At 44.7% G+C, this 104,582-nt stretch overlaps 2 protein-coding genes across 3 annotated transcripts; one reads left to right on the top strand and one right to left on the bottom strand.

Annotated features, from left to right (window-relative positions):
• Positions 1–8,400: 8,400 nt before the first annotated feature.
• psmd10 (proteasome 26S subunit, non-ATPase 10) lies at positions 8,401–40,893 on the bottom strand. Its single transcript, XM_078412102.1, has 5 exons — positions 40,684–40,893; positions 34,612–34,710; positions 31,188–31,334; positions 24,245–24,411; positions 8,401–9,909 (listed from the first exon to the last, which is right to left on the bottom strand). The coding sequence occupies exons 1-5, from the start codon at positions 40,795–40,797 to the stop codon at positions 9,750–9,752; spliced, it is 687 nt and encodes a 228-aa protein (XP_078268228.1). The 5' UTR covers positions 40,798–40,893; the 3' UTR covers positions 8,401–9,749.
• A 44-nt stretch (positions 40,894–40,937) lies between these two features.
• On the top strand, positions 40,938–101,813 carry atg4a (autophagy related 4A, cysteine peptidase). 2 transcript variants are annotated; one of them, XM_078412101.1, is made up of 13 exons: positions 40,938–41,261; positions 44,185–44,295; positions 48,934–49,005; positions 60,302–60,400; positions 62,025–62,126; positions 68,255–68,327; positions 69,817–69,896; positions 74,507–74,691; positions 77,502–77,580; positions 83,660–83,805; positions 90,919–90,975; positions 95,686–95,797; positions 100,380–101,813. In XM_078412101.1, the coding sequence occupies exons 4-13, from the start codon at positions 60,340–60,342 to the stop codon at positions 100,442–100,444; spliced, it is 960 nt and encodes a 319-aa protein (XP_078268227.1). In that variant the 5' UTR covers positions 40,938–41,261; positions 44,185–44,295; positions 48,934–49,005; positions 60,302–60,339; the 3' UTR covers positions 100,445–101,813. The 2 variants fall into 2 exon arrangements, with proteins under 2 accessions (XP_078268227.1, XP_078268226.1); XM_078412100.1 differs by having other exon boundaries at positions 40,938–41,265.
• The last annotated feature ends 2,769 nt before the right edge of the window (positions 101,814–104,582 follow it).

The raw sequence follows: 104,582 nt of genomic DNA, 5'->3' as shown, positions 1-104,582 counted from the left end.
ACACCCCCCCCTCCCTCCTTCCCTCCATCCCTCCCCCCTCCCTCCACCCTTCCATCCCTCTCCCCCTCCCCCCTCCTTCCACCCTCCCTCCCCCCCTTCTGGTTACAAAGGAAACCCTACGGGGACGGGCCCAACGGGGAAAGAGGGGTACTGGGAAAAGGGGAGGTCCCCCTCCCTCCCCTTCCCCCCTCTCCTCCCCCCTCCCCCCTCCCCCTCCCCCCTAACCCTCTCCCTCCCCCTTCCCCCCTCCCCTCCCCCCCTCCCCACCTCCCTCCACACCTCCCTCCTCCCTCCCTCCCCTCGTCCCGGTTACAATGGAAACCCTACGAGGACGGGCCCAACGGGGAAAGAGGGGTACTGGGAAAAGGGGAGGTCCCCCTCCCTCCCCCCTTCCCCCATCCCATTCCCCCTCCCTCCCCCTTCCCCCCGTTCCCCCCTCCCCTTCCCCCACTCCCTCCCCTCCTCCCTCCACACCTCTCTCCTCCCTCCCTCCCCTTCCCTCCCTCCCATCCTCCCAATGCTTGTTTGAGATGGGTGCTACATTGTTTCGAAAAGCACCACTAACAGATCGCAGTGAGAAGCACTATGTGACCGCGAATGTTTCAAAACAAGCACTTAAAAAGCACTTATCTTTTTTTAAAGTATTTTTTTTTATTGCAAGTCACTTAACATACACAGATCAGCATTGGGCCCCTATGCTCGTGGGCCACCGGGGCAAGTGTTTCGAAAAAAGCACTGAGAGTGTGTCTGGGGGAGAGAGAGAATGGGGGGGGGGTCTGAGAATGGGGACTGGGGAGGGGAACAACAGGGGTCGTTGCGGAGGGGGCTTGGTGGTGGGGGAAAGAGGGGTACTGGGAAAAGGGGAGGTCCCACTTCCCCCCTCAACCCCTTCCTCCCCCCTCCTTCCCACCTCCATCCCCACTCGCTCCCCCCCTCCCTCCCCCCTCAATCCCAACCTCCATCACCACTCAGCCCCTAACTCCCCCCCTCCCTCCTTCCCTCCATCCCACCCTCCCCCACTCCCTCCCCCCTCCCTCCACCCTTCCATCCCTCTCCCCCTCCCCCCTCCTTCCACCCTCCCTCCCCCCCTCCCAGTTACAATGGAAACCCTACGGGGACGGGCCCAACGGGGAAAGAGGGGTACTGGGAAAAGGGGAGATCCCCCTCCCTCCCCTCCACCCCCTCCCCTTCCCCCCTCCCCTCCCCCCTCCCTCCCCCTCCCCTCCTCCCTCCCCCTCCCCTCCTCCCTCCACACCTCCCTCCACACCTCCCTCCTCCCTCCCTCCCCCCCTCCCGGTTACAATGGAAACCCTATGAGGACGGGCCCAACGGGGAAAGAGGGGTACTGGGAAAAGTGGAGGTCCCCCTTCCCCCCTCAACCCCTTCATCCCCCCTCCTTCCCACCTCCCTCCCCCCCTCCTCCCCCTCCCTCCCCAACTCCCTCCCCCCTCCCTCCCCCCTCCCCCTAACTCCCCCCTCCCTCCTTCCCTCCATCCCTCTCTCCCCAATCCCTCCCCCCCTCCCTCCACCCTTCCATCCCTCTCCCCCCTCCTTCCACTCTCCCTCCCCCCTCCCGGTTACAATTGAAACCCTACGAGGACGGGCCCAACGGGGAAAGAGGAGCACTGGGAAAAGGGGAGGTCCCCCTCCCTCCCCCCTTCCCCCTCCCCTCCCCCCTCCCCTCTCCCTCCCCCTCCCTCCCCCTCCCCCCTACCCCCTCCCTCCCCCTCCCTCCCCTCCCCTCCTCCCTCCACACCTTCCTCCTCCCTCCCTCCCTCCCCCTTCCCTCCCTCCCCTCCTCCCGGTTACAATGGAAACCCTACGAGGACGGGCCCAACGGGGAAAGAGGGGTACTGGGAAAAGGGGAGGTCCCCCTCCCTCCCTCCCCCCTACCCACCTCTCTCCCCTCTCCCTCCCCCCTTCCCTCCTTCCGACCTCCATCCCACTCCCTCCCCCCTCCTCCCCCTCCCTCCCCAACTCCCTCCCCCCTCCCCCCTTACTGCCCCCATCCCTCCTTCCCTCCATCCCTCCCTCCCCCAATCCCTCCCCCCCTCTCTCCACCCTTCCATCCCTCTCCCCCTCCCCCCTCCTTCCCCCCCTCCCCGTTACAATTGAAACCCTACGAGGACGGGCCCAACGGGGAAAGAGGGGTACTGGGAAAAGGGGAGGTCCCCCTCCCTCCCCCTCCCCCCTACCCCCCTCCCTCCCCTCCCCCTCCCTCCCCTCCCCTCCTCCCTCCACACCTCCCTCCCTCCCCCTTCCCTCCCTCCCCTCCTCCCGGTTACAATGGAAACCCTACGAGGACGGGCCCAACGGGGAAAGAGGGGTACTGGGAAAAGGGGAGGTCCCCCTCCCTCCCCTCTCCCTCCCCCCCTTCCCTCCTCCCTTCCCCCCTCCCTTCGCCCCTCCCCTCCCCCCTCCCCCTCCCCTCCACACCTCCCTCCTCCCTCCCCCTTCCCTCCCCCCACTCCCCTCCCGGTTACAATGGAAACCCTACAAGGACGGGCCCAACGTCTATAAACTCCAGGCCCAGTGCTCACAAACGCTCATCATAGTTTAGCCTACTCATTCCTGGGATCATTCTTGTAAACCTCCTCTGGACCCTCTCCAGAGCCAGCTCATCCTCCCTCAGATATATATTTATATTTTATTTATTTGGAGGGACATTCTTCTGACTTTGGTAGCTCACAGGATAGTTTTGGAACTAAATACGGGTTATTCAAACAAACCTGCTCTCAGCAGCACATGGTGAAGTCACCACAGAGTGCTTGTTGCAATCCTTTTTTGCAGAGCTGTTCAGTCAATGGATCCCTCAGTGGTGACTGGGCTGGCTGCTCTCCATCACTGTACGATTCTGGACAGGCATTGCAGGCCACACAGGTGTCTGGGGACTAAGAGGCAGTAGCAACTGAAGAGTGAACTGCAAGTTTTCAAAGACATTACATCGTACCTGGATTTCATATGGGCAATGTGTATACAGTCTCAGGATTCCCAACACTCTAATAATACCAACACCAAAAAGTATGATGGTGTTGGTGATGTGTGCAGGAAGGAACTGCAGATGCTGGATTACACCAAAGATTAGACACAAAATGCTGGAGTAACTCAGTGGGACGGGCAGCATCTCTGGATAGAAGGAATGGGTGCGTTTTGGGTCTGAAGAAGGGTCTCGACTCGAAATGTCACCCATTTCATCTATCCAGAGATGCTGCCCGTCCCACTGAGTTACTCCAGCATTTGATGTCTATCTACAGTGTTGGTGATGTTCTGTTGTGATTTCATGCTTTGACTGCTTCTTCCATGGGAGTGAAGTTCACAACGACTCTCAGCTTGTGTCACTGTGTGTTCCAGGGAGTCATTTGTTAAGCAGTCACCAACTGCAACCATGTGCCCTATAAAAGTTCCATTAAAATAACCCAAGGTAGACATAAAATACTGGAGTAACTCAGCGGGTCAGGCAGCTTCTTTCCCGAGATGCTGCCTCACCTGCTGACATACTCCAGCATTTTATGTCTACCTTCGATTTCAACCAGTATCTGCAGTTTTTTTTCCTACACATTAAATAACCCAGATCTTTTCACTAATAGAATGTGTTTCCAGGCCTTAACTATATTTTAAAAATCAACTGCAGATACTGGTTTACAAGAAAAGACAAAGTGCTGGAGTAACTCAGCTGATCATACAGCATCTCTGGACCACATGGATAGGTTCTGGGACAGACCTCAAATATCCAGGTTCTTGTGGATGATGAGAAGGATTTTCTAAAGTTCAATACCATGGTTCCTGGCAGGTCCTTTCACCTCATGATTAAAGGCTCTAGGCTGGCAAAAAAAATGTATTACTTACTCTTCTGAAGCCTTTAATTCCTGAATCCCTCCAAATTTTTATTGTGGAAACTTTCGGTACATGTGACCTTCATCGACAACTCAGGCAGTGTATGGTAATTCAGACAAGCAAACCAACAAAGCTGAAATACCAGCTTCAATTAAATCAATTGTGAAAGGAATCCCTATTTCAAATGGGTTAGCATTGATTTATTATTGTCTTATGTATTCAGATAGTCGAAGGCTTTGTTTTGCATACTGTCCAGTCAAATAAAGTGCTTAGTTAAATCATCATCCTACCACAACCAGAGAGCAGTGCTGGACTACTATCTGCCTCATTGGTGACCCTCAGACCATTCATTCTCTCCAGCGATGCAGCCTGGCCCGCTGAGTTACTCCAGCATTTTGTGTCTGCCCTTTGGTTCCTGTCAGGGCCAGTTTAAATTCAACACAGAATGCTGAGACTTTGCTGTGCAGCAAGCAAGAAAAATCATTAGTCCTTAAGGCATCTAAGTAACCAGATGGGCATGGAACATGCCATGGCTACTATGGAGGAAGAGGAGGAAAAGGAAAGGGCTCCCAGATTCAGACAAAGGAAGATTGAAGTGCTCGTGCCAGGAAGTGTGGTGCATTCACAAACTTTATCAAGACGAGTTGCAGTCCACTAAAAATGCTCTCGACACACAATTATCCAGCGAGACACACTGACTGCTCGTAATCCAGTCTCTCGACCCTCCACACATTCCTTCAGCTACTAATCTGCCTCTTTGGTGACCCTTTGACTATCCTTGATCGGACATTGCTGGCTTTACCTTGCACTAAACGTTATTCCCTTATCTTGTATCCATACACCTTAAATGGCTCAATATTAATCATGTATTGTTTTTCTGTTGACTGGATAGCACGCAACAAAAGCTTTTCACTGTTTTCTCGGTACACGTGACAATAAACTAACCTGAAACCTGCACCAATATTTTGCCTCCACATACATGTTAAACATCCAATAGTCGTATTACAAAGAAGCTACTTAATGTCCTTTATTTCTTCCATTTAGGCTCGAGTAGTGAGGAATAGGATTGCCATCTAGATGAGATAATAGATCCCTGTAACGCACCATCTCATGAGTCTGGAGATGAATCACTTCATGGGTAAAAGAATCAAGTAATCGCACTGAACCTCATAGCTAAAGGATGAATGAAAGATGCTAACTAAAGTTGTTAACATCCATGCATTGATCAACAGTAAACATCTTCCTTATTGCAAAGACGGCACGGTGGCGCAGCGGTAGAGTTGCTGCCTTACAGCAAATGCAGCGCCGGAGACCCGGGTTCGTTCCCGACTACGGGTGCTGTCTGTACGGAGTTTGTACGTTCTCCCCGTGACCTGCGTAGGTTTCTCCGAGATCTTTGATTTCCTCCCACACTCTTCATTGGCTTGGTAAATGTAAAAATCGTCCCTAGTGTGTGGGTCGTGTTAATATGCGGGGATCGCTGGTCAGCGCGGACCCAGTGGGCCGAAGGGCCTGTTTCCACACTGTATCTCCAAAAACTAAAAGTCTACAGGCACTGTGTAATTCTTTTATGTTTGGATTTTGAAGCGTTTGAGGAAGTCCACTCCTCCCTCCTGACATCATCTGGACAGCAACCAAGAGTAGCATGAGAAGATGATGTAAGACAGAGGACGGGAGGGAAGATCATAGAGAGAACAGGAGAAAGGGAATAATGAGAATTGCACACGGCATCCAATAGCATATCCCAGCTGATAGCATGTTGAGGGATGAACTAGTGAGAGGGGTTATGTAAGAGGGATGCACTTTAAAGGTAGAGATATTAGTGAATCTAGTGTCAGAACTTGTTTCTGCATCGGTACTGCATTCAAAGCCATGATTAGGACTGGCACTGGGCTGCTTTCATGACCAGGTTACGGTAGATGCAAAAACAAAAGTAGATTCTGATAAAATGAAATCAATGCACCAAACGCTGGAATTATTTGCCAGGTCAGGTAGCACCTGTGAAGAGAGAAACAATATGTTTCAGGTCAATTTTATCAGAACAGTGATGGTGCACAATGAGTTTGAGTTTGGCCATGCCTGCCTGATCAATCGCAGGCAATGACAAGCACAATGAGGTATTCCACCTCCCTGGTCTCACAGTAGGCTCTGTTGATCCAGAATAACGTTATCTTCACATGGGAGAGGAGACACTTCTTTGCAAAGAAGCCCAAGCTCCAGCTAAGGAAACCTCCGCCCACACAGGGCCTGCTAGTTCACAGCATAAACACTCATCTGTTTCTATGTTGTGCCATCCATATCCATGCAGAATCGTGTCTCTGTCACCAGGGATCCACAATGTCCCCAAGAACTCCTCTGTCTTACATCATCTTCTCATGGTGTGGCACGGTGGCGCAGCAGTAGAGTTGCTTTCAGCACCAGAGACCCGGATTCAATCCCGACTACAGGCGCTGTCTGAATGGAGTTTGTACGTTCTCCCTGTGACCTGCTTGGGTTTTCTCCGAGATCTTCGGTTTCCTCCCACACTCCAAAGACATACAGGTTTGTAGGTTGATTGGCTTTGTATAAATGTAAATTATCCCTAATGCGTGTAGGATAGTGTTAATGTACGGGGATCGCTGGTCGGTGTGGACTCGGTAGGCCGAAGGGCCTGTTTCTGCGCTGTATGTCTAAACTAAAAGCAGAGTGATGCCACATCTGAGAACCTTGCTGCCTTCCAGTGAGTGGCAAGATGCCGTAGAAGAGTATGTTGCAGAATGCAGCACGATCCAGAAACAAATGCTGTCATTGCAAGTACAAGAAGTTCATGGATTTTTAAACCATAATGTGCTGGAATGATGCAATGCCCAGAAACCCAAACCCAAAAAGTTGGTAAAGGGGAAATTAAGTATCATCAACTCTAATTGCACTTAAAATGAATACCGTTAGCCTTCAGTTTACCCAGGAACAATCAAGCCATGCTAAGTTTTTCTGATGAAAAATAATCAAATTATTCAGGTGCATTCACCCAATATAACTGCTGATATAATTAGAAATATATTCAGGATTTTTAATAGAAAAGAGGGAAAACAAGGCAATGATTCACCTTTTTTTTACTAGAACCATGTTCAGTACATGTCAAATCAGATCTGGAACTACTGCCTGAAAGCATCGCGGAGACAAAGACTCTCACAGCATTTAGTTAGATATGAGGACTTGAGGATATTAGGATGAATGCGAAGAAGATTTATGAGGATGTTGCCAGGACTTGTGGGCCTGAGCTAGATAATAGACATTAGACAATAGGTGCAGGAGGAGGCCATTCAGCCCTTCGAGCCAGCACCGCCATTTCGCCGTGATCAAGGCTGATCATCCACAATCAGTACCCCGTTCCTGCCTTCTCCCCATAATCCCCCGACTCCACTTTCATTAAGAGCTCTATCTAGCTCTCTCTTGAAAGCATCCAGAGAATTGGCCTCCACTGCCTTCTGAGGCAGAATTCCACAGCTTCACAACTCTCTGAGTGAAAAAGCTCTTCCTCATCTCCGTTCTAAATGGCCTACCCCTTATTCTTAAACTGCGGCCCCTGGTTCGGGTCTCCCCCAACATTGGGAGGAAGAGCTGGGGCAGGCTAGGTCTCTTATTCTTTGAAGCTCAGGAGAATGAGGAGTAATCTCAGGTAAATAAGACCCTGAGGGGATAAGATGGGTTAATGCACAGTCTTTTACCCAGAGTAGGGTAAAAATCAAGAACTAGGGAACATAAGGTTAAGAGAGAGGCAAGATTTAATAGAGGGGCAGCTTTCACACACAGGGTGGTGGGTATATGGAACAAGCTGCGAGCTGAGGTAGTTGACACAGGTTATGTAACAACATTTAAAGAACATTGGGACAGGTACATGGATAGGAACGGTTTAGAGGGATGTGGGCCAAACGTGGACAGGTCCGATTAGTGAAGTTGGTGCATTTGTTGGCAAAGGTAAGTTGGGCCAAAAGGCCTGTTTCCGTGCTAAATGACTCTATGACTTGAATTGTTGTGGCATAAAAGTGTAGGGGCCAAGTAGTGGCAATTGAAATGAGTGTTGATGAGTTGTTGGTCAGCATGGATAAGCAGTCTGCTCCACCCTTTCAGTTGGCTATCTTTCATTAATTGTCTGCAATTGTCTGTTAATGCATCAAATTAAAACTGACAGGAACAGTAGGTTGAAGAGCCAGTTTCCACATTATGAGATTATGTTGTCAGAGCAAAACAGCTTTTGATCAAACTACCTGCAAGCACTAGGAATAATTTTAAACATTATTTCAATAACCTCTTTTCAACTCATCTAAGTTACAGATGGGTGACAATTTAACAAGTAAATATATTCTAACATTTAAAAAAAATGGAAGTCAAAGAAGTTCATTACTTCATTTGTAGGAAAAAAAGTGCAGATGCTGGTTAAAATTAAAGGTAGATGCAAAATGCTGGAGTAACTCAGCGGGTCAGGCAGCATCTCGGGAGAGAAGGAATGGGTGACGTTTCGGATCGAGACCCTTCTTCAGACTGACCCGAAACGTCACCCATTCCTTCTCTCCCGAGATGCTGTCTGACCCGCTGAGTAACTCCAGCATTTTGTGTCTACCATTACTTTATTTGCTGTTTTCAATTGATTATAAAAGTTCCTATTAACTAGCATTAGTCTTTCACATTGTACCGGACATTACTTGATATGAAATTAACATGTCAATACCATTCAAAATTAGCAGGTAGCCTTAGAAAGTGCCACAAATAAAAACTAGTACAGTTTCCTCCCAAAGACTGCATAACGCTCAAGTTAGAGAGGCAGAAATCCAATGTGACTATCAATGAAGTCATTATTGTGTTCAATGCGAGGCAGGTTGAAAATTAAAATGTTGTTAAAAGCAGTCTTTCACATTGGTGATTCATAGAAACATAGAAAATAGGTGCAGGAGTAGGCCATTCGGCCCTTCGAGCCTGCACCGCCATTCAATATGATCATGGCTGATCATCCAACTCAGGATCCTGTACCTGCCTTCTCTCCATACCTCCTGATCCCTTTAGCCACAAGGGCCACATCTAACTCCCTCTTAAATATAGCCAATGAACTGGCCTCAACTACCTTCTGTGGCAGAGAAATTCCTTCTGAACCTCTTATAACTCTCAAAGGAATGTCACGTGGATGGCTTGATAGGCCTCGGGGATGGGAAAAACCACATAAATATAAAACGCAAAATGCTGGAGTAACTCAGTGGGGCAGGCAGCATCTCTGGAGAGAAAGAATGGCGAGACCCTTCTTCAGACTGGGAGTGGGAAACAAGAGATATGGAAAGGCAAACAAGAAATATAACATAAATATCCTCATAAATAAGCAGAACCAATGTTGAAAACTATGCTGCCATAGTTAAGCACTATTCCTTAAGCATTCGGCCTTTGAGCATTTTTGACTGCAGTTGAGCAGAGTTTTGTCTTTTTAAAAGCTGCAAACATTTTTAGTTTAACATTGTTGTGTTTATCTAAATAAATGTCTAATAAAGCGTAGTTTATTAGAATACTGGAATTACAAAACTGGGAGCAAATGCAAGACAGGAAATAGTGGAAAAGTACACAAAGAACACAGTGCTGGTTTTGCACAGTGGACAATTATGACGCTGTGAACAAAAGTAAGAGGGGATTTATTCGTCCATCTCAGCTGCTATCACTGCTGCAGCAGGTCACTTAACAACAGGCAGTTTCACATTTGCACAACATTATGCTAGTGAGACTTCACATACCAGCCTAAATTCTTCAGGAGTTTCAGGTAATGTACCATCCAGTAGTATATTGTATGGAAAACAAAGCATGCGATATACAAATGTCCAGAATCTATTTCCCCCCATCGTGGTCTAAGTCAGTGTGTTGAGGTAAATGCAGGTTGCTACTAGTCTTCTGCAGTAACTTTAATTTGAGCCTTCTATTATCCTACGCAACTGCAGGCCAAGGCCACCTTTAGCCATTTGCAGAGGCGTCTTTTCTTCTTTGTTTTCAATATAAATACTTGCTCCGTTCTCCACCAACAGCGTGGCTTCCTCAGCCCGTTCTTCGTCACATGCCAAATGTCTGAAAGGAAAAGTTTAAAACGTGGTCTTAACTTACATCCCAAATGTAATACGGAAAAACATTACTTACAACATCCTATTTGCTGATTGCCAGAGTTTATAGCAGTAGTTACCTAATATAAATATGGAGAATTCAGCCATTTAAAAAAAAAAATCACAGATAATTCACCTCTGCTACATTTGTTGTACAAGATATTTTAACATTCGTTTTTATTCAGACTGTCAAAGCCTCCACAGCCTGACATAAAAACGGCTTCTTTCCACGAGCGATAGCTCTACTCAATAACCAAAAGTCTGTAGCCTCCTTTTGCTCTGGTATTTTATTTCATTCACATGTTTAAACTATAATGTTTTATTCTTTATGTTTTATTCTTAATTGTTTACTGTATGTCGTGTGGTTACTTGCGAGCGGAGCACCAAGGCACATTCCTTGTACATGTACATACTTGGCCAATAAAACCTATTCAATTATTATTCAATTATTGTCTTCAAGTGTATGTGTTATTTGGCTTACATTAGTCCACGAAGCAGGGAGGGAGGCACTGTGGTTAGCAGTTTTATTTATTTGTACACAGGATGTGGAGACTGCAGCCAGGGTGAGAGTTAAATGTTCAAATGTAAATGCTCCTGAACTAAGGAGACTATTGTGAGTGAACCACATTGATGTTTGAAGTTGCACATTAGCTAGACCGTTTGAGGATGACAGATTTCCTTCCCTGTAGGACATTAGTGAGCCACGTGGGTTTTTATAGCAATTTAGTGTTTTCTGGTTACTGTTTTGCCCGCTTTCTTTAATTCCAGATGTGCTTATTTACACAAAGTTGGCAACAGCAAGGGAGACCACCAGGGGTTTGATTGCTGTGTTTATTCAAGGATGGCCACTAATGCCTTATTATCCACGCGATTCACCCGAGGAAAACCTCAAACAATCTCAGAAGTAGTTCAAAACACAAGGAAATATTTGGAACTTCATGAAGTTCTAAATAAAGCACATCTTTATTAAGAATTTGCCAGATCAATGAAGATATCTTTAAACGAAAAAAATCAAGAAAACTCTAACCTGGCACACACAGAACTCTGATGATGACACACAGGCAGATTTTCTGCATTATTGAATGTTATTCCAATTAATGCAACAAGTGTCTTTAAAACATATTTTTCTATGTTACACAGTACAATTGAATACTATGTGTAGGAAGGAACTGCAGATGCTGGTTTAAACCGAAGATAGACACAAAAGTCTGAAGAAGGGTCTCGACCCGAAACGTCACCCATTCCTTCTCTCCAGAGATGCTGCCTGTCCCGCTGAGTGACTCCAGCATTTTGTGTCTATCTACAGTAGAATGCTAAATGTTACAGTGAATGGTATGTTTCATTGGTGTGCAAGATTTAGGGACCTGTTGCGTCAGAGGGAATCAGTTTGGTAGAATATTTGGGAGAATAATATTAGGTCTCTTTTTGAATAAGTATAATATAGATAAATGTGAGGTTATCCACTTTGGCGGCAAAAACAAGGAGGCAGATTATTATCTCAATGGTGTTAGGTTAGGTAAGGGGGAGGTGCAGTGAGACCTGGGTGTCCTTGCACACCAGTCACTGAAAGTTGGCGTGCAGGTACAGCAGGCAGTGAAGAAAGCTAATGGCATGTTGGCCTTCATAACAGGAGGATTTCAGTATAGGAGTAAAGAGGTTCTTCTGCAGTTGTATCGGGCCCTGGTAAGACCACATCTGGAGTATTGTGTACAGCTTTGGTCTCCTAATTTGAGGAAGGACATCCTTGTAATTGAGGCAGTGCAGCGTAGGTTCACGAGATTGATCCCTGGGATGGCGGGACTGTCATATGGGGAAAGATTGAAAAGACTAGGCTGGAGTTTAGAAGGATGAGAGGGGATCTTATAGAGACATATAAAATTATAAAAGGACTGGACAAGCTAGATGCAGGAAAAATGTTCCCAATGTTGGGCGAGTCCAGAACCAGGGGCCACAGTCTTAGAATAAAGGGGAGGCCATTTAAAACTGAGGTGAGAAGGAACTTTTTCACCCATAGAGTTGTGAATTTGTGGAATTCTCTGCCACAGAGGGCAGTGGAAGCCAAATCACTGGATGGATTTAAGAGAGAGTTAGATAGAGCATTAGGGGCTAGTGGAATCAAGGGATATGGGGAGAAGGCAGTCACGGGTTACTGATTGGGGACGATCAGCCATGATCACATTGAATGGCGGTACTGGCTCAAAGGGCCGAATGGCCTCCTCCTGCGCCTATTTTCTATGTTTCTATGAATGAAACCATTCTCCCTCTAGAGAAGATACTTTAATATCAAATTCCTCAAACTTGGTTTAAAGTGGCCGAAGCAACGGACTGCAACAATGAAGGATGAAGGCTTGTCAAGTGTCAGTGACAAAGTTATCAAAATGCAGCATGCAATGTTAACAAACACACAGAACCATCCACGTTTCAAGATTTTATCACGTTGTCATACAGTTCAACACTCTAGCTGATATTTTAACCTTGTTAAGGTTTTTTATTGGCATTGTAATATTACAATGCATCTATAAATAGGTCATGGTGGATATTATTCTATTTTAAAATAATTCATAAGATGAATGTCCCCTGTACAAAGTGAACCAAGAAGTGAGAATTATCACAGCTCCTATGTTCCCTTTCATAGTTTGAATAATAGTCTCCATCTAAGAGGGAGGAAATGTCTTAAAAATTAATTAGTATTTAAAAATTAAAGACATATTTTTTTAAAAGACCAAAATTACCAGCCCCATTAAACTCAATTGGACATTAGCTGCACGATTTTCTCACCAGTTCTCCAGAAAAATACAATTGAAATTTATCACAAGATTAGGGAGCTCAATAGTTTATACAGAACAGATAATGACCAATAACGTGCACTGTTAGAAATAACAGGCACTACACAAAGTCAAATTTATAGCTTGTTTAACCCGAGTTTCATTAATTTTGAGGCATTAGTTACTATATTTATTCTTGTTTCCTCTACATCAATATCAGTGTGTAAATACTTTAGTTTAGTTTATTATTGTCACGTACCGTGGTACAGTGAAAAGCTTTTGTTGTTGTGCGCTATCCTGTCAGTGAAAAGACACTACATGATTATAATCAAGCCATAGTCCACAGTGTACAGATACAGGATGAGGGAATAACGTTTAGTGCAAAATAAAGTCCAGTAAAAGATAGTCCAAGGGTCTCCAATGAGGTAGATGGTAGGCCAGGACTGCTCTTGAATTGGTTCAGAATGGTTCAGCTGCCTGATAATAGCTGGGAATGAACTGTGGTTGTGAGGGGGAATTGAAGGAGGAATACAATTAGTTTGGGTAAGATTTGTATACAAAAAACATAAAGATAGTTGTACAGACCAGGTAGGATGATGGACCTATTTCTGGGCTATTACCTCTCTATGACTCTGTGACAATTTCTGCAGCAGGCATTTGCTGCCTTCTGCAAATTGGGTCTACCTTTACTTGTCAATTATATAAGTAAGTCAATCATTCCCAGGCCCAAATTGAAACAGAAATTTACAATTCCAGTTCAGCTTAAGAAAGATTTCATAGCTTTCTTCAGAGGCCCAAACAAGCCGACCTGTGTCGAATCAATTTACATAGTGCAAGAACCATAACGCTGACATCTATTTCCTTCCTTCAGGAAAGCTCGATGCTAGAATTCAAAGAATTTTAGCAAAATGGTACATTCGAATACCACAAATGCTGTAGAAACCCAACTTTAATACTCTTCTATTACCCATCAACTTGAGCTTCCTCCCACCCCTCATCAATAAATGGACTTTGTAATATGTCAGGCCTGGTAAAAGATATTAGGTAGAATGTCCTCACAGGATTTGCCAACCTCCATTTGTAAATCCACCTAAAAGTTCTTGGACAATAAAAAAATCATTTTCTGAGGTTCATCTTGCAAGCAAAAATGGAGTGTCCCATTGGAAATTAGAGGCCTGGAGTTGACAGGGGGGTAGACACACAATGCTGGAGTAACTCAGCGGGTCAGGCAGCATCTAGGGAGAGAAGGAATGGGTGACGTTTCGGGTCAAGACCCTTCTTCATACTGATGTCAGGGGAGGGGGCGGGACAAAGATATGATGTAGTCGGAGAAGGAAGACTAGTGGGAGAACTCGGAAAGGGGAGGGGATTGAGAGGGAAAGCAGGGACTATCTGAAGATGGAGAAGTCAATGTTCATACCGCTGGGGTGTAAACTACCCAAGCGAAATATGAGGTGCTATTCCTTCAATTTGCGCTGGGTCTCTGACAATGGAGGAGGCCCAGGACAGAAAAGTCAGATTAGGAATGAGAGGGGGAGTTGAAGTGCTGAGCCACCGGGAGATCAGGTTGGTTAAGACGGACTGAGAGAAGGTGTTCAGCGAAACGATCGCCGAGCCTGCGCTTGGTCTCGCCGATGTAGAGAAGTTGACAGGGGGTTATTGATATGTTAAACATATGAAGCTACACCCTCAATTACTACATTTTGTATTCATAGTCCAAAAGGTGCATTGGATGTAACATATTGGGATCCAATTTATAATACATTATAAGGACCTAGCTGTTTCAGCAAAATCCAATGGTAATCCAACGAACAAATGATCAGAAATGATGTCACGCCAACAAGGGTGAAAAGTGACTAGAAGCACCCAGGTGAATTTCTGGAGGAATATGAATCAACCTGAAAGTGGTTGCAAATGCAATCCAATTGAGGAAGAACGTAATTTAACTGAACTGGGCGGCACGGTGGTGCAGTGGTAGAGTTGCTGCCTTACAGCGCCAGAGACCCGGGTTCAATCCTGACTGCAGGTGCAGTCTGTACAGAGTTTTGTACGTTCCTGCGTCGGTTTTCTCAGAGATCTTCGGTTTCCTCCCACAATCCAAAGATGTACAGGTTTGCAGGTTAATTGGTTTGGTATAAAATGTAAATTGTCCCTAGTGTCCTATAGTATTAATGTGCGGGGATCGCTGGTCGGTGCGGACTCGGTGGGCCGAAATGCCTGTTTCCGCGCTATATCTCTAAACTAAACTCCAATGATAAAATACTAATCATAGGACAAATACTAATCGTAGGATCCAACTGCTTGTATATCAATCATAATTGATTAAATCAGCAGTAGCAGCAGCAGCAAGCAGCAGCAGCAAGCAGCAGCAGCAAGCAGCAGCAGCAAGCAGCAGCAGCAAGCAGCAGCACCTAGCTGTGTTGCTTGGGAAGTAGTGTGTGGGGATTGTGTGGGGATTGTGTGGGGATAGTAAGGAGTAAGACCTGTGTGATCTCCCGGACTAGTTTCGATCGCCTAGCTTGGGGTCGGAGAGGAATTTCCCGGATTTTTTCCCAAATTGGCCTGGGTTTTTTATCCGTTTTTTCGCCTCTCCCAGGAGATCACTCAGTTCTTTTGGGTGGGCGGTTGGAGCGGTTGGAGTAGCGGCCGGGCGGTAGGTTTAGTAACCGAGCGCGGGGCCTTGTTTGGAGAGTATGACTGCCAGGGCAGTTTTTTGTTCTGGGTGTCAGATGTGGGGAATCTGGGAGTCTGATAGTCTTCCAGACATCCACATCTGTGCCAGGTGTGACGAGATGGGGCTCCTAAGGGACCGTATTAGGAACCTGGAGCGGCAGATTGATGACCTCCGTCTGATCAGGGAGAGTGAGGAGGTTATAGATAGGAGTTACAGGGAGGTGGTCACTCCTAGACCACGGGAGGTAGACAAGTGGGTCACTGTTAGGGGGGGCAAGGAACAGAGGCAGTGACTAGGGAGTACCCCGGTGGCTGTACCCCTTGGAAATAAGTACTCCTGTTTAAGTACTGTTGGGGGGGACAGCCTACCTACAGCAACGACGGTGCCCGGGCCTCTGGCAAGGAGTCCGGCCCTGTTGCTCAGAAGGGTAGGGAAAGGAAGAGGAGAGCAGTAGTAATAGGGGACTCTATAGTGAGGGGGTCAGATAGGCGTTTCTGTGGACGCAGTCGGGAGACCCGGATGGTGGTTTGCCTCCCTGGTGCCGGTGTCCGGGATGTGTCTGAGCGTGTCCAGGATATCCTGAAAGGGGAGGGAGAGGAGCCAGAGGTCGTGGTACATATAGGTACCAACAATATAGGTAGGATAAGGGAAGAGGTCCTGAAAGGAGAATTCAGGGGGCTAGGAAGAGAGTTAAAAAAAAGGACTTCCAAAGTAATAATCTCAGGCTTACTGCCTGTGCCACGCGATAGTGAGAATAGGAATGGAGTGAGGTGGAGGATAAATACGTGGCTGAGGAACTGGTGCAGGGAGCAGGGTTTCAAGTTTCTGGATCATTGGGACCTCTTCTGGGGGAAGTATGACCTGTACAAAAAGGACGGGTTGCATCTGAACCCGAGGGGAACCAATATCCTGGCGGGGAGATTTGCTAAAATAACTGCGGAGACTTTAAACTAGTACGGTTGGGGGGAGGGACTCAAACACAGATAGCTAATAGGCAGTGTGTGAGGCAGGAGGCAGAAAAGGGAAACACTCAGACCCAATATGTAGGAGAGAAAGAAGGGAAAAGAAATAAACTGAGAATAAGAAATGATGGGTCCCTTAAATGTGTATATTTTAATGCTAGGAGCATTGTAAGAAAGGTGGATGAGCTTAGAGCCTGGATTGACATCTGGAAGTATGATGTTGTGGCGATCAGTGAAACATGGTTGCAGGAGGGTTGCGATTGGCAATTAAATATTCCAGGATTTCATTGTTTCAGATGTGATAGAATCGGAGGGGCAAGAGGTGGGGGTGTTGCATTGCTTGTCAGGGAGGATATCACAGCAGTGCTTTGGCAGGACAGACTAGAAGGCTCGATTAAGGAGGCTGTTTGGGTGGAACTCAGAAATGAGAAAGGTTTAGCAACACTTATAGGGGTGTATTATAGACCGCCAAATAGGGAACGAGAATTGGAAGAGCAAATATGTAAGGAGATAGCAGATATTAGTAGTAAGCACAGAGTGGTGATTGTGGGTGATTTCAATTTTCCGTATATAGACTGGGAATCACATTCTGTTAAAGGGCTGGATGGTTTGGAGTTTGTAAAATGTGTGCAGGATAGTTTTTTGCAGCAATACGTAGAGGTGCCTACCAGAGAAGGGGCAGTGTTGGACCTCCTGTTAGGAAATGAGATGGGTCAGGTGACGGAGGTATGTGTTGAGGAGCACTTTGGGTCTAGTGATCATAATGCCATTAGTTTCAATATCATTATGGAGAAGGTCAAATCTGGACCAAGGGTTGAGATTTTGGATTGGAGAAAGGCTAATTTTGAGGAGATGAGAAAGGATTTAAAAGGAGTGAAATGGAAATTGTTGTTTTATGAAAAGGATATAATAGAGAAATGGAGGATATTTAAAGGTGAAATTTTGAGAGTACAGAGTCTTTATGTCCCTGTTCGGTGGAAAGGAAAGAATAATAATTTGAAAGAGCCATGGTTTTCCAGGGAAATTGGACACTTGGTTCGGAAAAAGAGGGAGATATACAATAAATATAAGCGGCAGGGAGTAAATGAGGTTCTTGAGGAATATAAAGAATGTAAAAGGAATCTTAAAAAGGAAATTAGAAAAGCGAAAAAAAGATATGAGGCTGCTTTGGCAAGTAATGTAAAAGTAAACCCCAAGGGGTTCTACAGATATGTCAATAGCAAAAGGATAGTGAGGGATAAAATTGGTCCATTAGAGAGTCAGAGTGGACAGCTATGTGCTGAGCCGGAAGAAATGGGGGAGATATTAAACAATTTCTTTTCTTCGGTATTTACCGAGGAGAAGGATATTGAATTATGTGAGGTAAGCGAAACAAGTAGAGTAGTGATGGAAATTAGGAGGATTAAAGAAGAGGAGGTACGGACACTTTTGAAGAATATAAAAGTGGATAAGTCTCCAGGTCCTGATAGGATATTCCCGAGGACATTGAGGGAAGTTAGTGCAGAAATAGCAGGGGCTATGACGGAAATATTTCAAACGTCATTAGAAACAGGGATGGTGCCGGAAGATTGGCGCATTGCGCATGTTGTGCCTTTGTTTAAAAAAGGTTCTAAAAGTAAACCTAGCAATTATAGACCTATTAGTTTGACGTCTGTGGTGGGAAAATTAATGGAAAAGATACTTAGGGACAATATATATAATTATTTGGATAATCAAGGCCTGATTAGAAACAGTCAACATGGATTTGTGCCTGGAAGGTCATGTTTGACTAATCTTTTTGAATTTTTTGAAGAGGTTACCAGGGAAATTGATAAGGGCAAGGCTGTGGATGTTGTCTATATGGACTTCAGTAAGGCATTTGACAAGGTTCCACATGGAAGGTTGATTAAGAAGGTTAAATCGTTGGGTATTAATAGTGAGGTTGCAAGATGGATTCAACAATGGCTGAATGGGAGATACCAGAGGGTAACGGTTGACAATTGTATGTCAGGTTGGAGGCCAGTGTCTAGTGGAGTGCCCCAAGGATCTGTGTTGGGTCCACTGTTGTTTGTCATTTACATTAATGATCTGGATGATGGTGTGGCAAATTGGATTAGTAAATATGCAGATGATACTAAGATAGGTGGAGTAGTTGATAGTGAGGTAGATTTTCAAAGTCTACAGAGAGACTTGGGCCTTTTGGAAGGGTGGGCTGAAAGATGGCAGATGGAGTTTAATGCTGATAAGTGTGAGGTGCTGCATTTTGGTAGGACAAATCAAAATAGGACGTACAGGGTAAATGGTAGGGAATTGAGGAATGCAGTGGAACAGAGGGATCTGGGAATAACTGTGCATTGTTCCCTGAAGGTGGAATCTCATGTGGATAGGGTGGTGAAGAAGGCGTTTGGTATGCTTGCCTTTATAAATCAGAGCATCGAGTATAGAAGTTGGGATGTAATGTTGAAATTGTACAGGGCATTGGTGAGGCCAAATCTGGAGTATGGTGTGCAGTTCTGGTCGCCAAATTATAGGAAGGATGTCGACAAAATGGAGAGGGTACAGAGGAGATTTACTAGAATGTTGCCTGGGTTTCAGCACTTAGGCTACAGAGAGAGGTTGAACAGGTTGGGTCTTTATTCTTTGGAGCGTAGAAGGTTGAGGGGGGACTTGATAGAGGTTTTTAAAATTTTGAGAGGGACGGACAGAGTTGACGTGGGTAGGCTTTTCCCTTTGAGAGTGGGGAAGATTCCAACAAGGGGACATAGCTTCAGAATTGAGGGACAAAGGTTTAGGGGTAACATGAGGGGGAACTTCTTTACTCAGAGGGTTGTGGCTGTATGGAATGGGCTTCCGGTGGAAGTGGTGGAGGCTGGCTCGATTTTATTATTTAAGAGTAAATTGGATAGGTATATGGATAGGAGGGGATTGGAGGGTTATGGTCTGAGTGCAGGTAGATGAGACTAGGTCAGGGAGAATGGTCGGCGTGGACTGGTAGGGCCGGACAGGCCTGTTTCCATGCTGTAGTTGTTATTTGTTATATATGTTATATGTTATTAGCCATGTCTTCATTTTTTTAGACTAATTTCCTTGGACACCTTTCCTAATTTCCTGCAAGATCCTCTCTCACTGCTCCCCACCTGTGATTATTTGCCACGCTTTGTTCCCATCCCCACCTCTCTTTTCCAGCTCTTTCCCCCCTACTACATTGTCTGAAGAAGTGTCCGAAACTGAAACATTCCCTGTCCATTCCCGCCACAGATACTGGCTGATCTGCCTTTGCTCAGGCATCTGAAGAACGTTGGGAACCTTTTGTTAAGCTGAACTGGAATTGTAAATTTCTATTTCCATTTGGGCCGTGGAATGCTTTACTTATGTAATTAACAAGTAAAGGCAGAGCCCAATTTGTAGAATGCAAATGCATGCACTCACTAATGGTCACAGAGTTAGAGAGATAAATAGCAAAGAAACCGGTCCATCACCCTGCCTGGTCCTTACTGGCCAGCAACTATCTTTTTGGCTTTTTTATACAAATCTTACCCGAATTAGCTTTATTCCTCTATTAATTTCTCCGCACTACAGTGTATTTACAACGTAATTGACCTACCAACCTGCATTTTTGGAATGAGGGGGGAAACCAAACAAGACAAAGGAAAGCCCTGTGGTCACAGGGTGAACACAGAGGGTGAGGGTTGGGTGTCAGGATTGCTGGAGCAGTAACAGCAGCTTTACCAGCCACACCACTGTGCTGCCTAAAGGATGATGCAGTCTGGTGTCTGAAGTATATGGAAGCTAAAAGCCTACAATCACAATGTGTCGGTTGGCACAGGACCAACGAAGTGACAAGTAAACAAAATTTCATGATCACAAAATAATTACTTCTAAATTAGAAATTTCCACCATGGTTAGATTAAAATTAGCAAATGAGGTATTTTGAAAAATCCTATTCAATAATCTAGTTTACAAGCAGCCATGTGATTTGTCTTTTTAAAACAGCATGCCATCAGATCTCCTGAGCACAAATTGTCAGTGTGGGCCTTTGCTAATGTAAAGCATAATCCTCACAGGGCTGATGAAAGGATTTCTAAACATATTTAAACATTTGTAACAGATGTATTCAAAGGCTTACATTATTTTCTTTGACCACCCATCACCCACAACCCTAATGATTCATTCTGCCACTACATCATGGCTGCGGTACTTACTGTTTACAAGTGCAGTGCATTTTACATTAGTCTTTACTTTAGAGATACAGCGTGGAAACAGGCCCTTCGGCCCACCATGCCCTCGCCGATCAGTGACCACCCCATATCCTACACTCTAGGGACAATTTACAGAAGAGGAATAGATATCCCTTATGCCATTACATACAGGTTAGAGGACATCATGATTGGGTTGGGGAGCGGGGAATGCTGCAAGAGGGAAATGGAGGGTATGAATGGGATTGCTCTCCCTAATGAGTTGGCATGGATGCAATGGACTGAATAACAGTGCAGAAGGTTGTCATAAGGTTAATGTTGATGTATACTACCCTTACTTAGAAATATATCACAGTTCCTTCCTGCCCAACGGGACTGTGTAAGAAGGAACTGCAAATGCTGGTTTAAACCAAAGATAGACACAAAAAAACTGGAGTAACTCAGCGGGACAGGCAACATCTCTGGAGAGAAGGAATGGGCGATGTTTCATGTCGAGACCCTTCTTCGGATTGGTTAGGGATAAGGGAAGCGAGAGATATAGACGATGATGTGGAGAGTTAAAGAACAACGAATGAAATATATGCAAAAACGTAACAATGATAAAGAAAACGGGCCATTGTAAGCAGTTTATAGGGTGAAAATGTGAAGCTAGTGCGACTTGGGTGGGGGAGGGATAGAGAAAGAGGAAATGCATGGACTACCTGAAGTGAGAGAAATCAATATTCATACCACTGCTGCCTCTACAGGAACTGCAGTGTTTAGGAGAGTGGACCCTAGAAATTAAAAATGGGCAATAAAAGAATATTGCTGGAAACCTGAGCAAGGTTTACAGAGATCAAATGCAACACTAAATGTTCCCTGGCATTTGTTACAGTGTGCTGGATTGTGAAAGGTGGGTGTAAAAATTAAAACTATGCCCACAAAGCAGTGAATCAAATTTTCAAGTAACCAGAACTTGTTTTCAGAGTTTTACTTGTATATTCAGAGAATGCCTGTGATTGAATTATGTGTACAAGTAGAAAGTTAGAGATGAAAGTGTAGTTCGGAAGTAATATGAAATTTCTAAACCAATAAATGTAATTAAAAAAAGCAAATCTCTTGCACATGACAGTTGAAGACCCATGTACACGGGGGATTTAGACCTTCAAACCCCATTTGTGGATCTTCCATGGAATACCATACGGGGTGTGACAGCGTAATCAGTTTATGGGAAGGAAGGAAGGTGCTGGAATTTGGGGGTATTTTCAATCTCTTTTCATTGTATCCCGGCGATTCAATGATTGTTTTCAAATTTGCAGTATAAAATCATACAGGACAAAAATAACTATCTGCTGCATCTTATACTCTAACTCCCTTTCTAACAGAAATCTCTCTGAAGGAGTAATCAATCTTAACAGAAAACGTTAACTTTTCATAAAATCCGCTTAATACAATACAATACAATATATCTTTATTGTCATTGTACCCAGGGGTACAACGAGATTGGGAATGCGCCTCCCATACGATGCAATAATTTAAGTAATTTAGACAACAGCAACCCAACGAAACGAAACAATTGTAACAGTTTTAGACAGGGTAAAGTGCAAGTTGATCTATGCGTTGTGGCCATCCGGCTCAGCAGGACCGGTTCATAGCAGCTATGGCCCTGGGGATGAAGCTGTTCCTGAGTCTGGAGGTGCGGGCGTAGAAGGCCTTGTATCGTCTGCCCGATGGAAGGAGTTCGAACAGACTGTTGCAGGGGTGTGAAGAGTCTTTGTGGATGCTGGTGGCTTTTCTGAGGCATCGTGTGTTGTAGATGCCCTCCAAGTCTGGTAGCTGTGTTCCGATGGCCCTCTGAGCTCTATGGACTACTCGCTGTAGAGCTTTCCTTTCTGCCTCCGTGCAGCTGAGGTACCACACAGGGATGCCATGCGTTAGGATGCTCTCTATGGTGCAGCGGTAGAAGGTCGTCAGCAGCTGTTGGGGTAGACCAGACTTTTTCAGTGTTCTTAAGTAGAACAGTCTTTGTTGTGCCTTCTTGACCAGCGCAGCAGTGTTATTGGACCATGTTAGGTCCTTCGAAATGTGAGTGCCCAGAAACTTGAAGCTGGACACTCTCTCCACACTGTCCCCGTTGATAGAGATCGGGGCATATTCCCCGTTATGTGACCTACGGAAGTTGATGATCAGCTCCTTGGTCTTGGTGGTATTTAGGGACAGGTTGTTATCCGAGCACCAGTCCGCCAGGTTCTGCACCTCCGCTCTATAGTTTGTTTCATCCCCGTTGGTGATAAGCCCGATCACCGTTGTGTCGTCTGCAAACTTGACAATGGTGTTGGTGTCGAATGCAGGAACACAGTCGTGTGTGAAGAGGGAGTAGAACATGGGGCTCAGAACACAGCCCTGTGGTGTGCTGGTACTCGGGGTGATAGTGGAGGACAGGTGCGGGCCCATTCTCACTGCCTGCGGTCGTTCCAGCAGGAAGTCCAGGATCCAGTCACATAATGACGAGCTGAGGCCTAGCTGGTGGAGTTTGGTGATGAGCTTGGTGGGGATGACCGTGTTGAAGGCGGAGCTATAGTCTATGAATAGCATCCTCACGTACGTGCCCTGTCTCTCTAGGTGAGTCAGGACAGTGTGAAGAGCCAGAGAGATGGCGTCCTCTGTGGATCTATTTGCCCTGTATGCAAATTGATATGGGTCCAGTGAGTCAGGGATGCTGGATTTGATGTGTGAGAGGACCAGCCTCTCAAAGCACTTCATGACTATCGGCGTTAGGGCAACCGGGCGGTAGTCGTTCAGGTTGGAGATCTTGGCTTTTTTCGGCACCGGAACTATGATAGCCGACTTCAGGCACTTGGGGACCGTAGCCAGAGATAATGACAGGTTAAAGATCCTGGTGAATACCTCAGCCAGCTGTTCAGCACAGTCCTTCAGTACTCTTCCTTGAACTCCATCCGGTCCTGCAGCCTTGCGTGGGTTGACCCTTTGCAGAGCGCGTTGTACCTCCTGTGTGCTCAGTTGCAAGACCTGTCCCACCGCCTCGGCTAGGGTTCTTTCACTCAAGGTGGTTTTGCCAGTTTCAAAGCGGGCAAAGAAGGTGTTAAGCTCGTTGGTCAGTGCCATATCGCTGTGGGGGCAGGCAGGGCTGCTCTTGTAGCCAGTGATGTCCCTGACACCCTGCCACATGCTTCTGGTGTCCGTGGTGTTGAAGTGGTCTTCCACCCGTTGCCTGTGGGTGTCTTTGGCCCTTTTAATACCTTTGTTCAGGTTTGACCTGGCAACACTGTATGCTGAAGTGTCACCAGATTTAAAGGCATTGTTGCGTGCCCTCAGCAGGTTCTGTACCTCCTTGTTCATCCAGGGTTTCCGGTTTGGGAACATCTTTATCTCCTTGTCCTCCGTGACATTCTCCACACAGCAGTTGATGTAGGAGAGCACAGTGGATGCGTATTCCTCCAAGTCTACCTCTGAACCGTAGGTGGCCTGTTGTGCAAACAGGTCCCAGTCGGTGCGATCAAAGCAGTCCTGGAGTTGTAGGGTGGCAAATGAATGATACTGAGATATACACCAAATTGATATTTCCAAGGTGTTTAAAATCCCTCAACTCTATTATTTGTTACACGTCTACCGATGACAAAGGCAGGAATAAGTGAGGACCTAAAGATGCTTAAGCTTCTTCAGGTTTGACCCTTATTTGTCAATACATTTATCCCACATGGACTCCTGATAACAGAGTGGAACTTACAGTGGTGTGTTTCCCTCCAGATCCTGGAGGTTTGTCGAGGCGCTGTGCTTCAGCAGAAGCTGTACAAGATGGAAATTTCCTTTCGCTGCAGCTCTATGCAAAGGAGTAGAGTGGATGTTATCTGTAATATTGGGGTCTGCTCCATTCTCTAATAACATGCTTGCGATCTAAATCAAGAGAATCAAGTCAAAAGTCTTCATTTGCCATATGCACTGGATCGGAAAAGGAACAATAACATTTTTACTTGCTGCAGCTTTATAGATTGCATTTTACACTTAAAGGCACATCTCATGTAACAGCAATGACAATAAATAATCAGTTAATCTAAATAAGGTAGACCACGCCAGTGTGAAAACAAAGTGCGTAGAGAAACCAGATAGTGAAAACAGATTAGTGCCGTTCTAAAAGAAGCACTGCTTTAGAGTTATAAATATTTTAAAGTGCAAAGATAAAAGTAAAACGCTGAGGAAATCTAAAAGAACAGAAGGTGATGGAAACATTCAGCAGGTAAAGCAGCTGTTGTGGAGAGAAAAACAGAGATAATGTTTCTGATCAATAGATGAACCAGAAACGTTAGCTTTACTTAGGTTAAAGAATGAAGTTGAGCATTGGCATGCAAGGTCGTTCCCCAAACAGCATTTGTTTTACAGGAAAGGATTAGCAAAGAGACATTTAAATCTCATTAGCAACTGGATAACAATCACCCTCCCACTCAAATACTTGAAATAGCTGCAATACAAAATCCAATTATCCCTCAAAATAAGAGACATAAAATGCTTGTTGCACAGACGGCTTTAATATAAAACAGAGATCAGGCTGATTTCACAATCCCATACGACAGCATCTCCTGCTTGCCACAGCATGCAACTACTTTCATTGAAAGGTGAAGTTGCTATATGGTACATACTTATTTTGTGCTGCTACTCAAAAATTTGAGGCTTTTCATTGCAAAATATATACATGCACTATTTCAATGTACATCATTGAGGAAAAAGATTTGCAAAAAAATAACAAGTTCAAGTATGCACAAGACAATGCAATTGTTTATAGAAATTGTCTCCTGAAATCTGTTTAGTTTTCATCCTGCTAGAGTATCTCAGCAGGTCAGGCAGCAACTGTGGAGAAGATTTGGGAACAAAACGTCACCTCTCCGTGTTCTCCAGAGATGCTTCTGACCCGCTGAGTTACTCTAGTGCTTTATATCTATTTTTGTAAAGCAGCATCTGCAGTTCTTTGTATCTACAATATGCATATAATGTCCGATGTGCAATTATGTTTTGATACCAATGAACTACCATGGACTGCATCTTTCCAACTGATAAATAGGTCAGTTGCTTTAAATAATGCACCTGACTTTAAATGACCTTCAGTCAGGACTCCAGCGTAAAAAAAGTGGCCTGGACCAGATTGAACTATAGATCAACTGAAAAACATAATGTAACTCTTACACGCAGAATAAAAGATAGATGGACTATTATTACCTAGAAGCTGGGAATACAAGTTTTTGGTCACTCTGATATTATAATACAGCACAAATTATTTTTTTTGTCAAAATATGCTTTATGTTTTCTACGTTTTCTTCCCCTTCATCAAAATTATTTCTGCAACATAAAAGGAGGTATGTGGTCTCAAATATGAAACAAGCAGGGTCCTGAGAAAAGAATCAGAAAAAACTAAATGCTGAGCTTTTATGAAATTTAACCTAGTCCACTTCAATAATATGTTAAGTAGAGGCTTTATTGTCCTGAGGGGCAATACTGAAGTGTAGAAAGGAACTGCAGAAGCTGGTTTAAACCGAAGATAGACAGAAAAAGCTGGAGTAACAGTGGGGCAGGCAGCATCTCTGGAGAAAAGGAATAGGTGACGTTTCGGGTCGAGACCCTTCTTCAGACTGGGTGTCAGGGAAACGAGAGATATTGTATAGACAGTGATGTAGAGAGATATAGACAAATGAATGAGAGATATGCAAAAAAGTAACGATGATAAAGAAAACAGGCCATTGTTAACTGTGGCCTAGGTGAAAACGAGTACAATGAAACTCAACAAGACGACTTTGAAGCTGGTACGACTAGAGTGGGGGAGGGATGGTCAGAGGTGGGATGCAAGGGTTACTTGAAGTTAGAGAAATCAATATTCATACCACTGTGTTGTAAGCTGCCCAAGCAAAATGAGATGCTGTTCCTCCAATTTGCGTTTGGCCTCACTCCGACAATGGCGAACTAGGACAGGTCAGTGTGGGAATGGGAAGAGGAATTAAAGTGTTTGGCAACTGGGAGAGTCCCTGCAGAGTCTAGGACCAGAGGTTATAACCTCAGAATTAAAGGGCGCTCTTTGAGAAAGGAGGTGAGGGGAAACTTCTATAGTCAGAGGGATGTTAATCTGTGGAACTCATTGCCACAGAGGGCTGTGGAAGCCGTCAGTGGATATTTTTACGGTAGAGATAGACAAATTCTTGATTAGAATGGGTGTCAAGGGTTATGGGGAGAAGGTAGGACAGTGGGATTAGGAGGCAGAGATCAAGCATGATTGAATGGCAGAGTGGACTCGATGGGCTGAATAGCCTGATTCTATTCATATAACTTGCAAACTTGTGAGATCAGGTAGGTCCAGGCGGACTGAGCGAAGGTGTTCAGCGAAACGATTGCCCAGTCTATGTTTGGTCTCATCAATGAATAAGATGTATACATCGGCGAGTTGTTCAAGGTGTAGACTCATACATTGGCCTTCATCAGCCAGATTATTGAGTATAGAGGGTTGAGATGTCATGTTGCAGCTGTATAAGACGTTGGTGAGGCCACATTCAGCGTATTGTGTTCAGTTCTGGGCACCATGTTATAGGAAAGATGTTGCCAAGTGGGAACGGGTACAGAGATGATTTACGAGGATGTTGCCATGACTAGAGGGTCTGATCTATAGGGAGAGGTTGAGTAGGCTGGCACTCTATTCCTTGGAGCGCAGGAGGTTGAGGGGTGACCTTATAGAGGTGTACAAAATCATGAGAGGAATAGATCGGGTAGATGCACAGAGCCTCTTGCCCAGAGTTGGTGAATCGAGGACAGAGGTTTAAGGTGAAGGGGAAAAGATTTAACAGGAATCTGAGGGGTAACTTTTTCACACAAAGGGTGGTGGAATGTACTGCCAGAGGAGGTAGTTAAGGCAGGGATTATCCCAGTGTTTAAGAAAGTGTTAAATAGGTACAAGGATAGGGCAGGTTTAGAGGGATACGGACCAAACGCGGGTGGGTGGGACTAGTGTAACTGGGACATGTTGGCCGGTGTAGGCAAGTTGGGCTGAAGGGCCTGTTTTCACACTGTATCACTCTATGATTCTGATATATCGTGATGCCCTGAAACACTGAATACCTGCAAGCCACGATCATGTGTGACCTATGCTGCAGTTAAAAGACAACTTTGCATTTAGTGGTGACTTTAAAGAAAAACAATATTAAAAGCATTTTATGTTGTGTGCAATGTTATGTAATGAAGTTCCTCTATTCTTATAACATGGATGTAGAATATTAGTTCAAAATATATTAAGAACAGTTGTGAGTGAATGCACAGGAAAACAATGCAGCATTTAAAGTGATCTAAAACAAACTTTGGTGATGTTTGCATTATAAATACACTTTTGGTCTTTCATGTGGATACCAGTCCGCAACTGATTAATCAGGCTGCATTTCCTGACTTATTTTGAGTCACTAGGTGTGTAGGAAGGAACTGCAGATGCTGGTTTAAATCGAAGGTAGACACAGAATGCTGGAGTAACTCAGCGGGACAGGCAGCATCTCAGGAGAGAAGGAATGGGTGACGTTTCAGGTCTGAAGAAGGGTACATTCCTTCTCTCGTGAGATGCTGCCTGTCCCGCTGAGTTACTCCAGCATTGTGTGTCTGCCTTGAGAGTCACTACCTCTTCTACTTATCAGGCAATGAATATGCATTTATTGTGCATTGAATTAATCATGAATCACATTCTAATGTTATAAGTACAAGTCCACCACTGATTTTCTGGCAACTGATGGTCTGGCACCTCCTTTAATCATGACAAAATAACGGGGGGCACACTTGCAATCCCTGGGAAGTCCATCCGAAAACATGCCGCCTAGGCCGGGTGTAGCGGCCGATCTCCACCTCATCGGGGCTTCGTACCAACAGGTCGAATTCCCATAGCCGACCTCCGAGGCCAACTTTGCGGGCTGGTATCGTGGCCCCACGGCAGCCAAGGCAGACACCGACCGCTCCGGTGTGTTGTAACTCTACACGGTGGCATGCGTCACGATAGAGGCGGCGAGCACATCTGCCCTATTGCATTTCTGGCAGATTTGGCAAATCTCTAGTCGGCGGGGATCAGCCCGGTAGCACTGCCAGGAAAGCGATCAGACCCTCATCAGGACTTCCGAGGGCAACACGTTAACTGACGCCTGGACTGCCCGTGCACGAAATACAAGTTTTGCGGCAAATTTAATATTTGTTTAATTTAATATTTTGGCAGTGCATGGGGCTTTAGAGGCATGGGAGGGGTATAATTAGTTGGCCAGAGGTGGATTGTATCATCATTACATGACCTGTTGGTCCGGCAAAACGGATAATCCGGCAAAGCTCTGGAACCAAGGGTGCCGGAAAATCGTCAGTGAACCTGTATAACACACAATTCTTATGTGTAGGAAGGAACTGCAGATGCTGGTTTACACCGAAGATGGACACAAAATGCTGGAGTAACTCAGTGGGACAGGCAGCATCCCTGGAGGGAAGGAACGGGTGAGTTTCGAGGTCGAGTCCCTTCGTCAGGCTGAGCGCCGGGGGAGGCACGAAAGAGTAAGGTGTGAAAATGACAGATCAAAGCAGACAATGCTCAAGGAAATGTAGAATGGTTCATTATTAGCTGAGGGGAAGGTGACAATGAGGCATATAATCAATAAAATTAATCAGGAGGACAGTGAAGCTAGTCAGAGAACTAGGATGGGAGGGACGGAGAGAGAGGGAATGCAAGGGTTACGAAGTTAAAGACCTCGCTCACCCGAGTTCCCCGACCAGTTTCACTGTTCTCCTGATTAATGTTATTGATTGTACACTCTTTGTCACCTTCCCACAGCTAACAATTAATCATTCTACATTTCCTTGAGCATCGTCTGCTTTGATCTGTCAATTTCACACCTTACCCTTCCACATCTGTTTTCCCTCTCCCTGACTCTCAGTCTGAAAACTGGTCTCGACCCGAAACGTCACCCATTCCTTCTATCCAGAGATGCTGCCTCTGCCGCTGAATTACTCCAGCATTTAGTGTCTATCTAACATGCAATTCTTTGCAGATGAAAATTGAAATTACCAGTTACAACTGAATGATACGGAACATACGTATATGATATAATGGACACTGAAAAATACAGTTAAATAAACTAGCAAGGCATGCAAAACCAATAGAAAGAGGCAAAAGTAAAATGAATCAATAAAGACAAATCATATTAACATTCTTTACCAAATTAGTAAAGAATATTTCTTCAGTACTCTTGTTTTTTTTCCACTCAACTGAAAATATTATTAGAAATACCATTCACACCAAATGGAACTGAAAAATTAGATTAAAAAATGTTCCCAATGTTGGGGGAGTTCAGAACCAGGGAGGCCATTTAAAACAGAGGTGAGAAGAAATTTTTCACCCAGAGAGTTGTGAATTTGTGGAATTCTCTGCCACAGAAGACAGTGGAGGCCAATTCACTGGATGAATTTAAAAGAGAGTTAGATAGAGCTCTAGGGGCTAGTGGAATCAAGGGATATGGGGAGAAGGCAGGCACGGGTTACTGATTGTGGATGATCAGCCATGATCACAATGAATGGCGGTACTGGCTCGAAGGGCCAAATGGCCTCCTCCTGCACCTATTTTCTATACTTGCAACAGAAATGAAACAAGGCCTACAAAACATGAACTTTTCTGATTTCTTGCAGTTTGTCGATCAAAAATGTTAAATTGTGAAACAAGCTATTGGTATCAGTACTACCCAAAGCACAACTCACATAAATATATATCTGCAGGTCGAATTCAACAGTTGATGTGAAATTAAAACTAGGGCAAAAAGAAAATGGATAAGGTTGTTTCCATATTCTTGTCAGAAAGTGCCGTGGCCAATAGCTCCCCTGGGCAGGTTCAGATAAAGGAGTAAATAGTCTGTTTTTACACCAATTCACAATGTAGATACTGCTTAAATACTAAGGGCTGTAAATATTTGTGCCACCTCATTCCAACTCTGGTGGAGAAGAAAAGTTAAATTGGTCATAGAATAAATTTAGACAGGAGGAAGTCAAGTGGTCCATATATGAACTTATTTTAATATACAAATTAGAATCTGTCTGGTTTATTTTGAATCAAAAAATATTAAGATGGCTAATAAGCCTTTGATGATATAGATTGCTGTAAATGAGTGCTTTTCATACTGGTTTGAAACATTAATCAAGGCTGAAAGATTGTGGAAGAACTATAAATCACCCTCCTGTTTTATTCTGATGCAGATATTGTGGAAAGACAATTAGGTATTGCAGATTTATACGTTACAACCGGTGTAACTAAGGAAGGAGGATGTGACATTGAGCATCACTGGGGAAAAGCATTGAAGTATGCACTGGAATAAGAGACTTTAAACAGTTTATGGCTGAATGAGCAAGTCAAAAGATTCACAAGAGTACGTTAAATCTCAAAACCAAACAAGCATAAGATGGCCATGGACATTTGGAAATCCTTGACACTATATGACTTAGGAAAAAAAACTGCAGATGCTGGTTAAAATCGAAGGTAGACACAAAATGCTGGAGTAACTCAGTGGGTCAGGCAGCATCTTTGGAGAGAAGGAATGGGTCTCGACTTACTACTTCAAGAGAATTGTCAAACAGAGCAACAATAAAAATGGATGTTGGCCAAACAGAAACTGACTCATATTTAAATGTTAGTCTAATACCTCATATCTGTTTCGAGAAGCAGCATAGTGCAGAGGCGAGCAACCATTCTGATTAACAGCGTTGACCTGAGCTCCTTTGCTAACCAGCACCCTCACGATTTCTTCTCGGCCTGCTGATGCAGCAATATGCAAGGGAGTCCAGCTGACCTGCAATGAATTACACCAGTCAGCAGTGATCCACATGCGTGATAAAATGTTGGACCCAAGAGACAAGAGAAAATAATCGAATTGTAGTTGAGTCAGTACTGTCAACAAAAAAAGGATGTTCCCAATGTTGGGGGAGTCCAGAACCAGGGGCCACAGTCTAAGAATAAAGGGGAGTCCATTTAAAATTGAAGTGAGAAAAAAAAAAATTCACCCAGAGAGTTGTGAATTTGTGGAATTCTCTGCCACAGAGGGCAGTGGAGGCCAATTCACTGGATGAATTTAAAAGAGAGTTAGATAGAGCTCTAGGGGCTAGCGGAATCAAGGGATATGGGAAGAAGGCAGGCAAGGGGTTACTGATTGTGGATGATCAGCCATGATCACGATGAATGGCGGTGCTGGCTCGAAGGGCCGAATGGCCTCCTCCTGAGCCTATTTTCTATGTTTCTATGAATAAAAACAACAAAATCCTACAGCAGTCCTCATCACTGGCAATGAATGTACAGATGCTGACCGCCTTGCAATTTTTCAGTTGCTACTTTTTATGTCCCACATTTGTAGTTTTATCTTCTATTTATCCTTTGTTACATTATGAAGCTCAATTGAAAATGTGTTCTGCTTATTCTCAGATTTTTGAACCAAGCCCCTGTAGGGGACATTCCCAGATCAGAGCTATGTGATTTTTCTCCCCATAATTAGAGTTTGCCATTATAAATGAAGGAATTGTTTAGTTCAGTTAAGATACAGCGCAGAAACATGCCCTTCGGCCTACTGAGTCCGACCCTTCATCCCCATAGTATCCTACACCCTGGAGACAATTTACAATCTTTACCGAAGCAAAGGCATGAATGCCTTGAGTGTGGGAGGAAACCAGAGCATCCGGGGAAAATCCACATGTTACAGGGAGAACGTACAAATTCTGTACAGACAGACCTGATTGTCAGGGTCCAACGCTGGCCTCTGGCGCAGCAACTTTACCACTGCGCCACCGTGCTGCCCTAAATCTTGTCTGCGCAAGTTTATTCCTTTTATGGTCTTAGTTACAGGGAGAAATGGAGAGGAGGATGGGGGTTTAAGTGTTAATGTGTACAGATTGCATGTTGCGCGTGGTGAGCCTGCTTTACTTACTTAAAATGCTAACTAAAGTATAACAGGTTGTTTTGCATAGCTGCAAGTGGGTGTGGTGACTGAAGAAGGAAGGCCCAATACCAGGTAGCACTGCAGGGAACAACAGGTTCTCGACAATAAGAACCGGTGCAGAAATGTGCTGATTGTGTGATTAGCAGGACCCGTGACTACTGGTGTATAAATATACTGCCGGTGCACAATATAATTGAGTGGGACGGCGAGGAGTTGGCAAGTACGTGACCATACTCGCAGGGACTCCCCCACTCCCGCTAGCTTAATAAAGTTGTGTCTTTAGTATCAAGTGTCTGACAGTGTTTGTTATTTCAAAGCGCAGACGGGTTTTAACAGAAACACCACCGATACGGGTCCACAGTTGATTTCAGCCCACATTCCGATTAACACCCCAGATTCTACCACTCGCCCACAATTTACACCGCTCAATTAATGTACCATTACTGGCCATTACTGTGAATAAAGCATCAGCTCAAAAGAAGCAAGAGGGCACGCCTAATTCGACTGAAGAGATTTCTGCAAAGGATAGTATATTTCCCCCACATCTCACTATTTGGCCAAAATTAGATCTTAGCAAGGTCACAGAGAAGTCAAGAAATAAGTTTGAATTGGAGAAACAGAATGCTGATTTTTGTTTTTAGTTTAGAGACACAGTGTAGAAACAGGCCCTTCGGCCCACCGAGTCCGCACCGACCAGCAATCCCCACACAATAATACTATCCTACACTAGGGACAATTTAATTTTTTTATACCAAGCCAATTAATCTACAAGCCTGTACGTCTTTGGAGTGTGGGTGCAAGGCGTGCTGATGCTGAAGGAGTGTGGCTGCAGTTTAGAGACTGGAACAAAAGACATTCATATTGGATGACAGATAGACCTTTATCTTGCCTTATGAAAGGCCCGGAATTATATAGTGCTAAAATTAGAGCTAATGTCAAAGAAAGCATTGTTCAATTTCTCAGCAATACAAATTTAATTTAAAAATCAAAAAGCTGCAAAATGTTATAAGTTTGAAATAAAAACTCAGTAGATCAGGCAGCATCTATGGAAAGAGCAACATTTCAGTTTGCAGAACTGGAGAAGGGAGGAAACTAGGAACTGCAGATGCTGGATTTCAAAAAACAAAGTGCTGGAGTTACTCCAGCACCTTGTCTTTATTCTAAAACTCTCTTCCTGCAGATGTGGCCTGACCTACTGAGTATTTCCAGCACTTTCTATTTTAATTTTAGATCTCCTGCTTTTGATTTTTTTAAATTTATTCTCATTTTAGTTTTAAGTTGCAGAGAAGGAGGGGGGGGGGGGGGGTGGGCTGGGTTGCATGCGATAAGGTGTGGAGGTCTTCTGGTCGACGGGAGCAATAATAACGTGCAAGAAGGAAAAACAAGAGAGCTTAAAATGTGAAATGCAGGTCTGTAGGACATGCTCAGCAGTCAAGCTTTGGTTAATGAAAAACCCAGCCAATATCACATTTGGATGACTTTAGTTTAGAGAAACAGGCCCTTCGGCCCACTGAGTCCGTGCCAACCAGCAATCCCTGCATGTTAACACTATCCCACACACACCTCGGGCAATTTACATTTACACCAAGCCAATTAACCTACAAAGCTGTATGTCTTTGGAGTGTGGGTGGAAACTGAAGATCTCGGAGAAAACCCACGCGGTCACGGAGAGAACGTACAAACTCTGTACAGACAGCACCAACAGTTGGGATCGAACCTGGGACTCCGGCGCTGCACAGCAGCAACTCTACCGCTGCGCCACCGTGCCACCAATGGATTTACAGTGTAGACTATATAACCATGAAAATACAATGGCTTTCATTTTGAAACATTATAAAACAATCTAAGACATTTAATTTTGGGGCATTTAAACGACACTGCTGATACCCAGAAGCTTCCTCAACAGGTAGGTCTCAGATTGGGTCTCTGCTGAGCAGTAAAAAGGCATCATAGAGGATGCAGAAAGCAGAGTGATTAAAGTGGAAACCAGAATTAGTGGGAGGATTGTGGGATGGTACTGAATACAGAAAATGCCAACAGAATATCCACAGAATTGTAACAGGTGAAGGAGACTTTTAAAATGGACTACAGCCACAGACAATAAGGAATAGTTGCAGAGGAAATAATGAACTTCACTCACGTCATCTTTAGGATCTACTGGTACTCCAAGATTTAGCAGGAAGTCTACAATGTCCTTGTGTCCAGCTGAGCATGCCCAATGTAAAGCTGTCCTGTCATCCTATGCAAATAGACAGGAAAAAGATTTCAAACCATTCACTTTAACATGGGAGAACTTACATACTTCAAATAAGTAACTTTGCAGATATAAAGTAAATGATTCCAGAGCCATCCAAACACACATTATTGCGCATAAGAAAAAAAGTTAGATTTAAAAGTGCTCTGTGGTCCATGCACTACTGTAATGCAGGGAAGACAGGCAACCAGGATGCACAGGTTCCTCAAACAACAGGGGATAATAAGATGTATAAGAAAATAACTGCAGATGCTGGTACAAATCGAAGGTATTTATTCACAAAATGCTGGAGTAACTCAGCAGGTCAGGCAGCATCTTAGGAGAGAAGGAATGGGTGACGTTTCAGGTCGAGTCCCTTCTGACCATTCAGTCTGAAGAAGGATCTCGACCCGAAACATCACCCGTTCCTTCTCTCCCGAGCTGCTGCCTGACCCGCTGAGGTACTCCAGCATTTTGTGTCTACCTTCGATTTAAACCAGCATCTGCAGTTTTTTTCCTACACATTGTTGTCAAACTCACTGATGTAATCTGGCAGGCTCTCAGATACCTCCTCACTCCTACCCCTTGACCATGACTTCACTGATAAACAGCGAGTCATATCTTCCTAACTATCACTGAGCTTATTGCCTCCCCTTCACAGTCTCCAACTAGATAGAGTTAAAGATAGCAGAGTCAGGGGGTATGGGGAGAAGGCAGGAACGGGGTACTGATTGAGAATGATCAGCCATGATTACATTGAATGGTGGCGTTGGCTCGAAGGGCCGAATGGCCTCCTCCTGCACCTATTGTCTATTGGCCAACCCTGGACTGGCCATTTCTTTCACTTTACTAAAATCCACAAGGATCTGTTTCTGCCTGCTACTGCCCCACAAACCCATCTCCAAATACCTTCATTGGATCTTATCCCCTTGTACCCAGTCCCTTCCGACTACATCCAAGACAACTCTCACACCCCTCACCACTTCAATAACTTCAAATTCCAGAGTCCATGCCAACCATCGACCACCCGTTCACACTAATTCTACGTCCATACTCTCTCGTCCATTATACACTAGGGGCGATGTACAGAGGAAAATTAACCAAAGCACCCAGACGAAACCCACGCTGTCACAGAGACAACATGCCAACTCCACAGCACCCAGGGTCAGAATCAAACCCGTGTTTCTAGCGCTGGGAGGCAGCAGCTCTACCGTTGCACCACTGCACTGCCCTTAAGGTTGGGACTTTGTTCTTTGGAATTTAGGGGGCTGAGGTGTACAAGATCACGAGGAGCATGAATAAGGTGAATCCTCAGTCGCCCCGCCCCCGTCCCCCAGAGTAGAGGAGTTCAAAACAAGAGAGGATAGATAGGCTTAAGGTGAGAGAGGAGAGATTTAACAGGGACTTCAGGGACAACTTTTCCACATCAATGGCATTGCAACAGACAACGGGTCTGAACCATGAGATGTCGCACTACGAATTAGAAATTATAAAAATTAAAATAGAACATTAGCCAGAACAAGAAATTTTAAGACAAGCTGTTCTGTTGGTCAGACATTCCAGTCAATAATTATTCCCTTTAGACTTAAAAGGGCCAGTGTGTAGTTCTCGTTTACAAACAAGGTGTCATTAATTCGGAGCTAAATAAACTGCAGGTGCGAAATATGAGGTGCTGTTCCTCCAATTTCTGTTTGGCCTCACACTTACTTGTATCTGTGATATGTAGGAAAATAACTGCTGGCACAAATCGAAGGTATCACAAAAAGCGGGTCAGGCAGCATCTCAGGAGAGAAGGAATGGGTGACGTTTCGGGTCGAGACCCTTCTTCACACTGATGTCAGCAGAGGGGGCGGGACAAAGAAAGGATGTAGTTGGAGGCAGGAAGACAGTGGGAGAACTGGGAAGGGGGAGGGGAAGAGAGGGACAGAGGAGCTATCTAAAGTTGGAGAAGTTGATGTTCATACCGCTGGGGTGTAAGCTGCCCAAACGAAATATGAGGTGCTGTTCCTCCAAATTCCGGTGGACCTCACTATGACAATGGAGGAGGCCCATGACAGAAAGGCCAGACTGGGAGTGGGAGGGGGAGTTGAAGTGCTCAGCCACCGGGAGATCAGGTTGGTTAAGGCGGTCTGAGCGAAGCGATCGCCGAGCCTGTGTTTGGTCTCGCCGATGTAGAGTAGTTGACATCTAGAGCAGCGGATGCAATAGATGAGGTTGGAGGAGGTGCAGATGAACCTCTGTCTCACCTGGAAAGACTGTTTGGGTCCTTGGATGGAGTCGAGGGGGGAGGTAAAGGGACAGGTGTTGCATCTCCTGCGGTTGCAGGGGAAAGTGCCTGGGGAGAGGGTGGTTTGGGTGGGAAGGGACGAGTGGACCAGGAAGTTACGGAGGGAACGGTCTCTGCGGAAAGGGGAGGAGATGGGAAGATGTGGCCAGTGGTGGGATCTTGTTGGAGGTGACGGAAATGTTGGAGATTAATCTGTTGTATACGCTGGCTGATGGGGTGGAAGGTGAGGACAAGGGGGACTCTATCCTTGTATCTGTGATATGCATTGCTTCCTTTAAAGAACAGGGCGGCACGGTGGCACAGCGGTAGAGTTGCTGCCTTACAGCGAATGCAGCGCCGGAGACTCAGGTTCGATCCTGACTACGGGTGCTGTACTGTACGGAGTTTGTACGTTCTCCCCATGACCTGCGTGGGTTTTCTCCGAGATCTTCGGTTTCCTCCCACACTCCAAAGACGTATAGGTATGTAGGTTAATTGACTGGCTAAATGTAAAAATTGTCCCTAGTGTGTGTAGGATAGTGTTAGTGTGCGGGGATCGCTGGGCGGCGCGGACCCAGTGAGCCGAAGGGCCTGTTTCTGCGCTGTATCTCTAAATCTAAAAAATCTTTTAAAAATCTAAACATTGTCTAATCAATTATCTAATTGGACTAGGAATTGGTTTGCTAGTTTGACCAAAGACAGTAACAATGTTGCAATAGCAAACTTTTTGGCAACGAGACTAGTTCATCTGCAAGCCAAAAAGCAACTATCTATTCATTGCAGTGTGGCGTCTCTTTGGCTAATGAAGCACAGCTCTTTTACCAATTCCAATAAGATTTAAGGCACTACAAGCTAACATTTCCTAGCCCTCCTTATCAAGGGGATTTCAGACATGGAAGATACTAGCAAAATACATATATTAATAGACAACTGCTTCACATATATCTTTTTTCCATTACTTTTCTTCCAATTTGCTGTTACAAAAATATTCTGAACAAGAACCTGGTTGCAACTCTGACATTTAGGAAATCAAATAAAGAAATCCCAAACACTATTTAAACTGCCCAGTAAAGCACCCTGCATCTAGTTGCAGTAGAAATCCATATGCAGTTTGTGACTAAACTGATACAATACAATATATCTTTATTGTCATTGTACAGGGGTACAACGAGATTGGGAATGCGCCTCCATACGATACAATAATTAGCTAGTCAGTATTAATTTAAACAACCCAGTGAAACAGATTAGAATAGTTTTAAAACCCAGAATAAAGTGCAAGTAGATCTGTGCCGGTTCACTGTGCAATGTGACCATCCGGCTCAGCAGGACCGGTTCATAGCAGCTATGGCCCTGGGGATGAAGCTGTTCCTGAGTCTGGAGGTGTGGGTATAGACGGCCTTGTATCATCTGCCCGATGGTAGAAGTTCGAACAGACTGTTGCAGGGGTGTGAAGAGTCTTTGTGGATGCTGGTGGCTTTTCTGAGGCATTGTGTGTTGTAGATGCCATCCAAGGCTGGTAGCTGTGTTCCAATAGTCCTCTGAGCTCTATGGACTACCCGCTGAAGAACTTTCATATCATATCATATCATATATATACAGCCGGATACAGGCCTTTTCGGCCCACCAAGTCCGTGCCGCCCAGCGATCCCCGTACATTAACACTATCCTACACCCACTAGGGACAATTTTTACATTTACCCAGCCAATTAACCTACATACCCGTACGTCTTTGGAGTGTGGGAGGAAACCGAAGATCTCGGAGAAAACCCACGCAGGTCACGGGGAGAACGTACAAACTCCTTACAGTGTAGCACCCGTAGTCAGGATCGAACCTGTCTCTGGCGCTGCATTCGCTGTAAAGCAGCAACTCTACCGCTGCGCTACCGTGCCGCCGTACCGTACCTTTCCTCTCTGCCTCCGTGCAGCTGAGATACCACACAGGGATGCCATGTATTAGGATGCTCTATGGTGCAGTGATAGAAGGTCGTCAGCAGCTGTTGGGGTAGACCAGACTTTTTCAGTGTTCTTAGGTAGAACAGTCTTTGCTGTGCCTTCTTGACCAGCGCAGCAGTGTTATTGGACCATGTTAGGTCCTCCGAAATGTGAGTGCCCAGAAACTTGAAGCTGGACACTCTCTCCACACTGTCCCCGTTGATAAAGATCGGGGCGTATTCCCCGTTGTGTGACCTGCGGAAGTTGATGATCAGCTCCTTGGTCTTGGTGGTATTTAGGGACAGGTTGTTATCAGAGCACCAGTCTGCCAGGTTCTGCACCTCCGCTCTGTAGTTTGTTTCATCACCGTTGTGTCGTCTGCAAACTTGACAATGGTGTTGGTGTCGAATGCAGGAACACAGTCGTGTGTGAATAGGGAGTAGAGCATGGAGCTCAGAACATAGCCCTGCAGTGTGCCGGTACTCAGGGTGATAATGGAGGACAGGTGCGGGCCCATTCTCACTGCCTGCGGTCGCCCCAGCAGGAAGTCCAGGATCCAGTCGCATAACGACGAGCTGAGGCCTAGCTGGTGGAGTTTGGTGATGAGCTTGGTGGGGATGACCGTGTTGAAGGCAGAGCTATAGTCAATGAATAGCATCCTCACGTACGTGCCCTGTCTCTCCAGGTGAGTCAGGACAGTGTGAAGAACCAGAGAGATGGCATTCTCTGTGGATCTGTTTGCCCTGTATGCAAATTGATGTGGGTCCAGTGAGGCAGGGATGCTGGATTTGAGGTGTGAGAGGACCAGCCTTTCAAAGCACTTCATGACTATGGGAGTTAGGGCAACCGGACGGTAGTCGTTCAGGTTGGTGATCTTTGCTTTTTTCGGCACCGGCACTATGGTGGCCGACTTCAGGCACTTGGGGACCGTAGCCAGAGATAACGACAGGTTAAAGATCCTGGTGAATACCTCAGTCAACTGTTCAGCACAGTCCCTAAGTACCCTTCCTTGAACTCCATCATTGAATTTGATACCATTGTTTGACACAGCTTTGATACGATTGTTTGATAAAGCTTTAATACAGCTCTTTCACTGCTAATGGATTTTCACAAACATTTGTTCACTGGATCCATCTCTACAAGCTTGTAGACTAACTGTGATCTAGCAATAAATAGATCTGCCATCCAATGGACAGGAAAGTTAGTTATTCATGAACTCAGGACAGGCAGCATCTCTGGAGAGAAGGAATAAGTTTCGGGTCGAGACCCTTCTTCAGACTCCTAAGAGTAAAATAATCTGCAGTTCCTTCCTACACACAAACTCAATGAATATCAGCAGCTAAAAAAAAGCAAAGACGCTGTTCAACACAAAATATTCCATTACTCCAAACCACTTAATGTGGCTCAGCAACAGGTACATTCTGCAGTGTATCATGCCAATCACAATTGTGAGCCAGGTAGCCACAAAATGTTGGAGTAACACAGCGGGTCAGGCAAAGTCTCTGGAGAGAAGGGATGGGTGACGTTACTTCAGTCTGAAGAAGGGTCTCGACCCGAAACATCACCCACTCCTTCTCTCCAGAGATGCTGCCTGACCCGCTGACTTACTCCAGCATTGTGTGCCTACCTTCGATTTAAACCAGCATCTGCAGTTTTTGTTTCCTACACAATTGTGAGCCATGAGTTGACATGACCAGTGGGATTTAGATTAAACTTTTAGGCCTAAAAAGCATTGCACCTTCATGAGGAGTCCTCACTTTGGGCAGAATAATAGTGCTTACTTGGTCAGTTTTTGTAGCCAGGCTCTTGTTTGACAGAATGAGGGCCTTGAGCTGGTCCAGATGGCCGGCGTAGGCCAGGTTGCAGATCTCCACGTTGGACACAAAGCCGTCCATGCTGCTGAGTCACCGCGCTGGCGACCGGCAGGGGGCGCCCACGGCCATTGGCCCAGGCTGCCGCCATACGTCACCTCCCATCCAGGGCCGGTGATCCGATTGGCCTATGCCTCATCCTAACGTCACTTCCTGTCCCTCCTCACGCCCCGCTCTCCTCCTCCACCGACTGAAGGAAAATAGACAGGGCCGCGGCGCGGCGGCTGCTCCTGTGTGGAATTTGTCAGATTTCAAAACCGCTGGAGCGGCAGCTCGCAAGAACCACCGCAGGGGAGGAGGCAGGCAGCCATCCCGTTGAGCCCCTAGCAACGGAGGCAACTCCTTGCCGGGGCCGGGGCGGTACATCACTGCCGGGCGTGAGGCCTTGTGGGAGTTGTAGTCTCAGATTGATGACGCGGACACAGTGAGGAGGGGTCGGGGCACTACAGGTCCCAGAGGGCGCCGCGCCGCGCGGGCAGAGGATGGAGGCAGGTAACGTCCCGGCTCCTCACTCAACTCCAACGCCGCCGCCGCCGCCTCACTCACACCGGGCACCACCACCACCTCACACACACACCGGGCACTGCCCCACACACACACCGGGCACCGCCGCCTCACTCACACACACCGAGCACCGCCTCACACACACACCGGGCACCGCCGCCTCACACACACCGAGCACCGCCTCACACACACACACACACCGGGCACCGCCGCCTCACACACACACCGGGCACCGCCGCCTCACACACCGGGCACCGCCGCCCTCGCACACTGGCAAAGCGGCGCCACTGTGTAGAGTGTGAATGAAAGCCGGGCAGCACCACCTCACTCCTGGTGATTGTGGTCACCGCCGGGGTGGTGGTGACTGCTGTGGGCGGCATGTGTGTGTGAGAGAGAGAGAGAGAGAGACAGACAGAGAGAGTGATCAGTTATTTACTATGTTCTGTGTCTCCGGCACAAAGGGAGGAAGCGCTTTTAATTGTTTTATTTCAGCTGATGATGTGTCGTCTATTATTTTGAGTCGTTGTCAGGAGCCGTTCCCTAATTGCACCGCATCTGTTCAGGCTTCAGCTTTCTTTTGTCCTTTGTTGATATTCCGTGCCGGAAAGTTCCATCGATCTGGGTTAAGTGGGGCTTGCTATGTTCGCATCTCCAGTCAGAATCTGCCAGTTTAAAGCGAGATTGTTGACGCTTTCACCATGTGTAGGAAAGAACTGTGGATCAGGCAGCATCTCAGGAGAGAAGGAATGGGTGACGTTTTGGGTCGAGACCCTTCTTCAGTCTGAAGAAGGGTCTCAACCCGAAACGTCACCCATTCCTTCTCTTCCGAAATGCTGCCTGACCTGTTGAGTTACTCCAGCATTTTGTGAATAAATACCTTCCATTTGTACCAGGATCTGCAGTTATTTTCTTAAAGAACTGTAGATGCTGGTTTAGACAGACACAAAGTGCTGGAGTAACTCAGCGGGTCAGGCAGCATCCCTGGAGAGAAGGAACGGGTGACATTTCGGGTCGAGACCCTTCTTCAGACGCTTTCATCATGACGTGTACTTAAAGTAAAACGATTTGGATCCAAATAGTAACCACATCCATTCTTGGTGCCTAGTGTTGACCCTTTGACAGCTTGTGAGGATTGGCCACAGCTGCCCCAGTGCTGCATTCCTGCCAATAAGTTTCAACATGTGAGGATGAATCTATTTGCAAAGTGTTGCAATAGTATGTCCTTGATACCAAAACAAAAAGAGAAGTTTAGAGATCACATTTATTTTTCCCCCTACAAAGTAAATAAGTGGATATTAAGGAATCCAACAGTGGGAGTAACTAATTAAAATTGGGACTAAAGCCAGAGAGATTTAAAAACAAATTGAACCACTTGGCTTCCATAAATTAATTAGTGAGTAAATGAAAAGAGCTTTGTGGACTAGAACATACGGTAGAACGGTACAGTACAGGAACAGGTCCTTCGGGCCACAATGCTCGTGTCGAATGTGATGCCAAATTATACATATCTCCTCTGCTGCATGTCATCCATATCCATCCATTTCCTGCATGTTCTTGTCCCTACCTTAAAGTCACTTAAACCTCATTATTATATCTGCCTCCACCCACCACTCTGTAAAAATTCTTGCCCTACACATCTTTAACTTTTTGCCCCTTGCACCTTAAAGGTGTGCCCTCCAATCGGTGACATTTCCACCCCGTGGAAAAGGGTTCTCACTGTCTACCCCAGCTATGTTTCTCATAACTTTATAAACTTCTGTCAGGTGTCCTCCCAATTTCCAAAGTTCCAGACAAAGCAAACCAAGTTTGTCCAACATCTTCCTATAGCTAATACCCTCTGATCCAGGCAGCTTGATGGTAAACCTCTTCTGCCCTCTCTTCTAAGCCTCCACATGCTTAGCAGAACCCTGTGCTCTTTGATGAATTTCTCAGAGGAAAGTGCTGCTGGTTATTTATGTTGAAAGTGAAAGAAAGCAGCCTTGGTTGCTACTCATAATGTCTGTCAATGATTAGTGCAATAAATTTCATGGGTATTAACCCTGATTGGTGAGAAGGTCGGTTTGGTAGTAGTACATCCTGTAACTAGTCTAGTAGCAGTTATTCTGCAGACTTCCATATAAAGAGAGCCACGTTTATGAAAACCTGACATGTACTTAAATAGTAACAACATCCTCCTGAAGTATTTACTCAAAAGTTACATATTTAGTCCAAGATAGCAACTGCCAGTGTGCAGCACTCCTTCAATCCTCCACTGAAGGTAGACATAAAATGCTGGAGTAACTCAGCGGGTCAGGCAGCATCTCTGGAGAGAAGGAATGGACGACGTTTCGGGTCGAGATCCTTCTTCAGACTTCAATCCTCTGCTGAACCTGACAAAACAGTAAAAGTATTGTTCATGAATTATTAAATTTAAGTTACTCATCCCTGCAATATAGTATTGTTGGCAAGACTGATATTTATTGCCTATCCCTTGCTCGTTAGGAAAACCATAGCAGCCATCTTCTCATCATGCTGCCAAAGGTTTGATGGAGCTGGGAGGCTTGCTCGGATACTTTCGGGGGCAGTTAAAGAATTGTCATGTATTGGTATAGAATGGTCAATCTATTTTCCTTAAGCATGTTGGTGAACAAAGCTTTTGGGTTTTAAGACAATTAAATGGCTCCATTAGAATACTTTGCATTTCATTTTTAAGCCTATGTGCTTGTAATGATGCTGCAAGCAAGATTTCTCATTGCACCAAGAGCTTATGGTGCTTGTGTGCATCTGACAATAAATACGGACATTTTCTGAATATCCCAGTTAGCTGGTTAGAATGTTGTTGGGAGTTTAGAATAGTTGGTCGGAAGTGCATTTTGTTTGTGAAGAATAGCTGTTCTTTACTGGGCCATCTGTTTTATATCACTACAGTTTTTGCTAAGTGTGAGAACCAAATACCTGGCTTTTCTGAACTACTTGAGGATTTCCCAGACACTGAAGAGCCGACATGGATTCTGGGAAAGCAATATCACCTAAAAACAGGTAGGTTGGTTAAAACAAATAAACTCATTTAAACTATGTTTCAAGGAATTCTGTATGCTATGCCAACTCAGATAGTTCCAGTTTTTGAAATCTGAAATAAACATTGTGAAAGCTGGAAATCTTCAGCAAGCTGTGAAGCATTTGGAGGAATATGGGCCTAATGCAGGCAAATGGGACTAGCCCAGAATGCTGACTTGCTTGGCATGGACATTGGACCAAAGGGCCTGAGTACAGGTTACATAGCTCTATGGCAGGGAACAGCTATGTCAGGAGTACGAGAGTTCATGTTTCAGGCTGACGACTGTTCTTTTCAAACTGTGTATGGAGATGTATGTGGATCAGTGGGTGGGAGGGAGATAAAAGTTGTAGGCATCTGCATTATGCAATAGGAACATAAATGCACAAACACATTAGAAATAGAAACAGGAGGAAGCTGTTTACTTCAGTGCCACTTCCCTGTCCTGACATACGAGTCACACCCTCTTCCCCCCTCAGGCAAAAGGTTTAGAATTGTGAAAACACACACCACCAGAATTAGGGACAGTTTCTTCCCAGCTGTTATCAGGCAACTGAACCATCCTACTGTGGCGCCACCTGGGGGTCAAGCCACTTACTGATCGAACCTTCGTCACCAGAAGTGGAACGATCACGTGACAGGGAGATGACAGTTGGAGATGAGCATTGACAGTTGGAGATGACAGTTGACAATTGGAGATGAGAAGCTCAGCTCGAGCCCACGAGTGGACAGACGTGTGGTGCTCCTCTCAACAGCAACAAGCACCTAACTGTTCTAACTAAGCACTGTTTCGTTAATAAAACCTGTTTGATTCACAATAATAATGCATTTTATTTATATAGCGCTTTTCATATACTCAAGCACTCCTGATGCGCACTTTTTGGCTCAGCCGCCCGGCTCCTTCACATGGACGGGCTCGGCAATCGCAAGCCGTCAGTGCTGATGAGCGAGATGCTCTCCCTGATGGATGGACATCAGCCTTACCTCCTATTCGAGCAAGCGTTTCTGGAGCAGATGTCTGATGACACCCGCATGCTCCTCGCCAGTAGCGATTTTGCCGACCCCAGCAGCTGGCTGAACGAGCGGACGAGCTGTGGCTGGCCAAGCAGCAGGATGGTGTTTCCATCAGTCAGGTGTTGGCAGCTCCAAGGAGGTCCCAGCGGCCATTTCCAGCCCCCGCTGCCAGCACAGCGTTGAAGCCGGTGTCGGGCGACGCCGGCAAAGGTACATGGTGCTACTACCACCAACGCTGGGGTTCCGAGGCCCGTCGATGCCGTTCTCCCTGCACGCATCCGGGAAAAGCTGCGGTCGGCCGGCAGTACTGGCTGCCACTACATCTGGGATCGCCACTCTGGGCATCGTTTCCTCGTCGGCACGTGAGCGGAGGTCAGCATATTGCCCTCGTTGGGCGCCGCCACCCGTTCCGGTAGGCGAGGGCCTCCCCTGACTGCCATCAACGGCAGCCCCATCCGGAGACAAGGTGTCCGCACGATTCCCCTTATTTTCGGCTCCTGCCACTTCACTTGGCCTTGCACTGTCACGGGCGTCTCCCTACCGTTGGGCGCCGATTTCCCCCGGGCACATTCTCTGCTGGTCGATGTGAAAGGACAACGCCTTGTCCGCTCTGAGACTTTCCAACCCATCTCTGCGCCTCGCCGTTCCCGCTGCCCCACACCTCGACTCTGTATCTTCCGGTAAGAACGCGTATGCTCAGATACGAGCAGATTTCCCCGACATCCTGATTCCTCAGTTCCAATCCGCCCACCCCAACCATGGCGTGCTGCACCGTATCCCCACCACCGGACCGCCGCTCCACGCACGGGCACGCAGGCTTCCCCCCGATAAACTGCAGCTTGCCAAGGATGAGGTTCAACAAATGCAGGACATGGGCATTGTGCTTGTCGGTTTGACAGTCTGTGGGCTTCTCCCCTTCACATGGTCCCTAAAGCGTCTGGGGGCTGGAGGCCTTGTGGGGACTACCGCCATCTTAATAACGTCACCACGGCCGATCGGTATCCTGTTCCCCACATTCAAGATTTCACGGCCCATCTGGAAGGCACAAAATTATTTTCAAGAATTGACCTGGTCCGCGGTTACCATCATATTCTTGTGCACTCGGACAGTGTGCCCATGACCGCTATCATCACACCTTTTGGCCTGTTTGAGTTCCTCAGGATACCTATCGGCCTCAAGAACGCCGCTCAGGCTTTCCAACTCCTTATGGACATGGCAGGCCGTGGGTTGGACTTTCTGTTCATTTACCTAAATGACATTCTCGTTGCCAGTCGCTCTCATCAAGAGCACTGCGCGCACCTCCAGCTCCTTTGCCAGCGGCTCAGCGAACACAGCCTGGCCATTAATCTGGCTAAGTGCCAGTTTGACCTTAATTCAATTAATTTCTTTGGCCATCAGGTCACCCAACATGGTGCAGTCCCGCTCCCAGCCAATGTTGAGGCCATTTCCTCGGCCTTCCGTGGTGAAAGGTCTTCAGGAGTTTGATAGAGCTCTTAATGATAGCGGAGTCAGGGAGTATGGGGAGAAGGCAGGAACGGAGTACTGATTGTGGATGATTAGCCGTGATCACATTGAATGGCGGTGCTGGCTCGAATGGCCTCCTCCTGCACCTATTGTCTATTGACTTACTACTTCACACGTTCCACCTTCCCTCAAGGACTGTCAGTACATTTTCCTTCGCAGGGACTCCCATCGGACCCCGCCACAACGGCCTTACGAAGGTCCTTTCCGGGTGCTGCAACACGATACCGCGACTTTTGTGCTGGGCATGGGGGGCAGACGGGAGATTGTTTCGGTGTCCCGCCTTAAGCCTGCTCATGTCGACATTGATCAGCCGGTGCGGGTAGCACAGCCCTGTTGTAGGGGTTGGCCGCTTGGCCACCCGCACCTCTGTTGGTGGTGCCTCCGAGCACGGACCATGTGTACACGCGGTCTGGACACCTTACTCGGGCCCCTGCTCGTTCTTATTCCTCAGATCTGGGGGGGGGGGGGGGGGTCATGTGGCGCCACATGGGGGTCAAGCCACTTACTGATCGAACCTTTGTCACCAGAACTGGAATGATCACGTGACAGGGAGTTGACAGTTGAACATGAGAGTTGATAGTTGGAGATGACAGTTGACAGTGGGAGATGAGAAGCTCAGCTCGAGCCCACGAGTGGACAGACGTGTGGTGCTCCTCTCAACAGCAACAAGCACCTAACTGTTCTAACTAAGCACTGTTTCGTTAATAAAACCTGTTTGATTCACAATAATAATGCATTTTATTTATATAGCGCTTTTCATATACTCAAGCACTCCTGATGCGCACTTTTTGGCTCAGCCGCCCGGCTCCTTCACATGGATGGGCTCGGCAATCGCAAGCCGTCAGTGCTGATGAGCGAGATGCTCTCCCTGATGGATGGACATCAGCCTTACCTCCTATTCGAGCAAGCGTTTCTGGAGCAGATGTCTGATGACACCCGCATGCTCCTCGCCAGTAGCGATTTTGCCGACCCCAGCAGCTGGCTGAACGAGCGGACGAGCTGTGGCTGGCCAAGCAGCAGGATGGTGTTTCCATCAGTCAGGTGTTGGCAGCTCCAAGGAGGTCCCAGCGGCCATTTCCAGCCCCCGCTGCCAGCACAGCGTTGAAGCCGGTGTCGGGCGACGCCGGCAAAGGTACATGGTGCTACTACCACCAACGCTGGGGTTCCGAGGCCCGTCGATGCCGTTCTCCCTGCACGCATCCGGGAAAAGCTGCGGTCGGCCGGTGGTACTGGCTGCACCTAGCTGTTCTCCTAACTAAGCACGCGTGTGTTCAACCACTGTTTCATTAATAAAACCCGTTTGGTTCACAATGCTTGGTTTACTACACTACCACAACCAGAGAGCGATCTACCTCATTGGTGACCCTAGGATTATCTTTGATCGAACTTTGCTGGCTTTACCTTGCAGTAAACGTTATTCCTTTATCATGTATCTGTGCACTGGAAATGGCTCGATTGTAATCATGTACAGATGCTCCCCAACTTACGATATCGACTTGCGATATTTCGACTTTGTGATGGTGCAAACGGCAGTGACCCATAGCGAGCCACCGCTCGCTTCCGGCCTCGTGATCGCATGCATTACAATGCATTTTGACTTTAAATGTTTTTGATTTTCGATGGGTTTCTCGGAAAGGAACCTGAGGAGCACCTGTATTGTCTTTCTACTTTGCACGCAACAAAAGCTTTCCACAGTACCTTAGTACACTTGACAATAAACTAAACTGAACTGAGCTATAATAGTCCTGATAGGTAGAATCCAGAATATCTATCAATCTCTTTTTTAAATACATTCTGACTTGTACAATGATCCATTATTTCGAGACTAGACTAGTATTACTGGAGCTCCAGCAGAAGGATTTACCTGTCAAGCTCCATAAGAGTTTTGTTGTTTCCATAGGATCACCTCTCATCAAATTGAGACAGGAGAGATCTAATTTGTAGTTGGTTTATATTCCTTGGTGCATGAGTGTGTAACTTCAGTTGATGTTGATGTTTTAACAATGCTTCTGCAACAGTGAACCGAGGTCTGTGTTGCTAGATCCTCAGTACTCGGTGTTCACTGTTTACATTTCTTCTTGTAGAAAGATCTGAACTCCTCTCTGATGTCAAGTCAAGGCTTTGGTTTACATATAGGAAGAAGTTCTCCCCTATTGGTAAGTATTGTGATTGTAATCAATCCAGTTAGTTAACATTTCTTTAGTACAGTCGTTAAATGCAGTGTGTGATTTGGAAGGGGTAAGTCTTTGCCCCTCACTTCCCAAATATTAATATTAGTTTTGATAGTTGCATATTCCGAGACCGGGCAGCAATAATTTTCATTCATATAACACCCGGAAGAGATCTTCTGAGATTGTCCTTCTGTCTGGTCATTAAGAATGAAGTATATTGAAAATGGTTCCATCACAACCAACGTATATCATTTTCTCTTGGAACACCAAAAGACCAATACATGATACATTCAGTACTTTTTCTGTTATAACATCTTCCATGTCTCAGATTCTAATGCAACTTTGTTAGGCAGTAAAATAATTCATGGAATAATTTATCCATTTGGACAAAATATGTAGTTTGCTCATCTGTTTGAACCTAATTTTATTAATGTGATATTCCATATTTTTGTACTTCTGCAATGAAAGAAAGGCCAAGTGCTCCATTTCTGATCTTACCAGTTATTTATTCTGAAGGGAGATCTGATAGAAAGTCTCTCCAGAGATGGTGCCTGACCCGCTGAGTTACTCCAGCATTTTATGTCTTTCTTCGGTGTAAACCAGCATCTGCAGTTCCTGCCTACACAGCATTCTCCTTTGTTGTCTCTCGAGTATCAGCAAAGATTTAGAGTCACTCAGCCTTCAAAGGTGTAACCTGCAGTCTCCATGAATGTTGCCTGACCCGCTGAGTCAGTGCAGCACTTTGTGTCTTTCCCTGCTGTAAATGGCTCATAGCTCGGAGCTGCTTGGGATGAACAAATTCAACGGCGGCAGACACAGGGATACGACGGTGCCGGTAAGCGGATTAGTGTTTTACCTCCTACAACCTCAAAAGCTCTCCGGGTGCTACGAGGTTGGCTGCGGGAGGGTACCCCAGGGGACGATGACCATATGAGACGAGGGACGAAACCGAAGAAAGACAGAAGGCTTCCTGATGGGCCGCATGGCCAGAAGGCTTCCCGTTGGGCCGTATCTGGGGATTGGGAGCGCGGCGGGAGGCCTTTATCAAGGCGCCACGGTCTCGATGCCATCCGGAACGACGCGTGGAAGCCCGGGTCGGGCCCGGCCGCGGCCTCGGGGGTCGGACGGTGGAACATCGCCTCGCGGGTCGGTCAGATGAGTCTCGCCCCGCGGGTCGGTCAGTTGGAGGAGTCTTGCCTCTCGGGTCAGTTGGTCGGAGGAGTCTCGCCTCGCGGGTCGGTCAGTTGGAGGATTCTCGCCTCACGGGTCAGTCGGCTGGAGGAGTCTCATCGCGGGCCGGTCGGAGGAGTCTCGCCTCGTTGGTCGGAGCCCGGGTCAGCGGAGAGGCCGATGGAGCCCACTACTGGGGCTCGGGTCGGCACCACGGAGGCTTCAGGAGAGTACTCGGCAGCGTTGTGGAGAGGTCGGTGCGGTGGCTGATGATGGCGCCGACTGACGGAAGAGACGAACGCGTGAAGTGGGGCGTCGGCAGCGGCGTGGCCACGGCAGCGGTGAAACGGTGGCCGCGATGAAGCCTCGCCTCGCGATGATGGGGCCTCGGCGGTGGTGAAGTCTCATGGTGGCGTTGCCCCCGGGGGGGGGGGGAGCAAAGGACAATGGGGACCTGACGTGGGGAGGGTGGGGGGGAGAGAATAAAAGGAGGAGCCGGCGTGCTTTGTAACTTTGTCAGCGCCGTAGGTGGTCATTATGTGTATACATTGGGTATGCAAGCAAAGAATCTCACTGTGCCTAGTCACACGTGACAATAAAGTAAAGTTAGTATTCCACGGTTCGAGGGTCGATGTGTGTGGATCGAGGCATCAGTGTTGTTGTTGTTGTTCATCCTTCCGAATCGAAGATGACAATGACTTCACTTTCAATCTTATTATTTCGGCCGCTGATTGGGATCGCTGCTAGCCGCGGTGTGTGTGCTGGCCGAGGTTGAAGTCATGACTTGCGCTTGACTTGGGTTTAAGTGAGGGGAAGTTGCGCAGATCGTCGGCCTCACTCTCTAGTCCCGGCCTATCGGGTTCCAGCAGCAAGACATAGTGGGGACGGCTGGGAAGGTCAGGATGCAGTGGATGGTCAGAAGTGTCCTACGTATCTCACTCTGCCCTGTTTGCGCTCCATGACGCTTTGCTGGGATAGTTTTTCTGCCCGTTGAACCTTCTGGTGGTTTCCCCGCGCAATCCGCCGAACCCAGGTTTCACGTGCGAGGTAGACAAGCCCTAAAGCCGCTGGAACCAACGACTTGCCGACTGTACTTGTGGCATGCACACAAGACAGTGGAGACATCGTGGGGGGGGGGGGGGGGGGGGGGTAGTCCTGCGGCTGATCCCACGGCTTTGGGGGACGGTCAAGACCGGGGCGGTTCTCTCCGGGCGCTGGTCCGCAGCCCCACGGGCGGGGAGGGGAGGGGAGTGCTGTCCGCCGGCTGCTGCTGCTCCTCAGGCCCCGGGTATGGGCCCCAGGCCTCCGGCTGCTGCTGCTCCTCAGGCCCCGGGTACAGGCCCCAGGCCTCCGGCTGCTGCTGCTCCCCAGGCCCTGGGTACGGGCCCCAGGCCCCCGGCTGCTGCTGCTCCCCAGGCCCTGGGTACGGGCCCCAGGCCCCCGGCTGCTGCTGCTCCTCAGGCCCCGGGTACGGGCCTCAGGCCGCCGGCTCCAGTCTCCCCGGGGCGCCGGCGAGGCTTCTGTCCCGGCCCGGGAGACCCGGCCTCCAGTCGCCTCCAACCCGGCATCGGTGGAGTGGGCCACTGGAGGCCCTGCAGTAGCCTGGGGCTCGATTGGATCGGGTGCCGCTCCAAGACGCCGTGTCCGTGGATCAGACCCAGCCTGCAGCACCACGGAGCGGTGGAGGAGGACACCAATGACTTTGCTTGGCCAATCTTCTGGACTCAGTGTTAAATTATACGTTCAGGTATCTGAATCTTTCAGCCAATTTCGCTTGCCATCATTTTCACTCAGATTTCCTCCTAATATTGATGTATTCTGACCTGCTTTGTAGGTCCATTGCTTTGCTATTAGCAAGGTATAGCACATAAATAAGCATAATGGGCTTCTAATAAGCGAGTTCGGTATCTCGATAAACGCAAGGAATCATGGGATTTGTCAAAGGTCATTCGGGATAAACAGAGCGTTGCTAGTGAACTTAAAGGCTAATGTACACTGAAACAATGGTCGATAAATGATTAAACGAAATGTAAGAAATTAAGAGTTGTATGAATTCCTGTACATTTACTGATTGAGTTCTGGATTTCAGTTCATATCAAATCTGGTTGAACATAAAGTTGAACTGATCAAAATGATCTGCAAGTGCAACAACATCCCATTTATGAATGAATGAATGAATACTCACCAATGGAGGCAGTAAATTACATAATGCTGCGCAGACGGTGAAAATATCATCAATATGCAGAACTAAAGTGATGGGTAAAGAGTTTCTCAGGATATTAAACCACTTTAGACGACTTGTGGCCCGGCCCGTTCAATATGAATGTGGACATTGGCAACCTTGGTTTTGTGTACTTTTTCTCTGGTCATTTGCTGATAACCACTGCTGGGAGGGAGGGGGAATCTCTAAATAGGCTTGGCGAAACATCAAGTCTTCTTGAATGGGAATCCTCTATCCGCCATTATGCAATCCCCAGGATCAACTAAGTTCAAGGACACAGCGTTCACGTCGCGGCCCTGTTTCCACCAATCTTTCCACCACCACGCCCAAGAAGCACCATTGTATGCAGACGCCGAGAAATGTGTTCAGCTCTGGCTGAACCATTTCTAATCTTGTGGTGTGGACTCGATAAGAAGAAGAAGAACTAAATTCAAAAATCCACTCTTCCTAACAATGTGTGTATCAGATGATCACCCGCCCCAAGCTTTTGATAAGAATGTGATCATGCCGTTTGGGTTAATTCCAACCAATAGTTTCACAGTGTTGTGTTTCTTGTAGTCAGACCATGTCAACGCCTGCAACTGTAGATGCCGTGGTTGTTCTATAAATATCTCTGTGCAGTCGAGAATGCATCTCGGTGCTGGCCATTTATTTATTATCTGTTTCGGCTGCGTGGACCTTATCGAATCATGATCTGTAAGCATATCCATTACATACAAGTTACAATGCAAAAGAAAATGGTGCAAGTATATTGAACTAATTTATACAATCACATGGTTATAACTGAAAATTAGAATGTCAAATACTGATTAAAATTATCCAATGTAATGGGAATCATAAGAGAAATGATTAGTCAGGAGACTCGTGACTAAGTTTTGCACTGCACAACATTACTCCCATGTACATGCAGTACTCATTCAGAAGTCAACAAACGTGCATACAGCCCGTGGCCATGGACTAGTATAGCAAGAGGTGAAAACCTCACAAATACTTTTCATATTATCTATTGATATTTATATAAATCATACATTTAATTTCATTCTCCCTCCAAAACAATAAACAATGAGTGTTATTTATCATCAAAATCTCGATCACTCACCGAAGCAGGACAGCAAGCGAACAAGGAAAAGCCAATTAAACCATCAAAATCATCGTAGTTTTGTACAAATGAACCATAAATCTACGGAGTTAATAGTTTTTAAAACAGTAGTATTTTCTTACCTCGAAGAAGCAAAACTGGAAAATACGAATGAAACGCAGGTCTGTATACACACAGTAGCTGGGCTGGCGAGAATGTTTATCCTGAATGACCCATGACCTGGGGATGTGCAGTTGTAATACCGAACTCGCTTATTGCCATGTTAAGTCATTTAGACTCACTTTTATCAGAAATAGTCCATTTTATTTGCATTATTCTTTACTCACCTTCTCCACTGTGGAAAACTAACTTGTATTCTCTCTATTCCAGTTCTGATGACTGGTCTAGGGCCTGAAACATTAAGTGCTTCTCTTTCTGTAGAACTTCAGTCCGGACCAGCTGAGTGATTAGAGCATTTTCTATGTTTAGTGTACATTTCCAGCATCAGCAGTTTCTTTTTGAGTTTCACAAAAAGAAACAGCTTGTATCTATTTGAGCTATCTCACGTCATCATAGTCATGCACATCCCTAATCCCAATTCAGCCTCCTGTCCAAATAAACCCACCCTATTTTCTCCAATCTAACCTTCAGTTAAAATCATTCATCCCGAGAACCATTCAAACAAGATTACTGCTCTCTGTGTGTGACTTTCACATCCTTAATCAAGTGTGGTAACAAGAAATGCACACAATATTCATTGCACATTGCTTAACCAATGTTTTATAAATGTTCCACAAACTCTCTGCTATTTTTCTCTATGCAGTAATAAAAACAGGAAATGTTGGAGAAGATCCATGAGAGGTCCTTGGTAAAGATGCGGTAATGGGGACCTAGGAATTGAAAGTTACTGAGGTGTTGGAGCATGTGAGGTGTCTCAGATGCAGGTTGGAAGGGACTTGATAAGGGGGGGGGGACAAAAGATAGAATCGAGGCGTTTGCAGAGAGTTTGTTGGGGCACGACGACGCAGAAACAATGGAGCTGCCAGGGCAGTCCTGTTTGTGAATTTTGGGAAGGAAATAGAAATGGAGAGTATGAGTCTGGGGAGCGGTAAAGTGAAGACTGTGGAGGGGAGATCACCAGAGATGATAAGATCGGTGATGACCTGGGAGATGGTGACCTGGTGTTTGTCTGTGGGGTCATGGTCAAGGGAAGGAATGAGGAATATATGAGTTGGCCTCAGCATGGTAGGGATCCGCCTGCTAGACCACAATGGCACGGGACTGATCAAGGTAAAGGTATGAATAGGAAAAAAACTGCAGATGCTGGTTTAATTCGAAGGTGAACACAAAATGCTGGTGTAACTCAGCGGGTCAGGCAGCATCTCGGGAGAGAAGGAATGGGTGACGTTTTGGGTCGAGACCCTTTAGACTGATGCCAGGGGACCGGGTCTTGTCACACATGAGGCCCCTGGGATGATAACCCTTACCTTGTTTGAGGGGTGTCAGCACCAGACTCTGCCCCTCAATGTTCAGCAGTGGAAGGATACTAGACTGTGGTTCTCACACACAGAGGCTTGGCGTTGGCTGCACCAAACGTCAGTGAGTCCCTCAGCACGTACTCCTGCGAATGGGAATAGGCCAGTGGGCAACATTTCCTGATGCGACATCTCACCTTGCTGATAGGCCAATGAGGTTTGGGCAGACCAACGAGTGCGTTTCACCAAGTTGATGATCTTTCAGCAGCACTTGAAACCCATCTCTGAATATGACCTTGGGAACAGTCTGTATATCAGAAAGTCCTCTGTTATGGAGCTGCTCATGATGAGCCAATGCAAGGACACTTGCATCATTCTTCAGACGCTCGTCGCAAATCCACACTCTGCAAAGAGGTGGGCAACCATCTTCTCTCCACAGCAGCCGTGACGAGGGCAGTGTGCATCGGTAGTAAGGAAGGATCTGACTGGGAAGGCATCTCTCACCGTCGGCTCAGCGAGATCTTGGTGCTTTTTGGTGAGTTCTGGCGACGAGACATTTTGCCAGACAAACTGGGCAGTCTGCTGAGGAAACCACGCTCCAGGATCCACAGAGTTCTTGTCCTGCGGGCACTGCAGGACATTTTGTGCTGACCAGTGGCTGATGGGTTTGTGGGCAAAGATGTTGGGTCTGGAAGAACTTTTGCACAAAGGACAGATGGTGCGGCAATGTCCAGTTGACTGGCCCATTACTTGGCATCGGTGCCAGGTCCATCTTTCACAACTCCGGGGACAGTTAGAACCCAAGCAGGCAATGGCATTGGGTGCCCATGTGTTTTGGCTCTATGTACGGCATGATGAAGCCATACGAAAAAGTGGCCATCAAGATGAAGGCAATGTTGGGTATGCTTTTGCCCCGATTGTCTGCGGTCTTGTGTATTGCAACCTGTCGGACCTGCTCTATCTTTGATTCCCTAGATGAACTGGGAGACTGCCTGGGTGATCGCCAAGGCAGAGTTGTGGAGGACAGGTCCCACCTACACCGAGTACAGTTGCTCCGAGAGTGCCTCACACCTAATGAACAAAATTCTTATTGAGATGGAACACCATTTACAAAGTCCCAAATGTTTGCTTGACCATATTTACCCACTCCAGCCAATTCTTATTGCATGCCTTGGCCCCTCTGAACAAGGTCCTCAACACCCTAAGTTTCTTCAGACCTGATGGTGAAGGGGACAAAGATTGGTCAGCAAAAGGATATGAAGTGCTGGAGTAACTCAGCCGGTCGAGCAGTATGTCTGTAGAACATGGACATGTGACATTTTGGGTTCAGACTCTTTAAAGCGTTAGAGATGGAATGATGTGACTCGTGGTGGGATCACGTTGAAGTGACGAAGTATGATGTATTGGATGCGGAGGCTGGTGGGGTGAGAGGTGAGGACCAGGGGAACACTATCCCTGTTCCGTCTGGGGGAGGGAGAGCGAGAGCAGAACTACGGGACATAGAGGAGACACGGGTGAGGGATCGCTCTATGACATAAGGAAATGACGTGGAGACCACGTTTACTAAAGAAAGAGGATATCGGATGTCCTAGAATGGAAAGTCTCATCTTGAGATCAGATGTGACGGAGAGTGAGGAATTGTGAGTAGGGGATAGCCTCTTCGCCAGAGGCAGGATGGGAGGAAGTGTAGTCCAGATAACTGGGAGTTGGCAAGTTTACAGTATGTCTCCTGTGATGGAGACCGAGAGATCAAGAAAGGGGAGAGAGGTTTCGGAGACAGTCCTGGTGAGATTGAGGGTGGGGTGGAAGTTTGTGGTGAAGTTAATGAAATCCATGAATTCTGCACAGACGCAGGAGGCAATCACCTGTTGTAGGATAGGGCCATGTGTGCCCCTGAAACAAGGACTTCAACGTAACCTACAAAAGGGCAGGCATAAGTGGGGCCCATGTGAGTGCACATGGCTACTCTAACTTGGAGAAAGTGAGAGGAGGCAGAAGAGAAGTTGTTGAGGATGAGGACATTCCGTCAGCCGGGCTAGTTGCCGAAGAGCATGGCCTCGCTCTTTAAGCGGTTGATTCTGACTCCAGGTGCCAACCCAAATTGGTTGCAGGTACTATCAATCTGCGGACTGACCGAGCAGAAGACGATGTGTAAGAAAATAACTGCAGATGCTGGTACAAATCGAAGGTATTTATTTCACAAAATGCTGGAGTAACTCAGCGGGTCAGGCAGCATCTCTGGAGAGAAGGAATGGGTGACGTTTCGGGTCGAGACCCTTCTTCAGAGCAGAAGACGATGACATAGTCCATGTACAGGGAGGTTTCAGTACTCCCTCTGCCAGGCAATGTCACCCCTCCTAAGCTCTCATTGCCCCTGATGGATTCAGCAAAACATTCTATACAGCACACAAGCAAGACTATGGTGTTTGAAAGCTGGTGCCAGGCCTCAGCACGGTAGAGGTCAGCCTACCTGGGAGCTGGCAGTCTGTTACTTACACAAGTCTCCTTTAGTACATCGCAATGACTTGCCTTCATTCACATCTACCTACACATTTGACATTTCGACCTTGCATTCCATTTCATCATATGGGTTTTGGGGGAAGTTCCAAATTAGTGCTGAAGTACTTGGTTATTTGTGTTATGGTCTTTTGCTTAATAGACTCTAGAGGAGGTTGTCCAGGCCGGTTTCAAGTGGATTCCTCGGACCAGCAGGCAATGACACAAGCCTGGCAGCCAGCTGCCTGCCCCTAATGTTCTTCAGAGTATCTTCTGAGGCATGATAGTGTGCAAAGGTTATGCATCTAATTGGGGCTGAAGTCATTCAGTATACACGGCCTACTGAGTTGTCAAATTAGTTTATTTTGTCTGCTCGGTAGATTGTCTGTTATTTCCTCTATCTTCTGTTAGTTCATTCTGTCAAAAATGAATCTGGAGCACTCGTATGTAATCTTGACCTAGATTATGCATTGTATACAATTTCTGTACCTTAAAATAACAAAGATAGCAAATCTAAAACAGAATAAGATGAACATATTCACACGGTCAGGTGCAAAATATTGTTTGTTTAGCGTTATGCAAATAACACGATTGGTCCCTGGAGTGAAATGTGGTCATGATCATTTCTGGGCCTTCCGGCGACACTCTAAAGCTTTTGCCCACTCACATCCAAGTGTGAGTCAAACCTAGGACAATGTGTAGCTACTCTAGGACAGGGATCTCCAAATTATGGCCCGCGGGCCACATCCGGCCTGCCATGGAATTTTATCCGACCCGCAGCAAGCTCTTAAGGGGTGGGGACTGGAGGCAGAAGCTGCCGGCGAAGGTTCACCGGAGAACGGATCACCACCGACCCAGAGCCGGGACAAGTCGCGAGATCGCAGCGCACCCTCGCAAACAACAAGCCCATGGAAACTTCCCTCCTCGCCGCTGCTCGTCCCGGGGAGAGAGAGTGGGGGGGGGGTGGAGAGAGTCGGGGTAGAGGGAGCAGCGGGTGAGAGGGAGGGGGGGAAGTGTCAGAGGGTCCGGTGAAGGAGCGCCGCCACTTACGGGGGCTGCTCCCTCCCTCTCTCCCAGCGCCAGTGAGCTCTGCGCCGCACCTCCACTCTCTCTCTTCCCCGGCCCCATCTCCCTCTAACGCAGCGAAATATGAACGAACACAAGTGAAACTTCCCTCCTCGCCGCTGCCTCTCACCCCGGGGATGCGGGGCTTCTGAACAACAGCTACACGTGTTTGTTCTTATTGCACTGCACTAGAGAGAGTCGGGGCCAGGAAAGAGAGTGGGGGAGCGGCGCAGATCTCGCTGGCTCTGGGAGGGAGAGAGGGAGGGAGGGAGCAGCCCCCGCAAGTGGCTGCGCTCCTTCACCGGACCCTCTGACACTTTCCCCCTCCCCGCGCTCACGCTCTCACCCACTGCTCCCTCTACCCCGAATCTCTCCCCCCCCACTCTCTCTCCCCCCCCCCCCCACTCTCTCTCTCCCCCCACACTCTCTCTCCCCCACACTCTCTCTCCCCCACACTCTCTCTCCCCCCCACTCTCCCCCCCCACTCTCTCTCCCCCCCCACTCTCCACCCCCCACTCTCTCTCCCCCCACTCTCTCTCCCCCCACTCTTTCTCACCCCACTCTTTCCGCCCCCCCCCCCCATTATCTCCCCTCCCCCATTATCTCCCCCCCCCCCCCCCACTCAAAATGTGCCAAATATATAGTGTGGCCCTCATGCTGAAAAGTTTGGAGGCCCCTGCTAGGATAATAATCTGAATAAACAGTCCACTACAGGGAAGTGTTTTATTGTCAATGTCCGTTGCCAGGAAGCTGGGTGAGGCTGATATGCCTTGTGATCTTCTTGCAGTTTTTGAGAAACAAGAGCTATCCATTTGTTAGTTATATCTGAGATTGTGCACTGTGAAAAGCAGCACATGGTAATAATGACTCTAGTACAAAGTGTTGCATTGTGTGTGTAGTTGAGGTTCAAAGAGACATGATAACATTTTAAATAAATGACAGTGAAGGGATATAAAAATAACATTCTTAATGCGGTATGAATATTGATTTCTCTTCAAGTAACATTCTTGTGCAGTATTCAGAATTTTGAGTTGGATCATAGAATCCTAAATTATTACTGTACAGAAGAAAGCTGTATTGCTCATGGTTTCCACCAGCTCAGTGTAGAGGAAGCCAGATGGTCCCATTTCACTCCTTAGCCGTGCACAGTTTTTACCTTCAAGTGTTTGAGCAGTTTTCTCTTGAAAACCAATATTAAATTTGCAGCCAGCACATTTTCCAGTGGGTTCAATGGGTACTTATTGTCACATATGTTATTAAACATTACATAGTGAAATTCATTTAGCATATTATGCCACTGCCGCCATGTTTGGCACCATTTCAGGCAGTGCATTCAGGATTAGAATTATGGCTTTCCTTTTTCCACCTTGCAATTTTTGCCTACTGCGTAAATGTGTGTGCTATGTCCTTGGGTGTATTAAGGTGAAATTTGCTGATGAGGTACAGATGAGTAGTGGAAAAAAAACTGACATGGAATCTGTAAAGTGATTATAGAGAGTTTAATCAAGTGGGTAGAAACTTAACAGAAGGAGAAAAAATAGGATATTACTTAAATGGAAGTTGACTAGAGAAGTGCTGGAAACACTCAGCAAGTAAGGCAGCATGTGTGGAAGAGAAACAAAAGAAAAAAAACATATTTGAAATCAGATTGGGGACAATTACACAATTATATATGAGTTATATTTTAAAGCAATTACATTCCTTTGAAAATGTAAAACGTTCATATGGGGAGTGGTGCTGAAAATGTATGGCAAATTCTGTATTTTGTTTACACAGGAGGAACTGGCCCCTCTTCTGATGCTGGCTGGGGGTGTATGCTACGCTGTGGGCAGATGATCCTGGCACAAGCATTGATATGCAAGCACCTTGGCATAGGTATGTCTATTGTAATGTCTTATTACTGTTGTGACTTTGAATTGGGAACACATTCATAGAATCATACAGAATGTTTCCAGAGGTATGAATATTGATTTCTCTCACGTCAAGTAACCCTTGCTTTAACAGTAGCTTGGCTCATGAATACTCATGTGCCTGCCTTTAATTTTCCTCAGTTGTGATGATATGGTTCTTTTGATCAAACTGCAACCTAATCCGTCCCCCCCTCACCTAATCACTACCGTGGCACCTTTGCTCTCAATATCTGTCAATCCCTTTATTTACTTTAAAATCTGCATGGCTTTCAATACCTAAGTGATTGAAGTGCACCTTGTAAATGCGGCAGCGACTCTACTTCCATCCCGCCCTCTAGCAGTACACTCCAGGTATACACTGTTCTCTGGGTAAAAAAGTCCCCCCGATCTCTTCTAAATCTCTAAATTACGACCACATTATACCTGCCCTCCTACTCTAACGACCACATTATACCTGCCCTCCTACTCTACGACCACATTATATGAAACGTCACCCATTCCCTCTCTCCTCGAGTAAGAAAATAACTGCAGATGCTGGTACAAATCGAAGGTGTTTATTTCACAAAATGCTGACGTAACTCAGCAGGTCTGAGTTCTGAAGAAGGGTCTCGACCCGAAACGTCACCCATTCCTTCTCTCCTGAGATGCTGCCTGACCTGCTGAGTTACTCCAGCATTTTGTGACATCTTCTAAATCTCTTGTTCCTCATCCTAAATCTTTGATCCCTAGTTTTATTCACCTCCAATAAACATATAACATATAACAACTACAGCATGGAAACAGGCCTGTCCGGCCCTACCAGTCCACGCCGACCATTCTCCCTGACCTAGTCTCATCTACCTGCACTCAGACCATAACCCTCCAATCCCCTCCTATCCATATACCTATCCAATTTACTCTTAAAAGACAAAAGGTTCACCTCATGACTAAAATGCTTCATCCCAGGTAACATCCTGGTGCATCTACACTGCATTCTTTTCAGCACGATTACATCCCTCCTATAGTGTGGTGTCCTGCACAGTGGTCCAGCTGAAGTCTGAGCAAGGTTTTATGAAGTTGGAGCAGAAGCTCCCTGCTCTTGCGTTCAATCTACCGACTAATGAAGGCAATCGCCTCAGATGCCATCTTAACCACGTTAGCATTGCCACCTTCAAGCATCCTTGTACTTGCAATTACATTGTGTCATACTATGTCACACTGTCTTTTCATACAACATCTACTTCCTGTACATTCTGTAGTCCTTGTATATTAATTGATTTTAAATCTCCTTCTCAATTAAATTAATTTAGTTGCCTTCCATTGCATTGTTTCTTCAATGTAAAATTATAAAGTTGAGAAAATGGACTTGCGAAGCATTAACAATTGATTTTAGGAGTGTGTTAACGGCACTTCTGATGTTAACAAAACTATACCAATGCTCGTGGTTCGAGTAACTCCTCCAAAAAATGTTGTTTTTCTTAGCAGCTACCCAGATTCAATGGAGTACTTAAACAAGCAGGTATTAATGTTAATACATGGCAAGATAATTTAAAACTAACTTATATGTAAATGTGTGTTGATTAGTTAGTTAACAAAATGTTTTGATGCAGATTGGCGATGGGAGAAAGGCAAATGGCAGCCGGAGGCTTATTACCGGATTCTACAGTGCTTTCTGGACAGAAAGGATAGTTGCTACTCGATTCACCAAATGGGTAAGGGAGATTTGATTTATTAAACAACATTAAAACCATTGCTGAGAATTAGCTGCTGCATTTACTCTACTGTACAATGGTGCAGGATATACACCACCACAGCACAGGAAGTGGCTCTTTGGGCCACAATGTCCGTGACAAACATAATGCTAAGTTGAATTCATCTCCTCTGCCTTGCATTGGATCCATTTCCGTGAATATCCATGTGCCTATCTAAAAGTCTGTTAAATGGTACTATTGTATCTGCCTGCATCACCACTCCTGGGAGGGCATTCCAGGCACCCACCACTCTCTATGTTTTAAAAAAAACCCTCCCCAGCACATCTCCTTTAAACTTTTCCCCATTCACCTAAAAGCTATGCCCTGAAGTCTTTGACATTTCCAACCTAGGAAAAGGGTTCTGACTGCCTCCCCTGTCCATGCCTCTCATTCTCTATCAGGGGTCTCTTCAATCTCCGATGTTCCAGAGAATACAATCCAAGTTTGTCTAGCCTCTTGTTACAGCTAATACAACCTAATCCAGGCAGAATTCTGGTACATCTCTCTGCATCCTCTCCAAAGTCATAGAGTCACAGTGATACTGTGTGGAAACAGGCCCTTAGGCCCAACCTGCCCACACTGACCAACAAATCCCAGCTTGTTCCACACACCCACAACTCTTTGTGTGACAAAGATACCCCTCAGATTCCCATTAAATCTTTTCCCCTTCATCTTAAACGTATGTCCTTCTTTAGTCAGAGGGTGGTGAATCTGTGGAATTCTTTGCTACGGAAGGATTTGGAGGCCAAGTCAGTGGACATATTTAAGGCAGTGATAGATAGATTCTTGATTAGTATGGATGTCAGAGGTTATGGGAAGAAGGCAGGAGAATGGGGTTAGGAGGGAGAGATGGATCAGTGGTGATTGAATGGCAGAGTAGACTTGATGGGCCGAATGTCCTAATTCTGCTCCTATCACTTATGATCTTATGATCCTCTTGTCCTCGATTCGCCTACTCTGGGCAAGAGACTCTGCATCTACCGATCTATTTCTCTCATGATTTTAAGATCACCCCTCATCCTCATGTGCTCCTACTCAACCTCTCCCTATAGTCCTGGCAACATCCTCGAAAATCTTCTCCTTTCCAACTTGGCAACATCTTGTCTATAACATGGTGCCCAGAACTGAACCAATACTCTAAATGCGGCCTCATCAACATCTTATATACCTGCAACATGACCTTCCAACTTCTATATTCCATACTCTGTGTAGGAAAGAACTGCAGATGCTGGTTTAAATCGAAGGTAGACATAAAAAGCTGGAGTAACTCAGTGGGACAGGCAGCATCTCTGGAGAGAAGGAATGGGTGACGTTTTGGGTCGAGACCCTTCTTCAGACTGATGTCAGGGGAGGGGGCGGGACAAAGATAGAATGTAGCCGGAGACAGTAAGACTAGTGGGAGAACTGGGAAGGGGGAGGGGATAAAGAGGGAAAGCAAGGGCTTTCTGAAGTTAGAGAAGTCAATGTTCATACTGCTGCGGTGTAAACTACCAAGACTCAAGTCTGAAGAAGGGTCTCGACCCGAAACGTCACCCATTCCTTCTCTCCAAAGATGCTGCCTGTCCCGCTGAGTTACTCCTGCATTTTGTGTCTACCTTCGATTTAAACCAGCATCTGCAGTTCTTTCCTACTCAATCCGTCTTTCCATTGTTTCGTTTTTTGTATACTATTTCCGTTTACACTGCAATCTTCGCATCATTCTGCTGTTCTAGCATTTGTCATTATGTTTATCCTGTACTTATAGTATTTATTGTTTACTCTGAGGGTCATGTAAACTCTCATCGCAACCTGGTATTTGTGACAATAAACTAATGTGAATCTGAACGTCAAGGTAACTATTATCTACACGCAGTAATGACTATGCTTTGTATGGAATGCAAGTCTGGGTTGTTTCATTCATGCTATGTGAATGCTATATTATATCCCAACCGTTGCAACGGCAAACCGAGTTCCCATATGGCAGAAGATGCCCGCAGCACTGAAACAACTGGCAAATCCATCCTGCCAGTTCCCCAAACTCTAGCTTGTGTGTTCAGGTTATCCATAAGTCAGGGGTTTGTAACCTGGGGAGGACCTGTACTTCACAAGCTGTTTCTGTCTCCGCTACCACTGATTCCAGATGGTGCGGCTAATGGAGCACAGCATCATGGGGGCCAGATCTATCCCGTTATCAGGTACTGTCTGTAAAGACTTGGCTCGTTCCCTTTGTGGCAATTTTGACTTTTCTTCCAAAGGCTTGTGGTTTGGTCGGTTAATTGGCTGCTGTAAATTTCCTGTAGTCAATAGACAATAGACAATAGGTGCAGGAGTAGGCCATTCAGCCCTTCGAGCCAGCACCGCCATTCAATGCGATCATGGCTGATCACTCTCAATCAGTACCCCGTTCCTGCCTTCTCCCCATACCCCCTCACTCCGCTATCCTTAAGAGCTCTATCCAGCTCTCTCTTGAATGCATCCAACGAACTGGCCTCCACTGCCTTCTGAGGCAGAGAATTCCACACCTTCACCACTCTCTGACTGAAAAAGTTCTTCCTCATCTCCGTTCTAAATGGCCTACCCCTTATTCTTAAACTGTGGCCCCTTGTTCTGGACTCCCCCAACATTGGGAACATGTTTCCTGCCTCTAATGTGTCCAATCCCCTAATTATCTTATGTTTCAATAAGATCCCCCCTCATCCTTCTAAATTCCAGTGTATACAAGCCTAATTGCTCCAGCCTTTCAACATACGACAGTCCCGCCATTCCGGGAATTAACCTAGTGAACCTACGCTGCACGCCCTCAATAGCAAGAATATCCTTCCTCAAATTTGGAGACCAAAACTGCACACAGTACTCCAGGTGCGGTCTCACCAGGGCCCGGTACAACTGTAGAAGGACCTCTTTGCTCCTATACTCAACTCCTGTTGTTATGAAGGCCAACATTCCATTGGCTTTCTTCACTGCCTGCTGTACCTGCATGCTTCCATTCAGTGACTGATGCACTAGGACACCCAGATCTCGTTGAACATCCCCTCTTCCTAACTTGACACCATTCAGATAATAATCTGCCTTTCTATTCTTACTTCCAAAGTGAATAACCTCACACTTATCTACATTAAACTGCATCTGCCATGTATCCGCCCACTCACACAACCTGTCCAAGTCACCCTGCAGCCTTATTGCATCTTCCTCACAATTCACACTACCCCCCAGTTTAGTATCATCTGCAAATTTGCTAATGGTACTTTTAATCCCTTCATCTAAGTCATTGATGTATATCGTAAATAGCTGGGGTCCCAGCACCGAACCTTGCTGTACCCCACTGGTCACTGCCTGCCATTCCGAAAGGGACCCATTTATCCACACTCTTTGCTTTCTGTCTGTCAACCAATTTTCTATCCATGTCAGTACCCTACCCCCAATACTATGTGCTCTAATTTTGCCCACTAATCTCCTATGTGGGACCTTGTCGAAGGCTTTCTGAAAGTCGAGGTACACCACATCCACTGACTCTCCCCTGTCAATTTTCCTAGTTACATCCTCAAAAAATTCCAGTAGATTTGTCAAGCATGATTTCCCCTTCGTAAATCCATGCTGACTCGGAATGATCCTGTTACTGCTATCCAAATGCTCAGCAATTTCGTCTTTTATAATTGACTCCAGCATCTTCCCCACCACTGATGTCAGACTAACTGGTCTATAATTACCCGTTTTCTCTCTCCCTCCTTTCTTAAAAAGTGGGATAACATTTGCTATCCTCCAATCCACAGGAACTGATCCTGAATCTATTGAACATTGAAAAATGATCTCCAATGCTTCCACTATTTCTAGAGCCACCTCCTTAAGTACCCTGGGATGCAGACCATCAGGCCCTGGGGATTTATCAGCCTTCAGTCCCATCAGTCTACCCAAAACCATTTCCTGCCTAATGTGGATTTCCTTCAGTTCCTCCATCACCCTAGGTTCTCCGGCCCCTAGAACATTTGGGAGATTGTGTGTATCTTCCTCAGTGAAGACAGATCCAAAGTAACGTTTTAACTCGTCTGCCATTTCTTTGTTCCCCATAATAAATTCCCCTGCTTCTGTCTTCAAGGGACCCACATTTGCCTTGACTATTTTTTTCCTCTTCACGTACCTAAAAAAACTTTTGCTATCCTCCTTTATATTACTGGCTAGTTTACCCTCGTACCTCATCTTTTCTCCCCGTATTGCCTTTTTAGTTAACTTTTGTTGCTCTTTAAAAGAGTCCCAATCCTCTGTCTTCCCACTCTTCTTTGCTATGTTATACTTCCTCTCCTTAATTTTTATGCTGTCCTTGACTTCCCTTGTCAGCCACAGGTAGTCTACTGGTGAGTGGCAGGATTAGGATAAATAGAATAGAATTTCTTCATTGTCATTGCAGTGGTGTATACAAGGAAATGCAGGCGCACTGCCTGAACGGAGCTCAAATGTACAAGATAAAATATAACAATAAAATAACAGTAAAATAGTGGGAAAAATAAAAACTATTCATACACTCACATGCACACATTGTGACACATACACACAGATTCACACACACACACACACACACACACACACACACACACACACACACACACACACACACACACACACACACACACACACACACACACACACACACACACACACACACACACACTATGCCTACGTATACACCCGTATCAGAATATAAGATATTGCAGAGAATAGCATTATAAAAATAAATATTATAAATGAATATATCAGTATTGCACAGAGGTAGGTATTGTACAGTATAAATATTGTCTATGGGGGGTGTGCTTTCAGTGCAGAGTTCAGTGTGGTGATGGCCTTAGGGTAGAAGTTGTTTGTTAGTCTTGTGGTGTGCGCTTTGATGGACCTGTAGCGCTTTCCTGAGGGCAGAAGGGCAAACAAGTGATGGGTGGTGTGAGATGGGTCCTTCAGGATGCAGATGCCTTCCGCAGGCAACGGGAGCTATAGATGCCTTCCAGGGCAGGCAGGCGTGTGTTGGTGATCTTCTGGGCTGTGTTGATGACTCTCTGTCGAGCCTTCTTGTCAGCTGCAGAGCTGTTGCCATACCACACCAGGATCCCATGTGTCAGGCCACTCTCAATGGAGCAGCGGTAGGACACTAGCAGCTGTTGTGGCAGGTTGACTTTCCTGAGTGTCCTTAGGAAATGAAGCCACTGTTGTGCCTTCTTAATCAGAGAGTTTATGTTGGTTGACCACGTGAGATCTTCTGAGATGTGGGTGCCCAGGAACCTGAAACTGGAGACTCTGTCCACTCTTTCTCCGTTTTTGTGCAGTGGCGGATGGTCACCCTGCTTCTTCCTGAAGTCGATGATGAGCTCTTTTGTTTTTTTGGTGTTGAGTGCCAAGTTGTTTTCTGAGCACCAGTCTGTTAGCCTCTGTACCTCCTCCCTGTAAGCTGACTCATCGCCGTCAGTGATCAGCCCCACCACTGTCGTGTCGTCTGCAAATTTAATGATTGTGTTCAGGTTGTGGGTTGGTGTACAGTTGATGAGAGTGTGGGCAAGATAAAGGTACTGTGTAAATGGTCAGTGTGAGCTCGGATGGCTGAAGGACCTGTTTTCATGAACCATGAGCTGCTTCTCCAGTCATGGGGAAATACAAGTCTGCATATCATTCAAGGCATAGTCATAAATGTGGAATAACAATCTGTCTGGTCAATTAGTGGAAGCTAGTGCAAATTTAAATGTAATTTTGCAACTCTTTCCACAATGTTGAAATGGTTGATTCAAATTCAGTGTTTCAGTGAGGTAAGCGCTATTTGATGCCAGAAAAATGCAGCAGCTGGCCAAAGCTGGTCTGAACTGTCTCATTAACAAAGCTAATGCACAGGATTTCTGAGACAAAAAAAATGCCAGAAAAGCCAATTTTATCTCTTTGGATTGGATAAGCAAACAATTGGCTGTGTTACCAAAACGTTCCAAACCGGCGGCTCTAGATTTGAGCCTGATTGCATGTCATCCAAGCGTATCACTCAAAGGATTGAATGGCTTTCTGGCAGAACCATATTGTGATGCACACTCATAGTTGTCCTGATGAAATTCTGACTCTTGCCTTTTTTAAAATCTTTTTAACAGCTCAGATGGGAGTGGGGGAGGGCAAATCTGTAGGGGAATGGTACGGACCCAACACGGTGGCTCAAGTACTAAAGTAAGTGAAAAATGCCTCCAGCTGTTCCACGCATCTTTTTCTCCGTCGTTGAGTTTTTAGAGTAGTATAATTTCTAAATATGTAACATGTGGCTTATATATCTTTATTGTCATTGTACAGGGGTACAACGAGATTGGGAATGCGCCTCCCATGTGATGCAATAAATTAATTAGCTAGTCAGTATTAATTTAAACAACCCAATGAAACAAATTAGAACAGTTTGCAAACAGAATAAAGTGCAAGTAGATCTGTGCCGGTTCACTGTGCAATGTGACCATCCGGCTCATAGCAGCTATGGCCCTGGGGATGAAGCTGTTCCTTAGTCTGGAGGTGCGGGCATAGAAGGCCTTGTATCGTCTGCCCGATGGTAGAAGTTCGAACAGACTGTTGCAGGGGTGTGAAGAGTCTTTGTGGATGCTGGTGGCTTTTCTGAGGCATCGTGTGTTGTAGATGCCCTCCAAGGCTGGTAGCTGTGTTCCGATAGTCCTCTGAGCTCTATGGACTACCCGCTGAAGAGCTTTCCTCTCTGCCTCCATGCAGCTGAGATACCACACAGGGATGCCATGTGTTAGGATGTTCTCTATGGTGCAGCGGTAGAAGGTCGTCAGCAGCTGTTGGGGTAGACCAGACTTTTTCAGTGTTCTTAGGTAGAACAGTCGTTGCTGAGTCTTCTTGACCAGCGCAGCAGTGTTATTGGACCATGTTAGGTCCTCCCAAAGTCTCAGGTCATCCCGAAGCATTTCTAGACAATGCACTACTGTTTTTGAAATAGTCACTGTTGTGTAATGTAGGAAATATGGCATCCACATGCAGCAATGTAAGGATAATCAAATATTCCCATAAAGATGTTGATTGGGGGAATATTATGGACTGGCAATTTTAGGAGAATTCCCCTGCTGTTGTTCAAAATAGTGTCACCGAATCATTTGTGTTCATTTAGGGGAGCAGATTTGGTTTAACCTCAAATCTGAAAAAGGACAGCTTGAAAATGTCCTACTCCCTCAGTACAGCAACGGAGAATCAGCCTAGAATTTTGTGTTCAAGTCCGAAGTAGGAACCCACAAGTCTCTGACTTAAAGGCCAGAGTCATAACGATCATGAAAAAAATAATTCTCAGGAACTGTAGATGCTGGCTTACAAAAAATGACGCAAATTGCTGGAGTAACTCAGCAGGTCAGACAGCAGCTCTGGAGTGAATGAAAAGGTGACATTTTGGGCCAGGGCCGTCTCTTGCCTTGCAGTTTGTAGGGATTAAGTTCAACGGAGATCCTTTTCGGTATTGTTAAAGGGAGTTTTATGCTATCAAAAAATGAAGGCTGCAGTCAAATGGAAGTCTTCATGTGTTCACTATTAAGATTCTAAAAATGTCTTTAATTCAATTTTTTAATTATTGGATTATATCTAATTTAATTTATCTTTACGTAATCACTTTTAGGAATGCATTTCCCTCCAATCCTTATCTCCAAGATGAATGTTTCTTTTTCCACAGGAAGCTTACATTATTTGATGATTGGAATGCACTGGCAGTTTACATTTCTATGGATAATACTGTGGTTATTGAAGATATCAGTAAGTCTGATTATTTTGCTTATTTAGTTAACAATCCATTGTCTGTAAAAGTTGCAGGATACAATGAGATTTGACTTAAGGTGGTGTGACTTCTGCAACTTAATGGGACAAACTGTTCCAGGGCTGGCCAGATCAGTGGGATTGTTATGGCAGCAATAGGGGGGTCACTTGTAAACTACATTGTATAAGGATTTACTTATCTGTCTCCACATATTTTTGGTGCAAGTGTTGAATGCCATCTGTAGCAATCTGTAACTAAACAGATCCTATTATTGATTGACAATAAAATATTCTGTTCTAGGAAATCCAAGAATGTCTATTTCTACTTCCTGTACGCCTCTACTTCCTGAGAGAGAGAGATAGAGCTAGATAGAGCTCTTAAGGATAGCGGAGTCAGGGGTTATGGGGAGAAAGCAGGAACGGGGTACTGATTGAGAATGATCAGCCATGATCACATTGAATGGCGGTGCTGGCTCAAAGGGCCGAATGGCCTACTCCTGCACCTATTGTCTATTGTCGATTGTCTGAGAAGGCTTAGGAAGTGTGTCATATCCCCTGTAACTCTCACCAACTTCTATAGGTGCACCATAGAAAGCATTTTATTAGGATGCATCACAGCTTGGTTTTGGAACAGCTCCATCCATGACCGCCAGAAATTGCAGCGAATTGTGGACGCAGCCCAGACCATCACACAAACCAAACTCCCACCTGCTGACTCCATTTATAGCTCACGCTGCCTCGGCAAGGCCAGCAGCATAATCAAGGATGAGTCGCACCCTGGCCACTCCCTCTTCTCCCCTCTCCCATCAGGCAAAAGGTGTAGAGGTGTGAAAATGCACACCACCAGATTCAGGGACAGTTTCTTCCCGGCTGTTATCAGGCAACAGCATCCTACCACACCCAGGGAGCAGTGCTGAACTACTATCTACCTCATTGATGACCCTCGGACTATCCTTGATTGGAATTTGCTGGCTTTACCTCGCACTAAACGTTATTCCCTTATCATGTATCTATACACTGTAAATGGATCGATTGTAATCATGTATTGTCTTTTTGCTGACTGGTGACATTTTTGCTGACTTTTGCTGAGACACCACAAAAAGTTTTTCACTGTACCTCGGTACACGTGACAATAAACTAAACTGAAACTGTATTGACCTCATGCCAAACCCAAATTGAGCATCATAAGAAATTGAACCCTTTCCATCAGCCAGTCGTTGCTGTGGCACAATTGTATGTTGGTATCCTAATTCTTTGATTTTCATTTTATAAACCGGCATTCAGAATGTCACATCTTTGCATACTACCCCAACCCACTTGATACTAATATTCTCTGTGTTTAAAAATAACATACAACAGAGTTTACCTTCGAAAGCAGAAAATGGGAAATTCTCAAATCTGCTAATTATATGGATATGTTTACAAATTGGGTCAAAGAACTAGATTCCTAGCTAAAAGTGAAAAATGTGCACATTAAACACAGATTGCAGTGTTTCAAAAGGGCAGTTTACTGCATTTTTTAAACAATACAAAATGACAAATAAATGCTGGTTTTGTCCATTGTACACAGGTATCATGAAAAAAACATGCTATCATTTACGAGGGTATAAATGAGCATTTCAATGCCTTAATATTTAGGTCATTGCATTGGTGCTAATAATGTGAAATATCAGTGGCCTCGGTTCTATGTATGGCTAGTTCTCTAGGTTCCCCATTCACCTGAACCTATTAAAACCAGGATGTGGAAGGCCTAGAAGCAAACTGGATCTACAGTGCCCTCCATAATGTTTGGGACAAAGACCTATCATTTATTTATTTGCCTCTGTACTCCACAATTTGAGATTTGTCATAGAAAATATCACATGTGGTTAAAGTGCACATTGTCAGAATTTAATAAAGGTTATTTTTATACATTTTGGTTTCACCATGTAGAAATTACAGGAGTGTTTATACATAGTCCCCCCATTTCAGGGCACCATAATGTTTGTGACACAGCAATGTCATGTAAATGAAAGTAGTCATGTTTAGTATTTTGTTGCATATCCTTTGCATGCAATGACTGCTTGAAGTCTGCGATTCATGGACATCACCAGTTGCTGGGTGTCTTCTCTGGCGATGCTCTGCCAGGCCTGTATTGCAGCCATCTTTAGCTAATGCTTGTTTTGGGGGCTAGTCCCCTTCAGTTTTCTCTTCAGCATTTAAAAGGCATGCTCAATTGGGTTCAGATCGGGTGATTGACTTGGCCACTCAAGAATTGACCTTTTTTTAGCTTTGAAAAACTCCTTTGTTGCTTTAGCAGACAGACAACAAAAATGTGATCTCAAACCCAGACTGAACTGTCAGATAAGAACTTAGCATCCATAGCTTGTATCAAATCCCATTTTCTTTGATTTAATTTAAATATATGCCTTTCATTAAAACCTAAATCCTTCGATTGCACCCCTTCAATCAAGATGACTTCCTATTTTGAGGTTGATGTGAAAGGAACCCAGAATCGATGGAAACCTGATTTCAAACAGATCAACAGAGGGTGACAAAGCGGTAGAGTTGCTGCCTTACAGTGCTTACAACGCCAGAAACCCGGGTTCAATCCTGACTACGAGTGCTGTCTGTACGAAGTTCACATATTATAGGAGGAGAATTAAGCCATTCGGACCATCGAGTCTAGTCCACCATTCAATCATGGCTGATCTCTGCCTTCTAATCCTATTTTCTTGCCTTCTTCACCTAACCCTTGTCACCCGTTCTAATCAAGAATTTGTCTATCTCTGCCTTAAAAATATCCACTGACGTGGCCACCACAGCCCTCTGTGGCAATGAGTTCCACAGATTAAACACCCTCTGACTAAAGAAGTTCCTCCTCACCTCCTTTCCAAAAGAGCGCCTTTTAACCAGAGGTTAAGACCTCTGGTCCTTGACTCTCCCACCAGTGGAAACGTCCTTTCCACATCCATGCTATCTTCTTCTTCTTAGGCCCCCCTCGGTCATGGCTGATCATGGGTGATGCATCCTAGTTGGCTGCTTGCTCCACACCTCGGCTGGAGACTGAAGAGACCAATGCAGGAGACAGTCTCTGTCGCAAAGGTCACATTTGTATGTGGTCTCTGGTCTGTTGAAGTTGCTGCGCTCCTTTCTGTGTGCCCGCTATCTATGCCTTTCATTATTCTGTAAGTTTCAATGAGGTCCCACCTCAACCGTGTAAACTCCAGCGAGTAGAGGCCCAGTGCTGTCAAACGCTCAATTAATCCACTAATTCCTGAAATCATTCTTGTAAACCTCCTCTTGACCCTCTCCAGAGCCAGCACATCCTTCCTTGGATATGGGGCCCAAATTTGCTCACAGTGCTCCAAATGTGGCCTGACCAGTGCCTTATAGAGCCTCAGCATTACATCCCTGTTTTTATATTCCAGTCCTCTTGATATAAATGCTAGCATTGAATTTGCCTTCCTTACTGCAGATTCGACTTGCAAATTAACTTTTTGGGAGTCCTGCACCAGCACTCCCAAGTCCCTTTGCACCTCCGATTTCTGGATTCTCTCCATTTAGAAAATAATCTACGCCTTTATTCTTATTACCAAAATGCATGACTCCACACTTTGTTACACTGAATTTCATCAGCCACTTCTCTGCACACTCTCCTAACCTGTCTACGTCCTTCTGCAGAGTCCTTGCTTCCTCTACACTGCCTGCCCCTCCACTTATCTGAGCATCATCTGCAAACCTGGCCACAAAGCCTTCAATCCCCTTATCCAAATCATTAATATACAACGTGAAGAGAAGTGGCCCCAGCATCAACCCTTGCGGAACTCCACTAGTCACTGGCAGCCAACCTGAAAAAGTGCCTTTTATTGCAACTCTTTGCCATCTGTCATCCAGCCAACCCGCTATCCATGCTAGTATCTGCCCTTTAATACCATGGGCTCTCATCTTCCCTAGCAGCCTTCCCTAGCGGCCTTATTGAAGGCCTGAAAATCTAGGTAAACAACATCCACAGCCTCCCCTCTGTCTGTCCTGCTATTAACGTCCTCAAAGAACTCCAGCAGGTTCGTCAGCCAAGATCTTCCCTTCATAAAACCTATTTCGGCTTATTGTATTTCTAAGAGGCTCACAAGAGTCAACAAGCAGTTGTAGGAAATCTGAAATAAACAGAAATTACTGGAAAAACTCAGCTGATCAGGCAGCATCTGTGGAAAGAGAAACAGTTAGCATTTCGGTATCCAAGATGTTTAATGTTTATAGACAATAGACAATAGGTGCAGGAGTAGGCCATTCGGCCCTTCGAGCCAGCACCACCATTCACCGTGATCATGGCTGATCATGCACAATCAGTACCCCGTTTTTCCTTCCACAGATGCTGCTTAGTCTCCTAAGTTTAGTCCACATTGTTTTGGTTTTTAACTAGCAAAGGTAATATATTTACAGATTGAAGAGCTCAGTGAAAGAATGCATAAATTATGAATATGAACTACCCACTTTCAAGAACATTACATGTTTTGGTATTGACACTCGTAGAAACAGTATATTTTACACCTTTTCCTTGTATTCTCCACTGGTTTAGTGCTTTGAATTTGTGCATTTGTTAATTTTTTAATTTTTTTAAATTGTTTCAGAAAAACTGTGCAAAAATAGGTCTGAGAATTACCGGTTACAAACAGAGACCCCTCTGTACAGAGGTGATGTTCCCAAAACCCAGACTGTGTCTGTGCACCATCGAGACTGGAAACCACTGTTGCTGATTATACCTCTCCGTATGGGATTAAACCACATCAATCCCGTTTACATCAATGCGTTAAAGGTAAGTTTAAGGCCATCGTGCTTTCTGAAAGGCGTTGTCAGGAAGTCCCTTGAATCTAATACTTACTGATTCTAAATTAACCTTATAGATGCTTTTGAAGTAAGGAATGACCATTACATTTAAAAAAGGGAAAGTGAAGTTGAGCTAGCATTGCAGCAGGTTATAACATGAGGCACATGGTAACCCATTGGGTCAGGCAGTATCTTTAGCATGGATAGGAGACGTTTTGGGTCCTGACCTTTCTTTGTACTGAGTATGGTGGAGGGGGAAAGAATGGGGGGTGGGGAGGGAAGAAAGCTGGAAGATACTTGGGAGTGCTGGTGCAAGATTCCCAAAAAGTTTATCTGCAAGTTTATCTGCAAGATAAGCAAAGAAAGATAGTAAAGAAAGCAAACTCAATGCGAGCATTTATTTCAAGAGGGCTTGTATACAAAAACAGGGATGTAATGCTGAGGCTCTATAAGGCACTGATAAGGCCACATTTGGAATATTGTGAGCAATTTTGGGCACCAAAACCAGCTTCTGCAGTTCCTTCTTACACAGACACAGCTGTCAGGTAGTCCAAGTCAAGTTTGGGACAGGGTGCAAAGCTTAGTGGTAAATGTAATGAAATCAAAGGTTCTGCATGGGTTCAGTAGGCATCCCCGATACTGTCGTCGATGTAGCAGAGAAAGAGTTGGGGGATGGTGCCAGTGTACGTTTGGAAGAAGGATTGTTTGACATAACTAACACAAAGGCAGGCACAGCTGGGGCCCATGCGAGTGTCCATGGCTACACTTTTAACTTGAGGAAAGTGAGAGGAGTCAGAAGAGAAGTTATTGCGGGTGAGAACAAGATCCAGCAGGTGGTAGAAAGTGATAGTAAAGTGCAATTGATCGGGTAGGAAGGAACTGCAGATGCTGGTTTCAACCGAAGATAGACACAAGATGCTGGAGTGACTCAGTGGCACACAAGGACTCTGGAGAGAAGGAATGTGTGATGTTTCGGCTTGACACCCTTCTTCAGTCAGGGGAAAGGGAAATGAGAGATATAGATAGTGATGTAGAGAGATGTAGAACAAATGAATGAAAGATATGCCAAAAAGTAACGATGATAAAGGAAACAGGCCATTATTTGCTGTTTACTAGTTGAAAACAGGAACCTGGTGTGACTTGGATGGGGGAGGGATGAAGGGAGACGGAGTGCAGGGCTTACTGATCAATGGTTGGTTCTTTGTTCCAGGAAGAACCAGTTGGCCTTGAAACCTTCCTGGTGGGGGTGAGGTGTAAAGGGACTAGACGTCATGGCAAAGATGAGGCAATGGGGCCTAGAAGTTGAAAATGAAACACATTGGCCAATTGCCCAACTTCTCTTTTGGACTAGTGTTCCTTGATTTATTGGCTGCAAGATACAGCATGGAAACGGCCCTTCAGCCCACTGAGTCCATGTTGAACATCTAGCACCCATTTGTACAAATTTTATGTTATCCCTCTTTTGCATTCACTCCCTGCACACTGGAGACAATTAACCTAAACCCACATGGCTTTTGGGACATGGAAGGTTATCGGAGTACCGTAGGATGATTCTGAATAGCAACCAACTGGCATCCTTGGGCTTCAATACAAGGCTGTAACCTGCCATCAATGATAGTCAAAACCTTTGCTGCTTAATTTTAGTTAAGTTTAATTCAAGATTCAATTTAATTGTCACATGTACCAATTAAGGTACAGTGAAATTTGAGTTACCATACAGCCATACTAGGTAAAAAGCAACAAGACACACAGCCACATACAATAACATTTAACATAAACATCCACCACGGCAGATTCCACATTCCTCACTGTGATGGAAGGTAATAAAGTTCACTCATCTTCCTCTTTGTTCACCCGCGGTCGGGGGCTGTTGAACCGTCTGCAGTCACCGCTGCCGACGGTCCAAGTTTTGGGATAGAGCATGGAAACGGGCCCTATGGCCTACCGAGTGAGTGCTGACCACCAGCCCTTGTCAACCCATCTTCTCATTCATTCCCTACAAAGTTGGGTGGGTGGGTGGGGGGGAAATTTTACAGAGGCCAATTAACCTACAAACCCGCATGTCTTTGGGATGGGGCAGGAAACCGGAGCACCCAAATGAAACTTCTGCGGTTACAGGGAGAACATGCAAACTCCACGCGGACACCACACCCTAGGTCGGGATGGAACCCAGGTATCTGGCGCTGAGGCAGCAGTTGTACTGGTTACGCCACTGTGCCGTCCTTTTTGGTGGTTCATCCGGTTAACAAGGCTGAGACTGGAGTGACTATTGTTCTAAGGAATGGTGTGCATCCCAAAGATTAATCTTAGTTTCATAGCACTTAGCAGACCCACTTTATACTTCCAGCAATTTGATAGTTTAGATTTAGATCATTCTTACTGTGTTTTTTGTTTATTCATTGGTTATCAGATCTAAAATTTGAGCATTATGTCCTTGTTGAATTGAATTGAATAAGTTTTATTGGCGAAGTATGTACACATACGAGGAATGTGCCTTGGTGCTCCTCACGCAAGTAACAACATAACGCACAGTATACAATTAAGAATAAAACATAAAAAACATTAAGAATAAAACATTATAGTTTAAACATGTGAATTAAATAAAATACCAGAGCAAAAGGAGGCTACAGACTTTTGGTTGTTGAGTAGAGCTACCGCTCGTGGAATAAAGCTGTTTTTATGTCTGGCTGTGGCTGCTTTGACAGTCCGGAGTCGCCTTCCAGAGGGAAGTGCTTCAAAGAGCTGATCAAATTAAATTTATTTTAAATCCTGATGTTTTTTTCTTTTTTCTTGTTCCAGGAATGTTTTAAGATGCCTCAGTCATTAGGAGTTTTAGGTGGAAAACCAAATAATGCTTATTATTTTATAGGATTTCTTGGTAAGTAATTATTCAAGCTTCATTAGTGAACAGAATGAAAGTTGTTTGCACCCTTTTGCCAGGTGGGGATGTTGGGTATTGCAGTCTATGACAGGGATTGCAACTACTTAATTATAACGTTGAATAATACCAAATATATACTTGTGGAAAAGAGAGACACTTCAGATATTGTGTGTTTTGATAATATTACGAAACAGTACTGTCAAAACAGAATGTAGTACTTGAATCAAAATATGCCATCACCTTGATTTTTCAATTTATGTCAATCCTTACGAATGGTTAACTTGAAGCGGGACACGAGTGTCAAGCAAAGCCAATAAAGCGGGACACATGTCAAGCAAAGTTTTCTTTATTCTTCAAGCACCATACAGCTCTCCAAATCCCCAACCAGCTCAACTCCACTACCGACTGCCACTCCTCCCCAATCCAGGTTCCGTGACCCCACCCCCTGAGCTGAGGGTTCGCACCACGCGTGGCTCACCACCAGGGACCGCCATCCCCACTCCCACCCCCCGAGCCGAGGGTTCGCACCACGCGTGGCTCACTACCAGGGACCCCCACAACCTTATCGTTGCTAAAGGGATTTTAAATGATCTATCCAGAATATCGCCAAAGCTTTTAATAGACAATAGGTGCAGGAGTAGGCCATTCGGCCCTTCGAGCCAGCACCACCATTCAATGTGATCATGGCTGATCATTCTCAATCAGTACCCCGTTCCTGCCTTCTCCCCATACCCCCTGACTCCGCTATCCTTAAGTGCTCTATCTAGCTCTCTCTTGAATGCATTCAGAGAATTGGCCTCCACTGCCTTCTGAGGCAGAGAATTCTACAGATTTACAACTCTCTGACTGAAAAAGTTTTTCCTCATCTCAGTTCTAAATGGCCTACCCCTTATTCTTAAACTGGCCCCAGGTTCTGGACTCCCCCAACATTGGGAACATGTTTCCTGCCTCTAACGTGTCCAACCCCTTAATAATCTTATATGTTTTGATAAGATCCCCTCTCATCCTTCTAAATTCCAGTGTATACAAGCCTAGCCTCTCCAGTCTTTCAACATACGACAGTCCCGCCATTCTGGGAATTAACCTAGTAAACCTACGCTGCATGCCCTCAATAGCAAGAATATCCTTCCTCAAATTTGGAGACCAAATCTGCACACAGTACTCCAGGTGTGGTCTCACTAGGGCCCTAAACAACTGCAGAAGGACCTCTTTGCTCCTATACTCAACTCCTCTTGTTATGAAGGCCAACATTCCATTGGCTTTCTTCACTGCCTGCTGTACCTGCATGCTTCCTTTCAGTGACTGATGCACTAGGACACCCAGATCTTGTTGTACGTCCCCTTTTTCCTAACTTGACACCATTCAGGTAATAATCTGCCTTCTTATTCTTACCACCAAAGTGGATAACCTCATACTTATCCACATTAAACTGCATCTGCCATGCATCCGCCCACTCACACAACCTGTCCAAGTCACCCTGCAACCTCATAGCATCTTCCTCACAGTTCACACTACCACCCAGCTTTGTATCATCTGCAAATTTGCTAATGTTACTTTTAACCCCATCATCCAAGTCATTGATGTATATTGTAAATAGCTGCGGTCCCAACACCGAGCCTTGTGGTACCCCACTAGTCACTGCCTGCCATTCTGAAAGGGACCCATTTATCCCCCCTCTTTGCTTTCTGTCTGTGAACCAATCTTCTATCCATGTCAGTACCCTACCCCCAATACCATGTGCTCTAATCACTAATCTATATGGGACCTTGTCGAAGGCTTTCTGAAAGTCGAGGTACACCACATCCACCGGCTCTCCCCTGTCAATTTTCCTAGTTACATCCTCAAAAAATTCCAGTAGATTAGTCAAGCATGATTTCCTCTTCGTAAATCCATGCTGGCTCGGAACGATCCTGTTACTGCTATCCAAATGCTCCGCAATTTTGTCTTTTATAATTGACTCCAGCATCTTCCCCACCACTGATGTCAGACTAACTGGTCTATAATTTCCCGTTTTCTCTCTCCCTCCTTTCTTAAAAAGTGGAATAACATTAGCTACCCTCCAATCCACAGGAACTGATCCTGAATCTATAGAACAGGATTTTCTCTAACTATTTCGATATCATTATTTTTTCTAGCCTCAGCTGCCATATTTCTTTTATAAATTGAAAGTAAGGAAAGATTTGTGAAACTAAAACAATATTGAAATAATTGTTTTACAGTTGCTTCCTCATGGGTGTTTGCAACTACTAGGTTGCTACAGATTCACCTCATTGAGCTATTATCTTCCACGTGCCCCATGCCTTCCACTTTGCAGAGTATTTTGCTCATTTACAAATTCCTGACTCTCAGCCTGAAGAAGGGTCTCGACCCGAAATATCACCTATTCCAGAAATGCTGTCCGACCTGCTAAGTTAGTCCAGCTGTTTGTGTCCATATCCAGTCAAATATCTATTATACCAACAAATTCTGTTAAACTAATCTAAGTTTTTCTGCAAAATAATTTTTGATTCTCAGTTAACACTGTATTTTTGCAGAGCAAACTGTCCCAACTTCACACACTTATGTTCTAAGTACCAAGTGCACAAAATGCCTCCAGTGTTACATTTGCATTCAGCATGACAACTTAATTATTCAAACAAGGGATTTGTCAGTAACCACAGTTTCTGGGGAAAGAGTAACAGATTTTGAAGTTATTATAATGTTCTGCTGCAGCAGGCTTATTCCCACAGAGCTGCTAGTACAGCAGCATCAAAGTTTGTCAAAAATATTAAATGGGTTGGGAACATTAGTTCAAGTGCCGTTTCATTATTGCCTTAATAAAATTAAAACCCATCCAAGCGCAAACTGACCCAAGCCCAAGAACGTGCAAAGTTGACCAAACCTAAATCAGATGTTGGGTCATGTCGACTCTTGACAGATAGCCAGGCTCTATCATATACACTGAATGGTAGGGCTCTGTGTAGTGTTGTAGGGCGGAGGGATCTAGGAGTGCAGGTGCATGGTTCCTTGAAGGTGGAGTCGCAGGTAGATAGGGTGGTCAAAAAGGCTACAATTGCAGTATGATTTCTCTACTTTTATATTCCTGCCCTCTTGGAAAACGCATTTGAAAAAAGGGCCACCATTCCTTTCACTTGCTGCAATTATACTTTCTGCATATCAGAGATGACCCCTAATCCATTTGTTCTGCAGACTTCTGTAATATATCTCCATTTAAATCCAATAATTTGGCATTCACAATCTCAGTAGCCACTTATTTTAGGATCCAAGGACGCAAACCGCCTGGGCCAGAGGACCGATCAGCCTTTGAGCTCCTTCAGCCTGTTGAATGCTAATTCTTTTGTGGTGGTGCTGGTATTTAATTTTCCTCAGCATTATTCAGTACTGATGGGATGATCATATGGTATTTTCTGCCATAAAGACTCTAGTAAAGTATTAGCTTAACCTTTCTGGCATTTCCTTGTTCCCTATTGTTATTTCCTGAAATTCATTCTCCACAGGCCAACATTCATTTGGAGATCTTTCATCCTTTTTGGATGTTTAAAGAAACTCCCATGATCTGTTTTATATAATTCTCTCTAGGTTTTCCCTCAATGTTTATTTTCTTTCTCTTTCACTCTTTTGCTGGATTCTAAATCCATCCAATCTGTGGATCTATCACCAACAAATGGCTTCTTACGTTTATCCACTCAACTTTATACCCCACCGAGTCCTTGTTAGTCCTGTAGGAACATCCTCCCTTAGAATCTTTTCTCCTTTCTGAGATCTATCTTTGTTGAGCATCATGGATTACCTCCTTAAATGTCTGCCAATGCTAGCCTTATTTGTCAATCTGTCCCCCAAGTCCACATAAGCTATTGGTCTCCTCATCCCATTGCAATTGCTATTGTTTCAGATAAGCACCTTGTCTTTTTTTACCCAGTTTTCTCCCTCTCAAACTGAATACAAATTTCTTATGATCGCTACTTTTAAGGGGATCTGTTACTCTGCGATCACATTAAAAATGCCTCATTTCCAAGAGAATTTTCAGTTACAGAGGCTAGTAATCCTGGTTTGACTGCCTTAACTTTCCAATTATTCTTGCATGATACATAGAAACATAGAAAATAGGTGCAGGAGGAGGCCATTTGGCCCTTCAAGCCAGCAACGCCATTCATTGTGCTCATGGCTGATCATCCACAATCAGTAACCTGTGCCTGCCTTCTCCTCATATCCCTTGATTCCGCTAGCCCCTAGAGCACTATCTAACTCTCTTTTAGATTCATCCAGTGAATTGGCCTCTACTGCCTTCTGTGGCAGAGAATTCCACAAATTCACAACTCTCTGGGTGAAAAAGTTTATTCTCATCTCAGTTTTAAATGGCCTCCCCTTTATTCTAAGACTGTGGCCCCTGGTTCTGGACTCCCCCAACATCGGGAACATTCTTCCTGCATCTAGCTTGTCCAGTTCTTTTATAATTTTATACGTTTCTATAAGGTCCCCTCTCATCCTTCTAAACTCCAGTGAATACAACCGCAGTTTTTTCAATCTTTCCTCATATGACAGTCCCGCCATCCTGGGGATTAACGTCATGAACCTACGCCGCATTGCCTCAATAGCAAGGATGTCCTTCCTCAAATTGGGAGACCAAAACGGCACACAATACTCCAGATGTGGTCTCACCAGGGCCCTGTACAACTGCAGAAGAACCTCTTTACTCCTATACTCAAATCATCGCGTTATAACTCGTTATGAGTTTCTTGAAACATCCATAAAGGATGAGAGAGCTCCAAATGAATGTTGGCCTGTTGGAGAATGAATTTCAGGAAATAACAATAGGGAACAAGGAAATGCCAGAAAAGTTAAGCTAATACTTTACTAGAGTCTTTATGGCAGAAAATACCTTATGATCATCCCATCAGTACTGAATAACGCTGAGGAAAATTAAATACCAGTCAGTTATAAATTCACTTAATCATCCAAGATTTTGACTCTGATTGCGTTTAGCGCTGTATTCAAGGAAGTTCACTCATGTCACTGGTATGCTTTTTGCACATGGATGGTTGAAACATTAAAAATACTGATCTGGTTTTCTCTTTGAATCTTTCGTCTCTATCTCTCCCTCTCTCCATTCTCCCATTTGTTGCCAAAGAGCGAGGGGCCAGGCACAGGCCATCCTCAGAGACAGTTTCCCTATAGAGAGGCAGTATTCCTATCAACCGTCGGCCCATTACCCACCCACCAGCACCACATCTGGAGGTGCTGCTGCCAGGATCAGGCTCTAGTCCTGGAATCACGGCAAACTACAGTGGTCTCATCATAGACCTCTAGTTAAAGGGATTGTCTGTCTAATGTTCTCTCATAACTATAATATACTGATAACTGATTTTATAATCGATACATCTCCACTGTTATCCTATTCCTTTTGCTTTTATTTCAATCACCTGCAGCCTCTTTCCCCTGGTTCATGATACTTTTGCTAAAGAGAACAGTTTCTCCGCGCCTACTCTGTTTATACTATTTATATTTTTTAACACCTCCATTTAGCCCAGTATGATCCCACACAAACCCTTGGGCTGTTTTGATATCCTGAGGTTGGTATATATAATGGGGTCCTTTTGTGCTCTGGATAGCCCAGCTATAAGTTGTGCAATAGGAATTGTACCAATTATAATATGCTAGTATTGTACAGTCATGTTGTAGTCAGTGTAATATTGTAAGACGGCGATCAATGTAAGAGATTGTCATGTGGAGGTTTTATTGTGAATAATTGATTAATTAAGTAATTCTTTGATTCCTTTAGTACAGTACAATTTCTCTAATTCAATATATCCTTAAGTGTAGGTCATGGTGTCAAAAACTACCACAACTTCTATTCAATTTTATTAATCAATTGGGAGGACCCAGGGGGGGGAGAACAAAGGAGGACCTGGCGCGGATACTCTGTAACGCCCTTTATGGGTGAATATTTGCATACCTTGGGTGTATGCAAGCAAAGAATTTCACAGGTCATATGTGACAATAAAATATTCATTAATTAATTTTGGTGTTACACTGAATGTTGTACCTATGACTGAAATATTTTCTACTGTTTACATAGGAGATGAATTAATCTATTTGGACCCCCACACAACTCAGACTGCAGTGGAGACAGAGGACAATGGGAGTGTGGATGATCACAGTTATCACTGCCACCGAGCACCATATCGCATGAAAATTACACATCTTGACCCTTCGGTAGCTTTAGTGAGTGATGCGTCTCAATCCTTTGCTGACTTGATCAGGACTATCACGTGCAATGACCAGATCAAAAAGTGGGTTTGTTCAATCTGAAGAATACATATTTAAAACCAACAGTTAGCTATAGTGTGAGTTAGGACACAGATTTCTCTCTAATTTCCATAGGACGTGGCACTGAAACAGGCTATTCAACTCAAGCACACGCTACATACACTTAGACCTCATTCAAGTCCCATCCCGACCTTCCTAGCATAAATTCTTCTGCAAAACCCTCTATCCTCTTTTGGCTCATATGCCGAACCTGCCTCCTTCAAATATATTTATAATTTTCCCCGCAAGGAATCCCTGCTGTAGCAAACTTCACATTCTTGCTACCTTTGGTAAGTAGCTTCATCTGAATTCTATAATGAATTTCCTGTATTGTGGTCTCTGGTTTAGCTTTTCACCACAAATGGGAAGATTCTTTCTATGGCTGTCTTCTTACTAAAGATGTAAAATACCCAGTCTGTACATTCTTACTTGATATCTACCCATGCGTTTCTGGTACCATGTGTAGGAAGCAACTTCAGATGCTGTTTTATATTGAAGATAGACACAAAATGCCGGAGTAACTCAGCGGGACAGGCTCTTCGATCCAGAGATGCTGCCTGTCCTGCTGAATTACTCCAACATTGTGTACCATCATTTATGGTACCATCCTTGTAAATCTTGGCTCCAGCCCCTCTGCATCTTTTTATAATGTGGCAACCAGACTGGGGAGAGCAAGCTAAGCTTCAAAATAGATTTAGCATAACTTCCATTTGCTGTTTTCTATGGCATTTTCTAACCAATAATATAACCTGGTGTATAACCAATAGCATATTGATCGTCCAAAATCCTTTTCCTCCTTTTATTCAGCCAGAGCTCTCACCTTCAAACTAATATATTCTATTTCATATTTATCTGGGTTGAACTTCATTCCGATTCTGCACATGTAATAATGTCCTCCTGTAATTTGTTGCATTTCCTCCACAGTATTGCCCATCCTCATCAACTCTGCCCCAGCTTAATTTAATCTACATACTTAAAATATGGGCATTTTTAATTTCAAAGGTTAATTCATTCAGATTTTTAAAATAAAAAGCAAAAAGAGTTATCTGGAGATTGTAGGTTGCTGCCTGAAATTCATTCATACAACGGTTCATTCCCATACAGTTCTTTTAACTATGCTATTTAAACAGTCCTACTGAATCTTTGTGTATAAGTTTCCATGTGCGCAAAATGAGCAAATTGTATGCTGTGCAGAATACTACTCTGAATGACCCGCTTCTGAAATTATTCATTTCCTCCTCATCTCTGGAACACAAAGATGTTTTATAGTCTTTAGGACTTTTATCCGCTATACAAAAAACGAAATTTGATAACTTTGTATGAAGAGCTTCACAGAAATTAACACTCTAGAAGAAGGCTGTTTGCTTTGTTATGCCTGTGTTGACGTTTTGAAGGAATATTTGTACTTAGTATCACACTTCAATCTTTATTCATGAGACTCCGTTCCTTGTCTTGGGCACTCAAACATGCTTCTAACATTTTCCTTCAACCACATTTTAATGAAACATGTGCAGGACGGAACTGCAGATGCTGGTTTAAACCGAAGATTGACACAAAATGCTGAAGTAACTCAGCGGGACAGGCAGCATCTCTGGAGAGAAGCGTCTGATGAAGGGTCTCGACCCGAAACGTCACCCATTCCTTCTCTCCAGAGATGCTGCCTGACCTGCTGAGTTACTCCAGCATTTTGTGAATAAATACCATCGATTTTAAATCTATGATTAGTTATCTATGTACATATCACAAGGAATGCATACAAGGAAGATTTTCTACATTTGCATTGTGAGGTCTTCTCATTAATTGAGAAACTGTTACCAACCTCACCACTTAACTTATTGTGTGCCATGAAGAACAACCACATTGTTTATATCCTGTCCACATCCATCATGCAGAGTTTTATACACCTGCATTAGTTTTACTGTCACGTGAGCAGCTGAGCCGAGGGACAGTGTGTGAAATTTAAAAAGCAGACATTAGTGTGATGCCAGGTCATTTTCACTGTTGAGTGAAATCAGCTGAGAGGAGGGGCATTGCGGGAGATTTAAAAAGTGGCCATTAATGTCCTGGAGGGACTGCTCCTTGTGGCACACAACAAGAAGGCAGGCAGGGCCATTTGGGAGTGGACATTTTGGAGAGGCTGTGCTAAGCTGGAGTGCTGTGTGTGAGGGTAAGTGTTGAGGCTTTATCTCAAGAGGCTTCAGTGAGGAGACTGATGGCATTTGTGTTTTAATTTTAATTTGTGTTTCCTAATACTTCCTTTAGTTGAATATTGATTTGAAATGCCTTGCGAATGTTTTCCTATTATAAGGTAGTATATATATATAAGCTTAATGTTTTGTGTAGGAAGGAACTGCAGATGCTGGTTTATCCCGAAAATAGATACAACATGCATATTTTAACATGAAAATTAGCGTTTATAGTAAAATTAGCACAGCAAGCATAACATGTTATTTTATGGAAAGACTTGCCTTCATCTTTAGGCGAATGTGTCTGTTTATTTCCCGCTCCTTTATGTTCTTGACTTATCGGTGTACAGTCCTGCATATTTGACTCTCACCATCCGTGTTTACAAGGATCCAGTCCCTCCCTTGTTAACTGGCTATTTGGGTTAAATGCCTCTTTACATATTGCAAGCCTCATTTGTTTTTCCTTTATTTATTTTCAATTTCCTTTTCTGGTTTCTGTCTTTGTCTGAAAATATTCCACGGTTACATTCATCGGCATGACCATAGATTATGAGGCACATGGTTAGACTTGGGAATGTCTTGTAATAGCCATTTAACTGTCTTTTTCCATGCCATTCTGTGAATTTCAGAATATCCATCATCTCTCCTACTTGGACTACAGCCTTTAGTCTATTTGTATCCTTTTAGATACCCTTTAAAAAATACTTAATGTATATGCTTTGCTTTTATCAACCCTTGAGTTTTTAATTCTGCCCTTTCCCTTAGCTTTTTGTGGTATTTGGGAATTAATGTTAGGTCAGCAATGAATTTTAAATCAATGGACAGCTTTTGGATAATCAAAAGATAATAAGGGATATGGAACAAATATTGTTTTATGGATTAAGTTGCTGATCATCCCTGATCTCACAGCTGAACGACTAAATAGCCTCTGAAAATTCTTGAATAAAAGCAGAAAATGTTGGATATACTGAGCAGGTCAGGCTACATCTGTGGGAAGTGAAACAGTTAATATTTCAGATTGAAGACCCTTGTTCAGAACTCATTACAGTTCTTTTGCTCTTCACAAAGGAATAAGAGAAGTGCTTTTTAGTCCCTTAAGCTTGCCCTTGCAATCGGTGAGATTGAGAACTTTGAATTAATTTCATGATCTGCCTTTGTACTCTAACCGTATAAAAGTTTTATGTCCTTTCCTTTCCATATCACACCTAACATTCACAATTTTACCATTCAAGTCATGTACACCCTATCCTATAGTGCTATTTTTTAATTCAGTTTCCCATGGGTATCCATTTTATAGTGCACCTAGCTGAAATCTTGCTCATTAAACCGATTTCAGCCATGCTACTTTCACATTTTTTTAAGGTACTTCTCTCCAATTTACCTAATCCTCGGTGCTGTCATTTTCCACCTCTGTGCTCATAATTTATTCTCTTCGATATCTTAGTCAAATGACTTGGTCTCCCAACTGCCCCATGTGACTCAGCGTTTGGGAGTTATCAGCGTTTGGGAGCTCTTTGTGCTCCTGCCATCCGAAGAATGATGAGTGCCCGCACTCAAACAGGACTTGACAGGGTAGATGTTTCCCATAGTGGGAGAGATGTGGACAAGAGGACAATACCACAAAAGTAAGGATCCGCTTATTTAAAACTGAGATGCACAGAAATTCTTCTCGGAGAATAGTGAACCTCTTGGAATTCTCTGCCCCAAGGCTGGTGGGGGCCTGGTGAGCAGTTTTGACTAAGTTGGAGATAGGTAGACATTTGAAAGATTGATGACCTGAGCGTTATGGGGAACTGGCACAGAAGAGGAGTCGGTGCCTGCATCGATCAACCAGGATCGTGTTGAATGGCATGGGAGGATAGAGGGACCTGGTAGCCTACTCCTACTTCCCTGGGATCTCTGGCTTCCATAATCATGGTGGTGTCCATTCCAGCATTTAAGATATGCTGTGACTTTGAATGAAGGGCAACATCGTGACATTAAAGGGGAAGAGACAAATGATTACCATTCTTTGTGAAGAAGGGTCTCGACCTGAAACGTCACCCATTCCTTCTCTCCTGAGATGCTGCCTGACCTGCTGAGTTACTCCAGCATTTTGTGAATAAATAGCTTCGATTTGTACCAGCATCTGCAGTTATTTTCTTACACCATTCTTTGTGAGGTGCTGAACACTGCTGCAGAACTGAGAATAAAAAAAACATATCACTGCTTATTTCTGAAAGTGCAATAGCCCCATCTGCTGACAAAATTATAATCCACCATTAAATAACAAACATATGTCAATGACATAAATCGTGTGATCTTAAGGAACGCAAACAGCATAGGAAGATCTGAAAAACCTATACGGACACGCCATTCATGAAGACGCGAGATGTGTCACAACCTATCAGTCAGAGTTCCAGAGCTATTGTCAGGCAGGAATTTTACAGGGTTTTTTCCCTATGAGCCTTTGCTTGTAACAGATTGGCCAGAATATTACACAAGCTGCGGTAGCTTTTGACAGCATGACCTACACTTAGGGATATATTGAATTAGGATTATTGAATCAGTCTGAAGAAGGGTCTCGACCCGAAACGTCACCCATTCCTTCTCTCCTGAGGTGCTGCCTGACCTGCTGAGTTACTCCAGCATTTTGTGAATAAATACCTTCGATTTGTACCAGCATCTGCAGTTATTTTCTTATACTACCTATTGAATTAGGGAAATTGCACTGCAGTGCTAGGTAAACGAAACAAATCATTTTGTGGTGTAGAGGGAGGTCATTTGATCCAGCATGAATGGACACTTTCTCCATTAGAATTAAGTATTCAGACCAATTCTCTCCATTCCTTGTAAACTTTGGGGAAAGAATGATTTGTTTCTGCGTTATTCCTGGGGATCATTAAACATTCCAGCAACCTTCCAAGTATAAATATTTTAATACTCGGTTAACATTCTTATGGTTATCTTGGACAAGCACTCTAATTATCAACATGCTGACCTAATTAGTCAACATGCTGACTAATTCTTCCCAGATTACTTTTATCAAAATCCTCGTTGTGCTTCTTGTTTTGGTGACATTTGCAAGTTTTGATATCGTACCAGATGTGCACCAGCGTAATTGTTGCATATCAATCAATCAATACTTTATTACGGACTCAAGGTCCATATAAAAGCCAAGGCATTACATATAATAAACATACAGAAGCACAATAAGTTACATACAAAAGCACTGCAAGTTACTAACAAATTATTAACAAAAGCACAATAAATTGTATGTAATTTATTGTGCTTTTGTTAATAATTTGTTAGTAACTTACTGTGCTTTTGTATGTACAATGCATGGTTTAAAGCATCAGCCATCAGTGATCAACAACGAGACAACTATACCATGTCTCCACATATGTTAACATGGAGGATACCATGAAGACCAGAGATGTGTCACAACTATTGATGTATTGATGATAACACTGTTGATGCCCGACCAATGTCACTGCACCCCAGCTGTTCGGAAGTGTACATCAGCACTAGGATGACTCACGCAATGATCTAATAATTAGACTCTGGGGGAAACACAATACTTAAACCTTGGATCGTCCTTTCTTCATGCATTCCCCAAAGAACCAGACTCGGAACAAAAACATTCAAATGAGCAAAACTTTGTGTGCAGAGAGTTACCATTTGCGTCATTTTGTTTTGACTTTCCTCAGAAGGTTTTCCTGAGTCGCACGTCAATGCCATGCGACTGCATCTTTTGTTCAGCTATATATATATCTGAAATTCTTTTTCATTTTTAATTCTCACTGCACTGAGCTACTCCGAAAGTCACGAAAGTAATTTCTATTAATCCAAAATGGGTGACAAGTCCCAGAGGAACCACCACATGAGCTAAGTCTAAACAACATAAGTACACATTTTGTAATAATCAAGGTGAATAGCCCCAAATGTCGACAAATGTAGTACTCCACTTTGTTCAGTGGAAAGGTAGGACCTAGTCAGAAGGATTGCTCCTTTTCTCACTACATATCTTGCAGGGAACAACCTACCTGAGATCATTCCTTGCTAGACTCTCGAATCAAATGGGAGAAGTTTCTGTTTTACACCAGCGGTTATTGTTTCAGGTGCTATCACAAAGACAGATTGGCTGTTTCATTCTTTTTTGAGCACTGCTTTATAGAATCTTCCACAGGGTGTGGTAAATTCTCATGTTCTATTTCTAGTGATGCCATCTTAGAAACTTCTACTTCAAAGCAATTCACTTATTCCCCCGTCCGCATAAAGGATGAGAGTCACTATGTTGTCACGAGGCATTCCCTTGCATGGTATTGCGTTATTTGCAGACTAGCGCAGGTGCATGGAACTCCTCACAAGATTATCCTTTATGGCTTCGTGTGCCATGTCTCACAGGTCTGAAGAAAGTACCATATTTCAGGTTTAGAGGTTTCTGAGCTACATGCATTATATGCCTTAGATTTGATCTGTGAGGGAGAAATAGAAATGGAAGTTGCCTTGTAGTTCTTCAGCATATGTTAAAAAAAAACGATTCCTCTCATATCTCCACTGATGCTGAAGCAAGTGCCAAGAACATCAGAGATCAGCTTGAGGTTTCTTGGTGTTATCTTTTTTCACTTCCTGGATGGCAGGAGCTTGTTAACAGTTATAAGCTTCTTGTACTTGTCAGCATGACATGGCTGAATATTCATCAGCACAATTTGGTCTGCTAACATTTAATTTACATGTTTTAAGTCTAGTGCGGTCAAAATATGTAAATTAAATGTTTCAACCTCAAATGCCTTTTGCATGATTGTCTAGACTTGTATCTTATGGTGTCCCTGCTTTTTCTGACATTTGCTTCTTATTACAGGGATTTTATTGCAACACTGAAAGAGATTTTGAAAGCTGGTGTAATTTCGTACAGAAGGTATGAAATGAAATAATAATTTTTAGTAATTCTGGTTTTATTAAATTATATTTGTGTAGGAAGGAACTGCAGATGCCGGTTTAAACCGAAGATAGACACAAAAAGCTGTAGAAACATAGAAAATAGGTGCAGGTGGAGGCCATTCGGCCCTTCGAGCCAGCACCGCCATTCATTGTGATCATGGCTGATTATCCACAATCAGTAACCCGTGCCTGCCTTCTCCCCATACCCATTTATCCTGCCAGCCTCAAGAGCTCTATCTAACTCTCTTTTAAATTCATCCAGTGAATTGGACTCCACTGCCTTCTGTGGCAGATAATTCCACAAATTTACAACTCTCTGGGTGAAAAAGTTTTTCTCATCTCAGTTTTAAACGGCCTTCCCTTTATTCTTAGACTGTGTCCCCTGGTTCTGGACTCCCCCAACATTGGGATCATTTTTCCTGCATCTAGCTTGTCCAGTCCTTTTATAATTTTATATGTTTCTATAAGATCCCCTCTCATCCCTCTAATTTCCAGTCTTTTCAATCTTTCTTCATATGACAGTCCCGCTATCCCGGGGATTAACCTTGTGAACCTACGCTGCACTTCCTCAATAGCAAAGATGTCCTTCCTCAAATTTGGAGACCAAAACTGCACAAAATACTCCAGATGTGGCCACACCAGGGCCCTGTACAACTGCAGAAGGACCTCTTTACTCCTATACTCAAATCCTCTCGTTATGAAGGCCAACATGCCATTAGCTTTCTTCACTGCCTGCTGTACCTGCATGTTCATTTTCAGTGACTGGTGTACAAGGACACCTAGGTCTCGTTGCACTTCCCTTTTTCCTAATCTGACACCATTGAGATAATAATCTGCCTCTTTGTTCTTGCCGCCAAAATGGATGACCTCATATTTATCTGTATTATACTGCATCTGCCACGCATCTGCCCACTCACTCAACCTGTCCAAGTCACCCTGCAGCCTCCTAGCATCCTCTTCGCAGTTCACACTGCCACCCAGCTTTGTGTCATCTGCAAACTTGCTAGTGTTACTTTTAATTCTATCATCTAAATCATTAATATATATTGTAAATAGCTGCGGCCCCAGCACCGACCGAGCCTTGTGGTACCCCACTAGTCACTGCCTGCCATTCTGACAGGGACCTGTTTATCCCCACTCTTTGCTTTCTGTCTGCCAACCAATTCTCTATCCATTTCAGTACCCTACCCCCAATACCATGTGCTCTAATTTTGCCCACTAATCCCCTATGTGGGACCTTGTCAAAGGCTTTCTGAAAGTCAAGGTACACCACATTCACCAGCTCTCCCCTGCCTATTTTCCTAGTTACATCCTCAAAATTACTTATTTAATAATTGACTCCAGCATCTTCCCCACCACTGATGTCAGGCTAACTGGTCTATAATTTCCCGTTTTCTCTCTCGCTCCTTTCTTGAAAAGTGGGATAACATTAGCTATCCTCCAATCCACAGGAACTGATCCTGAATCTATAGAACATTGGAAAATGATCACCAATGCGTCCACGATTTCTAGAGCCACCTCCCTGAGGACCCTGGGATGCAGATCATCAGGCCCTGGGGATTTATCAGCCTTCAGTCCCATCAGTCTACCCAATACTATTTCTCGCCTAATGCAAATTTCTTTCAGTTCCTCTGTCTCCCTAGATCCTCTGTCCTCTAGTACATCTGGGAGATTATTTGTGTCTTTCTTAGTGAAGACAGAACCAAAGTACCTGTTCAACTCTTCTGTCATTTCCTTGTTCCCCATAATAATTTCACCTCTTTCTGCCTTCAAGGGACCCACATTTGTCTTTACTAATTTTTTTCTCTTAACATACCTAAAGAAGCTTTTACAATCCTTCTTTATATTCTTGGCCAGCTTACTTTCATACTTCATCTTTTCACCCCATATTGCCCTTTTACCTTCTGATGTCCTTTGAAAGTTTACCAATCCTCTGGCTTCCCGCTACTCTTTGCTGTGTTATACACCTTTTCTTTTAGTTTTATACCGTCCCTAACTTCCCTTGTCAGCCACAGTTGCCTCTTACTCCCTTTGGAATCTTTCTTCCTCTTTGGAATGAAATGATCCTGCATCTTCTGGATTATGCCCAGAAATTCCTGCCATTGCTGTTCCACCGTCATTCCTGCTAGGATCCTTTTCCAGTCGACCTTGGCCAGCTCCTCTCTCATGCCTTCATAGTCCCCTTTGTTCAACTGCAACACTGACATTCCTGGTTTAACCCTCTCCCTGTCAAATTGCAGATTAAAACTAATCATATTATGGTCACTACCACCTTGCGGTTCCTTTACCTTGAGTTCCCAGATTAAATCTGGTTCATTAGACCACACTAAATCCAGAATTGCCTTCTCTCTGGTAGGTTCTAGTACACCTCTAAGAATCCATCTCGGAGGCACTCTACAAACTCCCTTTCCTGGGGTCGAGAACCAACCTGATTTTCACAGTCTACACCTGCATATTGAAATCCCCCATAACCACAGTGGCATTACCTTTGTTACATGCCAATTTTAACTCCTGCTGCAACTTGCACCCTATATCCAGGCTTGAGGGCCTGTAGATAACTTCCATTAGTGTCTTCTTACCGTTACAATTCCTCAATTCTATCCACAGCAACTCTACATCGTCAGTCCCGATGTCACCCCTCGCAAGGGACTGAAGTTCATCCCTCACCAACAGAGCTACCCCACCTCCTCTGCCCACCTGCCTGTCCTTTCTATAGGACGTATAACCCTGAATATTCAGTTCCCAGTCCCGATCCTCCTGCAGCCACGTCTCTGTAACCCCCACAATGTTCTATCTACCAACCTCTAACTGAGCCTCAAGCTCATCCCCTTTACTTCTTCTACTTTGCGCATTCGTATATAATACTTTTAATCCATTACTCACCTCACCTTTCACATTGATTCCTATTACACTTGGCCATTCTCTCCTATTGCTTCGTGAGTTTTCTGTCCCTTTAATTCTGGGGTCTTTCTAACTTTTCTAAGACTCTTTCCCTTTAACTCCATCCTTGTATTTCTAATTTGTCCCCCCTCCCCCACTATTTAGTTTAAACCCACCCATGTAGCAGTGGCAAACCTGCCTGCCAGAATGCTGGTCCCCCACCTGTTAAGGTGCAACCCGTCCCTTTTGTACAATTCACCCTTACCCCAAAACAGATCCCAGTGGTCTAAGAATCTAAATCCCTGCCCCCTGCACCAGCTCCTCAGCCACACATTCAGATCCCCTATCTCCCTGTTCCTGCCCTCACTAGCACGAGGAACTGGGAGCAAACCGGAGATAACCACCCTGGAAGTCCTGCTTTTCAGCCTTCTGAGACCTCTAAAGTCACGCTGCAGAATATCTTTCCTCTTTTTCCCAGACGTCATTTGTGCCGACATGCACTACCACTTCCCTGACATCAGTCTGAAGAAGGGTCTCGACCCAAAACGTCACCCATTCCTTCTTTCCTGAGATGCTGCCTGACCTGCTGAGTTACTCCAGCATTTTGTGAAATAAATGCACTACCACTTCTGGCTGCTCACCCTCACCCTTGAGGATGCCCTACAATCGGTCCGCAACGTCCTGGACCCTGGCACCAGGGAGGCAGCACACCGTCCTTGAAACTCGCCTGTTGCCACACAACCCCTGTGTGTACCTCTCACTATGGAGTCCCCTACTACCACGGCTCTGCCTGACGTCTGTCTCTTCCGCTTTGCTTCAGCGCTACGTTTTGACTCGCAGACTTGTCCGCCGCTCAGACTTGTCTTCTGCCCCGACAGTTTCCAAGAGGGTGTAACTGTTTTGAAGAGGTACAACCCCCGAGGTCCCCTGCTCTCCAAGCTTCCTTCCCTTCCTCACCGTCAACCACCTTGTCCCGTCCAGTAACTCAGTGGGTCAGACAGAATCTCTAGAGAAAAGGAATAGGTGACGTTTCGGGTCGACACCTGTGACTCGGGTCTGAAGAAGGGTCTTTACCTGAAAAGTCACCTATTCCTTTTGTCCAGAGATGCTGTCTGACCTGCTGAGTTACTTTAGCTTTTTATGTCTATCTTTATTAATTGATTTATTGACTATTCGACATATGGCTGTCACTGGCAAGGCTGGCATTTGTTCACCATCCCTATTGGCCTTGAGAAGGTGGAAATAAGCAGCCGGAACTCCTGCAGTCCATTCTCAGTTTGCCCGAGCTCAGTATCTTTTAGATTCCTAATTTTCTAAGCTCAATTTGCTTTTTGGTTTAAAGAAAGTGGTAACTTCTATATTAAAGGCAGCATGGCCTTTTTTTTGTCATGGTACCTCTTCCAGAAATATGACATGCACTTGTAGATAATGTTTTGGTTCTTTGCTCAAACAAGAAGGAATTGCCTTTTGTAAAAGGAGGTGTGACATTTAAGGATCTTCTTTCTGAGTGAGTCTCATATAATATTTGTTAGAGTCATTAACAGTGCCATTTCTGAGATTAGCTTTGCATCAAAGACATTCTCCTGGGCCAGGGTTTTGAAGCAGAGGAGGGTGGAAGTTGGCATAGATGACAGGAAAAGGCTTTTATCTCTCTTAGTCTTCATTTGTTTCACATCCAGAACTGCGAGGCAAAATGGGTTTGCAGGGATGCGGTTATGCGTTATATACTTAATCTATATTTAATCTATAGTACAAAATAAATACTTTGTTTACTTTAGGCGTAATTATGTGAATATTACATTGTTAGGAAATCCTGAAGACACGAAATTGCCGGATGTTTGAACTGGTCGAGAAGCATCCTGCTCATTGGCCACCATTTATTCCTGCAACTAAACCCGACGTACAGACCACAGGTGCAGGTGAGGACTATGCTGGGACACTTAGAGTCATTGAGTGATACAGTGTGGAAACAGGCCCTCCGGCCCACCTTGCCCACAACGCCCAAAATGTCCCAGCTACACTAGTCCCACCTGCCCGCGTTTGGTCCATATCCCTCCAAACCTGTCCTATCCAATCACCTGTCTAACTGTTTCTTAAACGTTGGGATAGTCCCAGCCTCAACTACCTCCTCTGGCAGCTTGTTCCATACACCCGCCACCCTTTGTGTGAAAAAGTTACCCCTCAAATTCCTATGAAATCTTTTCCCCTCCACCTTAAATCTATGTCCTCTGGGCCTCGATTCCCCTACTCTGGGCAAGAGACTCTGTGCATCTACCCGATCTATTCCTCTCATGATTTTGTACACCTCTATAAGATCACCCCTCATCTCCCTGCGCTCCCAGCCTACTCAACCTCTCCCTATAGCTCAGAATCACTAGTCCTGGCAAAATCTTCGTAAATCTTCTCTGTACCCTTTCCAGCTTGACAACACCTTACTTAATTTATTCAATTTAATATCCCAGTTGTCATTGCAACTCTTCCCCATTCTGTGTCAAAGTTGGACCCTATCCTGCATTATGCCTGGCATGACATTTGCCCAATTCCTGTGTGTTCATTCTCTCTTCTCAACACCCCCTCCTTTCACCAAAGAAATAATTCCATGCCAGTTTTGGATTCTTCCCAGGGCTTATTTGTAAGGAAGCACATCTTTCTCTTCCTGCTGATCCAGGTCCATTGCCGATTTCCTGGCAACTGCTGGTCCGGCGTTTATTTTAATCCGGACAAAATCATTTAGAAACTCCCCCCCCCCCCCCTCCCTCCCAGGATCCCCCCAAAAATGTGGCGCCTAGTCTGGGTAAAGTGGGCAATCTCTACCTCATCTAGACCAGTGCCCAGTGGCTGGTGGAATTTACACCCCCCCCCCCCTCCTGTGGCCGGGGCTCTGGAACTCCAGCCTAGCTGAAGCCAACAGATCTGTTCCCATTACCGACCTCTGAAGCCGATCAACGGTTCAAATTGGCTCACAACCTTGTTAAACAGGTACTTGCCATCTGTTTTCACCAAGGGAAAGGAAATGGAGGACAGCACGATAATGTGTGGAGAACACTAATAAGCAAGGACAGTTTCAGATTAAGGTGTTGTGGTTGATGGGAGGCATTAAGGCTGATAAATACCCAGCAACTGATGGGATTTATCCCAGGTTATTGAAAGAGCCAAGAGAGGAGATTGTGGGAGCCTTGTTGAAGATCTTTGCATCTTCGCTAGCCACAGGCGCTGTCCTGGAGGACTGGGGAGCAACCAATGCTATTCCTTTCTTTAAGAAGGGATGTAGAGAGAATTATAGGCCGGTGAGCCTCAGGTCCGTGGTAAGGAAGTTGTTGGAGATGATACTTTGGGGCAGGTTTTACTCCCATTTGGGGAAGAATAGGTTAATTAGGGACAGTAGGCATGGCTTTGTACTCGTACTAATTCCATTAAGTTTTTTCAGGAGGTGATGAAGGTGATCGATGAGGGTAGGGCGTGTCTACATGGATTTTAGCAAGGCATTAGATAAAGCGCCCCATGGAAGGCTGTTCCAGAAGATTAAGATGTACAGGATTAATAGTGAAGACAAAGGGCGGTGGTGAAGGCCAATGTTCAGGCTGGAGATCTGTGACCTGTGGAGGTCCCCTGGGATCTGTACTGGGATCTCTGCTGAGGTGGACTGTGAGGAAGGCTGTCAAGGTATACAGCAGGATATAGATCAGCTTTGGAAAAGGGCAGAGAAGTGGCTGATGGAGTTTAGTCTGTGCAAGAGTGAGGTGGTGCACTTTGGGAGGTGAAATCTCAGGGGAAAATATATAATAAGTGGCATGACCCTCAACAACATGGATGTGCAGAGGGGATCCAAATCTGTCACTCCCTGAAAGTGGCAACTGAAGTAGATACAGTGGAAAAGAAGGCATATGGTATGCTAGCCTTCATAGGTAAGGGCATTGAGTAGAAGAGTCAGGATGTCATGTTGCAGCTTTATAGAACCTTTTGAACACTGGAGGTTGCAGGGAGACCTGATAGAAGTATATTGAATTATGTGAGGCATATATAAGGTAGACAATCAGAACCTTAAAGCTATGCCCTCTAGTATTTGAAAAATCAAATACGAGAGGGCATAGCTTTAAGGTAAGAGGGGCAAAGTATAAAGGAGATGGGCAACTTTTTTTTCACATAGAGGGTGGTGAATATCTGAGTGCACTGCCAGGATTGATGGTGGAGACAGATACGATCGAGGCATTTAAGAATATTTTAGATAAGGCATATGGATATGCAGGGCATGGAGGGATATGGATTATACGCAGGTGTTCGGCACCGGATTTGATCAGGGTACTCAAGGTAAAGGAACCATTAGGAGGTAGCGACCACAATATGGTAAGTTTTAATCTGCAATTTGAGAGGAAGAAGGTGATATTGGATGTGAGGTTATTGCAGCTGGGCTAAGGGACTAGAGAGGCATGAGGGAGTTGTCTGGAAAGGGACCCTAGCAGGGATGGTGATGGAACAGCAATGGCAGGCATTTCTGGGAATAATCTGGAAGATGCACGATCTTTTCATTCCAAAGACGAAGAAAGATTCTAGGGGGAGAAAGAGGTGACCGTGGCTGATAAAGGAAGTCAAGGACAGTATAAAACTAAAAGAGAAGGCATACAACATAACCAAGATTAGTGGGACGTCAGAGGACTGAGAAGCTTTTAAAGAACAACAGAAGAACAACTGAAAAGGCAATATGGGGAGAAAAGATGAAATACGAAGGTAAGCGAGCCAATAATATAAAAGAGGATAGCAAGAGTTTCTTCAGTTATATAAAGAGCAAGAAAGAGGCAAGAATGGACGTTGGAACGCTGGAGACTGATGCAGGAGGAGTGATAATGGGGAACAAAGAAATGGCAGAGGAGTTGAATAACATCAGTCTTCACAGAGGAAGACACCAGTAACATGCCTGAAATTCCAGAGAGTCGGGGTGGAGGTTAGTGGAGTGGCTGTTACTGGGGACAAGGTGCTTGGGAAGCTGAAAGGTCTAAAGGTGGATAAGTCACCTGGACCAGATGGACTGCGCCCTAGGGTTCTGAAAGAGGTGGCGTTAGAGATTGTGGAGGCATTGATACTGATATTTCAGGAATCACTAGAGTCAGGAGTGGTCCCAGATGACTGGAAAATTGCCAATATTATCCCGCTGCACAAGAAGGGAGAAAGGCAGAACAGTGGGAACTATAGTTAGTCTGACTTGGGTGGTGGGGAAGACTTTAGAGTCCATTATAAAGGATGAGGTTTACGGCGAACTTAGAAGTTAAAGTAGGCCGAAGGCAGCATGGTTTTGTGAAGGGGAGGTCTTGCCAGACAAATTTGCTGGAATTCTTTGAAGAAGTAAATAGTAGGCCAGACAAAGGAGAGGCAGTAGATGTTAGGAAAAAAACTGCAGATGCTGGTTTAAATCGAAGGTAGACACAAAATGCTGGAACAACTCAGCGGGTCAGGCAGCATCTCTGGAGAGAAGGAATGGGTGACGTTTTGGGTCGAGGCCCTTCTTCAGACTGATCAGTAGCAGTAGAGGTTGTTGACTTAGTTTTTCAAAAAGCCTTAGATTATCAAAGGTGGGAAGGGGATCTGGGTATGAAAATGTCAGATTCCATCTGGTCAAAGATGATTGGTGGTATATACACATCTTCGATATGCATGAAGCATACTGTTATGCAGTTTAAGATTTTCCACCGACTGCAGTGGACCAAAGCAAAGCTAGCCCAATTCACACCCAATATAGACTATAGAAAGAGGCAGAACCAAGCCACTTTCATTCATATGTTTTGGGATTGTCCTAAGTTATCTAATTTTTGGCCATTAATATTTGATATGCTCTCCCAAACTACTAATGAATCCTTAGAACCATCAGCTCCCCTTGATTTATTCGGTGTGGTAACACAAAATCTTGCATTAAATAATAATAAACTAAATCTTTTGTCTTTTGCCACGCTGGTGGCCAGACGATAAATCTTGATCAGATGGAAAGATTGTAACCCTCCAACATTTGCACAGTGGATTAGGGATATGTTGTATTTTATTAAATTGGAGAAGATTAGGTATACTGTTAGGGAATCAGCTGACAAGTTTACATTGATATGGCAACCTTTTCTTATTGATATTGATGCTTTAGGCTCTGATAATTTTATGTTTGAGTAGAGTCTTTGATATGTGTGTATATAATTAAGAGTGGAATTGAAGTATTAGAATGGTCCCTGATATGTCTTAACATTCCGATTTTTCTGCATGTTGCAAGTTCCTTCATTTATTTTAGTCCTTTCAACAAGATCATGAAAAATTGATTTTTATTTTGCTGAATGAAAAAATACTAACATAAAGAAAGTCGGCAATGAGAAATCTAATTAAAGTTCCTTCCTCGAGTGATCGATGTCCATTCCAAATTGACGTCTCAATTTTCAGCAATTTCTCTCCTTAGTATATTATGAAGTAAAAACGGTGTTTTTATTGTAATAAAATCACTATTTTTGTTTTTGTTTTCATTGATCTCTCCAGAGTTTATCGAACCAGCTGACAAGGTGTTTGAATCAGAGGAAGAATTTGAAATCCTGAATGTCTAAAGTATATGGTTGGACATCAAACATTGCTGCCGAGTCCGTACAGTGCTTTTACCAGCTGAGCAGCCTTTTAACAAGTGCCTGATTTCATAAGGATAGAACAAACTTTGCAGCACAATTGAAGATAATGGAATCGTTCCCATTCTCTGAGCTACCTGCTTGCCTAGTTTATCTCCCAACCTCGCGTATTTCACTTTCCTTTGAACGAAACACGGAAAGACAGTTTCCCAAAGATTGGATCCTCGTCTGTTTTAGGGATCGAGTAGAAACGAGTGCTAATTAGAAAATGTTCTTGAAAGGAATTGATGTCATGGTGCAGGACAACATCGAGAAAACGTGCCCTGGATTCCAGTTGAAGAGGACTTCTGATAGAGAAAGATGATAGTGCAAGGCAGTGCTCGTGGTGTGTTTGTGACAGAGCTGTCACATAAAGCATCGCACTCTTCAATAGATGAGGATTTTCCCAGCCTTAACCCAGCTGAGTGCTGGACTGCATGCCTAGTGTTGTGCAGAGGGATCTTTCTTTAATGCTGCATTCTCCTTCAACTCTTGATTTTTTTAAAATCTGGATGTTGAAGTATCTATAAAGATTAATTCTGTTCATTAATTTTCAGTATTACTGTTTAATTCTGTGTAAATAGTGTAATCCATTTTTGGTCAGATATGTACTGATTCTGCATTTACAATGTATTTATAGCATTCTGTCCAGTATTTTGTACACTATTATTGTTCATTTGTTTGGTAGTCCCAAAATATTGAATACAGATTTTAGTATAATGCATATTGATGCAATATTCTTACGTCCTGTAATCAGTGGTATTTTTGATCTCCCAAAAAGTTTGCTTCATTATTGTGAAACTTTGAAATGTAAAAAAGACCAGGAAAGCACCATACAAAAAGGCATGTAAGATACAACTGATGCATGTAACATCTACCTGGGAGCTGGATTTCAGCTTGAAAATTGTGATTTTCTTTAAAAAAAAAAAAAGATATTCCCCATTTAGCTATTGAGAATATTAGATGGGAATGTTTTTCTCATGTTAGTGGTGCCTGTCCTGCCTTTGTAGGTGGGCACACAGCTTAACTATAGTGTGCAAACATGAGTGGATAATGCTGGGTTTAAAGATTCAAGATTCAATTTAATTGTCATATGTACCAATTAAGGTACAGTGAAATTTGAGTTACCAAACTACGCATTACAATCTCAATCTCAAAGGTTAGCAGCTTCTTAAATATTCTTAAATTCTCAGTCAACGTTTGTTGGGAAAGGTCTGAGAGAATAATATATATAATATTGGCACTTTTTAATAAAAACTTGAGCTTGAAATCTCACTGAATATATCTCTTTGAGAATATGGTCGACACAGAGATAATAAAGTCAAATCCATCTTGCTCCTTTCTGGCATCCTTTTCACCATGTGTCTTTTTTCCTACATTTTACCACTTTGTTCATTTTTACTTGTCACATCATTCCCTGTAGATTTGATTGATAAAGTGCAAGTCAGCAGGGCATTTTACCTGGAACATATATTTTCAAACAGCTTTACCTCTTCTACTCTCATTCTTTGTCTTGAATATGAATAATAAGCACTGAACAATATTAAAAAGCATTCCCTATGTGGTGCCATCACATAACTGTGTTTTTCCTTTCACATCTTTCTCTCTTTCTTTCTCTCTCTCTCTCTCTCTCTCGCTCTCTCTCTCGCTCTCTCGCTCTCGCTCTCGCTCTCTCCCGCTCTCTCTCTCTCTCTCTCTCGTCCCCCCCCCCCCCCCCACCCCCATATATCCTTCTTTGACAAAATACCATGCCCCTTCTTCCTCACCTACACCGTCTGCCCATCACCCACACACTCCTCACATCGGGCCTCTTCCTTCCCATCTACTTACCTCACAACCTTTCTATGGTCCCATACTCCACTTTCGATCAGATTTCATCATCCTCAGCCCCTGGTCATCTGCCTCCAGCGATCATGTCCCACTTTCTGTTGTCATCCCCACCCCTCTCGCTCCCACCTTGATTCTATCCATCAATCCACTCCTCACCTGGTTTCACCTATTATATGCCGGGTCCTCACATTGCCAGGACCACATTTGGAATCTTGTGAGCAGTTTTGGACCTGGTATCTGAGGAGGGAGGTGTTAGCGTTGAAGAGGGTGTCTACGAGAATGATCCCGGGGATGAATGGGTTAACGTATGCAGAGCATTTGAGGGCCCTGGGCTTCTCGCTGGAGTTTAGAAAGATGAGGGGGAGATCTCATTGAAAACTACCCAATAATGAAATGCCTACATAGAGTGGATGTGAAGAGGATATTTCTAGTAATGAGACAGTATAGGACCAGAGGGCACAGCCTCAGAATAAAAAATATATACCTTTAGAATGGAGATGAGGCATTTCTTTAGCCAGAGGTGTCCAATCTGTGGACTTTGTTGACACGGGTGGGTGTGGAGGCCAAGACATTGGGTATTTTTAAAGCGGAGATTGATAGGTTTTTGATTGTTAAGGATATCAAAGGTTATGGGAATCAGCCATGTTTGATTGGCGGAGTAAACTCGATGAACCGAATGATCCACTTTGCTCCTACGTCTTATGATCATTATCAAAACAAATTGTTCTAAATCAGTATCAAAATGATAAATTTCTATTTGAGATATTTACTCGTGATTTGAATGTTTGGAAAGCAGTCCCACCAGATAATGCAAGAGTTGGTTGCGATATCATTCCAGAGCATTGGAAACTGAGAACTTTCACTTTCTTTTATCTTTCACATTAGGCTTAAGAAGGAAGCAATTGCCCATGTGAGTGACAGGAAATTGAAAATAGGCACATAAGCCCAGTCACACATGGTTTCATTTCCTCATCCAGCAAAGATTCATAAGTTGAATTGAATTTCTTTATTTGTCATTCAAAACAAGTTTGAACAAAATTTAGTTACCATGCAGTCACAGCACCAAAAAAGCAACAAAAACACACAACAACATAATTCAACACAAACATCCATCACAGTGACTTACCTCCAGGCACCTCCACACTGCGATGGAAGGTCAATAAGAAAGTCTTATCTCTGGCTTCTTCATCCGTGGTCGGGCAGTCAGAACTGCAGCATCAAAGCGATCGAGGCTCCTGACTTTAAAGTCCCTGCCAGGGGAGCTCAACTAAACGTAGTTGGTCGCTGCTTTCCATTCATCACTAGTGGAAGGTTTTAACTATTAATATCATAGAGCGGTCTATTACTATTAACATTTCATATGCTGACTATCTTTTTCAATAACTATACTATTGAAGGATTTTTAAGAGATGGATAGATTTTAACTTTTTCAATAATGTGGTGAAAGTGTGATCTTTCCATTGTAACATCAAGTAAATCAGGCTTATTTGTAGGCCCAGGCTGCTTTGAAATGGCAGTGGACCGTTTTTTAAAATCCCAACTATTGCAAAATCAGACGTCCTTGGTAGCAGCGAGCTAGCTCCTGGACTGAGGTGGCTACAAAGGTGATGGTGATAAGGGTCTCGGTACAATTGCAAGGAGAACAATGGCCATTTATAATTTTAGCATTCTGCTGCTTTTCATTGTAACCAGTGAAACATGTTGCATAATCAATGGGGAGTCAAAAGGTAAATTGGACAATAGGTGCAGGAGTAGGCCATTCAGCCCTTCAAGCCAGCACCGCCATTCACTGTGATCATGGCTGATCATCCACAATCAGTACCCCGTTCCTGCCTTCTCCCCATATCCCTTGACCCTGCTATCTTTAAGAGCTCTATCTAACTCTCTTGAAAGCATCCAGTGAATTGGCCTCCACTGCCTTCTGAGGCAGAGAATTCCACAGATTCACAACTCTCTGGGTGAAAAAGATTTTCCTCATCTCAGTTCAAAATGGCCTAAATTCTAAATTAGAAACAGTGGATAAGTTAAAAACTCCAGGATCCTGGCTGTGCCAGTATACCCTCACTTCCTACACAGTCACCCACCCATTCCTCTACCCACACAGCTATTTGAGGGCCGACAAGCTGGCCTGCTTTTTTGGTCTTTATTTGATTTGGTTCAGTTTATTTATTGTCACAGAGATTCAGTGAAATGCTTGTTCTGTATACTATCCTATCAAATCCAGCTAAACTTGAGTACATTAGGTCTTCTTATG

Source organism: Rhinoraja longicauda, chromosome 15 (assembly GCF_053455715.1).
Source record: "Rhinoraja longicauda isolate Sanriku21f chromosome 15, sRhiLon1.1, whole genome shotgun sequence".
Classification (NCBI taxonomy): domain Eukaryota; kingdom Metazoa; phylum Chordata; class Chondrichthyes; order Rajiformes; family Arhynchobatidae; genus Rhinoraja; species Rhinoraja longicauda.
This window is presented reverse-complemented; position numbering and strand designations above follow the sequence as displayed.

Bases quoted from the DNA above. Each gene is read 5' to 3' on its own strand.
- atg4a (XM_078412100.1), top strand. The intron at 49,006-60,301 runs GTAAGTATTGTG...TTGTTTACACAG, and splicing joins GAAGAAGTTCTCCCCTATTG to GAGGAACTGGCCCCTCTTCT. The intron at 74,692-77,501 runs GTAAGTTTAAGG...TTCTTGTTCCAG, and splicing joins TTTACATCAATGCGTTAAAG to GAATGTTTTAAGATGCCTCA.
- psmd10 (XM_078412102.1), bottom strand. From the start codon at position 40,797: ATGGACGGCTTTGTGTCCAACGTGGAGATCTGCAACCTGGCCTACGCC. The intron at 31,335-34,611 runs GTGAGTGAAGTT...AATTCATTGCAG, and splicing joins CAGTAGATCCTAAAGATGAC to GTCAGCTGGACTCCCTTGCA. The intron at 24,412-31,187 runs GTATTAGACTAA...CTCTTGATTTAG, and splicing joins CTTCTCGAAACAGATATGAG to ATCGCAAGCATGTTATTAGA.